This window comes from Phaseolus vulgaris, chromosome 3, assembly GCF_000499845.2.
Source record: "Phaseolus vulgaris cultivar G19833 chromosome 3, P. vulgaris v2.0, whole genome shotgun sequence".
NCBI classification, from domain to species: Eukaryota; Viridiplantae; Streptophyta; class Magnoliopsida; order Fabales; family Fabaceae; genus Phaseolus; species Phaseolus vulgaris.
This window is the reverse complement of record NC_023757.2, coordinates 30,458,685-30,576,443: the sequence shown is the minus strand read 5'-3', so window position 1 is coordinate 30,576,443 and position 117,759 is coordinate 30,458,685. Positions and strand designations below refer to the sequence as shown.

Here is a 117,759-nt window from a genome sequence, read left to right as displayed (position 1 = left end):
GCGACCAACTGCATCGGTTAGAAGAAGACGGGGCGGTCCTAGTACTTCAGTTCCAAATGAAGACTTTCAAGATTACATTGAACAAGAAGAAGTTGAAATTGATGATGATGAAGGCTATATAGGAGGGCCAGTGGATAAGTCCTTACTCATTAATTATGAAGTTCATGTAGTCAAACAATTATGGGATGATTTGGTAAGTAATGAACTTTAATTTCTTGCCTGTGGTATGTAGGTATTTTTTGATGATATATGTTCATTATTGTAGGATCGTGGTGAGTTGAAGGTCATTTCTCATGGGAAGAAGATAAATAAATTAGGAGCACCTCATGAGCGTATACAGGCTGCTGTAGAAATGTCTGGCTTAAGTGGTCTGCTTCATGCTAGTTACGAGAATTTAGACCGAGGATTGTTGTGTGCTTTTGTAGAGATGTGACATGCAGAAACAAACAACTTTAATTTACTGGTCGTGGAGATGACCATCACTCTTGATGATGTGTCAAATTTGTTGCATTTACCAATTGTCAGTCAATTTTACACCCAGCAGACCTTAGATTCAGATTCTGCAAATGATTTATTGGTAGAATCCCTCCGTGTTGACCGTGGAGTTGCATCTGAAGAAACAAGACATTGCCAGGGAGCAACTATGACATTCATGCTTGTAGGGTATTTGTCATAGAATTACACAAACATTGCAACCATCACTTAATCATGGTGATTTCGTGGAGGGCAGTCATGTGTGGGAAGGGATACAAGCAACCATTATATTAGCACGATGAGCAACTGATGATAGAGCTGTATATGTCAGGAGACATTCACGTAGGAATGAGTGACATAGGAATGATTGACAATGTATTAGGACTCCTTATTATGTAATATTTGTGTCCATGATGATGTATTTGCACCTTATCTATATTATTTAATGTGGTTTTTATTTATGTTACTTAAAATGGTTTTTGATTTTTAATTATCAACACTTTAAAGAAAACTTGTTAATACCTGTGTTCAGCATAACCAGTTTCGGATATATTCATCCGTAGGCACCTCCAACAGTTACAGATATATTCATTCGTAGGCACCTCCAACAGTTATGAATATATTAATCCAAAACTTGTGGATATTCATATCCGTGGGCACCTGATTTCCATTGTGTACCATGACTTGTGAATCTTCATATTCGTAGACACATGCAAGACTTACGGATATTGATATCCGTAACACCTTCACGGCGGCTTGCGGATATCCATATATGTAGGTGCCATTTTGTGATCTGTATTTTCACATCCGTAGGCATCACTATCTATTCCGGATGTTGCCATCCATAATGCATTACTAAATACATATATTAAAACACGCAAAATGTTAACTATCTATTAAGTATCTATTACAAATGTTATCATTAAGTATCTATTACAAATGTTATGATTAAAAGTATCGTCTAATGGACATTATTTGTGTATAAACTTGCATCCGGCTAGTGTAGTATGTTGACCAAGATTGAACCGTAGGATAACAATGTGATGCCCACAATATATCTGTAAGTGGCATTGGTGATGACTTTTTACGACAAGTGCACCGCTTTGTCAGAAGTAATAAATGTCCCTAAGGACAGATATCGATCCCACAAGGAACAATGAATTATCAAGTACAATAATCACTAAATATAGAACAAAACAATTAAAAATGTGTTGAAAGTGGTTGTGTTGGCGATGATCAATAAGAAAACAGACAAAGAATTGGTTGTTTTAAGTTGGAAAAATAAGGATTAGGTTTCATCTCTCTCACTCTCATGTATTTTGATTAGCATGTCTATATAAAGTTCTTTGATTGAAATTGATGTCTGTATAAAAATCATTTATATCGATTCCTCGCATATAAAATCCTTAAGAATGTCCCCTAACTATCGATCCCTCCCATAATTATAAGAGCAACTTAGAATGAAGCTCAGACGTTTAAAAACAATTAACATTTCAAGTCTATTCCTAGCACTCAAATATGTTAAGTATTGTTATTTAGGTCAGAACCCTAAAAATACTTTCCAGTCAGATTTAAAATTCTCAATTTGTCACGGAAAATTAAAAGTAAAACAACAATATCAATAATCAATAAAGAACTGAATATTTTAATATAAGATATCACCTCAATACATAAGAGTTCGAGCAAATTACTCCTAATCCCAAAGGGTAGAATTAGCCACGCATACTTCTAGCACCTTTCATTCTCCCAATTGGGTTACAATTCACTCTATGGTGTTTTCCTCTCAATCTGGCACCCTAGGGTTGAGTCTCTAGCCCCCTATTTATTCTAGTTTTCTAGGGTTAGGTTGTTTCTTGTGTCGCGCTAATGGGCTCAGTGATAAAACTTAAAAAAAAGGCCCAATCTTTCTCTACATCTTTTTCCATTATGGGACCTTCCAGCTTTCTTTTTTTAGCTCAAATTATTCCCCTTTACTCCAAATCTTCAATCCTCCCTAAAAATATGCAATTAACACCAAATTTGGGGATAAAATGGTCTTATTCAAATAAAGCTCATAAAAAATGTAAAAAGGTATAAATTAATAAATTAGGGATTATTTTATATGTAAATTAGCAATAAATCATCATAAGTGCCTATATTTTAATATGAAATATTACTGAAATTTGACACTTATCAATTGGACAACCATCTTTGAACTTCACCTATAAAGGTAATAAATATAGGTTACATAACTTTTAATTTAGCAGTATGACTTACTTTTTTATTCGTTTAGAGTATAGCTGGACAAAATGATTTCCGTGGACATGACCAATTGTAATGATTCGGTGATGACTAAAGTTACTTGGTGCTTGGGTTCTTAAAGGAAAAATAGTCAATAATTGTATCCCTCACAATGAAACAAAAATGACATTATACCGATTTGCAATAACGTATCCCATGTTTGGAATTGTCATCCACTTATCTGTTCCAGCCTGCAAGTACAAATGGCAAACAAAGGTAAATGAATAAATGCAAAGTACAAATGAAAGGGTGTTAGTGTTGGTACCATAGACATGTGGTCAACTAGAAGTGACTTCTTCAAGTATTCATATCGTTCATCACCACCAAACAGTTCAACATATTTTTGTCTCCATTCACTTAGTTCTTTTAACAAATTCATTCAAACAACTGTCATGACTCCTCTCCCTTGCCCAATTTGGCAGCATGATAAGTGTCTAATTTCAGTAATATTTCATATTAAAATATAGGCACTTATGATGATTTATTGCTAATTTACATATAAAATAATCCCTAATTTATGAATTTATACCTTTTTACATTTTTTATGATCTTTATTTGAATAAGAGTATTTTATTCCCAAATTTGGTGTTAATTGCATATTTCTAAGGAAGATTGGAGATTTGGATTAAAGATGAATGATTGGAGCTAAAAAGATAAAGATAGAAGGTCCCAGAATGGAAAAAGATGCAAAGAAAGATTGGGCCTTTTTTATGTTTTATCATTTAGCCCATTAGCGCGACACAATAAACAACCCAACCCTAGAAATCTAGGATAAATAGAGGGCTAGAGGCTCAACCTTAGTGTGCGAGATTGAGAGGAAAACACCATAGAGTGAATTGTAACCCAATTGGGAGAATGGAAGGTGATAGAAGTATGCGTGGCTAATTCTACCCTTTGGGATTTGGAGTAATATGCTCAAACTCTTATGTATTGAGGTGATATTTTATATATTAATATTCAGTTCTTGATTGATTATTGGTATTGTTGTTTTACTTTTAATTTTCCGTGACAAATTGAGAATCTTAAATCTGACCGGGAGGTATTTTTAGGGTTCGGACCTAAACAACAATACTTAACATATTTCAGTGCTAGGAATAGACTTGAAATGTTAATTGCTATTAAACGTCTGAGCTTCGTTCTAAGTTGTTCTTATAATTATGCGAGGGATCGATAGTTAGGGGACATTCTTAAGGATTTTATATGCGAGGAATCGATATAGATGATTTTTATACGGGCATCAATTTCAATCAAAGAACTTAATATTGACATGCTAATCAAAATACATGAGAGTGAGAGAGATGAAACCTAATCCCTATTTTTCCAATTGAAACAACTAATTCTTTGTCTGTTTTCTTATTGATCATTGCCAACACAACCACTTTCAATACACTTTTAATTGTTTTGTTCTATATTTAGCGATTATTGTACTTGATAATTCACTGTTCCTTGTGGGATCGATATCCGTCCTTAGGGACAATTATTACTTTTGACAAACACGGTGCACTTGTCGTAAAAAGTCATCACAGCAACAACATGGTACCCACAATGGTCATCAGCCTTAACATCGACAACATCAACAATGTATGAATGATACCCTGCAGGGAATTGTTCAAGGAAAGGAATGGATTTTACTAGTAGAATTTATGGTAACTGTCCTTGATTAGGTTTTATACTTGAAGAACTATCATGTTGTGAGTGTAAGAAATTCACATGTTCAAAATAAGAAGGGGTTCGCTTAGTTGATCTCATGAATTTGGTAGGACGAGCCATCTTTACATCACCTTTTATTTTGACCTTATCATGTGGTGCGTAAATAAATGTCTTCTCTGGAAAGGCAATCTCTTGCAATTTAGTTTTGATATTAACCTTACCTGCAAGGTCCCAGTCTTTGAACCGCTTCGCGATCACCTCAAACTCTTTGTCAATTGACAACTCAGATGAGCATTGTTCAGTTGCAATATCTTCAAAGCTTAATCGATTCCACATGACATGTATTGATTTAAGTGGTATGCTACCCACACCAAACGAAGCCAATTCACACGCACATGGAAGACCATGAGTACATGTAAGACTACATCCACACCTTTTCTTTATCAAACCCCACTGATTTAACCCTATCAAGCTCTTTGGCAATAAGGTTCAAAGCATATTTTGACACAAAACGTAACAATTTTTTGTAAGCTGTAACCTTAAACCGATGTTCGACCACATGCAGACTCTTTTGGAATGAAGCTTTGATTTCATTATGTTGTAAAATAATCATCTTATTGATTGAATCCCAACAGAAACATAAATCCCCCATGGAATTCTGAAGAATTCTCTTTAGGCTCCCGTGTGTCGCCTTAACCCTGTTACTTGTTGTGTTTCCTAAGTGTAACCTTATTTGTCCATGCCTTCACAAATTTTTCTTTGTGTGGATGTAACCATGTACCCATCACATAATCAACAAATATAGGCCATGGAGAACATACAACTTGAAAAGCATTCACATGATCTTCAAAGGCTTCAACAATATCACAATCCACTACAGATCCCCAAGCTTGCATTACTTGATCCCATGCCTCTCTTGGATGAACCAACATTTTACATTTTGCTTTCACATTTTTATCAATGTGAAATCGACAAAGCAAATTATAAGCTTCAGGAAACACGATTCTAATTGCATTCATTAAGGCAATATCTCTATCACATACCACCACCCTAGGGTATGAATCAACTCTCACAAACAACCCTTTAAGTCTATTAAGGGCACACAAAAAATTAGTTTCCTTTTCTGCTGCTAGTAAACAAAATGCAACGGAAAAAGTCAAACCAGTTGATGTAATCCCAACAACCTCAAGTAACGACATCCTATACTTGTTCGTTTTGTACGTAGTATCCATTAATATGAAAATATTAAAGGAGTTCACTAACTTTATTGAATCTGGGTGTGTCCAAAATAAATCTTACACAACATTCGACACCTCTTCACACCTACACCAATGCACGTACATGTCTCGCTCTAGTAACAACATGAATTATTGCATTTCTGTTCTGTGACCTTGTTGTGATCTTCGGTGAACACTCATTGCATTATAAACTTGATTTATCGTCATGACATTCTTCTCATTTCTCTCTTTCATGGTTAGTAAAATATTTCTTGGCTTCACTGAAGTTTTAGTCATATCCTCAACCATAACCTTTTCCTTTACACTTAACCTTTCAGCATATGGATGACCGACCATTGTCTCTGCCAAATCATGATTGTGAGAACCACAAATTAATTTAACCATCCACCCTTGACCACCTTTCACTGGTTTGCCTCGCAATCTGAAAGGACACTCACACTTCCTACTTCCCGTTCGACTGATATCTATGTCTTTTTTATACCGTATGTATTTACCTCCTCTCTCACAACCTAATAATACGTAGGACATCCTTCCTCGTTGCCCCGTCCATGTATCTGACCTCAATATAGCAATAACAAACCCATAAATATAGCCAACACTTCTTGCCCACTCTAACAACTTATCTCGATCACGAAATACCTACAATAACATATGCCAAATTTTAAAATCATTCATAAAAATAACATTGACAAGCCTAACATTTACCATACCTCATTTCTAGTAAATGTCTCACTTCACTCATGTGCCATGTCCATTGTCTAACGCGTTATAAGTTATTGACTGTTCCAGATCAACATCATCTAATCCATCCCACACATCAATCTCCCCTGAAATTCCCATGTATGAGTCCGTTGTATCCATTGAGAATGCTGAAAAAAAAAATCACTTAGCTTTCGTATAAATAAATACATTACAAAAAAAAATCCGCATCCCCAAATCCGGAACACATTCAGCATCATTCAGAATATCTACATCCGGAATGCAATACCCTATTTTGGATACGGATATCCGTAAGCTCTTTTTACACTACGAACATGGGCGTTCGAAACTTTCAAGTGCAAATGAAAAATACTTACGAATTTTTACATTCGTAGTGACTAATAATGGCTTCCGAACCCTAGCACCTGTAAGACACTATATTCACTTTCGCATAAAGATATCCGGGACCACCTCAGTCGAAGGAAACACCAAAAACCAGTTCAAATGGGTTCTTACCTCAACAATGTCTACCACACCTTAGCCTAAAGACGTTCCTCCACAAACACCTCCTCTGCAACTCCTCTCCAGCTCAAACCATCACCAAGCTCCTCTCCAACTTCTCTACAATGGAGTTTTAAAAACTTTGTCGGGTGTAGAAAGCAATTCATTGGGTGCAGGAAGTAATTACCACCTAAAAATCAAGGACAAATTCTTCTTCCACCCTACCAATTTGAACATGTATTCTTTTACTTTTCAAAATTACTCTTTATCTTTTATTTAAAAATATGAAATTCAAATATCAAAATTTTATTTGAAGAAATAAATCTAAAATGTAAAAAATACATTTTAAAAAAAAAAATTCAGAACACAAAATCCATAAATATATTTCATAAAAGATTTTTCAGAATTCAAACATGTATTCCAAAAATCCAAATATGAAAATGTATTCTACAAAAAGAGGTTTCAGAAATATTCTTTTATCTACACTCTCTTTTCATTTAAGATCATTTTTGTCATTTTACATAAATATTTTCGTTATTTTCCTGAAAAATCAGGTGAATGTTTAAAATGAATAATACCTTTTTTTATAGATATATTATTTTTTTATAGCTAAGAAACCATACCCAAAAGGACAACAATTATAAAATACTATGGATGTTTTTAAAAAATGTATAGAAGTTCTTCAAAGTTCATGTTTGATTTGTTGGCAATGTGGCTTTTGGAGGTTGAGAATGAAAGAGATGCAATTTTTAGGTACATTTTGGTAGTGGCATTCATGCGTAGACATATTAAAAAGAATGAATACCGTTTGTTTATTATTACTTTATACAATTCCAGAAGAAGAAGAAGAAGAAAATAGGGTGATGGAGCAAAAAGAATATGTTATATGTCCATGCATGAACCATTTTTTGTGAGATTTACCTTTTTCTCTTGTAAAGAAGCAAATTGAAATGGAACATGTACCTAGTCTCATGCCATCACATATCCAATCAATATGGTAAAATAAGGTAAATATATCTCTTTTATAATAGTATAAGGTAATTTTGGAGTCCCTTTTTCGGAATATGTTTCCAAGTTTTTTTTCTTTGTGTTCAAGAATTTTTTTATCCATAATAAAATTTTAATTTTGATTTTTAGATATTTATTTCCGTAACACAATAATCTCTTCTAGATCTATTTTATAGAATGTATTATTTTTAATTTCATATTTTTATTTTTAAAATAAAGGATAATTTTGAAAAGATTGGGTGTAGGAAGAATTTGCTAAGGGATTTCCCAACACATTGTTATAATGTATTTGGAGCAAAAGACACACTTCTATAATGTCTTTTAAGATTTTTTTTTTTACTTATGAAGGCTATTAGATGTTGAGGCTTCGATAAATTGGGCCTTCATTTGCGTAAAAATCAAGGGCAAATTCTTCTTCCACCCTACCAATTTTAACATTTATTCTTTCACTTTTTCAAATTTTCTAAAATTATCCTCTATTTTTTATTTAAAAATCTGAAATTCAAATATCAAATTTTCATTGTAAAAAATATATTTTAAAAAAGAAAATTCAGAACACAAAATCTAAAAATATATTTCAGATTTTTTTTTTCAAAATTTAGACATTATTTCAAAAATCCAAATCTGGAAATGTATTCTATAAAAAGAGGTTTTAAAAACCTCTTTTCCTTTAAGGTCATTTTTATTATTTTATAGAAATATTTTCGTTATTTTTCTGAAAAATGAGGTGTAGGTTCAAATTGATATGGTTCAAGAAGAATTTGCAAAAAAAAAACAAGTGAATAATACCTTTTTTTTTTTTTTTAGATATCTTGTTTTTTTTTTTAGCTAAGAAATCATACCCAAAAGACAACAATAAGAAAAAGGTTTAATTACCTTTTTCGTCCCTATATTTATAGCCAATAGTCAATTTGGTACCGTGGTTTTTAAAAAATTCAATTTGGTCCCTAAGTTTTTTAAAATATATTCAAAATGGTCCTTTCTGTTAAATATCACCAAACGGCGTTAAGTGGTGCTTATGTGGCAGACACGTGTAAGTTACTTAGATTGTGCTTACATTACTTTGGTGAATTCTGAATTAGGGTTTAGGTTATTCAAATTGGGGATTTCGAATTCTGATTTAGGGTTTCTGATACGAGAATTGCTCCCCTGGTTGGATTTTGTGGTACGCTTCCCTGCTTTGATTCCATTCGGAGGTGTGCTCCCCTCATTCGATTCTGTGGTGCGATCGTGAGTTACGATGGTGAGTTGTGTTCCCATGGTCGATTTGGAGGAGCGATTATGTGGTACGGTCCAGAGGTGGTGAAGGGGCAGCAACTGCGAATGAGGGGAGCACACCTCCGAATGGAATCGAAGCAGGAAGCGCACCATAGAATCCAACCAGGGGAGCAATCCTCGTATTAGAAACCCTAAATTAGAAATTCGAAATCCCCAATTTGAATAACCTAAATCCTAATTCAGTATTCACTAAAGTAATGTAAGCACCATCTACGTAACTTACACGTGTCTACCACATAAGCACCACTTAACGTCGTTTGGTGATATTTAACAGAAAGGACCATTTTGAATACATTTTAAAAAACTTAGGGACCAAATTGAATTTTTTAAAAACCACTGTACCAAATTGACTATTGACTATAAATATAGGGACGAAAAAGGTAATTAAACCTAAGAAAAAATACTATGGATGTTTTTAAAAAATGTATAGAAGTCGTGTTTCCACTCCTCATGTTCTTCTCCAAAGTTCATGTTTGATTTGTTGGCAATGTCACTTTTGGAGGTTGAGATCGAAAGAGATGCAATTTTCAGGTAGTGGCATCATGCATAGACATATTAAAAAGTATGAATACGGTTTGTTTATTATTACTTTATACAATTCAAGAAGAAGAAGAAGAAAATAGGGTGATGGAGCAAAAGGAATATGTTATATGTCCATGCATGAACCATTCTTGGTGAGATTCACCTTTCTCTCTTGTAAATAAGCAAATTGAAATGGAACATGTACCTAGTCTCATGCCATCAAATATCCAATCAATATGGGAAAATAAGGTAAAATATATCTCTTTTTATAATAGTATAAATAAGGTATTTTTTATATATAATTTTCACCTTTCTTTAGTTATAATTTATTTTTTTACACACTCTCTTAATATATACAAATAATCTATTACCATGTTATGATATTATTTTTTTCATTTTTAGTAAAATCTTTCACATTTTTCTTACACTCTTATACTTATTTATATTTTAACTTTTTATTGTATTTTAATTAATAATAATTTTTAATATATAACAGGAGAAATAATATAAAAATAGATAGCTGGGATTGTGTAATTGCATAAATTTTAAAAAATAATCTAAATAGTGAAAAAAATTAGTTACTATATGTTGCTTATATAAAAATATACTTTTTATGTTATATTTTTTATTTTGATTTTTAAAACACGAGAAAAAGAAAGAAACATCTAAAGTCTCATCACATAAATTGCTGGAGATCCCACATTAACTACAGACATTTTATTGTATATTAGTGGATGCAGACCTGACCTTATAAACAGATTTTATAAAATTGAGTTAGACTTAAAATTTACTTCTTAAATTTTTGAATTAATCCTAACGAAAAATAGGACCATCTATCCAAAATTTAAATAGATGATGTTTAACATAAATTTATAATCTTGGTTGAAATTGAAATTATTTTGAGTAACTTTTATTTTCTTTACATTCACAAATCTTTTTGGCTCCATCTAGCATCTTCTCTTGTACCATCATATAAGGGAAATTACAAAACTCTCATTCACTTCTTTTCTTTTCCCATTTTTTCTTGTTAACCTAATAAAGAAGAAGAGGAAGTGTAGGACAAATCCTAGGTCCACATCAGAAAAAAGCATTATCCTCCACACTAAGCACATGAGTTGCCAGGGACCACGTTATAGTACAATGAGTTTATCAATTTAATTGTACTTTTCATATCTATAAAATATCATGATTGTTTTTTTTATGTATTTTAATAAAATGAATTAAATCCAATATTTTTCTCTTTTTTTTTTATCTTTTATTAAATATTTAGTAAATTTTGTCGTCATCTACTGGGTAATAATGTGATAGATACTTCCTTTTACGTATATACTAATGCTACTCTATTATATTTTTGGTTCCTTAAATAATTTACCAATAATATAAGTATGCTTGTTAAACAATACATCAACTGTTATATCATTTTAGGCAGTTTATAATGTAGTTATTTGCAAAATTAATCAATGTTGCTTAATAAATTTAGTATGGAAATATATGGCATGGAATGACATATGTAAGCACTTGTTTTAAAAAAAATGGTAAAGGAGAGATATTAATAAAAATTATTTTAAGTAGTAATATGTAAATTCATTGTAGACTCTATAAAATTAAATTACACTTTTATGTGATGTGTTTAATTTATATAAAAGACCCACAAAACTAAGATAGATAAATTATTTATTAGGTGTTCTAAAATGTCATCATCTAATAATAACATGTGAACACAATCTATTAAATATTTAATAATAGCTAACATGAAGATTAAAATTAACAAATAAAATATTTATCGACCTGATTTATATAAATAAAACTCAAAAAGAAACAAAATACCACAACCAAAGAAAAAAACAGTTAAACCTAATTTATTTGCAAACTATTGTGCCCTCTAATTGTTTTTCCTACCTTGTTGTGTCTGTTTTAGTTAATCCCGTGAGCAATGCAACATTTTTTTACTATGGCAATACTTGTTAAACGCGAAAATTGAGTTGAAATATAGGTTATTTTATTGAAGTAAAATAGAGTGAAATTAAAAAAAATGAGAAAATTGTAAATGTAAATGAATTTGATTTAAAATGTAAGGAAAAAAATAAGGAAGTGATAGTTTTTTTTCTTCTTCTTATTATATATTTATCTCATGTTTATCTTTTGAAAAATTTGTCCTATTTTTAGTGCAATCACCGTGATTAGACACATAATCCATGATTAGATCAGTAACCACCAAATATCACAGGACTAAGTTTAATGTGTTTGCGTATGGGGTAAGCAAGTAGTGTTAAGGGCAATAACGTAGTTTTAGGAGTATAGAAGGAATTATGTAGCTAAAGTGGGGATATTCTTTTAATTATGTAGACAATTGTTTTATTCACAGGAGTAAACATATATATATTTATAAAAGTTTTCATATTAGACATTATTATGTAATTTGAATTCTCAGCCTCAAACAACAACAATAATCTGTCATCACATGAAAAAATATTATTAAAAAAAGAAAAAGGAAAGAAAAAAAAAATATGGAAGAATTAGACCAAAATCCATATGCTAACAAAAACGATACATAGGAAGATTATACCTATTTATAAAGAATTCTAAATGAAATGTTTTTTTATGAATAAATCCTAAATTAGTCAACTTATCAACACATGTATTTCCTTCACGAAAATATTAGTAATCGTAAACCTGATTTTTCCACAGTAATTAAGACAAGTATTCCATCGATTATGAAGCATCCACAGAACATTAGTCATAGTAGTAAACGCAACACAAATCAAGGCAAAATCACATGCAAGTCATACATTAGTAAGTCCCATCTTTTGAGCTTCCTCTATAGCATGTATAACTTCATAAAACTTAGCAACCATAGCAATTTGAACCATAACTCCATGAAACTCCCATCTAACAAGAAGAGGGCGAAGAACTTTGCCACTACGAGTATTAATACCAAAAAACTTAATCACATTGAAATCCAACATATAATTCTTCATTGAAGCTTTAGACAAATTTCCCATTAGACAAGTTAAGTCTTTAATTACCAAAATAGCCCTAGAAACCTCAATTTTATCCTAAAATCTAGCATAATTCCTCATATGTCATATCATCTAAATAGAAAAAGTTATCACAACAAGCTTAATCAATTTAACCAAAGGACTACCATCACTTTTCATAAAAGAAAGAAGATAATTCTTATTAGAGAAATGAGAAGTAAGAAAAAGCTGTCGAACCCAACTCCAAATATGCAAAGCATTATAACATTAAAAAAATAAATGTTGAATAGATTCCTCATGTTTTTCACAAAGCGTACACATAGAACATATATGCAAACCTTTATTTTGAATATGTTCAAACTGTAGGAAGCCGCCCATGAAAAACTTTCCAGAGTACTAGAGTTTTGAAAGGCGAAATAGATGAAAACCAAATGAATTTACCCCAACCACATGGAACTCCTGGTTCCAACAAAAAAGTCCTAATCGATTTAAGAGTGAAATGATCAGACTCATCTAGAATCCAATTAGGAATATCTTGTTCCTCCCTAACCATGATATGATTAAAAAAATGAGGTATCTACTGTAAACACAAGGGAATATTTCAATCACAACCTGTCCAAAACTGAGAGACTATATGTAGAATGCTAGCACCATCAGGTAACCTTGCAATACTTGTTAAAGAACTAGTAGAACACCATTTATCATTTCATAAATTAATAAAAGCACTTGTATCAACAATCCAAGAAGTATAATCAAGTATAGTAGAATAAAACTACTTAATTTCAGGCCAAAGAGATGAGAATCTATAAACCATTCTAAAGTCGTATTTTGATTTAAGAACCCTGACTTTTAGGAGAAAAGACCAAGGCTTGTTGCTATAAGCGAAGTTCCAAGCAAGCTTAAGAAGATATGCATTATTTTCATGACGAAGATTAATAATCTTCAAATCTCCATTCTCAAGAGGGGAACAAATTCATGATGACTATGCCTTTTTTCAAAATACCACTAGTCCAAATAAAATTTCGACACCATTGCTCAACTTGGTTAAGAAGTGAAATAGGCCATTTATACATATTAAATCTAAAAGCTAGAAATCCAGTAATCATCGTATTGACCAATTGAATCTAACTCATCATGCTAAGAGATTTATCTTTCCAAGATGCAAGCTTCAATTTGACTTTATCAGTCAAAGGTTGAAGAAATCGACACTTTGGAGCACCAACAAAGATTTACACTCCTAAATAATTGAAAGGCAAACAACCATGACTACAAGAAAGAATACGTTGAATTTTGGTGACAAATCTTGCAGAATTATCCATGGTGAAAGAACTACTTTTAGAGTTATTAACATATTGACCATAAAAATCACCATATGTTTTAAGAAAAATACTCAAATTTCTAAGAGACTTAATATCCCCCCTATAAAAAACAAATATGTCATTAGCATATAAAATATAAGAGGGAGTGAGATAACCTTGCGGACTAGACATATGTAAAATTTTCTTATCATTCACAAGCTTAAAGATACCTCTACTAAGAACTTCCTCTGCAAGACAAGAAAGTAAAGAGTCAAAGGATCACCTTGTCTGACACCTCTACTGCAAGGAAAAAAATCCACCAAACTGTCATTTATTCTGATAAAAAACATAGTTGAAAGGAGAATTGTACTAATCCAATCGACAAACGAGGGGTGAAAATCAAAGGGTGTCAAAACTAATAATAAGAACTTCCAACTCATAGTGTTAAAGGCTGTATGAATATCGAATTTGTAAGCCACATTACCTTCTTCAACCTTTTTAGAAAACATGTTAATAACTTCAGAAGCAGTACCAATGCAATCCTGAATCTATCTATCCTGCACAAACCCATAGTGATTAGGAGAAATGATTATGGCAGCCACAAGTGCAAACCTATCCGCCAGTATCTTGGAAATAATCTTAAATTTGAAATTAACAACAACAATTGATCTATAATCTCTAATGGAGTCAACACCCAGAATCTTAGGAATAAGAGATACCACATTACTGTTCATTCTAGGGAGAATCCAATTTTGTTTAAAAAATTGTTGAATAACATTGCGAACATCTATCCCAATAATGTCCCAGCAAGAATGATAGAAAACACTACCAAAATCATTAGGACCAAGAGCACTATTACCATTAAGATTAAAAACAACAATTTTGATTTCCAAGAAATCAGGACATTTAATCAACATCATGTTCTTCTGAGAGGAAACTAGTTTAGGAATATAAGAACCAATAAAACCCTCCATATTACTGGTATCCGGAACATTAGAAATAGACTCAGCATAAAGATTTTTATAAAAGTCCAAAATAAGATCCTCAATGAGTTTAGGATCCTCAGTAACCTCATTATCAGTCCATAGACGATGAATCCCACTAGAATTATTTCTCCTTTTGACCACAACATGGAAAAAATTCGTATTTCGATCTCCATCTTTGAACCATAACATCTTAGCCCTTTCTTTCCAAAACAAATATTGACAGTGAAGAGCAAGATCAAGCTCCTCCTTAACAATCTTTTCTTAACAAAGAAGCCCATCAATATCAGACAAACTAGCAGTCTCTAAGTTTTGTTGAATAGCAAGGAGTAGACCCTGCTTAAGAAGAACTGCATTATGAACATTACCAAAAGATTTTTTCTTCCAATCTCAGAGTTCAATTTTAAACCTTTTTAACTTATGTTGCAAAATAAACATAGGACAACCAACAACCTTATTAGCCCAAGAATCATGAATAAGCTTCAGACATGAAGTGTCCTGAAGCCATATAGAAAAGAAACGAAAATTGCTAATCTTTCTCAAATAATTACTAGCAAGACTAGCAAGAATAGGGGAATGATCAGAACAATTTTTAACAAGAACTTGATAAGTACAAGAATCCCATTCATCCAGACACACTCCATTACATAAAGTCCTATCTAGTCTTCTATGAATTCTATACAACCCTCTCCTTCCAGTATAAGACATACAAGAAAGATCATTAGTATTAATACAATCAAGGAGTTCATTACAAGAAATCTAATTAGGAGCCACCCCCCTTTACAGTCATCCGTCGAGAGCACAATATTAAAATCTCCCATAATACACCAAGGCCTTGTGAAAGAACTAAGATCCCTCCACAAAAACCGTCTAGCAAAGTATGTGTTAGCACCATAAACACCTATAAAGCTAAAACATTTATCATGTAGAAGACAAGTTACAGAAATAATTGATCATTGACCAAGAAATTTTGGACAAGATTAAGAACCGACAAACACCAAAGTTTAACATCTTTATTAACAATAGAAGAAGTAGCCACCATATGCATATTAACAGATTTGAAAAGGACGTTGAAAGCATCAGTGTACGACATCATAGGTTCAGCAAGAGAAACCAAGAGGGATTTATGTAATTTAAGTAAACTAATCAAGATCTCCACAATTTTGTGGTTTAGTCCTCTAACATTCCAGAAAAATGAAGAGACCTTCATTGTGACATTGTAGAGAGAACTGCCTTAGCTGTTTATTTTGGATTTGTCAGTCCCCTTAGGTGGTCTCCCTGGTTTTCTTTTAGTGCAAACTATTTCCTCCCCAGCATCATTGGCATCCTCCTCCATCTTGTTAGTATGAGCCCAAAACTTTGAAACAACATTTCTAGTTTCCAAACCATCAAAAAAGTGATTTTGCATGACCAACGATAGTGCTTTAACATCCCCAAGAGATTTAGCCTACCGATGGGAGGTATGAGGCGACGGAGATGGTACAGTTACAATAGCAGAGACCTCCACATGATGACCATCAATTGGAGTCTTAATTGGTGCTTTAGAATCTGCAAGTGATTTAGCCCTCCGAAGAGAGGTAGGACACTACGAAGATGGTACAACCACAAGAGCAAATACCTCCACATGATGATCATCAATAGGAGTTGTAACTGAATATTACTTTGAGCCATTGGCTTGCATAACAACAGGTGAATTCCTTAGCCTCCCTGGTTATGGGAAATCCAAAGTGGGAGTGGACAACCTCTGCCTGGATGGGGACCTATCATGATTCGAGGCATCCTCAAGAGGAGACATATCTACAAAATCATCATCCACTCCACCTGTTTTAACAGAAGCAAGGTGATTCAAGAGTGGCCCTACATTAGCCCCGCCAGGAGCATCAATGTTCAATTCATCAGTGGGGCCTTCCACAAGCTTCGGTTGCGGATCTTTCTTCCGATACCCTTTACGTTATTTAGGAACTGCGGTCCTCCCCTGTTCCCGTTCATCAGAAGTTGTCTTCTGAGAAGGTTTGTGTTAAGGCACAGGAACACGACCCTGATCATGAATCACCCGACACTGAGCAAACTCATGCCCAATCATCTTACAGTGAGAGCAAAATGGAGGGAGCCATTCATATTCCACATCAGCTACAAAAGCAAAGTCCGAACGTTCAACCAAGAGGTGATCGGGGAGAGGGGACAACAAATCAATATCCACCAACACTCTAGCAAACATACCGCTATTCTTTCTCATAGTATGCTCATCCAAAGACAAAGGAGTACCAAGACCTCTGATGATGGAAAATATCGCCCTTGATTTCCAATACTCCAAAGGCAATTTGTAGATTCTAACCCAGTCCTGAGTTTTGGTACTCTTCATGGTAGTTGGAACAAAGTCTTTTTTCCAAGCAAACAATCTCAAGAAATCAAGAGATAACTTCAAGGAACCCATCCCGAGGGCCCATCGCATGTCTTCTAAAGAAGCGAACTCAAACTCATAGAAACCCTTCCCAAGACGAATGACTTTCCACGATCCAAGAGCTTTCCACAATGGGTGCAACTTTTTAGTTAAACCCAGGTATGTGAGAGGTTTATCCCCCTTAGATAGAATAGCCCGACCATGAATATGGGTCTTGCAATCCTCAAGACCAGCCAAGTAATTTGTCTCATCAATCTGGACAACAATCATGTCTCCCTTAATACAATGAGTAGGTAGTTGAGACAAAGGAATGACACATGTACATGACCTATCTCATATAAATAAATGACAAAGGAATGCTTATGGATCTTGACATCCAGAAAATTATTTATGCTGTCCAAGTAAACTTCTGAATGTGAAATCTAGAAGTGGCATATTAATTTAAAATTTAGATATCTGCAACTTTGCGATTTTACTTACGAATATAAATATCCAGAATATAAAATTTTTAAATTATTACGAACAAAACGGATATTTCATATCAGTGTATTGGTTCCAGTCTGAATTGATATGGTGCAGCCATTATTTTATATGAATTTTAATCTTCTGCATTTATTATATTTTGTTTCCAAATCTGATATCTTACTTTCATCCATTTTTCCATGCCAATAAAAAATTCTCTTTTTCACATAGTTAAACCTATTTATTTCTCTTTTTATTTTATTTTTCTTTCCTCTGTCTTTCGTTTCGTATGCAAACAAACAAAGCCTAAATAAAGACGTACTACTTACAATTAAAGGGAAGGGGCCAAGAACCAAGACCATCTAATGCTACCTTTTTTTTTTCTTTAGTAGTCCCACAGCATCAATTATTATTATTATTTTCAGTAAAAAAACTATTTCAAATCAAATGCAATGATAGTGAGGAATTTATAAACAGCATCAATTATTATTATTATTTTCAATAAAAAACTATTTCAAATCAAATGCAATGATAGTGAGGAATTTATAAGGACAGATTTGCCTTGTTTTTGTCTTTGGATACATATCTCATATCTATCTATGATTATTATAAATTTGGTTAAATATTTTTATTTTTATGTATTTATAAGAGAAAATCAAATGAGACTATTAAATGAGTGAATTTTATATTTTAATTTCTTTAAAATAACACTTCAACTTTAAAAAAAATAAAATAAATGTACTCTCAATTTTTTTATAATGAAATGTATTATAGGTTAACTTAGTTTATAAAAAAGTGATTTTTAATGAATATTTATAAAAAAGGTAATCAAACAGAACTTATTAAATTATATCAAATTCATTAACATTATAACTTACTACATTATATCAGCCTAAAATAAAGCAAAAGGCTAACAAGTTGTCGAAAAATTAAAGATTTAATGTGTACAATACAAATAAGTACAAATATCTGCACTAATAAATGTAAAATAATTTATCATATACTTTTCAAATATTAATCAGAAAATTAACGGGAACGAACATATTCTATAAATCTTTTAACTTTTGTCTGAAAATTTTAATAAACTGTTTGTGTATAATGATTTTTTTTATAGATAAAATAGTGCATTTTAATCAATAAAATAAATTAAAGAGGAGAAACTTTTAGAATTGAAAAGAAAGTCATAAATATAAATTGTTGTTTTTTTTTAGATAAAATATAAATTATTTGAATTATAAAATATTAGTATTGATATAATGAATTTAAAACTAATTTTTTGAATTAAAATTATATATATTTTTAAAATCTTGATAAAATTTTCAAAGTATTTAAAAAATTAAACATGAATTGTGAGACATAAAATAAACGAATAATTAAACTCCCAATAAAGAGAAATCAGAGCTTCAATATTGGACTAACAGAGATACCATCAATATTTCTCTTTTTTAGATAAAAAATATTTATATTTAAAATCAAGAAAGACTCCATCAAACAAGGATAACATAATTAGAGCATGGAATTGTCTAATATTTGTCCAATAATAACATACTTTGGTTATCAATAAAATATTGTTTTTGTTTTTGTTTCCCATTTAACTTTGTGTTGCTTAAAATTAAATAAAATTATTTAGATAAATAATTATCTGTAACATCTCTATTACTATCGTCTATTAGATTATATAGTCTATTACATTAGATACTAAAGTTACTTATCAAATTTAGAATTAATCAAAATATTCATAATACATTATTAAAACTTATATAATTAATTTTTATCTACTTGGATGATGCAGGAAAAAAATAATGATTGTGCTACTAATTTATTTTTGAAAAGATAGTTTGCTGGTTAAAACATTTTCATAAATTATTATTGACTTTAATAGTCAACTTACGAGTTTTTTAATGTATTTTAACAATAATAATATTTTTATATTAAAGGATTATTTATTTTAATTAAATCATTTTTTTCATATATTAAATTTCCTTTTCAATTTAATTTTATCAAACCCGCGTACAAATTTAAATTTGTTTCATATAATTAAATTTATTTATAAATTAAAAAATCAGGTCATACTTTTATGGTTTTTTTATTAATGCTTTATATTTTATTGATTTAATTGAATTTTTTTGTTCTTATACTTGCAATTCCTTTTTAATCAGGTTCTTACAAGAAAACTTTAAAAAAAATATTTTTTTGGGAAAAAAAATCATTATATACCACAACAAGTAGTTCGTTCTCTAATAGGTAAGTCACAACAAGACCTCTGTTTGACTACTGAGTTCTCTAATTTTGTTGGCAATATATTCTCTCAAATTTTAAGAAAAATGCATTTAAAGAAAAGTTAAAATTTACTATCATTCTAATTTTTTTTCAAGTTTATTGATTTTTTTTAATTATAATTCTCTCAAAAACTATATCATAAATAAACTGTAAAAATGTTTTTATCCAGTAAGAAGATTTTTATCCAGTGAGAAGATTAAGACGATAAACAATTTAATAAAAAAATATATAGTTTCATTTAATTATAAACTGCACAATAAATTTATTCACTCTACAATAAATATCCTAAAAAATTATACGTTTTTAAAATTAATTGACTGTATCAGTTGAATAATAAAACTCTTAATAATGCAGCATAAACTATGTATGATCATTAACACGGTATTAATTGAATAGTTAAAATTGAATTTGAATTTTAAGAAGTGAAACTTGAATATTTTAAATAAAGAAGAATTTATAAAAACTAATCAGTCAGTATTTTAAAAAATACATGATTTAATATAATTGTACTCTTTTATTTTCCTTTGTGTATATTTTGGTTTCTTATATTATTTAAAATTGATATTCGATACCTTATTTTAGAAAATCAATAAATATGAGTTAAAGTATAAAAATATTAAAGTAAAAATATTTTTAAAATAGAAACCTAAACGATGAAAATTGTATTAAGTTAAAAAATAATGATCAGTAAAATAGACGACAGTAAAAAACAAAAAAGCTATTGTATGATGACAGTTTGCAGTTTTTTCAGAACTGGTGGTCTGTGATCATATTTTTTAGTATTGGTAATTTAACAATCTTCCTCGATTTTCAAACAGATAAGAAGTAAATTGTGTTCGAAACAGCGGAGATTCCTTTAGTTTAACCAAACAACAATGCATGATGACAATGTGGTCACACTCACTCCATATAAGAACTCACACATTCATCATCACTCTTCAGTCAGTCTGAGTAGTCAGCACAGAAAAAAGCACATTTTGATGTCAAATAATCTGTTCCTAATTTCTCTCTTGTCTTTTTTAAGGCCACCACTCCCACCTCTTCCTTTTTCTCCTCACTTCTTAAAAAACACACACAATTCTTCTTCTTCATCTTCTCCTCATCATGTAAATTCTCAAGCTTGTGTGAAAATGCTCCTGCAAGTTTCAATTTTTCTCTTCTGGTTACCAACCTTTTGTGTTTTTATCATTGGTTGATGTTTTATTTGCAGGTGGGGTTGTAAATTGGACTTTGTTGCAGCACATTAGATTTTCATCCATGGAGGCTGAGTTTGGGGGTAAGAATCAGTACTTGTATGGACCTGTGGTGTCAGGAATGAAGAAGGCTGTTGCGAATGGGAAGAGGAGTTTGGAATGGGATTTGAATGATTGGAAATGGGACGGTGATCTTTTCACTGCTCAGCCACTCAATTCAGTGCCATCAGATTGTAGGAGCCGCCAGTTTTTCCCACCACATCCTGAAATTCCTGCAAAAAAGACCAATCCTTCCAACGATTGGTCTTCTTCTGCAATCAACCCTGGTGAGGGAAATAAGGAATTGGAGAAAAGGAGGAGGGGTGTTATAGGGGAAGGTGAAGGGGAGGGACTGAATGATGAGGGTGGTTCTCTTAGTTTGAACCTTGGGGGTTACGGTTACCCTTTCATGGTGGAAGGAGAGGAAAAAAGTAGAAAGAAGACAAAGGTAATTGAGACTACTACTGCTGCTGCTACCACCTCTAACCGTGCTGTTTGTCAGGTGCAAGATTGTACGGCTGATCTTGGTAATGCCAAGGATTACCACCGTAGGCACAAGGTTTGTGATGTTCATTCTAAGGCCACTATGGCACTAGTGGGAAATGTTATGCAACGTTTCTGTCAACAGTGTAGCAGGTCAGTTAGAATGCTTGCAATCAGATCTTTTTCTGGGGGTTATACAATTCATATTGTGATCATCAAATTAATATTTTGTGAGCCTTCAAAAAGGGGAAGATTCTCTATTTTTTGTCGATTAAGTCCTGAGTGAAAGTTGTTTAAAAAAACTTATTTGTTTTAAGAATTTTACGGTATTTACCAACCTTTGTACTCAAGTTGGATGTAACTCGTAATTTGTAGCAGGTTTCATGTCCTTCAAGAGTTTGATGAAGGGAGGAGAAGTTGTCGTAGGCGTCTGGATGGCCATAACAGGAGGAGGAGGAAAACTCATCCTGATGTTACTGTTGTTAATGAAGGCTCTCTTAAGGATGGAAGTGGCAGTAGCTATCTTTTGATGAGTCTGTTACGGATACTGACCAATTTGCATAGTGAGTATTTGTGACAACAGAAGTTTATCGGTTTGGCATTCTTTACGATTTATTTATTTTGTTGTTGCAATATGAAACTGTAATGATAATGAATCTAAGCTACTTGTTGGTGCTGTTTGAAAGTGTTTTAGTGGTAAAATCTTATTAAGGTTGGCCTCATCCGTATTGATGCTAATTTAAAGAATTTGAACCCATTAGATTCTGGAGTTCAGATGATGAGTGGCTTTATTGCACAGTTTAGTTTTTCAAATCATTTTCTTATATTTTTATGGTCATTGATATGGCAAACCATGCCAAAGGTGCAGTTGTATTTATTTTATTTTTTTCCATAGTAGCTTGATGACTTGAGGAGTCTATTTTTCTCCTATGCTAAGTTTCCTTTAAAAGTTCAAATTTCCAACTCCAGTTAAAAACCAGAACCTAGGTGGTTAGCTTTAACAGCATTTCTTGACCTTTCTGCTCTGCACTAGAGTCTCATCTACCTAAATAGAAGTATAGCGTTTGCATAGGGAGATAGGCACTTGACCTTTGACATCTTGTTACCAGATTGAAATTGATTCTCCAAATTATAATTGGCCCAAAGTATTTGATAAAAATGTATGATAGTGATTAAATTGTATCATCAAATACTCTTCTTTTTACATGTGCCTTCTGATAACTTTTTGGCACATTCCTGTAGCAAAGCTAGAAGGCCTGAAGGTTTTGTCTGCTGGATCATTACTTGAAAGAGAAAATAGTTACTTATGATTTGAGTTAGTAGCTTTAGTGTTGTCTCCGCTGTTATAATCCTTTTGCCTTTCACCTTCATCATGGATGTCATAATTGGAATACTCATTTGACCCCACGGATTTTTCCTTCTATAAATTGCAGCAAATGGGTCAGATCATACAAGGAACCAGGATATACTCTCTCATCTTCTGAGGAACCTGGCAAGTCTGGCTGCTCCAAATAATGGTAGAACTTTAGCCTCCTTATTGGAGGACTCTAAAGGTTTGTTAAATGCTGGGACACCAGGAGGTGCTTATGAAGAACCCAACCTTAATTCAAACACTCCTGAAGCTTCCAGACGGCCTGGTTCTTCCATTAAGATTGATAATGGCTTCATCAGTCAGGACCCTCCAATATCCATGGCACAGTGTGAAACAGGGCCTACTAATGGTGGGACACAAGAATGTATACCTTCAGGAGATGGTGGAGTAGAAAATTCAAAATCACCTCCAGGAGCACCATTCTCAAGTATAAGTCAATCAAGGGGAAGTCTTCCATGCCAATTAACTGCAGTGGAGACTACACTTAGAAGGAACAACTTAAATAACGTTGACCTTAATAATGTATACAGTGATATGCAGAACACTGTTGAGAATCATAAGAAGCCTTATCATCATGTGGCATCTCAGATGGGATCTATTGATCTTCCCTCATGGTTGCAATGTGATTCTCTTAAATCAAGTCCTCCACAGACGAGCAGAAACTCAGATTCAACCTCTAACCAATCACCATCTAGTTCCAGTGGAGAAGCTCAGGTATATTCTTGGTGTAATTTAAGTTTATTTCCTTATTTCTGAATTTATAATTCTGCTCTTTACTTTGTTTCAAAATATTTACGGTTGTTTAAAAGATTCTTTAGATATCTTTACTGATAAAGATACTACTTTGCCAGGACCATTATTTGAGGTCTGTTTCTCTGGTTCGTCTAACTTTTTATTAGTGTGAAGGTCTGTTTTTGACGGCTGTCTCAGAAGATTTATTGATTGAAATGTTGTTTGTTTACTGTTTACAGAGTCGTACAGATCGAATTGTTTTTAAACTCTTTGGCAAGGATCCAAATGATTTTCCCCTTCTTCTCCGACCACAGGTACTTTCTTGTGACATGAAATTGCCGTAGACAATTTACAGCAATGTTCCTTTTTTCTGTGTTTGATTTACATTTTCTTTTGTGTTTCAGATTCTCAACTGGTTATCCCACAGTCCCACAGAGATAGAGAGCTATATAAGGCCAGGTTGTATCATATTAACGATATATCTTCGTCTTGAAAAATCTGCATGGGAGGAGGTATTGTTTAATATAGTGCTACAAATGCTGGTCGCCAGATGAATACATTTGAAATGGGGAAAATAATTTAAATGTGTTTATTACTATTTTGATATTGCAGCTCTACTGTAATCTAGGATCCAGCTTGAGAAGGCTTCTTGGCGAATCAAATGATACATTTTGGAGGACAGGATGGGTATTTGCAAGGGTGCAGCAATCTTTGGCTTTTCTGTATAACGGTTTGTTCTCCCTTATACTGTGTTGTGTGAACATTCCTGTCATGTGATTGCAGTTTTTTAGTATCCTGAAGAACTTATATTGTTCATTATCTTTGTTTCCAGAAACTTTTTTTTATTTCATGCATCTCTCCTGCAGGTCAGGTAGTCTTAGATGTGCCCTTGTGTCACAAAAGCCCACATCATTGTACGATTTCATGCATTAAACCACTTGCTGTTCCTGCAAGTGCTAGGGCTCACTTTATTGTGAAAGGCTGCAACCTTTCCCAGTCTAGTACAAGGTAAATCCCTTTACATTGATTCAGAATTGTTGACTTAATGGAAGGTTCTAGCAAGAGGGGAGTATTTGTGCACTGGAAGAAGCTTATGTTGAATTACACAGTACTTAATTCTGTTTGATGCATATCATGCTGATGGATGTACAATTTCTTAAGAAGGGATGAGAAAAAGGAAAAAAACCATAATGTATTTTTTGTTTCCCAGATTTTAGCACCTTTTAATATTTATTGGGTGGAATTTTGAAAGAAAAAGTGGATTCAGATTCTAATTACTGTCAGTAGCACTTATCCGGGGGGGTGGACACCTTTACCTTAGTTCAAGGGTATAAATTGGATTTTTTGTTCTTCATATTCTGTGTAGGATTTTGAATATAGGAAAGATCCTAGTTTTAAATTTTGTTTGTTCGGATTAGCCCAGATGTTGATCTGTTGGTAATGAGTTCTCTAATTTTGTTTCCAGGTTGCTCTGCGCACTTGAAGGGAAGTATCTGGTACATGCTAGTTGTCATGATTTGATTGGTGGAGCTGATAAATCCATTCAGCATCTCAACTTCACTTGTCATATACCAAATGTAACCGGGAGGGGTTTTATTGAGGTGGTATCACTTTATCACAATCCAAATTTTTTCTAAGCATTTTTCTGTGGTGTTTCTTTTCCAAAAAAAGTGAAATATGACTTCGTTTCATTTTTTTTTTTTTTTTTTTTTTATTTTCATTTTGAAAGCTTTAGAGTGTATTCTGTAAACTTACTGAAATTAACCGAAACATACAAGGTCTGGTGCTTACTTCTTAGATGTTATTTGTGTTATGAATAAGTCCTTTGTTAATAATTCAATATTGATGTTGTTTATGTCTGCCATTTGGTTCTTATAATAGCTCTTGGAAACTTGGTAGCTTTTGGTTAACCTTAGTAGTCGCATATAGTTTAGGCTTTCTTATAAACTCTTTTATGAATAAGGTTGAAAATCCCACATTAGCTATATGACCAAATTATAATATATAATCAGGTGCTAGTCTTATCTTAAAAGTTGTTTTAGGCTTAAAATCTATTTTATAAGAAATGAGAATGATGTAAAACACTTCTCATGCCTGTTTTCCAATAAAGAAAGCACAAAGTAGTTTTTGGAAATTAAATCTATGGATGTAAGACGGCTTTTTCTATTGTGCAAGTTTCTGAAAATATATTTTGATGAGAAATGCTGTCAGGTGGAAGACCATGGTCTTAGCAGCTGTTCCTTTCCATTTATAGTTGCAGAAAAAGAAGTCTGTTCAGAGATCTGCAAATTGGAGAATGTGATTGAGGCTGCTGAAACCACTAATGATTTCCAGATTAAAAACCAACAAATGGAAGAAAAGACTCAAGCTCTTCATTTCTTGCAAGAAATGGGTTGGCTCCTTCATAGAAGTCGTGTGAAAGTTAGGCTAGGTCCCGTGGCTCCTATCCATGATATCTTCCAATTTAATCGGATCTCGTGGCTTGTTGACTTCTCGATGGACCATGGTTGGTGTGCTGTGATGAAAAAACTCTTGGATATTATATTTGAGGGCGGTGTTGATGCAGGAGAACATGCCTCCATTGAGCTTGCATTGTTAGACATGAGTCTTCTACACAAAGCTGTGATGAGAAACAGTAGACCTATGGTAGAACTACTGCTAAGATTTGTGCCAGTTAAAACATCAGATGCTGCTGACAGTGAAGTGAAGCAAGTTGAAAAGGCTACTCACAGATTCTTATTTAGACCTGATACTGTTGGGCCAGCTGGATTGACTCCTCTTCATGTTGCAGCAAGTATGAGTGGCTCAGATAACGTGTTGGATGCATTAATTGATGATCCAGGAATGGTAATTCCTTTATTTTCTCTATAATGTAACTTTATGTTTTCTCATGCTTTTGCATTGGACTACTTCAAACTACGGGGATAAAGGGGAAATGACTACAAGGAAAAACTAGTGTTTCTCCCCCTTTTCACCTGACTTTTGGTCCACTGGAATGGAAGAGAAATGAGGTGACCCTTTAGTTCAATATAATGGTTTCTAGTAGGCATAGGCATGATAAGTCCTTTCATGCTCAGTCTCATGCTTGATGAGGTTTTCTGAGTTCATATCTTTCTTTAGGAATCCACATCAAGTGTTATCTAACACCAGCATTTAGCAGGGAATGCATGTGCATTGTTTTCCGTATATTTACATTGATCCTGATTGAATTACTGATCACAATTAAGTACACTATGCTTTAACCTTATATCTGTTGTGTGCAGGTAGGAATTGAAGTATGGAAAAGTGCCAGAGACAGTACAGGTTTGACCCCCCACGACTACGCATGCCTTAGGGGCTATTACTCTTACGTTCAACTCGTTCAGAACAAGACCAACAAAAAAGGTGAAAGACTACATGTGGTTGATATACCTGGTACTGTTGTAGACAGTGGTAACACAAAGCAGAAGCTATCAGATCAACATAGGACAGGTAAAATTTCTAGTTTACAGACTGAGAAGATTGAAAGCACAGAAATTGCAAGTGAATGCAGGGTATGCCAGCAGAAGTTGGCTTATGGTGGCATAAGAACTGCAGTGGTCTATAGGCCAGTCTTGCTCTCCATGGTGGCCATAGCAGCTGTGTGTGTCTGTGTGGCTTTGCTCTTCAAAAGCTCACCTAGAGTTTACTATGTGTTCCAGCCTTTCAACTGGGAGTCATTGGAGTATGGAACAATATAATGCTACCTGCACCTGCATATTTTACTTCAGAATCTGTGAAAGTCTTAGATTTTGAGTATATATATAGAGTATAGACATATTCTATTATTATACATCAATAGTAATAGTAGCTGTAATCAATATATATACATATGGGGGAAAACCCAAGTTTGAAGCTTCACATGTGCAGAACAGAATCTAAATATGTGGTCAATGCTATGTTACCGATGTGTGTAATGAAACTGATATAATATGTTATCATTGTGTGTAATAATCATAGAAGAACTATGTATGAACTCAAGAAATATGTCAAGTGCACATGAACATACTTAATTTGTCTCATAAATTTATATTATTTTTCGAAATCGACATACAATTCTATAATACTTTATCATACAACTAGTATTTTAGTCATATATATAATAAACACAATTATTATTTATTTTATATAAAATTTATAAGAAATAATTATATTGTGATATAATATTTTTTAATTATTGATCATTTATACTAAAAATATTAAAATTCTATATATATATATATATATATCACTCACAAATTATAAATGCTTTATTACCACAATAAGATGTATTTTATGGTATACTTGGTTGTGTTAATAGAAAAGGTTGACAAAAACACTGATATTGTGTTTGAGAAGGTAAGAGTTTATTTACCTATATTTTTACTATTATATTTTATTTTTTACTTTTAATTTAAATTATTATCTCATTCTTAGTATGTTTTTTTTTTTAATTTTAAATGTTTACAGAAAATAGTGAAAATAACTATTTTTTCTATATTCTGTACAGTTTTTTTTTTCTCTATTAATTTTGAACTGAGACTTTGCTGGTTGACTTTCTTATTTTGATAAGCCAACAAATCTTCGGAGAAATTGACTTTTATACAAATCTTTGAAAATATGAAACAATTTGAAAACAAAGTGACATTTTATAAAGCAAAAGTTTAAAGAAAAGTATAAAAACAAGAGATTGCAAGAACAGTAAATCTAGCCATAAATTTCACCAAACAGAATTAATAATTTTTCTTCTTTCTACTTTTCCTTTAATTCATTTTTTTATTTTTGTTTTTTTCTTCTATATTCCATCCATCCAAATAAAATGGTGTAATTGATTAAGAAAAAAAATAAAGAAAAGAAAAGGGAATGAAAGAAAACAACTAGGAAGTGAGATTATGTTAATGTTATTTAATATATATATATATATATATATATATATATATTACTTTTTTATCAGTTAAAATTTATTAGAAATGATAAAAATTTCTGAGTATCATGTTCTATTTATGATGTATGGTATGAGAGAGAACAATGAAGTAAAAAAAAAGACAATAAAATGAAAAGACTAAAAAGTATTTTTTTATTTTTAGAAATATTTTTTCTCAATTTGCATACTATTTTAGTATAAAAGACAGAAAGAAAGAGAAAAAAAAATAAAAGCAATGTGCTTCTAAAGTTTAATTAAATATTTTCTCATTCAACTTTTACTATTTTTATTATTTTGTGAATTTGATCGTTTATTTATTTTTATATTCTATTAAATATCTAACAAAATACATGTCTTGAAAAAAAGAGTTAAGAACATATAAATATATTAACATCTTTAATTACAATTTCTTTTGTAATATGAGACATAAATTTAACAATGTCTATTTAAGTTTTTACATATTTAATAAATTTGGAAGATGCAGTATATAGTAATAATTATACCATCATGCAAAGGAAATAGGGAATACATAGAATTTTTATTTTTTATTTTTTAGAAATAAAAGTATTTATTTATTTAATAAAATAAATAATTAAATAATTTTTTTAAAGTAATATTATATAATTTTTTTGAATATTATTATTATAAAATTATATATATATTAAATTATATTACTTTTTATTTTTTAATTAATTATTTATGAAAATAATAAAATTATATATTTTTTAATATAATAAAGATTTGTGCCTATATATTTTCCCTAGTTGAATGATAAAATAAATATAAAATTAATCCAAAAATGAGAGTGAAGTAAAATTCCAAAATCTCTTATAATATCATCTTTAGTTGAAGAAATAAAAAATGGTGCAGTGGATTGATTTAAGGGATGTGAGTCTTCCACACTCACTATTCTTCTTCTTCTTCTTCTTCTTCTTCTTCTTCTTCTTCTCTGGCTATGGCTTCCCTATCTCTCTCCTTTTCATCTTCCATTGTTCCCTCTCGAATTCCCCACCACAATTCTAACAGAACCCATACTCAACACTCCACTTTTAGGGTTACCTGCTTCGCCATTTCCTCTCCCCCTTCCAAACCCGTTGTCAAAAAGCGACACTGGAAAAAAGGTGAGTTTCCTGGTACTTCGGAAACATTGTTACACGATAGTACGAGGAGGACCCCCATCAAGAATATCAAGCAGAAGTTGGAGAAAAAGAACAGTGCGAAGGCATGGGTCAACACTGTCACCGAATCCTTATCTGAACAAATCGACAAGAAGCAGTGGCTTCAAGCCCTTCAGGTTTTCACAATCAAATTCAACACTTTTACATGTGTATGAGAAGGAGTTGAGATTTTTTTTTTGTAGACTATTTATTTAGTTGAGTCAAATTTTTTGTTTGATTGGAGAACAAATAATTATACTCCTTAAATCACAAACTGATATATGATAAACTCGTTAACTTTTATATAATGGTAAAAATATAATATTGCTTTCCATCTAAACCTTTTGTTCTTGTTCCTTCTTTGAAGTTTTAAAAGTTTTGCTTTGAGCTCTTAGAGTGTACTTGACCTAACAATAAAATGAAACGTTCAACGTTAGGGAACCAAACTAAACTAAAACAAAGAACCCAAATGCGGAGAGTCCTTTTTAGAGCAACTTCTCCATTAACACTTCTAAGAGAGGGAAAAAAGAGTAAAATTAAACTAGTTTTCCTTAAGTTTAAATTAGCTTATTCATAACTTCAATATTAGATTTTGAAGGAACTAACTAATATGAAGTAACTTATACAAATTAGTTTATGCATAAGCTAATTTTAATTTACATAGAAACTAATTTAACTTTTTATTCTTATTTTTATTTCTTAAAAGTGTTTATGGAAAAAGCTTATCAAAACAGACTCTAAAACTATATTTTAACATATAATAATTACCTTGAAAGTCATACTAAGAAAATCTGATTGATTGATAGCCTAAGAACTTTTAGTGCATGTATCTAATAAACTATTGGTAAGAATTCTACTTAAATGTACAGGTATTTGATATGCTTAGAGAACAAACCTTCTACAGACCCAAAGAAGGGGCTTACATGAAACTTATTGTGCTGCTTGGAAAATCTGGTCAACCCCACCGTGCCCACCAACTTTTCACCACAATGATTGAAGAAGGTTTAGAACCTACTCCTCATCTGTACACAGCATTGCTTGCTGCGTATTGCAGGAGCAACCTTATTGATGAAGCTTTTTCAATTCTTAATGAGATGAAGAAACTTCCTCTTTGCCAGCCTGATGTTTTCACTTACAGTACCTTGATCAAAGTTTGTGTGGATGCTTTCAAATTTGATTTGGTTGAGTTATTGTATGAAGAAATGGCTGAAAGGTCCGTCACGCCAAACACAGTGACTCAAAATATTGTTTTGGGTGGTTATGGTAAGGCGGGGAAGTTTGATCAGATGGAGAAAGTGCTTTCCAGCATGCTGGAGAGCACTACCTGCAAGCCGGATGTTTGGACAATGAACACGATCATCAGTGTCTTTGGTAACATTGGTCAGATTGATATGATGGAGAAATGGTATGAAAAATTCCGAAATTTTGGGATAGAACCTGAAACGCGCACTTTTAATATTTTGATTGGCGCCTATGGGAAGAAGAGAATGTATGACAAAATGTCATCTGTTATGGAGTATATGCGAAGGTTGCAATTTCCATGGACAACCTCGACTTTTAACAATGTGATTGAGGCATTTGCAGATGCAGGTGACGTGAGGCACATGGAGTGTACATTTGATCAGATGCGTGCTGAGGGTATGAAAGCAGATACCAAAACTTTCTGCTGCCTTATCAAAGGTTATGCAAATGCCGGTCTCTTTCATAAAGTAATTAGCAGTGTTCACTTGGCTGGAAAGTTTGAGATACCTCAAAATATTGCCTTTTATAACGCAGTCTTATCTGCATGTGCAAAGGCAGAGGATTTGATGGAAATGGAAAGAGTTTATAAGCGTATGAAAGATAACCAATGTCAACCAGACGAAACAACATACATGATCATGATTGAAGCATATAAAAAAGACAATATGAATGACAAAATATACTATTTGGAGCAGGAAAAGCAGACAATGATAACTGACAACAAAAAAGTGAGCCGTTCCGAGGATGATATCTTTAGTTCAGACAGTTAATGCATCGTATTCTATACTTATTTTATGGGAGCAGCTGCTTATTTTTGTTTTGAAATGGAAGAAGTGACCGGTTGCTGAATTAGGCAATCAAGCTTCATTTGTCATGGTGAATTGCAGAACTTCTTCCTAACTTCTGTGTGCTTGTTCTAAAGTTAAATTTAAGCTTTAACATCTATTTTGCTTTCAGAAAAGAACTTAAACATCCATGTTTTTTAGGTGTACAGGGATAGTGGATAGATGGTAGAGTTAATAGTTTGTTTTGTCAAATTGAGCTTATTTATCGAAGTGCTGCCTTTTTTTATTCATGCTGCAAGAGTTTCAAAATATACATGGGTCCCTGCTTTTGTAAATTGTGATACATCTAGAGTGCAATATTTTAACCCGAAAAACCTTTTATATGTCTAAAATTGTATGTGCATTCAAGTCTAGGCTAGGGTGTTCATTGAATTTTGAAGGCCAACAATGGAAGTGATGTGGAAACAGTAAATTTTCATCTTCAGACTGAACGAAATGGAGTTAATAATGTCTGAATGACAACCGGTGTGTTCAATATTATCTAAAGTTTACAGAGTGCAATTTATTTTTACTTTTGGTTGTGTCAGCGAAAGAAAGTGTTTCTCTCTTAACTGACAACTAATATTATTTTAACTGATTTTTAAATATCAATTCCTTAATGGGGGTATGATTACAGGTTTCTTTTATTATAAATCTTGTGTCACAATACTTGAACGTACCATAAATGAAGTAAATTGTGGGTTGTCAACTATATAGTTTGGAGGCTCAAGATGTAGCTAGTCTATAACAATGACATGAGGAAATAATAAAATTCAGGATTATACCTTTTTAATACATAATATGGTCTACGATATATGGAGCCGTTGATGAACTAATTGTGGAAGACTTCTGGAAGAGGCAAGTGGGTGGGTGATTGGTGGTTGTGAGGACAAGAGTCACAAATACATCTTTGTATTGTATGACTACTTGAAGCATTAAAATGTAGAGAATTCCACCTAGTTATGCAACCAAGAACTAATTTCCTACTAAATGGAATACTCAATTTTGTCTCTTATGATTTGATGCACCTACATTTGGTTCTACAATTGTCCTTGTTGCCCATCATTCATGTGAGTAAAGATTTCTTTAATAAAGATTCTGCATGTTAAAACACACAAAACTAAAGTAAATTTATAACACTATCTTACCTAATACCAAGACAAATAAACAAGCGTCAGGTCCAGCAAAGTTAGTGAGTTTCATAAACCAAGTAGTCACTGGGATTTCAGTGCAGTGCATAACAGTAAATTATTATACAAACATTTCTTCTATGAAAACAAAAATGATACGCAGATGAACTTTTCCATGGGTATTTAATTACTATGAAAGTAGGTTAACCACATTCTATTTCCTAGTGTTTTTCAACTATGTGGCCCGTAGAACAATCCTAATTAACTACTATAGAATACGAAGTAAAAAATTTTAAAGGCCGACTAAGTATCTCATCATTTGGTATAGTTTATCAAAATACACAGAAAAAGACAACGCTATATAGAGTTATCAAAGTTATAGAAAATGGAAGTCATTAAAAAAGGAGAGAAAAAAACAAAAAATAAAATATAAATGTTACTTTTGACAACGAAAAACCTCAGTTTATAATTATAACGTGAAATAATTTAATTTCAAAATGGTTCCATCTTTTTACATGAGATTCACGTTTCAGAAAAAAATAATTACTATGAAAGTATGTGATGCAGTAGAATAATAAATATATAAATAAAATCTTATACTCATGCTCCCATACATTCATTCACCCCAAAAAAAATCCCAGAGATTAGTTGAATTCAAGATGAGGTATATTTCTGAAAGGATCCCTTGAATATTAACATATTGTCTTAGTTGATGCCAAGGGTGTTAGTTATATCAATTATATCAGGATCTAACTGATTTGACAAACAATAACAAACACACTCAAAGCCTAAAGATGCATATTAAACAAAATTACATTAAACTAAACCACAAGTAGCAGAGAGCCAAAATTAAACCAAGCATGAATATCAAACAGTTGCGAAAACATAGTGCTTGTAAACCTAAAATAATTTATCATAGCTCTGAGCCAAGTTTAAGGTGGGATCATTAGATCAACATCAACCTCAAATGAATCAAAAATAAAAATTATTTGAGGAGATAAAAATCTTACTGTCTGTGACTCTTGTCCCTACCTGTAACTTCATCTGCCAATCACCCTCTCACTTGTCTTGTCCAAGAGTCTTCCATTAACTCTCTAATCTTCAAAGTTGGAGAGTATAGCCAAAATTGATAAGAGTGAGAGTAACATAAAGGATGTAATCAACCTTAACCTCCCCTAAAAGAAATAAAAACATGTGACTAACTCATATTCAGAAGTGCCTAGAGAAGTGAGCAACATGGCCAAGTGTGGAAGAAAACAGCCACAACACAGTAAAACCTTGAGGATGCAGTTTCTTTTTTCCTTAATAGTGATTGTTATACAAGTATGATTTGGTGACACTACTGGTTGTGTCTATTTCCACTCTTCAGAATTACATAATTCACAAATTCTTGCACAATAACACAAATCAAAACTCATCAGATTAATCATTTTCTAATAGATCATATTTTTCCATATTATATTATTGTTACCCTCCTCTTTTAACCCTTCAAGACGCAGTAGTTCTAATGTTCATTACCTCGGATGCAATATAGTGTGAACCCACTAGTATCAAAAAGGCTGAGAAAGGAATGGCAAGTAAGTGTGTGCAATGTGTTCTAATAACAACTTAAATACCAGTAATCTCTCTGCGGTGATGTCTGATTTTTCAAATGCTTTCTTGCTTCCTTTCAACCTTCATATGACCAGCTCATGACCAAGATCAACCACAAATAATATTAATAATAAAGAAGACTGAAATCGGTCCTTGTTACTGCATAAATAACAGGTAATTTTATGAATGATTTATTTTTTTAAAAAGCTTTTGAGATGGGATGCTCTTGCTCTAGTGAAAAGGCCAGGGTCTGTAAAAAACAAAAAATTAACATTGAATTAAATTCAAAATCATATTTTGTAATAATGTTTTGACATTTGTTTTATATTTTCTGCTTAAATTCACTAATTTTTTTTTCTTGTGAAAACACCTGGGCTGGTTCATCACTACACCCAATAACATGAGTCACGAGGTCAATGATTTACATGACATTTATGTATTCCTTCTGGAACCAAGAGTATAGATGCCGCTATATAATATAAATATTCCATCTAGGACTCCCCTAACAGGACGCTGGAATTGTATATTAAACATCTTGATATTCCAAAAAGTGCTCCTATTCACATTTGAGGAATGGAAGAGATCTAGCCAGAATTTAGAATGCAGGTCTTTTAGGCTGAAAGCTTGTTTCACAAAATGACAGTGAAAAATGAATGAATCATGCATGCCACACTGATATATCCTTGCGTGTCTTCATTAAATTTTGACCATGTATACCTTTCTGTTCCTAGTAAAATATTTTCAATCATGTTTCAGCATGGACTTTGGTGATTAATTAATGTATCTGTGAAAGCTCTGTTACACTAATAATATAAAAAAAAATATGGATTTGTAGTTGTAATTTTCATTTGACACCAGCTTGTTCAATTGTCATTCACGCAACAAGACAAATACATGACATAATGCATTACATCAGCAACTGCCACTGTCAAGCTTATCAAAGCAGCAGGGTGATTTCTATATAATGTTTAGAAGTGAAAAATATGCACTCCAACTGAGGTTTAATCAGGATAGTGTTGCCTTGAGATGGCACAACTAGTTGGTGAAGATGAGATAGAGTCTCTAAGGATTGAGTTGGCTGAGATAGGAAGGAGCATAAGGTCCTCATTTAGAAGCCATGCCTCTAGTTTCCAGAGCATTTCAAGCATAAATCCCGTGGAACAAGATGATGACCAGATAGAAGCTTTACAATGGGCTGAACTTCAGAGGTTACCAACCTATGAGAGGATTACTTCAGCTTTGTTTGATGTTTATGATGGCATGGAAACAGATGAGAAAACTAAAGGGAAGCAGGTTGTTGATGTCACCAAGCTTAGAGCTCAAGAACGGCACATGTTCATAGAAAAGCTTATTAAGCACATTGAAAATGATAATCTTCTACTGCTGCAGAAACTCAGGAAAAGAATTGACAAGTAACTATTTTTCCTAGATTCTCTTTCTTTCCCTTTGGGGATATGGCCTGTTACTTTGAACTGTTTCATTTTACAGGTCATCTATTTTTTTGTTTTTAATATTGCATGTATGGAAATATCATGAGCTAATGGGGTGAATTATTCTGTCTTAATATTTATGGTGGAGTGGTGTCCACTAAATCTCAAAATTGTGAACACCCATTTAAAATTATGAATATCAAGTAAATGGAAAGATGGTTAATATTGTTCTTTTTACTCTCTGTAGAGTAGGTATTAAGTTGCCGACAGTGGAAGTGAGGTATCACAATCTGTGTGTAGAAGCAGAGTGTAAGATAGTTAAGGGCAAACCCATACCTACACTGTGGAATACCCTGAAAGAATTTATGCTTGTAAGTATTTTTTTTATATGAATTGCAAGTAACTTCTCTAAAAACATTAATATTTTAATAACACTAATCTTTTATTTTTGCTCACTGTCTAAGACTCTCCTCTTGTTTCTCTTTTTTTTTTTTCTTTTTTCTCAAGGACACCACTAAATTGTCAGTTCTGAATTCTCAAGATTTGAAGAAAAACATCATCAAAAATACCAGTGGAATTATTAATCCGGGAAGGTCAAATTGCAAATTACACATAATTTATTCATTGAATTTAATATTAGTATATTCAGTATGGTGTAAAGACAATGATTTATAATTTATTGCATTTTATTCTATTGCAGGATGACTTTATTGCTGGGTCCACCAGCAAGTGGTAAAACAACATTGTTGTTGGCATTGGCTGGAAAGCTAAGTCATTCTCTAAAGGTTTAAATCTCAGACCTTTCTCATAGTAAATTTAAACAAAATTCGACCATAAAATAATTTGAAGACAAATTTAACTACATTTATATTCAGACTACAAGCAAACATCATTACTAAACTTAAAAAAATAATTCAACATAATCTACAAAAATTTGTATCCAAAATAATAGTAATCATTATTAAACTTTAATATAGGGTTTGCCAAACTCAAGTTATAGTGCAAGGCTCGAGCGACAATTGAAATCCCTAGAAGCAAGCTCCTATGATGGGACCTCCCATTCAAAATATTAATTTAATATCATGTGAGCCAATGGCCCACATATCAGATATTAAACTGATAAGAACAGATACTACACTTGATCTTAGCCAAAAGGCCGAGAAAGGTATGAGTGTTAAAGGGAATTCATTCCATTTTTATAATAAAAGCCTAAATGATTGTTATCTCTCTTAAGCAATATGGGACTTAGTCATTCTTACTCAAATGAGACCTTGTCCCATAGTCATTATACGGGCACCAAAATCTGAAGTTCATTTTTGTATAACACTGCTGGGTTTGAAATTGAGAAACGAATAACAACTGAGGAATTGAAAGTGAACATTATTTCTCTAAGGGATCAGAGAAACAACAAATGTCACTTCTCCAGAAACCAGTTAAATCTTCCAATTCATTGTAAAAAAAAAATGGACACACTCCTGAATCTAAATTTACTCTATGTTTTTCTTATTACTTTCATTTTTTGGTCATACCATATTAGCTAAAGATGAAGCCATTTCGACAGGACTTTATGCATTAGACAGAATGAACTCAATATCTGTATTTAGTTTATTTGAAAAATGAGTCTTCTCCATGATTGTTGTGGTGCACTATAGGTTCAAGGGGACATTTCTTACAATGGACACATACTCGACGAATTCATCCCTCAGAAATCATCAGCATATGTTAGCCAATATGATTTGCATATTCCAGAGATGACTGTGAGGGAAACAATTGATTTCTCAGCTCGTTGTCAAGGAGTAGGAAGCCGAGCCGGTAGGTATACTTAAAGTTACAAAAATAAATAAATTTCATAAATTAACCTTAGAGATGAGTGATGGCTTTTTTTCCATGTATGAAAGAACTCCTGATGGAAGTCAGTAGAAGGGAGAAAGAGGCAGGAATAGTTCCTGATCCTGATCTAGATGCATATATGAAGGTACTGTTCAGCTCATTTTTCTCTGTCCACTTCCATGTTTTGGTCAAGTTTCTCTATGTTTAACAAAAATATCCTAATAACAAATAAAGCTTAACTTTTTCAATTTTTCAATAAAAATAAATAAATAAATTCACCTTACGATGTTTCTTTACTTGATATAATAATATTATTGCAAAATAATACATTATTCTGCTGCATTTTAGTCATCCATTACAAGTTTTTCAAGGGTTGAGTAAGACCAAAGTTAAAATTTTAAGACATAATAAGTTATGATTGTTTTCTTAACCCAATTTCACTCTTCTAAACCTGAATTTCAGTATGATAAGTGTCTATTGTTTTCAGATAAAGTGAGGTCAGAAAAACTTGTAATAATTTTGTTTATAAATGATTTGTGGGATAACTGGTTCATTACTTTGTAGTTTCAGTATAGTCATTGAAAAGTCTTCATGCTATTTTGTTGTCCAAGTGTTGGTTAGTATTAATTCAATAGCACTGTTTCTGGTACAGGCAACATCAATAAATGGACTTAAGAGTAGCCTTCAGACAGACTATATTTTAAAGGTAGTCTGTTCATTTTCTCCATGAAGCTATAGTTAATATCATTATCTCTACCAAATACTGCTCATTTATTGTTTATTGACTATTACAATCACATGCAGATACTTGGTCTTGATATATGTGCTGATACATTAGTAGGAGATCCAATAAGAAGAGGTATATCTGGTGGTCAAAAGAAAAGGTTAACTACAGGTATTGTTACTACACTGCATAATAGCAGCTTATTAAATTTATAGAATTTTAGAGCATTAGTTGACATATGAGGTGACTGTGTTCCTGATTGTTCCTGATTCTGGAATATTGTACAGGAGAGATGATTGTTGGACCAACAAAAGCACTATTTATGGATGAAATATCCAATGGTTTAGACAGTTCCACTACTTTCCAGATTATTTCCTGTCTTCAGCATCTAGTGCATATCACAGATGCCACTGCATTAATTTCACTCCTTCAACCAGCACCAGAGACCTTTGATCTCTTTGACGATGTTGTCTTAATGGCAGAAGGAAAAATTGTGTACCACGGTCCACGTGATTGCATTCTTGAGTTCTTTGAAGACTGTGGGTTTAAATGCCCACAAAGAAAAGGCACTGCTGACTTTCTTCAGGAAGTATGTTCAATCTAACTGAATACTTCCTTTTCTAACATGATATTTTCAGAATTTGATTATGTGAAATACTTGTAAAATGTAGGTAATCTCTAAGAAAGATCAAGCACAGTACTGGAGTATCACAGAAAAACCTTACAGTTATGTTTCAATTGACCAGTTCATTAAGAAATTTAAGGATAGCCCTTTAGGTAAAAAGTTGGAGGAGGAACTCTTGAAGCCATTTGATAAGTCTCAGAGCCACAACAATGCCCTTGTATTTAAAAAGTACTCATTGACAAAATGGGAATTATTTAAGGCTTGCATGATGAGGGAAATTCTTCTAATGAAAAGAAACTCTTTTGTCTATGTATTCAAGTCAACACAGGTACTTGTAGGCTTTTCTTTTCACTACCATGCCTTTCTATCGTGATAACTGTACCCAACTTTCTCAAATTCTTCATCCATGCAGCTTGTCATCGTAGCATTTGTAGCAATGACTGTTTTCATTCGAACACGAATGGCTGTTGATGTGGTCCATGGGAATTATTTTATGGGTTCATTGTTTTATTCACTCGTCATTCTTCTGGTCGATGGATTTCCAGAACTATCTATGACTGTATCAAGACTTGCAGTTATTTACAAGCAAAAAGAGTTGTCCTTTTTTCCGGCATGGGCTTATACAATACCATCTGCTGTTTTAAAGATTCCACTTTCATTGTTGGAATCTTTTATTTGGACATCACTTTCATATTATGTCATTGGTTACAGCCCCGAGATTGGAAGGTTAGTCCTTGATGGAACTTATACATTTGAACACAACTTTGTCTCCAGAATTTAACACAATATGATTAGTTAACAATGATGCTATAGGCTTTTTGGAGAATCTATATGAAATCATTTAGTGGTTTTGTGTTGTTTCTTTACCCGAAAACTGTTTCAGAATCTCATTCATATTGACCAAGTTTTGACTTGAACTTTTTTCTTCAGGTTCTTTCGCCAGTTCCTTCTCCTGTTTGTCGTACACATGACTTCGGTATCCATGTTTCGATTTATTGCCTCAATTTTTCAAACTGTGGTTTCTTCTGTGACAGCTGGTACTGTGGCCATAGTAGTTGTTTTACTATTTGGTGGCTTCATCATTCCAAAACGTAAGACTCCAGAACTGATTTACCTTTTTAACGGGGAGTTTTGTTCAGAAAATAAATTTAGTTGCTTTTCCATTGTAGCATATATGCCGTCTTGGTTGCGATGGGGATTTTGGGTTTCTCCTGTGTCATATGGAGAGATAGGCTTAACTGTGAATGAATTTCTTGCTCCTAGGTGGGAAAAGGTAATCATGTATAACTCCTTTTGTGCTTCAAAGAACATACATTGCGTGCAACTAAATGCTCTTGGCTACTCTTTTCTTTTTTATTGATGAGATGAATTGACCAGTTAACTTCATTTGGTTACAAGAATTCAAAAGGATACTTTTACTTCTGCTTTCATGAAATTTTGTCATTTAGCTGAGAGTACTCAATTATGTGAAGGCCTGCTTGGTGCAATTATAAAATTCCTCTTCTAATTTCGTTCCTTTGTTCTCACTGAAGATGTCTGCAAACAGCACAATGGGTCACCAAGTACTTGATAACCGGGGGCTAAACTTTGATGGTTACTTTTATTGGGTATCAGTTGCTGCCTTAATTGGATTCACAGTGCTGTTCAATGTAGGTTTTACCTTGATGCTGACTTTCTTGAATGGTAAGTTCATTTAGCATTGTTTACTTGGGCATGTTATGTGGTGAATAATAATGCTCTTAGACCTATATTGTAACCTTCACTTTGGCATTGCTCCATCAGCTCCTGCAAGATCTCGAACACTTGTATCTTCTGAGAAGAATTCAGAGTTACAGGAACAGCAAGAAAACAACAGTAGCATTGGTGCAGACAAGAAACTTGTTACTTCTCCGATTGAAAATACTGTAGAAACCAGAAAGCGTGAGCTCTTGTCTTGTTCATGTGTACCAGTGAAATTTTATATTGTGATTTACTTTGGTGTAAATCTTGAATATAATTTTTTCTGTTAAACTTATGTTTCTCCATACTTTCTTTCTCTATTTTTCTCCAGGAGGATTGGTTCTACCTTTCCAGCCACTGGCAGTAGCATTTCATGATGTCCAGTACTATGTTGATACCCCTTTGGTAACTTAAATGAATTTAATTACTGCTAGTTCTTGAGTATTAAGTTACATGCATTGACGTAGTTGGAAATTATACCATATTGGGTGCAGGAAATGAGAAATAGAGGCTTTACTGAGAGAAGGCTTCAGCTCCTTTCTGACATCACAGGTTCATTCAGACCTGGAATACTAACAGCGCTGATGGGAGTCAGTGGAGCAGGGAAAACAACTTTGATGGATGTCCTGTGTGGAAGAAAGACTGGTGGTATTATAGAAGGAGAGATTAGAATTGGTGGCTACCCTAAGGTTCAGGCCACATTTGCTAGAGTATCAGGTTACTGTGAACAAAATGACATACATTCTCCAAACATAACAGTAGAAGAATCTGTGATGTTTTCTGCTTGGCTTCGGCTTCCTTCCCAGATTGATGCCAAAACTAAAGCTGTATGGTTCTCCTCTCTGTAATATTTTTGTTTTCAAATTTTGAGCTTGTTCACTGGGACTCATTTCCTTTTATGGCTTCTTTCTGTTTTTCAGGAATTTGTGAATGATGTCATTCATACTATTGAGCTGGATGGGGTCAAAGATTCTTTAGTAGGCATGCCAAATATTAGTGGTTTATCGACTGAACAAAGAAAAAGACTGACGATAGCCATTGAGCTTGTTGCCAATCCTTCAATTATATTTATGGATGAACCAACTACAGGTCTAGATGCAAGGGCAGCTGCAGTTGTAATGAGAGCAGTGAAGAATGTAGTTGGAACAGGAAGAACTGTTGCATGCACAATTCACCAGCCAAGTATTGATATATTTGAGGCATTTGATGAGGTAACCAAAATCCCTTAACGTAAATTTTGAATTTATAATGAACCAGATGTTATGACAGAGCCTTTGAGCCTGTGTATCCAATTGCTCAAGCACCATAAAGAGGTTAAATAATGAGTACTTTTCAAACAAGACACTGTTTTAAAGTTACAAAATCAAGTTCTTGTGCAACATCTTAGAAGGACCCTTGATACTTAATATATTATCTTCATCATAATTAGATAAAGATTCTAATACCAATTAACTCAGGAAATGTCTGATGCTTATCTCATTGTTGAATCTCTTCAAGGGACAATGCACAATTAAATTAACTAAAATGTTCTTTTCACGTAATCCTTTAAGCTTATTCTCATGAAAACTGGAGGACGCTTAATCTACGCTGGTCCACTCGGGAAGCATTCAAGTAGGGTCATTGAATACTTTGAGGTCAGTTTCTTATATCATACCCAACTTCTTTTCTTTTTCATCACAAATGTTTGATTGCAAAATCTTGGTTTGCATTCTTAAATCTTTTGTTATAAAGAGTATACCGGGAGTGCAAAAGATTAAAGACAACTACAACCCATCAACATGGATGCTAGAGGTTACTTCAAGATCAGCAGAATCCGAACTCGGAATAGATTTTGCCCAAATTTATAAGGAATCAACCTTATACGAGTAAGGAATCTCAGAATTTTATTCATGTGCCACTGCTTGATTTATTTGATTATAGTTTCTAGTTTAAACTTGGGTAGTATAAACTAATTTTCTCCACTTCTTGGTCCTATATAACATCTCTATTTGCTAATCTTTTTTAACTTTAAAGTGGATATTCAAGCAAAAAAGTATACATTATCTTGCTAGAAGAATAGAACAATCCAAGGTAACTGATTGCAAGTTCACAAAATACTTACTCCCTAGATAAACCTGGACCCATTAGGATTGACTGATTTTGGAAGTTCTTATTGCTTCAATTCTTCTGGTGCAGCTTATATATTTGATAGACAATTTCACTTAATATGAGTTTGATATAAGATGAATATAGTATATTATTTCATTATAGAAATAGATTCCATCATCACATAATAATAAAAACTCTCTTGATTTTTTTACAAAGTTCATTGACTACAGCAACATAGCCAAACACCCTAAATAAATATAATAAAATTTTCAAACAATTGCAAGTTTAAAATCCTAAATAAATAACAAAACTAATAGCTCCATCTACTGAAGCATGTATATTGTTTTAATAAAAATGACAATAGTAATGCATATTAGCATTGCAATTAGCATGTATATCCAATATCATGTAACTAAATGATGACTCTGGGAATTTTAAAGATGTTTTTCTAGTGGAGTGTTTATAATTCATATGCATGTGATCTTTACATGATATTTACTCACTGAATGCAGACAGAACAAAGAGTTGGTTGAGCAATTAAGTTCACCACCTCCAGGCTCTAGAGATTTGTATTTTCCATCTCATTTTTCACAAAATGGTTGGGAACAGTTCAAAGCATGTTTGTGGAAACAACATTTGTCCTATTGGAGAAGTCCTTCATACAACTTGAGTCGCATCTGTTTTGTGACTGCCTTATCTATTCTGTTTGGAATACTGTTCTGGAAGAAAGGAAAGAAAATGTTAGTGGTCAAAATTTTATTCTCTGTATTCTACATCAAAAAAACATGGAATATTAAAATGCATTTTCTTAATATATTGAAATAAGCTGCTTTTTAATGGCTGAATGATTTTGTTTTGTTTATTTCACAGAAATAACCAACAAGATGTGTTCAATGTATTTGGTGCAATGTACTCTGCTGTACTCTTCTTTGGGATAAATAACTGCTCATCAGTTTTGCCATATGTGGCAACAGAGCGCACTGTTCTGTACCGTGAAAGATTTGCTGGAATGTACTCTCCCTGGGCCTATTCTTTTGCACAGGTATTTCTCTTCAAAATCTGAATTCATCACTCATTTTCAAATATTTTTATTCATTAAGAAAATAAGAACCACAATTGGAGCACATCAAGTATTGCACTAATTTACTCAATGTTTATGTTTTGGTGACTCTTCCAATAACTTTAAGGTAACTTGGTTTTATATCTTTTGCAGGTGCTAATTGAGGTTCCCTATCTAATCATTGAAGTGGTTGTACATGTGATAATCACATATCCTATGTTGGGTTATGATTGGTCTGCTTATAAAATATTTTGGTTACTCTACAGTATGTTCTGCAATTTGTTATACTTCAATTATCTAGGGATGCTCCTTGTTTCATTGACACCAAATGTTCAATTGGCTTCTATTGTGGCTTCATCTTCCTACACCATGCTCAATCTATTTTCCGGGTACTTTGTACCACGACCTGTAAGTTTCATATGATGTTATTTTTATATTTACATTTGCAATGACAGGAAATACACAGTTTTTTGTTCAGCTAGTAAAGAGGACCTATTAAGAAATGGAATACACTAAACAATATTTTTCACTTTTGACCAAAGAAAATTCATGATGTATAAATATCTTCAAATTCAACATTATATGATAGTGTAGAGTTAGTTTAACTTTTTATTAAATGTTCCAAATTTCTTAGTGTATTCAATAAGAGCTGTTGGACTGATTGTAGGAAAATCAGGGTTTAACACCTAAGCTAATGTATCATAAAACCTATACTGATACTAAATGTTTTATTTATTTTTCTCAACTCAGCAAATTCCGAAGTGGTGGATTTGGATGTATTATTTATGCCCCATGTCTTGGGCATTAAATGGAATGCTTACTTCACAGTATGGAGATGAAGTCAAAGAAATATCAGCCTTTGGAGAAAAGAAAACAATTGTCCAATTTTTGGAAGATTATTATGGGTTTCACCATGATTTTCTTGGTGTAGTTGGTGTGGTTCTCATTATCTTTCCTGTTTCAATTGCCATTCTATTTGCTTATTGTATTGGAAAACTCAATTTCCAGAAGAGGTAAAATGATGTAAGATGCCAGTGCTAATAACACAAACATCATATTCCCCTATATATTTCAAAAAAAGTGTGTATATTGGTAAAACCAAAGATATTCAATTATGAAATTGTGTAGATTTGTAAAATCAAAGAGAGAGACAAGTAATAATATTAGATAAATTGGAAAACATGAGAAACCTAAATGCCAAACAAAAAAAAGAAATCATTATAATAATAGATAAAAGACTTCACAATAAACCTACTTGATAAACCTAAGTAACCTAAATGGAAAAAATTAAAACGAAAACATTACAATATTAGACAACAAACATCTTCCAAAATAAACCAAGATAGGAAACTGTGTAACTAAATGACAAAAATTATAAAATAAAATAATAAATAATTTAAGAAAATTAAATAGCTTTGAAATTCTTTAACTTGATTGTTAGGGTGTGCCAGGCTCAAGCTATAGTGCAAGACTTGAGCGACACATGAGATCCCCAATAGCAAGCTATTGTAGTGGAATTTCCCCTTCAAAAAATTAATTTAATATCGTGTGGGTTAATAACCCACATATCAGATATTAAACTGATAAGAACAGATACTACACTTGATCTTAGCCAAAAGGCCGAGAAAGGTATGAGTATTCAAAACAAATTATGTTTCTTTTATAATAAAATCCCAGTGATTCTTATTTCTCCTCAGCGATATGGGACTTCTTAATGGTTACTCTGAGACATTATCCCATGGTCATCCACAACGGCACTTAAGTTTGAAGCTTGCTTTAGTACAACAAATAATTCTGAAAATGGAAAAGAAAGAACATCTTATGGATTGGAGAGTGGACATCATTTCTCTAATGGGAAGAGAAAACAACAATTTCACTCCTCCAAAAACAGGATATCTCACAATTTAGTTCAGTATTAATGCGTTGCATCTTCAACTTTTTCCATAGAAAAAACTCATGAATGTATCGAGAGTTTCCTCCTTGTACAATTATCTGCCTCCTGATGATAAATGATTGAAAGCTTGCATACCCACATTTCACAACCCATCATGGATTCAAGCTAAACCTCTTATCTGAGTAATTGCTGGGAGCTGAACACACTCTTCATCCTCCTTCGACTAATGCAGGTGTTTAAACAAACCAATGAAACTGATTCACGCTGAATTATGGAGGAGAGATACAATACACCACACTTCAACAGTGCCATTTTCTTTTAGTTCTCCTACAGTTATGTCAAATTTTCAAGAGTCTCTGAAATTTCTTTAATTATGACTCAATTTTTTATATTCCTGTGATAGCTTAAGAGGGATGATTTAAAAAAAATCACATTTACCTCGTTATTTTGTTATAATAATCATTCATTATTGTAATCTTCTCCTTTCCAACACAAGCATAACATGATAAATGACTAGTTCAGAATCATGTGTGCTTGTTATGACATGCAGGTACACAAACATGGACAAACTTATTTTAGTGTGCAATCTCTCAATGCAATAGTTTTATACTTCTACCCATCTCTCTAATACAAACAAGACAACTTAATTTTAAAAAGTTAGTCATAATATTTAATTATACTGATTTTATTAAAAAAAAATTACTCTCTCACCTTATAATTTCTATCCATATAAAATAATAATTTTTTATATAAGTTCCTCTTATATTAAAAGATTCTCATTTTAATCTCTATTATTAATAAAACAACGAGTTTGTTACGGAATATTTGCTAGTGAGGTCATTAGTCCATATTGATCCCTTGGCATCAATCAATAACTAAAGTGAAAACATAAATTGACAGGGATGTAAATAATAATAAAAGCTAAGAGAAGTAAAATGAAACATATATATTATAGATACAAAGAGTTTTCTAATTAAATAGTGTTATTTTAACTTGTACAACTTGAATATTTTTTATTACTACATAACTAGCTTTCTTGAAAAAATATGTCTCATAAACCTATCTCACTTGTTGACATATTTGTCTGTAAGCCCCTGATAGAAAGGTTTTTTCACTTCTTCATTTTCCTCCTCTTTTGGCAGGGATCTACATAACCAACATCAAAACTATAAAACAAATTTGAACATTACATGTTACATATGAGAGTATCTTGCCGTAAACATCTTGCTAATCTATGTAGCCACATGTTTCTATATTTCTATACATGAAAATTGAAGACACCACACTGCAGAAGAACCAATCTGTGTCTGTGTCTGTCTTATCTCTTTTGGTAATTCATTTTCCTTATGAAATAAGCAAACAGAGAAGCATAAACAATTGGGTAAGCAATGAGCACCACAGCCACAAGGCTTAATCTGTCATGCCGGAAACCATAGTAATCTCGTAAAAAGGAACCAACTGATTGGCGCTTCCCAAAGACTGTTACCTCCTTCTCCAAATCTCCATATTGTGAAGTTAGGAGGCCATTCAAGGACCAAGCAGTAGGACAAATCCAGTAGCACCAAACCCACCATTTAGGAATTTTCTGCAATTAAGAAACATAGTTAATATCTAAGGCTTCAAAGCATCTTGTACTTATTGGCATGGACTATGGACATTCAGCTCCCCCAGTCAAACACATGTATTAAGTTACTGATATAATTCAGAGATGCAGTATGATTCTGTTGTTCCGGATGCTATAAAGAAAAATTCAAAAAATAATTATCTGTGAAAGTCGTTTAATTATGAACTTTGATGTTGATAGGCAGTATGATCCTTCAACAATGGAATGGATTACATTTTGGGGAAGGATAAAATTCACCTTTAAAAGTAAGCATTTTGGGTGGGATTGGATTGGATCCTAGAAAACTTTGGATCCAAATTCCCTCAAAAAGTATTTTGGATGCAAATATAATATTAAGGTAGAAATTCAAGCCCTTGTGATGCCATAAACACTGAATTAGTATAGAGAAATTTTGGTAGATCCAAAAGACTTACCGGTCCTGGCATGAGAAATCCAGAAAAGAGATTGAATATGGTGTAGACTGCGGTTGACAATACAGATGCTATGTCGAGATTCGAGCTCATTGACATTATCATCATTCCAAGGTATACAAAGTACAAAAATGTACAGAATGTGGTGTAGAAGTACCAAAACACTTTCTGAACTGACCAATGGAAACCTATCATTGGATATGTGATGGCCACATATAAAATTGATTGCACTAAGATATATGGTATTTCAATGGCCACCTGCATTAAGAAAAGAATATTACTGATTTAATAACATTTATTTTTCCTATCAAATAAGTACTACTTGAATTTGTTTAAAGTAACTACAAACCTGTGCAAATGAATAAGCAGTGGAAGAATACATTCCAGCAAACTTTTCTCGGTACAAAACAGCACGCTCAGTAGCCACATATGGCAGAATTGTAGAGCAGTAATTTAGACCCAAGAATATTACAGCAATATACATGGATCCAAGTACGTTGAACAAATCCTGCTGATTGTTTCTTTAACCAAAGAAGAAGTATATGTCAGCACTTTCATCTGTACAACTTCAAGTTTAAGACTACACTAGAATCATGCAAGCACTTATGTTGATTTTCCCTAATATGACTATGACACAAAATTCATATTGTTTTATGCTTTCGTAAGGCACACTATTCATGGCACTTGGTTGAGTAATTCACTTGCTTCTCTCTGTGGTTATCACAATGAAGGTGCTGAAAGTACTATTTTATGGATTTCAGCTTCTCTCTGTTGACAGAACTTATCAAAAGTAAAAGAACCTGAGATATGTTAATTTAATAATCTCCTTTCCACTCGAGTCCATATGTTGAAGACAGACAGTGGAACGAATGAAGTATAGGGATAAAATGTTGCATCTCCACTATCTGGAGTTTGAGGTTGTGGAGATTCTTTTAACATACATATTTCTTTTTGGAGAAAAAATGAATGAGTTTATTTTCAGGAAAAATTATAAGTATATGAAAACAAACTTACATTTCATTCCCTTTCTGCCAAAATACTGCTCCAAATATTATTGCACAAACAATCATGAATATGAAACGTGTTAAGTTGTACTCAGGACTTCTCCAATAGGACAAGTGTTGCTTCCATAAGCATGCCATGAACTGTCCCAAGCTATTTTGTGGGAATCTAGTTGAGAAATGTAGGTCTGTCGAACCTGGTGCTGGTTCACTTAACACTCTTACCACTTCAAGGGTATCCCTAGAAACAGAAACAGTAATTCAAAATTTGGGATAAGTAATCTTTGAAATTTATTATCATTACCATTAAAACTGAAAACAGTTATGGCACGTAAATTCTGAAAAACAAAAGTTTAAAAAAATTGTAAAATGAAGAATAGCCGATTGGATGCTCACTGGTAAAGGTGTGACTCCTTATATATTTGAGCAAAATCTATTTTGAGTTTTGCTTCTACAGATGCAGAGGTAGCTTCCAACATCCAGGTTGCAGGATTATAATTGTCCATGATCTTTGGCACCCCAGGTATATTCTGATGGACAGTGAAATTAATTAGCTACAAATTTTAACAGTTTAAATGAAGGAGCGGCAAAGGTACACACTCCCCTAAGGGCAGTTTTAATTTAGTCATTAACATATTTGAGACTATCGTAAGAAAATAAAATGATCATTGATCCATCAAGAATCTAAACTGCTATCTACTTTGCTGTTGGTTTGAGCATACCTGAAAATATTCAATCAGTCTACTTGAATGATGGCCTAGCATTCCACTATAAATAATCTGTCCACCAGATTTCATTAGAATCAACTGCATGAAAATAACTAAATTTTAGTTGCTGGCCATGACAGAGAAGGTAATATCATGCATTTTATTTCTAGATTTGCAAATAAGGGTGGTCAAATTTTGCTACATGCCACTTACTTCCAATTCTAGAAGCAAGAAATCAAGATATTTACTGAATCACCGAGAGAGATGAATACACTGATTTATTTGTGCATTAGATAGAAAGTTATTATATTTTAAAGGCTGCTATTTCACAGATTTTGACAACAGAATGCACTTTGGACTACCTCATCAAAAGTCTCAAATATGTCGATGCTTGGTTGGTGTATAGTGCAAACAGTGGTTCTGCCAGTGGCAACAACATTCTTCACTGCACGCATAACAACTGCAGCTGCTCGAGCATCCAAACCAGATGTAGGTTCATCCATGAATATTATTGATGGATTGGAAACAAGTTCCACTGCAATGGTTAGTCTTTTACGTTGCTCGGTAGATAAGCCACTTTGGCCAGGTACGCCAACTAAGCAATCCTTTACACTGTCAAGTTCAATTGTTTCAAGGACTTCTTCAACAAATTTCTGTTCAGTAGATATACATAGAATTTAGAAAGTTATAAAATGCATCTGTTATTTAGGAAAGAAAAACCATGGTGCAAGTGATAAAGGAAACCATACCCCTTTTGTGGCTGAATCAATTTCTGTTGGCAATCGCAACCAAGCTGAGTATTTGACAGATTCTTCAATGGTTATATATGGAGAATGTATGTCATTCTGCTCACAGTAACCTGAAACTCTTTCAAATGTCTTTTGTACTTTAGGGTATCCTGCAATTCTTATTTCTCCTTCAATGATACCTCCAGTTTTTCTTCCGGAAAGAACATCCATTAGAGTTGTCTTCCCTGCTCCACTGACCCCCATCAGTGCAGTGAGAACTCCTGGCCTAAAAGCTCCAGTGATATCACGGAGCAATTGTAGCCTTTTCTCATCGGAACCATGTTTTTTCATCTCCTGCTCAGAATGACAAAGTTATAAAATCTTAATTGGCAACATTGTCAATAACACGAAATCATGACAAACAAGATAGGTAAGCTTATTACCGGTGGAACATCAACAAAGTACTGGACATCCTTAAATGCTATTGACAATGGCTCAAAGGGAAGGACCATTTTCCCTGCATGACCAAACATGTAAAAGAAACCAAAATTCCTTACTATTTTTGCTTGAAAGAAAGAACTCTTGTTTGATATAATTTATCATGGAAGCGTTATTCACCTGTGCTTTGATTTCCCCTTGGTGTGTGGCCAATATCAACGGTAACTGACTTCAGTTCCACACTATCACTTCTTCCTTGTTCATTTAGCTGAGAGAGCTTCTTTTTTGAGACTAAAGCTCGAGACATCTTAGGCTCTGAATACATTTCCCTTGAAGTCAGTGGATTGAACAAATAAAGTAACTGTTTTATTATTTTCCTTGTATTAACAAAGATAAGACTTACGTTTTATGTATGTTAATGCCAAGACAAATCCAAAATCAAACAGTATGGTGAAACCAAGTAGGGCTCCAACTGATATCCAATAGAAGTTACTGTCAAAGTCTAAACCGTGACTACTAAGAACCTCCTTCCCTACTGTGATATTTCCCTCTTGGATCTGCAAATAAAAAAGAAAGTAATTTAGATATACATACATACACGCATACATACATACACATACATACATACACATACATACATATATATACATATATATATATATACATACATACATATATATATATATATTATTGTGACCTATCATGAAGCTGAACAATAATTATCTTATAAAAATACCTTTTGCCAGCGAGGAGCTTGAAATTCATTTAGTGTTATTCCAATTTCCCCATATGACATTGGAGAAAGCCAAAATCCCCACCTCAACCACCGTGGTAGTGATGCTGCAGTGAATAAACTCCATAAGAATGAGAAACTTTAAAATTAGTACAAAAACTTATAGATTGAGGCTATAAATTTGCTTACGCCGAGGAAGAATAAAGCCTCCAAACAAGAACATCAGTGCTAGGACCAAGGAACCAACAGTTGTAGCTGCAACATCAGTTTTGAAAACTGAAGCCAGGAAACGACACATGGAGGTGGATGACATATGCAAAGTAACAAGCAAAAGAAACTGGCGGAGGAACCTGATCTCATAAGGTAAGAGATAAGAAAAACTTGCAAAGTAAAAGAAAAGCATGCTGTTTTGTGTATGCATGAAAGTAAACAAAGTACTTGCCTTGTTATTTCAGGGCTGTAGCCTATAACATAATATGTTACTGATGTCCAAACAATAGAATCAAGTACTGAAAATGGAATCTTTAGAATTGCAGATGGAAGGCAGTATGCCCAAGCTGGATAGAGATAGAATTCCGTCTGTTTATCAACAACAGGGAGTCTAGTAATAGTCATGATCAATTCTGCAACTCCATTAGTCATGAGGCGGACAAGTGTATAGTACAATGAACCCAATAAATAGTTTGCACCTATCAAGTCCTCATCCCTCTGAGTGCGTAAGAAGACTGTCATTGTTATGATTGCTGTGATTGTAAGCTGCAATGGAAACAAGTGAGATCAAAGAAACTGATTGAAGCATTCAAGTGTCACTTAGCTTAGTTGAACTTGATACTAACCTGTACAGTTTTAAACACATAGATAAATGAATTTCGTTTCATGAGGAGAATCTCCCTTTTCATACAAGCTGTAAACAAATCCAATTTTCCCAGAGAGTACTTGCTAAATGATAAAGCTCTTTTATGGGATTCAGATTTATCGTTTGGCTGTGAGAGCTCATCACTTAACATTCTTCCCCAATAACTTGATATGAATATTTGAGAGAATTCATCCACTGAAATATATCTGTAAGGAATATCTGTGCGGTACCAGTATTGCCTTTGATCCTTCTTAGAGATTACCTGTACATAGTTGAAATTTATCACTTGTGTTGTGAGGCTATGATATGAGGATAAAGTGGATTAACAAGAAGGAAAATTCACTTGTGCTTTGGCTCAGCTGTAGCTAAGTACTTCCTATGGCACCAAAGAAAAAGGGGAGGGGGGGCATTTGTTATCTCACCTCTTGAAGAAAGTCTGCAACTCCTTTTCTTTCAGGACACCAGAAACCACAATCCTTAAAAAATTGGAGTGCTTGACTGCGGGGGCCATGGTATACTATTTTACCCTCAGCCATCAATATAAGATCATCAAACAACTCATAAGTTTCCGGTGCTGGTTGAAGGAGAGAAAGTACTGCAGTTGCATCTGTTATGTGCACCAATTGCTGGAGACATGTAACTATTTGAAAGGTTGTGGAGCTGTCCAAGCCAGTTGATATTTCATCCATAAAAAGAGCTTTTATAGGACCCACGATCATCTCTCCTGTCATAGTGTTTTGAAAATAAAATGGATGCATTAGGGGGGAGAATATGAAGATGAAGAACAACTGGTTTATTTGCTGCCTAAGCAGAAGGTTTCATTAGCCTTCAATTTATCAGTGATCATTGGTCTGGCAAAGAGGTGAGGCAATTCATATGTCCTTTAGCCAGGAGGAGTTCTTATAGTTAAAAAGAATTTTGAGTTCTGAATTTTTTTCAATTACAGTATAAAACATTATTTATCATTCTAGATACCTGTAGTTAGTCTTTTCTTCTGTCCACCTGAAATGCCTCTATCTAGTGCATCACCTACCAATATGTCAGCACAGATATCCAGTCCGAGAATCTACGATATCAGAAGTTTGTATTCACATGTCAAAAAGGTAGAAACATCATAAATAAGCCAATGAAAAATTATGTACTCTTATTCAGTTCTGCTTGAACCATATGTACCTTTAAAACATATTCTGTTTGAAGATTTTCGCTCTGTCCTTCAACTGAAATTGCCTGAAAAAGTCTTGTTATTTTCTTTGTCATCTGGTTGTTTGGTAATTATGTCATTAATTGTCTATACTAAAACTACCTTCATATAGGTATCAATATCTGCGTCGGGGATGATTCCTTCTTCTTTTTCCCTCCTGGTGATTTCAGCCACTATATCTGCAATGCAGAGGATATATTATATGTGAATGCCTAATAGTAAGGTATTAATTACAATTTTGTGGAATAATCTAGGATTGAGCAAGTAAGAAGCTTCACCAGCTCTGCTTCCAACTCCCTGACAGCGAGCCGAAAAGTCAATTGTTTCTCTCACAGTCATCTCTGGGACGTGCAGGTCATACTGGCTTATGTAAGCTGATGATTTTTGAGGAACAAATTCGTCTAGCTTGTAACCATTGTAAGAGATTTCTCCAGAAACCTGAATATGAGTAAAAGCAGTAGAATATCACTGAGATTGCGGTATAGGGAAATTCAATTGGCTTGGTTCCTTATATTAGTTTTGGAAGACCTTTTAGAATTCCATCAAGGATGAAGTAACATCAATGGCACTGCTAAGCATATTCCTTATTAGTCTAAATTATACTCAATCATGTTTGCTATATATATGACTATGAGAACTCAGATACAAAAGATACTTGAACTAAGTGACTTTATCCGATAATTTCAATCTGTTATTTTGTGTTTAAAATACAGACCTTGAGAGACTGCTCTAGTTTTCCAGCCAGTGCCTTTAACAGGGTTGTTTTCCCACAGCCTGGTGGACCAAGAAGAAGAGTAAGCCTGCAGATAAAAACATCTTTGAAAACTTAGTAATTTAGCCCCTTTTATTGTAAGCTTTATAATATTTGTGGTCACAATACAATATCCATGCTTAATGTCTTCAGTACTTGTGAATTTTAAAGGACTGAATTCAGAAAGACAGAAAACATGTGCACACTTTTGTCAGTAACTAGCTGAAAAACAAGAAGTGTTAAGCAATACACACTTTACTATTATTTGAAATTGGTGAGGAACCAGTTAAATCATGTGAGTTTCACTCCCCATTTGACTCTAGATGATATGAAGTGTATTGCTAGTATTTCTAAGTTACCTAGTGTTTCAAAACAACATACGCATATAACATATTCACTAACCTTGATGGCTTAACGATGCCACTGACATCATTCAGAATGCTTATCTCTGCTCCTTGAGAATTACACGATATAGTCTTCATGAAACCCTGTTCAAGGATAAAGTTAGCTTATTTTATGATGAACAAATGTAAATATTTCTTTGCTTTTCCATTTTCTTCTTAGATTGTGTCTCTTAATATTGCTTTATATATAATTCGGTTTCTTAGTGACCTGCTTAGGTTCAAGGAGAAAGCATGCTTACAGAAAATGTGCTAGAAAAAGAGTTCCATAGAGTTGGGAGTGCCTTCCCTTGAACAACCTCACATTCTGCTCCTACATTCAGGTTCTTGTACTTGATCTCCACAGTAGGTAACTTCACATTGACTCTGAAAACAACCAATATGTCAATTCTTGAAATAAAGTACCAACATCAACTGGTTCCTTCATTTAACTGATGATGCAAAGTGATCCTAGTAATCAGAGGTATGTCTCTACAAGATCAAAGTGTTAAACTGAATCAAAAGTAACAAGCAAATAGAATGGGGGAAAACAAAAAGAAAATTTCGAACATCGAAAAGAAATTTGAAAATTGGTCAAAAGCTATCCTATTTTGGAATTGGGTCCAAACCAAAACCCTTTGTGATAAAAAAGGCAAATATGAAGGTTTTGTCACTTGTAAATACTCCACTCTACCAATAACTCCAACAGAATGTTACACTTATTCTGTTTGTGACAACACTGAGAACATCTTCTACAGCTTGACAATCAAAGCAAGTGGAAATACCTGTCCATCCTTTCTCTTAGTTTCTGCAGCAGTTGGAGGTTATCATTCTCAATGTGCTTTATGAGCCTGTCAATGAATAAACGCTTTTCCACTGCTCCAAGCTTGGTAACATCGACCACCCTTTTGCTGCTGCTTCTCCAAGCTCCAAACTTTTCCACTGTTTCTCTGCTGCTGCTTCCAGTATCCTCCTGAGTGATATCAACAAAAGAAGTCTTAATCCTTTTGAAAGTTGGTAGCTTCTCTATGGCAGCCCACTTGGACTGAAGCTCCTTGTCTTCCTCCACAAAAGAATCCGCATCTCTCTCAAAGGTCAACACATGGCCCTGAGTCCTTCCTCTTGGAGTTAACTCCATTGGAATTGTGTTAAACTAGGGGCTTTGTGAAGCAGTTACTACTGGAGCTGTTAAACCTCAAGCTCCTGACAATTACAGAGATGATGCCAAAAGTTGCCAATGATTGTTACAGGTGGTGGGGGGATTCATGGAAGGGAGAAAGAGAACTCTTCACACAGAAAAACAATAGTGTCTTTCTCCTTTAAAGCTGGGAAATCATTTATGAAGACCCTATAGCAGCCACCTCTTCTGTGGTCCCTTGATTGGGAAACAAATCCAATCTGGTCATATGATTGTCAAGGCTCATTCAATTGCAGGAGGAGAGCTGTTTTGTTACATCTACAACACCATACAGTGGTTCTTCTTCTTCTATAATTTGGTTCCTCTCTCTTTCATTTAGTTATTATTTTATAATCCCCTCATTCATCATTGACCAGCACAGAGAGTCCTTGTGGGGATTGTTTTTTACCATAAAACCATTATTTTAGTTCATATTTTAATAACATGTTGTTTTCTTTGATTCAAAAGTAGCAGTCAGTGCAAAAGTGATTACTGCTAACGGTTGCCATATCTTTTACATTAAACTATCTACTTCACCCAACAGTTCTCTGTCTTATTACCATTATACAAAGTATACGTGTAAATTTCAGACTCTATCAAAAAAAAATTATACCAATTTAATTATGCCATCATAAAATTTTACTTGAAAGATTCTCTTACATAACTTCTTTAAAAAAAATTAAAATTTGTGTAAAAACTAATCTTAATTTAAGAAAAACTAATTTTACTATAAAATTGTTTTAAAAAAATCCATAGTTTAACTAATCTTTTACTTTTCTATTATTGAGTAAAGTTTTTCAAACATAAGTTACCCACATTAGTCTGTCCCATAAGCACTTTTTTTGTCTTGTTTATTAGAATAATATTAAAATTTAGCTTGAGTCTTTAATCAACGTTCATTGTGGTAGCTCAGGTTTGCAAAGGAAGCAAAGATGAAGATGAAGATGAATGAAGACACACTTGCCACTTTTTTACTAGGTGGAGCCATGGGTATTCCATAAAGTGGAGTAGGAAAGTGCAAGGAAATAACCATACAATTTTCTATTATTAGCATCAAGTTGTGACTTGTGAGCCCAAAAAATTATTTTTTTTAAAAAATACATAGGAGTTTTGGTTCAACAAAAGATCAAATTTGAATTAAAGTTGAGCAAATTCAAGTAAATTTCAGCATGAATTTGTTGAATAACTAATTGTGATGATGATGCATGTAGACTTTCAAAGTTCAGTGGCGGCTTATTGAATAAAATATTGTAAAAATGGAGAATGAGTTAATATTATTTTTCTTAAAGAATTTGCTGGACTTATATAGTGCCTGCAATGTGAAAATCACATGCTCTATTCTCTCTTCAAATATTGCTTCGTTGGTCTTACCTGTCATTTTCACATTAAATAAAATATTATAATTTTCTCATTTTTTTTCTAAAAATACTATGTTTTTACTGCCACATAAAATCCTTTTACAGATTAAACTTTAAATAACTTTTAGTTATTTTTGTGAGGATGAATATGATTCGCATTTTATTAATTTCGGCGTGATCCACAATCCTTTCTTTCATAGTAAACCTCAAAATACGTTTAAATAAATTTTAACCACTTTCCGAAATTATAATAAAAAACTTTTTAAAATAAAATAATCTTAATTAGAAAATACTTAGATTTTTTAGTTAAATTTTTATTATTAGAAAGTTATTTGATTTTTCGAAAGTAATAGGGTGGATACAAAATTAAGAAAAAAAATCTGCAGCAACTATGAGTTTGTTTTTCTTTCCCTTGCTGTCTTCTTTTGGAGTTTTCTTATTTTCTAATCACAACTTGTTGCAGTCACAGTCATTTTAGTTTACTACAACACTACCATTACCACGCACAGCACAACACGTGCTAAAAAATAACAACATCACTATATTAGTCGAGATCTCCAACACACTTTCTTCACGTCGAGAGTGAGGACTCGTGCGTGGAATAACATACTATCATAACATATTATGAAATAAACTTTAAGTGTAACTCAACCTCATAAAACTGAATCACGAGATGAGATTTGCATCTAGTTATATGAATTTTTTTATCTCTTGATCTGATATGAGATCTCCAACAATTGTATTTCTGTTAACTTTTTAATCTTAAGAATTTGACTATTTTTTCCCTTTCATTTTAAACCAAGCTCGATATAAAAATCCTTTTATAACATCTTCATGGTTTCTTCACTCTCTTGTCTTGTCTCTTAGTTCCTTGAACCCCTCTTACGATACTGTCACTACCACCGTCATCCCAATCGGTATCGCCACCATCAATATTGTTCTCGTCAACTGTCGCCACGTACTGTACCGGTGGTTTTGCTCTGAAAGCTATGAGATTCACTTTTATTGTTTCGTTTTTGTGAGTTCTGCATTACTGTGAGTTTGCGTTTCCTCTTTATGAAGTTTGGGATACCTCTCAATTATACATTCTCAAAAAAAATTTCGTGGTAACACTAAGATTGTAGATTGTGCAATTAAAATACACTTCTAATCTTCAAATTTTATTTGTACAAAGAAAAAGAAAAAGAAAAAGAAAAAGAAAAGAAAAAGAAAAAGAAAGTGGGTTATATAATAAACTGGTTATACAATTATTCACGATTCACATGGCATTTGGTTGTTTACTTATTTTTTCTTATAAGTCTTCTTCCTTAATCACTGGTACTCAATCAGGTTGATCTGAAAAGTACTCTGAAGATCAAGTAAGTACTAGGTATATGAGGTGTATATTAAGAACGAATTAAAGGTGTAAATTACATATCTATAAAGAATTTATTTATAGTGTTTAGTCACGGAACATCTGTTGTAATGGGTTGAATTTATCATAACTTTAGCAATGTTAGTTCATTTTAGGAATATTCTTGATTTCTGGTTACCCGAATTTAATGGATGTGTATTTAGTGTGTGCTCCAAATTGTACCAATGACATGACTCGTCCGGTAGAAAATTTGTTGATTTTAAATCTAAAATTAATCAAATTTAAAAATTTATTTTATATTGTAAGTCTTCAATGTATTACATTTAAGAAAAAGGAAAATATACACTTTAAGAAATGCATTCTTTGATTCAGGAAATGTATTTTTTACATAAATAATAATTTACTTTACTTACACGGTCTCTTGTAAAAAATTGAATGCAACCCTCTTAAACTAATTCACTTTTTAATATTGGTTAGCGATTAAATAAACTTAAATATGGATTAACAAAATATAAAAACACAAAATTAATTTCTAGATTGGGATATTAGTTGGTCAAAATTGGTTTTCGGATACAAGAATCAAACTTGAGTTATGAATCTGGAAGTGAAAATTTGACTTCTACATTTATATTATGTTTTAAAATATGACTTTCACTTGTACATTACATAGTTCCAAAAAGTCAAAATATATTTTGAATTTATATAATAAAAAAATTAATATTAATTTTAAAATTATGTTATGAATGTTGTAATTCAGAATATTATTATTAAATTTAAAATTATACAATCTAAAAATAATAATTTATTAATTATAGAATGCATAATTAAGAGAATTCCCATATTGGAACAACTTCGTACCAGAAATCCAACAAATTTTAAAATTAAACATAAATATCATTCACTTTCAAGCTTCACTATCTTCACACAAGTTCAATGTTTCTAGAAAGGGTGTTTTTTATCTGTATTCTGGCAAATTTCTTACTGCACTCTAGGTAAAATATTTCATCTAATTCGTCATAATTTTAAAAAACTCCTTCGAGAACATACTATAGAATTTTATTTTTTTTAAAAATACATTCCGAAACATAAATACGTTTTGAAAAGTTTTCCAAAAATTTTATTTTAAAAAATACTTTTCGATAATATATTTTATAAATTTCAAAAAATATTTTCTATAAATATTCTGCAAAATATGTTATGAAAATATTCGAAAAAAGTAATCCATATAAATCAACTTTAAAAGGATAAAACAATCTTTGCAAAATTGATGAGGTGCACCAAGCAGAAATTTGTTGGGTTGAGGAAGAAACACCTTTCCAAAAATCTACTCAGCCCCTGATGATTGTTTCTTCCTGCACCTCCATAGGTTCTCCTGTCACTCCATATAAACGTGAAAATACTTTTTTATGTTTCTTGTATCACTCTCATATAGTAGCTTTCGAATTATGAAATTTGGACACACATTTGAAAAAAGACTTTCGAATTACATAATTTGGAAGCTAAAAAAGACTTCCAAATTATGTAATTGAAAAACTAATTATGCATCTAAAAAATGGCTTCCAGATTATGTAATTCAGAAGCTAATTACAAATTTGAAAAAAGACTTTCAGATTATATAATCCGAAATATTACAAATGGATATATTTGGAAATACAAAAATTTATGAGGTGAGAGAATAACATATGGAGGTGCAGGAAGAAACAATCACCCCTCATCCATGTCCACCAAAGTGCACAAACCAATGTTGCAAGTGTGTAGCAAAACAACACAATAACAAAACACCCACAAAACCTCCTTTGTTGGGTAAAAATAGAGCACTAATGCAAGATAGTTTCTTCCTGCACCTCCATGACTTCTTCTTCCAACCCTATACTAAAAGCACATTTACTAATATACCCTTCAATAAAAATATTAAAAAATTAAAATAATATTTTAATCTACTTTTAACATTTAAATCTAAACTTCACTTTCACCTTCACCGTGCCTCTTCTTCTATTTCCTTTCCAGCGGCGTCGCACTACCCCCTCCCATTCCAAGGTTTCTTTCTCTTCATCTCTCAAATTTCTCTAAACCCCACATTCTCTACCACTCACATATCCACAAGTGTCCTCTTCACAGGTTAGTAAGTTTAATTTTACTGATTTTGCATTGCTTTTGAAACTTGCGTTTGTGCTGCTGTGTAATCTAGTATTCACTGTGTAATCCGTTTGTGTTGTTGTGTAATCCGGTACTCACTGTGTAATCCGTTTGAAACTTGCGTTTTTTCGTAATAGGCACCAGATTATGTAATCTGGTACAGTTGAGAATGTAAAGTAATACCGGATTACGTAATCCAATTTAGGTTATTTAAGTAATTCTGAATTAGGTAATCCGGTTTAGGTATTTAAGTAATTTTGAATTACGTAATCCGGTTTAGGTTTACAACATGTTTCGAATTACATACTTCGGTATGTACATTGTGTACTTAGTCTTTCAAATTATGTAATCCGGTAGTGTTCTTACAAAGTAGCGATTTTTGTGTTTTTGCGTTTTTGTTATGTATTTAGTTTCCAACCCACTTGGTAAAAACTTTTTTAAATTTTATATTATGTACACAAATTCATGATTATATTATTTATTATTTGTAAATAATTAAAATTTAAATTGTGTTGTGGATAAATATGGCTAAAACTAGAGATGGTGGATCTTAGGATCATGATCGCAGAAGACCGAGGACATCCGTCCGTAGAAGAGACCGAGGTGGTGTCGAGGAAAGGATTGGTGATGATGTTCATATCGATAATGACAATGAACAAGGATTACAGAATGATGACCAAGTAGACCAGGGAGAAGGGTTTCCTAGAGGACCTTCTGATATGTCTTTACTAGTAAATTTTCCTGACCATGTTGTTGTTAAGCTTTGGGAGGGTGAGGTAAGAACGAAAAAACCTTCAATTAAATTGTCTTTACTAATTGTTGTTTAAATTTATTTAATTATATTTAATATATGCAAAATTTAAATTAGGATCGGGGAGAACTTAAATTGGTATCCCACGGTAGGAAATTACGTAAATTTGGGATGGCTCATGCTAATATTGAGCTACTTATACAAAATTCTGGATTGTTTAGTTTGTGCAATATAAGTTATGAAGTGGGTGACAAGGGATTGATTTCAGCCTTTGTCGAAAGGTGGCATCGGGAGACAAACTCCTTCCACCTTCCCGTAGGTGAGATGACCATCACACTTGATGATGTGTCATCTCTTTTACACCTCCCCATTTTGGGTCAATTCCAACATATGTGCCCTTAGAGTACAACGAGGCTGCGACAATTTTAGCTGAGTTACTAGGGGTGGATGAGGCTCGGGGGAAGGTTGAGATGAGGCAGTGTTGAGGCGTCCACGTACGACTGAGTTGGCTTCGAGATATATATGAGGAATGTTGCGCTTAGGAGGCTTGGGAGTGTGCTGTCAGGGCTTACTTGTTGCATCTGCTTGGATGCACTATTTTTGTAGATAAAAGTGCCACCTCTGTATCTATATCGTACTTATTGTTATTCAGCAATCTACATATGTGTCATAGATATGCATGGGGAGCAACAACACTTACATATCTATATGAGCAGTTGATGGATGCATCTTATTTTTGTTGAAGATGGTTGTTGCCCCTTCAAGACATGTGTTTGACGAAGACTTATATGTGCTTTTCATGTGTATTTTAAGTGAGTCTTAGGTAGTGTTTTGAGGTTGTTTAAGAGTGGGATTTTTGCTGAGTAACTCACATCCTACCCTGGCCATGTGATAAGAACAAGCATAAGGTTTCTTGAACTGTTTTTCACATGTTTTACAAAAAACACGTTTACTGCATAAAAATAAATCTGTTCTTTTCTAAATAAACAGATTCATTTTTAAACTGATGTCTTGGCTAAGTCTTGTGAAAATTAGATTTTGTGCATCAAGTATTTTGACTAAGTCTTCTACCTTTCAAAACGACTGTGTTTTAAATAGTTAAGCTTTCTCTGTTTTCGTTTTGAAAAATAAATCTGTTCATCTGTAAATGAATAGATTCTTTTTTACTCTGGTGCCATGGCTATCTTAAACGGTTTTCAGTTTTGTCCCTGCACCAGAATGGCTGACTAAGTCTCCTCACATAACAAATTCTCTAACTGTTTTTGAAAATAAATCTGTTCATTTTATTTTCAATCTGTTCATTTTATAACAGCTTTAACTATTTTTCAAAAGTCTGTTATAAGTTGGTTTTCTATAAAATGAAAACTTGTTTCTGAGTTTAATAATCGCTCATACATTTGTAAAAACAAGTTTTACAGCAGAGAATTAAGAGTTTACAAAGAATTAGCATTTGTTCTTCAAAGATTTCGAAAATCACAAAGTGCTTGTTCTTGGTTTGGTTCCAAAAGCTTGGTGTGAGGTGCTGCTACTGTTCTAACAATCTTGCCTACTGGTTTAAGGCAGATCTTTGTATCCTCAATCAGGTGTAGTCGTTTCACTTTTCATTTCTTGTAATAGTTTGGTTGAACACTCTTCTTGATAGGTTTTCTTGAAGAAGTGTGTGTGAGCTGAAATAGGTTTTTTTCAGCAAAAGTACCTAAGTTCTTGTAGGTTTCAAGAACAGTGGGAATTGTGTTTGTTTGTATTGTGATTTAGTGAATTTCACCTTGGTTTAGGTGAAGACTGGATGTAGCTCAGTTGAGTGAACCAGTATAACTGCCCTGTGTTCATTCTCTCTCAATCTCTGCAATTAAGTTTCTGCATAATTGATAAAACAGCAAAGAAATAAATCAGTTCAATTAAAAAATAAATCTGTTCTGTCTGGGCACGGTTCATATTGTTCTTAATTTCTGGAAAACTGGTTGATTTCAATAAGAACACTTATAATCTGTTAAAAGCCATTAGAACAGGTTGATTGTAATAAATCACTCAATAAACTGTCAAGTCATTAACTGAACCTTAATCACTTGCTTGAAATTGAAGGTTGCTGTTTTGGTGATTCACTGTTTTTCGTTCTAATATCAGTGTGTGAGCATCTGGAAAATATATCTGCAGATCTTGTGATTAACCTTGCTGCATAAACACTTTTCAAACACACAAATAGTGCTAAAATAAATCTGTTCATTTCCATATAAATCGATTTATTTTCTGTAAACTGTGTTAAATACTGTTTTTGCGAGAAGCTTTTAAAAGGTCAATTCACCCCCCTTCTTGAACTTTGACACTATTAAACCCAACAATTTTAACACGAAACATTTGGTCAGTTATGCGACACTGGTTCAGGTATGAAACCATACAAATAATTAGCAATCACATGTTACATTCCATAATGTTTTGTATTAAATATTTTATAACTAATACGATTGAATTACGTAGGCATGGATTTATGAGCACTTCTCGGGCATGGGAAGAAGGGATATTAATCCCTCATATGACGAGGTACACCCGCGGGCAGCATGGTATATTGTTGCCCATCAGATTTGCACGGTTGGTGATGTGCAGGTGCAGTTGGATGGGGTCACACACGATGACATCATCTGGACTCCGTATGAGGACCATAGATTGAGCAGACCATTTGAGACCATTTATTTATTCTCGGGTCACTTGTGATTGGGCAACTTATCACAAAGATATATGCCCGAGCGTGTCTTGCGCCAATTTGGGTATGAGCAAAGCATTCCACCATCACCGATGGCGGCTGAGGCTCCTGGTGCACATGTCATTGATCAAAGGTTGCAGTTTGATCACCATGTGATGACAGGTTTGAGAGTTGCTTATAGTCCATCTGCATGTGTTCCTGAGTACATGTCTTGGTTTAGGACGGTATCACACCCATACATTCGCAGAGGTGAACTTGGAGATCGAACTAGTTTTGTACCACGTCGTCGCCTTCGTAGCCCAAATGCTAAGCAGGCAGGTCATTCATCTCAAGATGAGCATGCACAGGCGGTAAGTTTTTTTATTGTTATGTGATTAAACAATATATTTGACTAGTTTAATTTATTTTGAAATTGGTGCAGGGTATATTTAGGCGCATTGTCAGTATCCTCCAGCGCATGATAGATTGTGATCATGTCACTGAAGGCACTGACGCATATGAGAGTACGGAGGCAGCGCTGCAGTTAGCCCGGAGCGTGACAAATGACGGGGCACTCTACACGAACAAGCAAAGGCAGTCGATATTTGTTTGTTTTGTAAGTTGTATCCATTAAGAATACAATGTTAAATGCATTCAAGAGTTTCACAGCATCAGGATGAGTCCAAAAAATATCACTAACAATATTGGAAGACTCATGACATGTACTCCAGTGAAGATAGTTGTCACGGTCTAACAACATCATTAACTGTTGTAATTCAGTTCTTGGTCCTCTAACAGATCTCTTGTACGAGTATCTTGCATTGTATACTTGCTTTATTGTTGTCATATTATCCTCATTATTCTCCTTCAAAGTACATAGAATGTTACCTGGCTTAACCATGCTTTTAGTCATATCAACAAGCATTGAATGTTCATTCGTTTTTAATCTGCCTGCATATGGATGACCAACTAATGTATCATGCAAATCATGATTATTAGTACCACATATTACCTTAAGTACCCAACCTTGACCCTTTCCAACAGGTTTACCTCGCAATTTAAAGGGACATGACATTTTCGAGTACCAGTTACACTAACCTCCAAACCATCCTTGTACTTTTTGTAACTACCTCCCCTTTCACAGCCTAATAAGACATATGTCTTTCTCCCTTGCTTACCATTTGCTATGTCAGACCTAATAATGACAATAACAAAACCAAGTCCATAACCAATCCTACGGACCCATTCAAGTAAGTCTTCTCGCGAAGGAAACACCTACACAAAGTTATTCTAACAATATTACAAAATCACTTCTTCAAAATTATAATGCAATAAACATGAATGAAATGAAATTTTATTCACCTCATCTGTTGTAAAATGGATACCATAGTCCCTTTCAAACAATCCATGTGTATGCACATAATTCATTAATTCTTCCATACTTACACCTTCATTCATAAAACATTAATTTTCATTTTATTATAATTTCCATAAATTCACATAAGTATGCAAAACAAAAATAGCATTCACTTTCGAAGATTTTGTAATTGACAACTTAAACATGACTTCCAGATTGTATAATCCATAAGTCAAATTTTAACAGCATAATGAATTCTGGATTATGTAATCCATAAGTGATTTTAAGTGACTTCCGGATTGTGTAATCCATAAGTCAAAATTTTCACAACAAAATGACTTCTGGATTATGTAATCTATAAGTCATGTTTGATGTTCCAAATGTCTTCCGAATTGCGTAATGCATAATTGAAATTCATATAGCAAAATGAGTACCGGATTACGCAATACGTAAGGCATATTGAAAGTTCTAAAATCACTTTCGGATTGCGTAATCCATAGTTCATATGGTACCGGATTACACAATCCGGAAGTATGACTTTGGAAGGTTCCGAATCCGGTATGCACAGGAGTTATCTGATCCGGAATGCTTTACCTAGGCACCGGATTGTGTGATCCGTGGATCCACCGGATTAACTAATGCATAAATAATTATTTAAGACAGAAGAATGAGAATGAGAACTTACCAGAGTATGAGAATGACGACCTCACCAATGGTAACAATGCCAACACCACTTACCACCGCTGCTACCTACCATCGTGCACCACCTCAACCACCTTCTCAAGCACCACCTCCAGCACCACTTCAAGGACCACCACCACTCGAGCTCGAGCGTTGCACCCCACCACACGAAGTAACTTCTTCTTTTTTCACTAGCACACAAACAACATTTTCATTTTTATCTTTTCACTGAAGGATAATTTTGGTATTTTAAAACTTTATGGAGGTGCCCGAAAAAATCATGGAAGTGCAGGAAGAAGCTGTCCTGGTGCAAAACAGAAATTTCCTTCACAATATAATTTACTAATAGCTTTTACTTCCTGCACCCATATAATTTCTTCCTGCACTCCATTTATTTCAAAAGACATTTATTCTTTTTATTGTATAACAACTATGATTATTTAGAAATAACTTACATATTCCATAATTTAAAAGTTGAAAAAAATACTATTCATAAATCCATAATCTAAAATGCATATTTTTTTTCTTAGATTGTATAATTTTAAATGTTCTTGTGTGAATCGAGAAGGTCTTGACTTGTCTAAATCTATTGGTGCTCCTCGATCCCTGTGTTGAATAGGTCTCGATGACGGGCACGCGTGGTGATGTAGCTATAAAATGTTATTTGACAATCAAGTTAGTATTTGATATTCAGAGGTAAAGAGTTATAAATACTATTAAATGTGTACCTTTGACCTAAATATGGTCAACCTATTTATAAAATGGAGTTAAATATTGGACCTGATTAACACGACTATCACTATTAAATTCTTATATTAATCTAACATATAACATTAATTATATTTTAATCTAGCTATTAAGTGAGGATTATGTCTAAAACACTAAACTTATACATTTTTAACTAGGGAAACTTTCAATCAAAAATACTTGTCCTTTTTCTTGAATTATATAATCTCAAACTTATATATATTTAACTACAAATTATGGGATGTGAAAAGATTATATTTATCCATTCCAAACTCATAATTCGTAAGTGAACTAAATCTCAAATTACTGTTATGAAATCTTTAAACTGAAAAACTTTCAAATGCTACAATAAGAAAGAGAATTGAAAATCATAATAGTTATAAACTAAAAAATAAATGGGATGTAGCAAGGAATAGAAGAAGTGCAAGAAACAAGAGTTGTACTTGGTCGGTATCGGATGAGCCAGTTGTTCGGTCTCGGTGACCGACCGACCATGTCAAAATACATTTAAGGCACTTAATAAATAACAAAAATGGCAATCCTTACTATACTAGATCTCGAATAGCTAGTTCTGTACAACTTCAATCTGTTCATCCAGATTCTGGAACCTTGCAGCACAAAACTCATAATGATTCCTTTGATCGTAGACCAGGCTATCCATGCGATTAATCATCAACCTCTCAAAAGGTGACATGGAAGCAATATGATCATCCATATTTCCAGTGCTTGGACCAACACCATAGGCTTCACCAGCAACATCATTGTCTTGATTTCCCTGTCCAGCTTGGTGTTCATCTACTCCATCATCTCCAGTATTAAGAGCAGCTTGATCATCCTCATCAGCTCCAACTTGGTTTCCACTAGAAGAACCCCCTTGTTCTCCATCTTTACTTATCCATTTGCCACCAACCTTAATGAATCTCATCTTGCTAAGAGATCCATTATTAACTTCATGAGATGGCTTCACCACTTTAGATAGTTCTTCAAGAACTTGCCAAATTTCCTTGTAAGCAAGTTGAGAGTTTCACCATCACTGCACTCACTTGAGTCATAACAATTCTTATGGCCAACAACTCTTAAAGCAATGCTCCTTTCATACTTTTTTTCATTTTCTTGGTCATTAAGTCGGTTCATCTCAATCTCATGTTCCCTTAGCTTACCAAACAAGGAGGTTTGGATTCAGAAATTGTAGTGACCTTTGGTTGCCAAGATCTATCCAAGCATTTAAGGATCTTGATGTTTAGCTCCTCCCTTTCAAAGATCTTGCCAAGGCTGATGAGATGATTCACTATGTGGGTGAATCTTTTCTGCACATCCGAGATGGTTTCCCTTTTAAGCATCCAGAACATTTCATATTCTTGAATCAAAGCATGCTTCCTTGCTCTCTTCACATATGTGGTGTCTTCATGGGTAACCTCAGGGATGTCTCACATCTCCTTTGCAGAAGCACATTGTGAGACCTTGAGAAACTTAACAAAATTTAAAGCAGAAGTGATGATGTTCTTAGCAATGTAATCATATTGAGCACTTTTACTTTCACTCTCAATCCATTGGGACCAAGGTTTCTCAATGAAAACATCATCTTTTTCAAATTTGGGTACAAAAGTGTCATTTACAATAGCATCCCAGATTCCTCTATCAATTGATTCAACAAAGATTTTCATTCTAACATTCCAGAATTGATAGTTTACTCCACAAAAAAATGGTGGCATGTTTATAGAAGCACCTTCCCCAAAGGATAGTTTTTCAGCCATTTTAAAAAGGTTTTAGGATCGAAAACTTGAGTGACTTTCAAGTACTCGTTTCTGATACCAATTGTTAGAATTAGAAGCCTTAAACAAAAGGGGGGGGAGGGGGGAGGGGTGGGGGGGCGAAATTGTTTTTGAAAGATTTTCGCAAATATTGAAGGTAGAGTGAAAAACTATAAAGAATTAATCAATTGAAAATCTGTTCAGCCAAATAGAAAATTGTTTTTAAGTTTGAATCTAGAAAATCAATCAATTGTTTTCACGAAACAACCGATTGTTTATACCAACATATTTGAAAAACAAAGTTAAAGCAGTTTAATGAGTGTAGGGATAGAGAGATTCACACAAGATTTTTATATTGGTTCACTCTTAACCAAGAGCTACATCTAGTCCTCAGCTAACCACTGAAAATTCACTATGTAATCAAACCTAGATTACAAGCCACACACCAAAAATTATGATATTGAACCCGCATTGAACAGAGCGAGTGATAAGTGCCAGATTTCAGTAATATTTCATATTAAAATACAAACACTTATGGATATTAATTGATAAAATAACCCTTAATTTATGAATTTATACCTTTTTACATATTTTTGTGATTTTAATTTGAATAAGAACAATTTATTCCCAAATTTGTGTTAATTTCAGGATTCTAGGGAAGAATGAAGATGATTGAAAAAAAAAAGAGAATATACAAAGCTAAAAAGGGAAAGTTGGAATGCACCAACACTCACCAAAGCTCGCTCAAACTCGCCTAAGATAGACGCCCTTATAGGATCTCGCCCAAGCGAGTTCAATCTCGCCCAAACGAGATTGCTCCAATGATGTTGAGCCCTTTTTCGTGCAACTCGCCCAGGTGAGTCCAATAACGCCCAAGAGAGAAATCACTAAGCCCAAGCCAATTTGGTTAAATAGAAGGCTTGAGGCACAACCCTAGGACGCAAGATTGAGAGAAAAACACCATTGAGTGAATTGTAATCCAATTGGCAGAATAGAAGGTGTTAAAAACCCTAGAGGAGGCAGTCATCAAGGAGAAAAATCCTTGATCTTCTTTTCTTGCTTTCCCTGTTTGTAACAACCATCATGTGTGGCTAATTCTACCATTTGGGATTGAGAGTAATCTGTTCAAACTCTTATACATTGAGGTGATATCTAAACATAATATTTTGTTCTTGATTGATGATTGGTATTGTCATTTTGTTTATAATGTTTGGTTTACCATGATCTCGAAATTTAGATTTGGCTAGAAAGTACTTCTAAGTTTCTGACCCAAATGATAATGTTTAACATATTTGAAGGTAAGGAATAGATTTGAAATGTTAATTTCTAAAACCTTATGATCTTAATGATAAAAAGTTTTTATAAATATGCGAGGAATCAATGTTTATGAGACATCTTAATAATTTTATATGAGAGGAATCGATATAAATGATTTTTATACGGGCATCAATATGAATCAAAGGACACAATAGTGTCATGTTAATCAAAATATAAAAGAGTGAGAAAGATGAACCTCAATCCCTATTTTTCCAATTAAAGCAACAAACTCTTTGACTTGTTTTATTTTTAATCATTGCAATCATAACAAACTCCAACAAACTTTCTTATTTTGTTTTCTATTTAGTGAATCTTTTACTTAATTATCAACAGTTTCTTGTGGGTTTGTTATCCGTTCTTATGAACAAATTATTACTCCAGACAACACAGAGTACTTGTCGTAGAAAAGTCATCAACGGGGACCTTCGCCTGTTTCCCCTACATGATGAAGAACATGCAACACACATAAGGACTTCCTTAAAGTCGGACGACAATAAACTAGTGAGTCCACATTAATTGATAATGTTGATTTCTTTACTTGGACAACTTTAGATATGTCCAGAGTGAATCCAGACATCACTACACATCGTCTTTCAATATACAAAGAAGCAAAACCGTTCACCCAGAAGAAACAAAAAATGGGCGAGGAAAAACGTGTTACTGCACAACAAAAAACTGACAAGTTAGTCAAAGCTAGTTTTATCAAGAAAGCACACAACACAACCTTGTTAGCCAATGTCGTTATGGTTAAAAAAGCAAATGACAAATGGAGAATGTGTATTGATTACGCCGACCTTAACAAAGTCTGTTCGAAGGATTCATATCCTTTACCGAGCATCGACCGTCTAGTGCTGTATGGATTTTTGTTTTCGTAAGTGCTTTTTAACATTCCAGAATATAAAATCCGGTAGCATTTCGGATCATAAAATACGGTAAAATCCCGGATTTATGCTTCCGGTAAAGTCTTGGATTTGTGAATCCGGGAATGTTCTGGATTTCTACATCTGGGAATATTCCGGATTTCTTGATCCGATATTGTTCCAGATTGATGTTTCCGGTATAATGATTTTCTATTTTGTGTTTGTGTTGGCTGAAATTAGTAAACCCGAATTGTATTGGGTCGAAGTAGAGGAGTCCTGGGGTTGGGTTAGTATGCACTCATTCATTAGTTTGTAATTTGGTTTAACTTGAATGGTGTAATTGAACAAAAATAGTAAAAACTAGGGGAGGAGGTTCACAAAGTGATCGTCTACGTCCCACAACCTTTGTTAGAAGAAGAAGAAGACATGTTAATGAAGATGAGAACATGTTGAGCATGAACATGCAGAACATGTTGAACCTGAAGAAGCTGAACCCCAAATGGAGGTGGAGGATGAAGACGCACCTGAAGTAGAAGGTGAAGGTTATCCTAGAGGTCCACGGGATGGGACACTATTGACAGGTTATGAAGACCATGTGGCCATGCAATTATGGAATGGTGTGGTAAGTAAATATGTTGTAATATGATACTTGTTCACTCTTAATTTGATATGATTTTTGTTGATTAAATTGTATATTTCATTGTCGGGGTGGACATGTGCATCTAAGCTGGTTGAAGGAGATTGTTGAATCAAGTGTGATCAAAGCTTTGAAGAATCCAAATCCTAGCGTTTGATGGAAGGCTGAAGTTGCTTGAAGTTGTTGTTGTGTTTTAGAGTAGGATCTGGGGTAGTTTATCTTTGTAATCCACTCTTTGTTGAATCTAAAGCTTAGGTGTTTTCAAATCTTTTAAAGTTTAAAGTGTTTTTCAAACTAAGTCAAAAACAACTTGTTGTTTTGTCGAAACAACCAATTTTTTTATACTTAGGTGTTTTTGAAAAAGTTTGAAAACTGTTTTGGTTGGTTGACTTGCTGTCAAACCAAAACAACCGATTGATTCGCACTTTCAATTGATTGTTTGTTTGAAAATCCTAACAGAAACACTTTTGTTAGTTAAGTGAGCTTTAAATGATTTTATAACCGAATACGCTCCTGCTTTAAATAATTTGACCATTCTTTTAATGCTATAAATAGTTTGTTTAAGTTTTATAACAAACAACAAGATAGAAAAACATATTTGAGTTTTTCACAAAGTGCTTTTCAAAGATTTGAGTTTTCACTTTTGAGCTTTGGTTTTATCAAGAGATAGTGGAATAGGATTACATCTGTATTGATTTCAATTGATTTTGTAACAAGTGTAATTCGTTCTGAATACTTTGTACATTCTGGTGTTGTAAAGCCAAGAAGGGTTGTGTGCTCTTGAGGTTGTCAAGATCAACATTCTTGGTGTGTGTGCTGAGCCAAAGGAAGTGTGTTTCTTGAGGGGATCAAGGTCACTTCTTTGGTGGTGTGTGTATGTAATCTGGTTTTGATTACTTAGTGAATTCCCTAGTGGTTTCTGGGAAACTGGATGTAGCTCTTGGTTTAAGAGTGAACCAGTATAAACTGTTTGTGCACCTCTCTCTTCCTTAAACTCTTTAAATTCAATTGATGTTATTTTTACTGGTATAAACATCCGATTGTTTCTACGAAACAACTGATTATTTTTCTGGTGCTTTACTGTTTTGAGCTTTATTTCTTGGCTAACTGAATTCCTAATCTGGTTTCTTGCAAAGAATTTCATTCTAGCTTAAAAAGTTTGTGAAAACCCCCTTTAAACAGAGATGTGTGAGGACGCATGTACCAGGAGACAATGGACTGTGGTTGCACGGGCATATTTGCTACACCTAGTAGGTTGCACCATCTTTGCAGATAAGAGTGCTACGTCGGTTAGTGTATCCTACTTGGGATTATTTGTGGATTTAAGGCACACCGGAGGATACTCGTGGGCAACAACTGCTTTGACCCACATGTATGAGTAGTTGGGAGATGGTTCATATGCAAATACTAGACAGTTAGCTGGGTATGTCACATTATTAGCATCGTGAATATATGAGGACTTTCCAAGTATTTGACACCGACAACTTCGGGATGACTATGTTGAGGATGAGTCACGGTGTATGAAATATGTGGTCGGGAGTAGGTTGTCCACACTTGCATATGTTCAGATGCAATTAGATAGCCTTTGAATAGGTGTTGTTCAATGGATGCCCTATGAAGAGCATAAAACGGTGCATCCTTTTGAGTGAATTTCATTATTTTCAGGGTACATTCGATTGAGGGCTTGTAGGCAGATGCATTTGCCTGAACGTGTACTCAGACAGTTTGGATATATATAGTGTATCCCTCGTCACCCAACCATCGTTCATCATTGGCGAGTTGAAGTATCCGATCTCAATATCACAATAACAAAACTAAAGTGAAACACAATTTTTCTAACCCACTTTATAAGTTCATCCCGAGTACGAAATACCTACAAACAACTTAAACATACTTTACAAACTTAACTTTACCTCATTTGTAGTAAACGCATTTGTACATTCATCATCATCCCACACATCAACCCCATCATATAATTCTTGTTCAAATTATTCACTATTGTCCATGCTTCTACAAATAAATAAAAAAATGAAACTAAATCATTGCATTCCGGATCAATGAATCCATAAGTCTAAAAAATCATTCCAGATCCAACAATGCATAATTCAAAAAGACCATTCCGGATTCAGGAATCCATAACACAAAAAAGCAATTCTGGATTCATAAATCCATAATGCAATTTAGGCTTCCGAATCCACAATCCATAATACAATTTAGTCTTCCAGATTCAGCAATCCGGAAAACAACAATTTATGATATTTTAACTTCCGAAACACCCCCTCATCCGAAAAACACATATTAATTAATTCTCGATTGATGAATCTGGAATACATTACCTGATCCCGATATCCAATAACCCTGAAATCTCCATAACCACCATGCTCCTAAAAAAAAAACTTAACTCTTACCTCTACAACCCAAACAACACTTTGACAACGTTGCGTACTCTTCCACCTTACTCCAAACAATTACAAAGACCCTCCACAATAGCTCATATTCAATGACGAAGATGAACAGTGACAATGAAAGTCCAGCACGGTGTCCCTTTTCAAATTATAGTTCAAAGTTAATTTTGGGATATTTAAAATTGTGGGGTGCTGGAAGAAAAATGTGGGGATGCAGGAAGAAGAAGCCTAAAAATTGCTGATAACATTCGGCCGAATGTTTACTCATTTTGCACACACTTGGGCTTTTAATGAAAGCTAATACTTTTTTGTACCCCGTGATTTACATTTACCCTCCTTTATATTAAAAGGACTACTTTGTGTTTTCTATCTTATAACAAAAACCAAGGCCTTCCAACCCTAAGCATAAAACTCAGTTGTCTTTTGCAAGTATAGAAGTAAAGGATAAAAAGATGAAGATAGAAAGTAATTTCCTATTATAATTATTTTAATTTAACTATGGATATTAACATCATTGGTATATAATTATGCTAAGTATTTTAAAATGTTATTTTAGACTTAATTTCCATTAGGTAACGTTTTTACTCAATAAAAGATGACATTTTTGTTTTTGTCCAAGATTGAATATTTTAATCATTTTTTTTACAATTGCAATTGTAATTCATCGTGTCACTCATCTTTATGATGAATTCTGGAACTATATTAAAATATTAGCTCTGTTTGTTCACCAACTTTGAGGACCCATTACTCACCCCTATATTGTTTTTAAAATATTTTAAAATTTTCTACAACCATATATTGTAGTGGTACTCCTATAACTTGAAAATGACAATTGTACTATTGTTTTTTATGTATTATTTTCATGTAGACTTTAAAAAAGTTATGTTTCAGATAATTCATAATTATAAAATTGAAAGCTTTATAACCAACTACTTAAAAAAGTATAAATTGTCATAAATTTTAGAATATATTCTTTTATTTTAAATTAAATAATTTAAATAAATATACTTTTTTAATTTCAATTATATAATCCTAAATAAATTATGGGATCTCTTGAGAAAGAAAAAGGAGTGAAGGAAAAATATTACCGTGCCAAATTATTCACTAGCTCCACTTATTTATTTTTTTAGGAAAAATATAATAATTTTAAATAATATAAAGTATGATAACAAATTGAATGCTGTACTAAATTTACTAATATTAGTATTAAAATACTCCAAGTTTATAAATTTCCCAAGAAAAATCCATTCCTGAATAATTGTTAAAGTAATTATTTACAGTAAAATTTAAAAATTGAACCAATTTGTTAATTATTTATTTGAGTTTATTTATATTCATATATAATATAAATTTATACTAATATGTAAAGAGATAAATTATTTTGAAAGGTAAGTTGACACACCTAAAAACTTTAAAAAAAAATGGTAAAATTAAAGAAACATGAAGCTCAACATGGTTGAGTATGAGGGAAGTAGGGATCTATTAAATAGGGATTGTGAATACATTGTGCTGCAACCTCCACCCACATCAGTGAATATTAAGTTTGAATTCAAACTTAATTGGCAGAAAATCTCTGAGCATTGTTATTATTGCACCCATATGACCAAAGTAAAAATTGTTGTAGCCATGTGAGAAAAAAAATTGTGAGCAAAGTGACAATTAGTGTAGGCTAGGCATGTGATGTGAGAAAGAACTAATTGCTTTCGAGGAAATAGTGGGTGCACACTCTTTGAATAGAAGTTGTCAAGGGTGTGTCAAACTTTTTATTTGGTGTCCATGCAAAGTAGTCAACCATGAAGGCAACTTTGAATAAAAGTTGCCAAGGGTGAAAACAACTTCTTCTAAAGTTGTCGGTAAAAAAACTTATTTGTTATGAAACTCAAAAAAAAATAAATGAAACAAAGTGTAGTGTGTATGATGATTTTCTATACACTGAAAAAAAATATCACATTTCTAGACGAGAATTTAACTTATCGTAATAAATAAAAATTGAAATAATTATATTAATATTATATTTAATTCAGACAGAATATTTGTTATATAATACAGGAGCAGCGAACATGGTATAAGGTAATCTTATTTTTTTTTTTAAATGTAGAAGGCCACGTGGATACTACAGCACTCTGCATGGTGTACATCATGTTTTGGTTGGGGAAGCTAAAAATGGATTGTTCCCTTTTCTACACGTGTCACGTCTTCACTGCTCTATTTTTACCAGCTTCTGATTAAATGGGATGATTTTTCACTCTATGCAATGGAAATTTGAAACTGATAGATGGTTAGTTTCTTTATAAGTTATGCTAATTTTGTTGGACAGTAGTTATCAAGAATTGAAGATGGGATAGAGATTCCAAGGTCCATATTCTAAACACATGATAGACACCATTTTTCATATATTGCATGAAGAAAACTACTCTTATTGTTGGATTAGAATATATCCCTTTTCACCTATTTCTTCCATGATTATGTAGGTGTCTCGTCTCTTAATATTTCAGAAAGAATTTAATGGAAAAAAACTATGGTATTTTAAAAGAACGTGAAGCTGAATCAGAAAAAATCTGAAAAAAGAAATATAGATTCATTTATGACGCAGTTCAAGTGATGTGATACCTAACCTACTAAAAGTTGGTGCAACAACATTGTGGAGTCATCCAAAGAATTAGGGATAAGGGTCTAATACGTACATATACTCAACACTCCGATAAATTAATATTTTAATTATATTTCATTTACTTTTTAATTTAAAATATTATTATATTATTATAATGGTTTATTAAGTATATGTGTTTTATTTTTGGATGTTAAAAGAAATCTTTTCCAATGTAAATCTATCTTAAACATGAACCATAAAAAACCATCCTACCACATGTACTACATTTTTATACGACCATTGACTACAGCTGCTTGTACTCAAACATTCATAGTACCTACGCAATACGAAATGTGCATACTGTTCAAACTTATTTTCTCAACAACAGCAATGATAAAAAGTAAACGAAAACCAACCACAACAATCATGTATCAAGTATGTAAAAAATGTCACTACCTTTGATTATGAAAGAAGTGACACAAAATACTGATTTACTTTTGTTTTATGGAATACTAAAATTTATTCACCTTATGAGGATAAATGCAGTACATCAGCAGTTCCATTTGGAACGGACACTCTTTTATATCTATCCAATAACTCAAAAGCAAGAATTGCTAACTAATCTGCCACTTTATCACAATCACGTTTAACATAAGATAAAAAGAAAAAGAACACACGTCTACACCAAATCCAGTCTTGTAAAATTACCAACAAAGTGCGTGTTTATTAGTTTCTCAGCTCACCATCTCTGATAAAGCATGAGACAATCTGTTTTGGGGCAAAATTGTAAGGAAAGATCCACAGCTACTTGCAATAATATTCCCTTCTTCATCTATAAATACCCCTCATGAACCAGATCCTCTATTCTTCTTCTTAACAGACGCATCAAAATTACCCTTGAATGACATCTTCTTCTATCGTCCTACTGTTGCAGCGGGTGAAAAGGATTTAACACTTGAAGCTGCCCATAAGCTCTACTTAATACCCGAAAAATTCATTTTTATTCCCTTAAAGACCCATTGGTTTCTTTTGTGTAATATGAACAAAGCAATGGTGCAAAATTTTCTAATAAAATCATCACCACCTGAACTTTACTACGTATCCAACCAACCCCCAAAAGATGTATTTGTTGACTCTGCTATGCGGCCTCCTAACCGAGATTCACACCACGCTATTTTTGTCTCAACACAATCCAAGAGTACTTACGCAACAACTGTTTCGGAAATTTCCTCACAGATAGGGTAGATGTCATCATCTACTTGAATCCCTCTCCTGACCAAATTCTATCCAACAGGGAGAATCTCTTTGGTTGATGAAATGTTCACATTTTGGTGGCACCTTCACCTTCCAAATGGGCTGCCAAAAATTGCCTGGTATTAGATTCAATGAAACTTGGCATCAACAGTATTCATAAACCAGAGTGTCCAGCCTTAAACGAATAGTCACCGTCGTCTACATCCCTACACATAATCTGATATTCTGTATTCTGTATACTAAGAGCTGTTGAGAAATTATCACATCACCATAAAAGATTGCTTAAAAGACAGGAATGTTTCACGTATATGCTGAGTGCACAATTAAATCTGCAACTATAATTGATATAAACTAAAGTATTGATTTAGTGTGTCTCATGTGAACAACGAAATCAAAGTAGTGAAGATCTCAGATTTAAGTTTAATTTGATTCGATACAATCTAAACATGTCATTACTAAGTTCATAATCTATATATTATTTAACTATTATATAGAAAAACAATACCTCACATGACTAGCACTGCATAACACTTTTGCAGCTCGATTTTTTTGAACCATTTATCTTCTGTCCAAATTTGGAACTCGATTTTTTTGAAACTGCGTAAACAAGTATTCCAATACGTGTTCATCGAGAGAAGCACTGTAACCTTACATTAACTTGAATAATCTCTTTTTAAAAGAAATACATTGGTTGGGCATAAAAACACAACACATTTTATAATTTGATCGTGTAAAAAATACAAAATAGGAGAACCAAAATAAGAGGGGGGGAGAAACACACACAGAGCAACAGAAATTAGTAGTTACGGATATTAGTTATCACAACACAAGGACAACGCTCAAAATCACCCAGCACAGAGAAGAGGAATGAACTGCTTAGGCCTTTTCCCACTTAAGGGGCTTGACCACTTCCCATGTGAAGTCAGGGTCCTCTCTGCCGAAGTGTCCATATGCAGCAGTCTTCAAGAACCTGCTATTCCCACCCCTCTTCAGATCAAGGTTGATGGAAATCATACCAGGCCTGAAGTCAAAGTTTTCCTTCACAATCTTCAGGATCTCCTTGTCAGGGATCTTTCCAGTCCCATAGGTATCAACGAAAACCGACAAAGGCTCAGGCACACCAATAGCATAAGACACTTGCACAATGCATCTCCTCGCCAGTTCACTCGCCACAATGCTCTTAGCAGCCTGCCTCACAATGTAAGCACCACTCCTATCAACCTTCGTAGGGTCCTTCCCAGAGAAGGCACCGCCGCCATGAGCACCCCATCCTCCATAGGTATCAATGATGATTTTCCTGCCAGTAAGACCGGCATCGCCATGAGGACCACCGATGACAAAACGGCCAGAGGGGTTCAAGTGGAAAATTGTCTTCTCATCAAGATACTTCTCGGGAATCACAGGCTTGATCACGTGCTCCTTCAGATCAGCAGCAATTTCATCGTTGGTCACAGTCTCGTCATGTTGTGTGGAGATGAGCACTGTGTGAACACGAACTGGAACCATGGCACCCTTGTCATTGTAATACTCAACAGTGACTTGGGTCTTGCCATCGGGCCTGAGCCAAGAGCAGGTACCGTTCTTGCGAACCTCAGTGAGACGAGCCCCAAGTTTGGTTGCAAGGACATGGCTCAATGGCATCAATTCAGGGGTCTCATCGGTGGCATAGCCGAACATGTGACCCTGGTCGCCAGCACCGATTTCTTCAGGTCTTTTGGTGAGGTGGCCATGGACACCCTGGGCAATATCAGGGCTCTGCTGCTCAATGTTCACAAAGACCTTGCAGTTGTCGGCATCAAGTCCCACATCGTTTGAGATGAATCCGATATTCCTGCAAGTGTCACGTACGATCTTCTCGTAGTTAATGTTGGCCTTGGTGGTGATTTCTCCGAAGACCATGACCAAGTTGGTTTTGGTGCATGTCTCACACGCAACCTTGCTCTCCGGATCTTGCTCAAGGCAGGCGTCAAGCACAGCATCCGATATTTGGTCGCAAAGCTTGTCTGGGTGTCCCTCGTTCACAGACTCCGAGGTAAACAGAAATGTCTCTGCCATCTTTAAACTTTTAAAACTGCACCACAACTCTACAATTAGAACCTAAATGCAAATTCACAAAAGGGAGCAAAATACTTCCGTAACATTCAGCAAAGGAAAAGCTTAGAGAATTTTGAGACAACAGTGCTTTTTTAGCCATACGAACAAGCAATTAACCAACGGGAAGTGGATCTAGCAGAAGTATCTGATAAACCAATATTCGAATCTCTATTCAGGTATATATATTTTGTAATGAGTACGTTTGCTCGAAACTTCTTCATAAAATAAATAATTAAGAGAGGAGGAAAAAAAAATAAGAATGATAGATCTTCTTTAAATTTTCCTAATTCATATATCTTGTTAGTTTTCTATGCTATAAGACAAAGTCCGTGCAGAGATAAAGTCACGTACACAATCAGCCAACAACAGTAATAGATGCGAGAAACAAGAGATACACACCCCCACAAGCATATACAACTCCAAAAAATACCCCCCTGCCCCCAAAGGTGAATATTTTTTAGAAGCTATTCGAAAGAAAGGCCATCAGCATACAATTTCGGATAGATCTGAAAGATTAACGCGTATTCTGCAGAAATTAAAGAAACAGGGTATAGTTCACATTCGTCTAAACCAGTTTGGAGAAAGAGAGATGGACCCAGTAAAAGAAAAGGCAAAACAAACGGACCCAGAAGCTCAAGATCCCAAATTGATGAAGGTCGGAACGGAGTGAAGGAAGAGTACCTTGAAAGGTAGAAAAGCAGAGAGAGTGATAGGAAGGTTGAGTGGGGCTTTGTCTGAACTCTGAAGTCAAGCGCTGCGAGTTGAAATGAGAGCATTAAGTTGGCATTTATAGGGAAGGGGGATGGGTGGTTTAACTTTAATGACGCAAAAGCCCCTAAGTAACATGATTACATTACGGGTTAGATTCATCCATTTGCATGTGAATGTCGTGGCATTTGAATGAGTGGAAAATGAGAGATGAAGGTAAAATGGGTCATGCCTAATGCTTACCAACTACAGCCTTTGGGGTTGGCCAACTCTGATGATGACATGTTTGCATAGCTCAGTGCCACCTCTTACCTACCTTTTTATTTGACTCACAATTCAATGCCTCCTACTCCCAAGAATCTACTGCTTCTGTTACAAGATTTCAATTGCATATATTAAATGATAAATGATGAATGCTTTCATCAACAAAACTAATGGAGTGTGGTTGGTGAGGAAAAGATACATGTCTTTTCACTCTGACTAGGGTGGGAGAAATGGAGATGTCTCTTAGTCAAGAAACTTTCATAGTTGTTGAGACACAATTTTTAGAATGAATGGCACAGGTTTTGTGTGGAACCATGGAAAGAAACAAATTCAACAAAAGATGTTAGGCAGTGACAAATGAGAAATGAAAAATAAGAAGTGAGAATATATTATTTTATTTTAAAAATAATTGTTGAATAATTATTTTTTATTATTAAAATACCAAATAAATTGTATTGAAATTATATTATGTTACATCATATTAAACTGACTCACTCTACTGTTGAAGAAAAGTTAAAGAGAGAAATAGAAAACAAAATAAAATTAGTAAGTGGGTCAATTATTTATCCTTTCTTCACCTATCAACTGTAATAGAATGTGTTTGGTGAAAAACAAAGAGGGGAAAAAAACTTTTAAAATAGAAATCTGAGTTTACGCCTAATATTCATAGAGTGAGCAATTATCTCCTGCTTATACATTATATTTTAATATTATGAACGGAGAATTTCAATTTAGTTTAGTTTTAATTTCATATAAAAATTAAAATATTTTTTACATAAAATTATTTAACATATTTTGAGATAAAAAATAAAAAATAAAGAGATATGTTATAAATTTTCTACATTCTTAATTTTTAACTTATTTTCATATTTTTCAATAAATTACATAATCTAATGATTAAAAGTTACAATATAAGTTTATTATCATATTTTAATAAGTCTAAATATATTACAAATAAAATGTGATTAAATTATGAAATAATTAAAAAATATATTTGTATACGTTTGTTATTTATTAATTAATTTTAAACATGAAACATTATATTTGAGTACAATAAATAATTTGATTTGATTTTTAATTTTCAATTTCAACTAAACCATATAGTCGACGAAAAGATGAACAAAAAAGGTAAAAAACTGTGTTTGAACTATTTTTAGTTTTTTGAATTAAATATTTATTAATTTTCATCAGTTTGGTTTTCAGAAACCTAGCAAGAAAAATCTGTCAATTTGATTCTTGAATGATGGAAGTAAAATGATGAAAATGTAATCATTGAGAGACTGTTTATGTAATTTTATGACTTTAAAAATAATTAGGAAAGAGGACAGTACTTTGGAGTTAAAATGATTAATTATTATTTTTTTCATTTTTCTTATAAATGACTTCTTTAGAACACATAATTTTTCCTTTCTTGGAATTTACCTGAGATTAGTAAAGTTATGTAGAGCATTCAACCAGACAGGTCCTAGCTAAATGTAGGTACCACCTCATTGTGGTTACAAATTCTGAATATTGCACTAATAAAATAAATACTCACCACACTCTTCTCTTTCTCATGCATGAAATCTGATTTAGGGTTGTGAAAATTCATGTGCTTCACAAACAAAATAATTGACTTTCATCAAGTATCTTTCATCATGTTCAACAAGATAATCACCACTAACTAGAGTACCAAGTTACTTAGTAAACATTAATATGTAAACTCATTTCAACTTAAACTAAAAATAACACATTTATTCTACTTAAAAATATTATACCACATTCTTATATTTTTTATAAAGGATTTTAGAATGTAATGAAATGTAGTGCAACAAAATATTATTTATAAGAGACTAAGGGATATGAATTTAACATGTCACATAGGTTTAAGAATTGATAAACCCAACAAATGTTATATATTGTGGGCATCAGAAAAGGTATTTAATCTCACATTATTTACTTTCCACATTTTCAAATGTTTGTATTCAATTATTATTCACAAAGAAAGTGGATGTTGTCCACATGAAATTGTGGACCTAATAACTGTATTTAACTATCTTTATTTACTTTTTCCCTAAATCTAACTTTTGGGAGTAAATATTTTTTTATTTTTTTAACAATTTACAGTTTTAGCCATTTAGAACTCATATACCTTAATACTTTTGCTGAGTTGAACATTCAATGGTCTCGCAACTCACACGATTCATTTGGGTGAGAAGTGTAACTTTGATTAAGATACTTCAACCAACACCTATCATGGATCTAAAGTTTTACCATTTTTTAAATTAAAATTCGCTTTAGCAATCTTCAGTTCAATTGGTAGACATGGCCAAAAATGGAACTAATAACTGTCTTCTACCACTTCAGTTTATATAGGGCCATAGCAGTACGATTCACTACCCCTAATTTTTAAGCTTTAGAGACAACTTTTTTTTTCTTTTGGGACAAAAAAAATCATCTATTACCATTCACTGAAAATCTGATACATTAATTGATCAACCTGTCCTAGTCTGCAACATGGTCTCTGCAGGGTTAATAATAGCAACCAAAGGAACCATGTCACTGTAAGTGATATACTTGAGGATTCATATTATCATATTTCTGGGAAATATACACATGCTTCAAACTTACTTCTCGACACCAACAGTAGTTTTAGCCAAACATTTATCTTCTAAACAAATTTGCAGCTCGAACTTTTTAGAATTATGAAAGCCAAGAATTTGATTTCACTGAGAGAAGCATTGCAATACATAAATCATGCACTTGAATACTCTCTTTTACTGTAAGGATATCAAGAGATACAGTGGTTGGGCACACTAACGGAGATTACGCTCCTTAACTGATAATGTAAAAAAAATTAAAAATGAAGACATAGAGAAACACAGAACAGTAGACATGAATAGTTTATGAATACTAGACACTACAAGGGCAACGCTCAAAAACAACCAGCATAGAGCAGTGGAATGAATTGCTTAGGCCTTTTCCCACTTGAGGGGCTTGACCACTTCCCATGTGAAGTCAGGGTCCTCTCTGCCGAAGTGTCCATATGCAGCAGTCTTCAAGAACCTGCTATTCCCACCCCTCTTCAGATCAAGGTTGATGGAAATCATACCAGGCCTGAAGTCAAAGTTTTCCTTCACAATCTTCAGGATCTCCTTGTCAGGGATCTTTCCAGTCCCATAGGTATCAACGAAAACCGACAAAGGCTCAGGCACACCAATAGCATAAGACACTTGCACAATGCATCTCCTCGCCAGTTCACTCGCCACAATGCTCTTAGCAGCCTGCCTCACAATGTAAGCACCACTCCTATCAACCTTGGTAGGGTCCTTCCCAGAGAAGGCACCGCCGCCATGAGCACCCCATCCTCCATAGGTATCAATGATGATTTTCCTGCCAGTAAGACCGGCATCGCCATGAGGACCACCGATGACAAAACGGCCAGAGGGGTTCAAGTGGAAAATTGTCTTCTCATCAAGATACTTCTCGGGAATCACAGGCTTGATCACGTGCTCCTTCAGATCAGCAGCAATTTCATCGTTGGTCACAGTCTCGTCATGTTGTGTGGAGATGAGCACTGTGTGAACACGAACTGGAACCATGGCACCCTTGTCATTGTAATACTCAACAGTGACTTGGGTCTTGCCATCGGGCCTGAGCCAAGAGCAGGTACCGTTCTTGCGAACCTCAGTGAGACGAGCCCCAAGTTTGGTTGCAAGGACATGGCTCAATGGCATCAATTCAGGGGTCTCATCGGTGGCATAGCCGAACATGTGACCCTGGTCGCCAGCACCGATTTCTTCAGGTCTTTTGGTGAGGTGGCCATGGACACCCTGGGCAATATCAGGGCTCTGCTGCTCAATGTTCACAAGGACCTTGCAGTTGTCGGCATCAAGCCCCACATCGTTTGAGATAAAGCCGATGTTCCTGCAGGTGTCACGCACGATCTTCTCGTAGTCAACGTCGGCCTTGGTGGTGATTTCTCCGAAGACCATGACCAAGTTGGTTTTGGTGCATGTCTCACACGCAACCTTGCTCTCCGGATCTTGCTCAAGGCAGGCGTCAAGAACAGCATCCGATATTTGGTCGCAGAGCTTGTCTGGGTGTCCCTCGTTCACGGACTCCGAGGTGAACAGAAATGTCTCTGCCATCTCAAAACTTTTAAACCTGCACCACAACAACCCTACAATTATAACCTAAATGCAAATTCACAAAAGGGAGCAAAACACTAGCATAATATTGAGCAAGGGAAAAGCTTTTAAGAGAAAAGTGCTGTTTGTAATCATTCAAACAAGCAATTAACCAGCGGGGAGTGGATCTAGCAGAAGTACATGATAAACCAACTCTTTAATACAGTGTCTATATTTAGTAGCAGATAGGTTGCCGACAGAATTAACTAGGAATGTTTTAGATTAAACATGTAATAAAGAAAAACACAATGCGTAGAAGCATGTACAACTTCAAAATTAACAGAAACCCAGTATTCAGCAAACCATATCTAAGCAAAAACAATGTGAAAGTTTAATTATAAACCAAAATCCCCCAAAAGTGATATTTTTTTTCAGATTCTATCTTTAGAGAAGGGCCATTTGTGTAGGATATGGAGTAGATCTGAAAGGGCAACGCGTTTCCGAAGCAATTAAAGAAGCATAACAGTGTAAAAATAGTGAGTAAAAACCCCTCTGGGGAAACAGAGATGAAGCCAGTAGAGGAAAGAACAAAGGAAAAAGAGGCTTAAGGCAAGATCCCAAATTGAGAAGTTTAGAAGAGAGGAAAAGAAAAGTACCCTGAATGATAGAGGAGCAGAGAATGAGAGAATATGAACGAGGGTGGGTGAATTGAAGGCACTAAGTTGCCATTTATGGGGAAGATGGGTTGGTGGTGCAGTTTAATGACGGAAATACCCTTAGTAAGACTAACATATTGCATTATTGGCTGCTTAGACACCATATATTTCACGCTTTCTTAAATCTATTTTTTATTACTTCAAATTTATTAAAAATTATGATAAAATTATTAACTGAGGTATATCGTCTATGTTTTTTATTTTCCACATTTTTTAGTTCAATCATTAGAATGTACTTAAAAGAATATGTTTTTAAGTATTTGTTTCTCTCTATACTATACTAAGAGTGCTACCAACACATACTAATATATATATATATATAAATATCACAACAATATATAATTTAATAACAATAACGTGATATAATGATAATAATTATCACTTTAAATGTTAATTAATAATAGTACTATAAATAAATAAATCTTATTTATATTTACACTAAGTTTTTTTTTAACTGTCATTTTATTTTATTTTTATATTTATATTATATTTTATTATTTTAAAAATATATGAGAGAAGATATTTGTTATTTTGTGACATATTTATTTTTAAAACTAAATTTTAAATTTTGAATATTAAATTTTTAATTTTTAATTTTGAATATTAAATATTAAATTTTTAATTATGAATTATGGAGTAATTGTAAACATAATTCAAAATGTTTTTCTTTTTTATTTTTAAAAACTAATATTTTATCAACATAATTCAAAATTATATTTAGGGAGAAGTGAGTTATTCAACCAAACATTTTCCTTCAAATTCCTTTTTTCTCTATTTCTTCTTCAATGGTTCAGAAAAATCACTTATGTCATCCAAAATTATCTTTTCGCGACATCATTAAACATGTAACTTTCTCAGTTCACGTTAAATTTAAGAAGTGCATCATTTTCTCCAAAAGTGTATCTGTGTGTAATGATGCAGGAAAGAAGAAGAAGAAGAAGAAAGTTTCATGTTTTCAACAAAAAGAACTTTTTTTAATATTCTTAGGTATGCACATTCTCTTCTTCACTTTACTCAACTTCTTTGTTACATATTTTATGATTATATATTATTTATCATTATATTTATTTGTTTGTTATTTCTCCTCTCTTTTCTTTGCAAATTTGTTCTTTTCTTTGCAAAATTTCTTCTTTCGTATCTTCGTGCACTTTTTTTTTTCTCTCTTCTTCATTCTCCTTAAGTGTGTTTTCGTGTCAATATTATGCGAGTACACATATGAATATTTTGTGTATTTTTTTGTTTTTGAGTTATTCTCTTTCATTCTTTTTGAAATTTTACTGATTTTTTTTATATAGAGAGAGAGAAAACAATGAAGATCACACAGCAATGTTGGTGCTTAGATGCAGTGAAGGTTATGATCCCATGATTCTCACGAACTGACAATTAAGATCATTTCGGCTACTTCCAACACCACATCGTTAAGGAGTTCATCATCTTTGTCGATGGTATCGTCTCCAAACGCACCCTCAAGGCCAACGTTAATTTGTACAACACGAAAGTTCTTTTCCCTTAAATTTCCTTTCTTAGGGTTTCTTTCTTTTACCCTCTTTGCTCTCTTTGATAATAATAAAAATCGTAATTTTTTTTTGTATAGAATATAAACGTGTTTTTTGATCTAAGGTTATTTATTTTATTTCCTAGAGGATTCGATTTTTATTTTTTTACATGTTTCTTTTATTTCTCCTTTTTCGAATCCAATAATTAATCAATGTTTATAAATTTTGAATAAACAGAGATTTAAAAGAAAATAAAAAAAACTAAAAAAATCGCTCATTTTAATAATTTTAAATTCTAAAAAGTAAAAAATCTTATTTAGAAACATAAAATATTCCTTTATTTTATAAATTTATTTGCTAAATTTTTTCTCTTTTTATCCTATTATATTATTTATTACTTTTTTTCCTTTAATCTACCATGCTTCCTTTGATCTTATTGTTTGGTTGCTTGAATTTTTTATACATAAGTTAAGAAATATTTAATTATGAAAATTAAGCTAATTTATTATTTTATAAATTTCTATTAATTGTTTTATCAACCTTTTTATGAGATGGTGTGTTTTTTCAACATTTCTCCTCCAACCGTATTTTATAAGAATAGCTATCGATTACTTACTCATGTATTTGTGAAAGTATAATTGAAAAATAAACATACATTTATGTATATGCTAAAATTATTTTTATAAATAAATTTGTATTGCACTTGCTCTGTTCAGTGAAGAGAGGTGCTACCACCACTTTACCACTTTCATCAACATCAAAAACACGATAATTGGTTTTGTTAGCAATCTTTGTAGGGAGAAAAAGGAAGAGCAATTCTTCCTTCTCTATCTTGGTTAGAGTCTTCCTCTATAGTTCCCCATGAATCATCACAAGAGTGGAGAATCTCCACAAATCAAATAAATAGAACACACACAATTATAAGATCCTTAGCATAATTATCATGTCTCATTCATAAATCCCAACACACAAGGACCATTTCTGTTGTATGTGTACACTTTATACTCTGAAGAAAAAAAACATGTTTTCAATCATTCACAATTCGGCAAAAAATAAAATCGAATCCTCCAAGAAATAAAATAAATCACCACAGATCAAAGAACACGTTTATTTTTTATACAAAAAAATTACGATTTCTATTATTATCAAAGGGAGCAAAGAGGGTAAAAGAAAGAAACCCTAAGAACCGAAATTTAAGGGAAAAGAACCTTCGTGTTGTACAAATTAACATTGGCCTTGAGGGGTTGTTTGGCGACGATACCATCGACAAAGATGATGAACTCCTTGACGATGTGGTGTTGGAAGTAGTCGAAGTGATCTTCATTGTCGAAAGCGTTCGCGATAATCATGAGATCATAACCTTCACCTATGCATCTAAGCACCAACACCGCTATGTGGTCTTCATGGTTTTCTCTCTCGCTCTAGATTTTCTTTCTTTCTCTTTCTGTAAAACAATTAGTAAAAGTTCAAAGAAAATCTTATTCTATCTGGACAAAATATTCGTTTATTTAGTTTTAGACCATTTATATTGGTTATATCCATTACATTAAGTTATTCAGTAATTCTTTTTTTTATAACTTTGTTTTATCTTATTTGAATATTTGTGTTTTTTTTATGGAGTGTTATTTTAAGTATTGTCCCCATTGGACTTTTTATGTCAAAATATAATAAATAATTTTTTTGGATGGTCTATGAGTAGCTGCTCAAGCAATTAGTTATGAAATACCATTAACTATCTGTATTATCGATATTTTTATGTATACTTCGCTAAGACAAATTTTTTTTACACTATTTATTATATGCCTTTCCTATATTTGTAGTAAAGAAAAAAATATAAAAAATAATATAATTTTCACATTTAGGTTAAATAATTCAATCAGATGGTTATATGAGTGCAATAAAACAACTTATATTTTATGACCAAGTAATCAATCATATTTCAATAAATAATTTTTTTCAAAATTATTCTGGTCCCAAAATATCAGTTGATTACTATAGTATAAATGCACATGGATGACTAATTAATCATAATTTAATTATTTAATTCATTTTTATTGAGACAAAAAATAATTAATTTTTATATTAACTAAATTAGGGATATTTTAAAAACTAAAAAAGTTTTTGATTTTTAAATTAGTTTCTATTATTTTAGATAGTTCTAAATTTATATCTAATTAGCTACCAAGGTTTTGCTACTAAATTTAAAATCTAAATAATGAGTTGTTAAAATCTTTGTAGCTAATTATATACCAATTTAAAAATTATTTAACAATAATAGAAACTAATTTAGAAACCAAAAAAATTTTAGTCTCTAAAATGGTTTTTAATTTAGTCAATATAGCAACTATTTTTTTTTTCTAAAATTAATTTCTATTTAATTATTTTCTTGTAGTGATTAAAATTAATTTTTTAATTTAAGCTATTATTAAATCAATTTTTACATATCTAACCTAACTTAATATAAAATTTTCATATGCTCCCCTTTCAAACACACTTAAAAAGTAAAAACTTACTCAAATTTCACAATTTACTCCATAATATATAAATTCGGCTAAGTTTTTCAACAATCTAGTTAACAACATCATATCAATTTAATTTACTAATTTTTCACATACTCCACCTCAATTTAAATAAAAAATATAATGTTCCACTTAAATATAAAACCAACCTACATATATTACACATATATCTCAAATTAAATCAGTAATAAACATATATTAAATTTAATCGCGAGTACTAAATTATTTCACACAATTAAACTAATAATATTTACGTGAGAAATGTTATATAAAATAATTTAGCAGTAAATCTTAATTCAGTTTTTAACTAACAGAGTTGTAAATTTGCTTAATTATGTTTAACTATCTACCACCTTTAATTTGGGCGTGTTAATTATTTGTATACACATTATTAATTTTTTTTAAAATAATTATTATTATAATTAACATATCTTATGTATCTGCATTTTTTATTTTTATTATTTATATATATTTATGTTTAATATTTAAATTCATATTTTTTTTAAAGAAAAAAAATAAATAATAAGAAAGTATAACAACTAAATCAAATGATAAAAGAGATAACAACTAAACTAAACCAAATGTTAAGAAAAAATAAAAATTATAATTTTAAGAGAGATGAAGATATAAAAAAAACTTGTTTCACGTTGTAAGAATTGTTTGACCTTTAATTTTTTCGTTCTATGTTTGATACTCCATATTTAAAATTTAAAATTGATAAATGTTTTATACAAAATGATAGTATATTAATTTTAAAATTTAATAATAAAAATAGAGAAGCAGTTTTCAATTAATTATAAAAATTAATTATTTAATAAAAACTTAAAAATAGGAAATGACTGAAATATTTAAAATAAAATAATAAAATATACAAGTTATAATGAAACCTGTATATAGGTAAGGATATTGATCATACATTTATGATTAATTAAATTTACAATTTATAATTAGAATATGATTTTTATTTTATTTGAATATGTAACATTTAAAACGGTATTTGTTGAAGTTGATGGAGATTCGGAAATGAAAGTATAAAAGTAGCATAAAAAAGAGTAACTATCATACCATGATGAAGTGGGCAAAAATGGTATCTGATCCTGATCGTGAATCTCACACTGACACGTGTCCAAATGGCCACCGTTGATCTCCCTCCTATTGTGTCTCCATCACTAACCAACCAACATGAACAAAAAATGTGACACCCAACAGAATCTGCGGTGGATTTTATTGCCACTCACATGACTCTGTTCCTCCTCTCTCAAGTTCCTCCCATACTTATAAGGTACTGTTTTTATTGTCTTATTAGTAAGAATCATATTAAAAATTTGGTTTCATTTCAGATTGAAAATAAAATTCATATTAAATCGTTTATTGAATTTAAATATAATGTTATATACTTAAAATTAATTAATAACTAAAATCATTTCAAACTTTTAGTTTGCTTACAATTCTAATAATAAAAGTTCTGTTTTTAAACTATATAATTTAATTATAAATATAAGACAAATTAAAATTATAAATATAACAATAATATGAAACATTCATAACATATATTTTTAATGGGCGGATTTTCATTAAGAAATATTTAACAATTTTTTTTATAAATAAATGTTTTAAAAGTGTTATGCAGTAATAAAAATCATAAAAATTGACCCAGACTAAACAGTGAAATATTTCTTTATTTTTATTCAGATTTTATATTAAATTAAAACTAAATAGTATTTATTTTTATATTTATTTTACATAATTATTTTATAAAAAATTAAACCAAACCAGCAAATGGTGTGAGAATTTTACATAATTATTTTATCTGTGTTTTCTTCTTCTACTCAATTTTTGTGATTATAAGAATTTTTTTTTTTATATATATATAAATTTTAGATGAGTTGAAATTGAAAAGGAAAAAAATAACATGTAAAAGAAAAATGATGAATTAATTAATCAATCTCTTTTTTCTTCTCTAGTCTGGTTTTCTTTTTTTCTTCAAATTTTTTTTCTTCTTTTATTGGTGGTTTTGGGATTGGAGAGTATCATGATGTTCACGTAAGACTAGGATTCACTTGATGGTAAATACAAAAGAATTATGACTTTACCAAAAAAATAGAGTTGTTTTGCTTGAAATGGAGTGGAGATAGTTATTGAAAATGTAGATTATTTTATTTGATAGTGAGATTTGGTGTGAGAAACGAATGAGGGTGAGATTATTTTTTCTTTCCTTTTCTGTTGTTGTATTAAAATAAAGAATTAAGAGAGTTAATTTGCATATAAAAACTGCCCTTAACATTAATTTTAAAAAAAATATTTAAATTAAAAAATAATTTTATTTTTTAAATAATTCATATATAAAATGAAAAAATACTTTCTAATAATAAAATGAAATATTAAGGGTAGAACTATGTACACCAAAAGACTCTTACGAAGAGAAACCCTCTTTATATATAAATATAAATATAGATAATGATTTATATATTAAAATTAATTTTTTTAAAGCACAGTACTACCACTCTATTAAGCCCAAGCCCTCTATCCCATATATATCAATTCTACTATCTGAATTCTAAAAATCTCCTTTATTATTTTCAACATATTACACAAACATTCATCTATTTTTCAAATGTACGGTGCATTACATGTTGATGAAATGTCTCTGATGGAGCTTTAGGGATGAATTAATAAACTGAAATACAAAACAAATCCATAAAACTTAAATTGAAAATGCCTCTTATCAATTGAGATTCACACTTGACAATATAAAATACCATGTCCAACAACTACATCCAATAAATGGTCTTTGTCATTGATGATGAAGGAAAAATGGGAAAATATGACAAGATAATGGGGAAAAAGTGTCTTTGAATTTTTTTCACTAGCAGTATGTTAATAGTATTCTTTCATGAGGTCCCATTTTATACCATGTACGTGTTTATATTTTGGTGCAATATATCCTATATTTCTTCTTCCATTTTATGTAAATGATAGACTCATTTACGTGTTATAACTTTTGTTTTTATATGGATAGGGTATATCTTCTCCTTCCATGTGTAGTTAACACTAGTTGTAGTGTTAAGCAGATTTTAAAGTGTTGTCATTCAAAAACTTGTAACGTCTCAAGTATGAGGAGATATGTCTAAAAAATATTCTTACTTAAGACTACTTTTTAGTTTTGATTGAAAATTCTTGATCAAATTCCTTTTGTAACACCCTATCTTAGGAGAAGTCGAATCTCCGTTGTCTCCTTGAAAGAGAGATATCCTGAACCACTAGATGATGGAGACATAGTTGCCCGACCGCCATTATACTACGTTCATAGTATGAACAGTTTTTCGCAATCATCAATATAATGATATGATTCGATAAAAAAAAGATTGTTCGCTCTTTCAGAATTTCACAAAAAAAATTATTAATCATTTCTATTTCGAAATTTTTTCATTCAAGTCATAATAAGAAAAAAAAAGAGTAATGTTCAAATAAAGAAAAAATTCTTTACTGGAATTATTGGTTTGTAAGTTCGTTGAGTATTTATGAGTAATGAATACTATTGAATGGGTTTACTTGTTCAATGTCAATGTATTTATAGAATTATAATAGACTTTGCACGATTGGACTTGGATCCGTACAAAAGGAGTTCTTAACCTCAAATTAATATAACCGTAAGAATTATTAATGATTTTTTATTAAGGATTGACATCGTGCTTAATTACTCATCACATTAGTTTTCCTATATGTATTCAACAATATATTCTAGGTCACCCCAATCTTATAAACCATATCATCTTGATCGCTTGAATCCGAGACGATCTCATATGTATACAACATAAGTTCTAAACACATGTAAAAAGTGCATAGAAGAAACAAAATAGGAGTAGAGAAACGCAGAGAGTAAGACATATGAAATGTTTAGAACTCATACCAAGATAACAAGCTTAAAAACTAAACTCACAAGACATAGCACGAGAATGAATTGCTCAATCCCAAACCTCAAATCAAAGTTCTCCTTCATGAAATGTTCACAAAATAAGAACATTTATTTCTTCTACAAACCATAAAATAATTACAAATATAATATTTGTTATGAAAAAAGTTAAAACACAAAATGATGACAAAAAAATTTTTTAGAAAAAAAAAAGAGTGAGAGGGGATGCTTATAGAATATTTTGTTGGAGATCCCACATCGACTAGAGATAAGGACATTTCATAATATATAAATGGGTGCAAACCTCAACCCTATGAGTCGGTTTTATGGGGTTGAGTTAGGCTTAAAGTCTACTTTCGTAATATATTTATCAATTTTGTATTGATGATTATCAGTGTCGATATTTGTTTATAGTTGTGTAAAGTTTTGAATAATTATGTTTGCATAAAATTATAGATATAGGTATGAGTAATTAAAAAATAAATTACACTCTATTTTTCCATAGCATACTTAGTATACATAGTTTTCTCTTCGTAATTTTAAAAGTTTCACTTTATTTTATTTTAAAAAAAAGGTTCCATTAAGTTTTTAATATACGTACTAAAGAAGAAAAAAAAAATCATTTTGAACTTTTAAATTTAAAAAATATATGGGTTATACCAGGCTTGTCTTACCTCCATAATTAAAAAAGAAATAAAGTATCATAAGTTGATTTTACAAAGACATCACTAGAAGAGAAGAGTTTTCCTTCAAATGCACGATTATTTTGGCTCCTTCTCTTTCCTTGGATGTGCATATTAAGAAGTAAGTTTAAGTCTAACTCATTCTCACAAAATCGGCTTGTAAGGTGAGGATCGTCCCATTTATATTCTATAAATTGACCTTATCTTTAGTTGATGTGTGATTTCCAACAATGCATACATGGTAGGCGCAAAAGGAAGAAGATGAAGAAAAAGATAAGAAAGACGATTAACAACGAAAGCACAAAGAGACTATTATTATTATTTCTCTAGTGTTCGTATCGATGACAACATAACCTTTAGTTCCATTTTTTATATCCAAGAAAGATACATCTTTGTACTCTAGGATCTAATTTATTTATGTTAATTTGTAAAGTAGAAGCAACACAAATACAAAAAAAAAAAAATTTAAACTAAGGGGATCATGATGTTGTTGATAAAGAACTTCATATGGACTTTTATAACCAATGACGGATGAAGGTGAAAAATTAATTAGATAAAAAATGTGAAACACAACATATGTGTCTTGTAAAATCATCAACAACAGTGAAGAAATATCTATGGCATGCATTGATGCAACGCTAAAAAGACCTCATATGTCATGCAACGCTAAAAAGACCTCATATGTCAATGTGCATAAGATCAAACATATCCAAAAGATGAAGATTTACTCAAAGGAAATGGTAGTCTATGTTGTTGAGCAAGTAGCAAGAATCATAAACTCTTTTATCATCATAGTAAATTTCATTAGAAAAAATATTTACAAATATGTTTAAGAACCTTATTTGAAGGATGACCTAATTTGCAGTGTCATATGTCCATGTTCTTAGTATTGTAGTTTTCACTATTATTTACCTAAATATGTTTGTTCATGTTAAACTATCTAGTGATTTGATATAGACTGTCTAGAAGATCAACTTGTCCAATAATTCTCAAAGTAGTCATATCTTGTATCTGGCAAGTAATTCATGAAAATAAGATCTAATAATTCAAAAGTATTTATAATTTTTTAACAAAGATAATAGTCAAGGTAAATTTTGCATGAAGATAACATTATAGAGAACAAGTTGTTTTTTAAATTACATTGTCCTTGCATTATTGACAACAACATAGTTATTATTTGGAAGTTTCACAAATATAAGTTTGATCCTAGGAAAGTTAACAAAGACATTTTTCCATATGTGTAACATGATTTGTGGCACCTATGTCAAGAATCCAAGAATAAAAATTTACCTTTGTCATTTTGAGGTGAGAAAGAAACACAAACAATATTAATCTGATTAATTTCATTTTCAGAAGTTTGGAGAACTCTTAGGAGTTGTTGTATTTGCTCATTAGTAAAGGAAGCTTGAACATTATTCTTTTTGTTCTTGTATTGGTTGTGTTGAAGATCATTTTCTTCCATAGTGCACTAATTATTTGATCTGCTTCTAGATGAAAATCTTTATCTCAATTCTTCCCAAAGTTCTTGGGCACTATCAATGTAAATCGTGTTTTGTCTAGTCTGTGGAGATAAAGTTCGTGTAATTAAAGAGATTATCATCATATTACAATGTTCCCAAGCATAAAAAAAATTAGATCTTTGCAAGTTGGTTGAGTAATATCTTCCTTTGATGATTTTTACCTTATTCTTGGATAACAATGTGCATTTCAATCTTTTACTCTAAGAGAGTAGTTTGTCCATTTAATTATGGAGTAACAAGAATCATGCTAGGGTTTTCTCTAGGGTGTAAATAGAATGAACTTGATGGATTATGTGACACATCCATGTCGTTGATGTTCGTGGAGAAAAGAGCAAAAAGGAAAAACAAAATTATAAGAAATAGAGGAAGAAATATATTAAAAGCATAGAGGAGCAAAGCAATATTAGCCCGCTTTGATATCATAATGAGACATGATGCACACAAAAGGAAAAATGACGAAGAAAAATATAAGAAAAGATGATGAATACTGAAAGTACAAAGAGACTACATTCTTAGAGCATATCTAATTAGATGCAAAGATGAAATAAATAAGTTTGTTGGAGATCTCACATCGACTAGAGATTAGAGCCTTTCATTGTATATAAGTGGGTGCAAACCTCAACCCTATGAGTCGGTTTTATGGGGTTGAGTTAGGCTTAAAGTCCACTTCTTAACATGGTATCAGAGCTCTGATTAGAGCTTTGGTTGCTACATTTATCTATGGGTGAAGTTGTTGATCCCTCACAAGATATTTGTTCACCTTACCATGTTAGTTTGTCCAAGCCAATGATTGCTACTAGCAAAGGAGGTTATAATAACAATGCTACGATCTATGGCATGGGTGGTGGATATGGAAGAGGAAGCTATGGAAGAAGATATACTTCCAAAATTTGTAGTTATTGTGGAAAGACAGGGCATACCATTGATACATGCTATAAAAAGCGTGGTTTTCCACCTTATTTCAAATTTAAAAATAAGAACCATCATCAAAGTCATGCAGCCTTTCACAATACAAATTTTAACAATAATGAGCAGAATCATGAAGGTTCAAAGTCAGAAGTGGAGTCTCAACAAATTGGTTTTACTCCTTAGCAGTATCAAACATTGTTAGCTCTTTTACAACAGGTCAAATCCAGTGAGAATGTTTCTAGTCAAGTCTTTGTTATTTCTTCCAACATGACAACACAAACTGGTAATAACTCTATTTCTTCTTTTAGTTCTTGGATTATTGATAGTGGTGCTACTGATCACATTTGTTCATCCTTAACTTACTTCACTTCGTATCATCAAATTGATCCTATTTATGTCAAATTACCAAATGGAAATCAAGTCATTGCCAATTATTCTGGAAGTGTTTTTCTCAATCAAAATCATGTCATAAACAATGTTTTGTATATTCCTTGCTTCACTTTTAATCTTCTTTCAGTAACAAAATTGGTTGATAGACTATCTTGTGCTCTTACCTTTGATTCTAATGGTTGTCACATTCAAGACAAAAACTCCTTGAAAATAATTGGTTCTGCTAAGATGCAAGATAGACTTTATATACTCAGGATCCCATCTTACCAGAAATTTCAAATTAAACCCCTTGAATCTACACACATCATCAATACTGTTAATGTCAGTGCTAGTGATCTAGAAACCCTTTGGCTTTTTGGATTAGGTCATATTCCAAATAAATGTATTGATGTTATCAAGAATAAATTTCCTTTTGTTAAATATAACAAATCTTTTGTTTGTGATGTTTGTCATTTTGCAAAGCAAAAAAGACTTTCTTTTCCTATTAGTACATCAAAATCGAAAAAATGTTTTGATTTGATTCATGTAGATATTTGGGGACCATACTCAATACCATCAATTCATGGCCATAAATATTTCTTGACCATAGTTGATGACTATTCGAGGTACACATGGATTTTTCTTTTGAAACAAAAATCTGAAGTTGTTAAGGTTTTGGAACATTTTGTTATTTTTGTTCAAACACAGTTTGAGACAACGATAAAAATAATAAGAAGTGATAATGAAACTGAGTTTGTCATGACTAATTTTTTTGTCAGTAAAGGAATAATACATCAAACATCATGTGTCAATACTCCACAACAAAATAGTATAATTAAAGGAAACATGGTCATTTATTAGATGTAGCAAGAGCTCTTATGATACAATCTCATTTACCCAAAATTTATTGGTCATATTTTGTGATACATGTTGCGCATATTATAAACATGCTTCCCACACCTGTTTTAAACTATTCTTCCCCTCATGAAATGCTTTTCAAAACTGATGCAAATTTTAATGTATTAAAGGTGTTTGGTTCTTTATGTTATGCTAGCACTTTGTCAACAAATAGAAGAAAATTTGATCCAAGAGCATCAAAATGTGTTTTTATTGGTTGTCCAAGGTGGACAAAAGGATATATTTTGTTGAATATTCAATCAAGAGAAATTTTTGTGTCTAGGGATGTTGTCTTTTATGAACATGTTTTTCCATACCAAAGGGTTCAAGATACTAGTAATGAAACTAACAGTCCCGATATTGATGATCAAATTTTGTTTGTTGAAGATCAATTTGTCTTAAGTCAGCCATCACAAGTCATTCTTGCACCTTGTGATAATACACCTTGTGATAATGTTGAAAATAGCAGTGATAATAATTGTGAGTCACAAATTGAGGTTTCAGACGTAGATTGTTCCCATATAGACCAAAACCTCAATGAAAATCATGATATAGAACAAAGTTCTGAATCAGATCCATCTGTCCGAATGAGCACAAGAATAAAAAGATCACCTGAGTATTTAAAGGATTATCATTGTAATCTTAACGTTTCCAGTACATCTTCAAGAGTTAAATATCCTTTGAATTTTATTTTGTCTTATAGCAATTTATCACCTTCTTACAAATCTTTTATTATGTCTCTTTCTTCACATGTTGAGCCAAACACTTATTTTGAAGCTGTGAAACATGACTGCTGGAGAGAAGCTATACAATGTGAGATATCTGCTTTAGAGTCAAATCAAACTTGGGAGACTTCTCTTCTGCCTAAGAACAAAGCTGCCATAGGTTGCAAATGGGTATTCAAAATAAAATATAAGGCTGATGGGACAATTGAAAGGTATAAAACAAGGTTAGTGGCAAAGAGATATACACAAACAGAAGGCATTGACTACCTTGATACTTTCTCTCCAGTAGCAAAGATGACCACCATAAGGTTGCTTCTTTCTTTAACTTCTATTTATAATTGGGAATTGAAACAATTAGACATAAACAATGCCTTTTTACATGGAGATTTGAAAGAAGATGTATACATGGTTGTTCCTCCTAGATTGACTTCTATTCCACCAGAAAAAGTTTGTAAACTAAAAAAGGCTTTATATGGTCTTAAGCAAGCTAGCAGAGAATGGTTTGCCAAACTGTCATCATTTTTGCTTTCTATGGGATATACTCAATCTATGAATGATCATTCCTTGTTCAAAAAATTCTTCTTAAGGATCTTTTACAACATTATTGGTATATGTGGATGATATAATATTGACAGGAAATGATAAAGAAGAGATTGCTCGAATCAAACAAGCCTTGAATCAGACATTCAAGATTAAAGATCTTGGGAATTTAAGATATTTTCGGTCTAGAAGTAGCAAGAAGTAAGACAGGAATAATGGTAAATCAAAGGAAATATGCATTGGAATTATTAACAGATGCATGTCTTTTATCCTGCACCCACTCCTATTGATAATCATGAGAAATTCTCTTCTACTGGAAGTGTTCTTTTCACAGATATTCAAGCCTACAAAAGATTGATTGGAAGACTTATGTATCTCATTAATACTCGACCTGACATAACATTTTATGTGCAACAACTTTCTCAATTTCTTGTTAAGACTACAATTGCTCACTATAATGCAGCGATTAGAATTCTCAAATATATCAAAGGGGCTCCAAGTCTTAGTCTATTTTTCTCTTTCACTGCCTCTGTTCATCTGAAAGCCTTTTGTGATAGTGATTGGGGCACCTGTAGTGATTCAAGACAATCAGTGACTGGTTTTAGTGTGTATCTTGGGAATTCTCTCATATCTTGGAAATCAAAGAAGCAAGGAACAGTATCAAAGAGTTCTTGTGAAGTTGAATACAAGGCAATGGCCACTGTTACATGTGAAATTCAATGGCTAACTTATCTTCTTCAAGATTTCAAACTTCCTTTTGAGCAACCATCTCTTTTATACTGTGACAATGACTCAACAAGATACATTGCAGCAAATTCAGTGTTTCACGAGCGTACAAAACATATAGAAATAGATTGTCACGTGGTCCGGGAAAAATTAAAGAAGGGTCTCATCCAGTTGCTTCCCATTTCCACCACAGAGCAACTGGCTGATATTTATACCAAAGCTTTAAATCCTCAATCTTTTAAGAATATTTGTTCCAAGCTGGGTCTCGTCAATATTTGCTCCCCAGCTTGTGGCGGGGTATTAAAGAATACGGATACCAGAGTTATAGAAGGATCCTAATATTAATTGGGTGTCTTTTCTAATTATCAGTTGTTTCTCTTTATAGAGGTGAATAACCTTTATTTTGTCTTGTTATGATTCTAGTATTTAATATATTTAATTATTGATTATTTTCCTCTTCAGTTAAACCTAGAATGAGTGTACTACTTGTATATATTCAGACCATTTGTTTTGATTTGAATAACAAGAAATAAGAGATATTCATTCTCACATCTTTTGTCTTCAGTTTACTCTTTTGTTTATCTCTGTTCTCTTTTGAAATAAAGTTAAAGGAAGGATTAAGAAAAAGAAAGAAACACACACCCAAACCCAACAAGTCGAAGGATCTATTCCGTTAGATAATTTATCATGCTAAAAACTCCAACATATTAAATAGTTCAACTTGCTAGACTCAGAAAATTCAACATCCTAGATTATTCAATTTGGTAGACGGTTTAATATAAAATTTAACATATTTATAGTTTTTTAATATTAAAAGATTATGGACATTTTTATAAGACAATAAACAAAGCATTCCTCTCTTAGAGAAAAAAAAATATGAATAACTTAATTATTATATTGTAATTGATTTTATTATAATTGATTTGAGAAGAATTATTTATCTTTTCTATTTTGATTAACATGAGAAGAATATTCATATTAATGGTGAATTGAGTGTACTAATCTTTTGTTAAAATTTGTAGAATTGGTAACTTAATTTTTCTTGTAAATAACCTCATAAAAACAATTACTCCTTTTAATTTTACCTAAAAAAATACAAAGATACAAGTGGTACGAAAAGTAGGTGCAACGACATTATGAAACCAACCATCAAAGTACCATGGACAAAAGCTTCAATGTATTTCTTAATTCATAAAGGATCTTGCTTTTGTATTTGTCAAACATGAAAGTTGTAGTTTACGATTTCAAATTTATGTGATTCTTAAACAAAGTAGTTGGTGATGTTGAAGGCCCCCAAGTAATAATTAGTGCTATTAAAATGGAAAAAGCATCCACCCGTTAACCAATATATAAGAAGATTGAGTTAATATGAATCAAATAAATATTAAATTATATAGACATGAAGTGACAAAGTAGATAGAAAAATTTATTGAGAGATAATTGATTGGACCCAATTTTTTTTAGAACAGTTTGCAAACTATTTGTACTGGCCAGACCTCGAACATCGATGTCAGACATCGACGTCAAACGTTGACATCAGACATTGGTGGTCTGATCGCATTAATGGGCCACGTAGGTGTGCCCCAGAAATAATAATGAGTTAACACCCAGATATCAGAAAGACCTAAATCACGAAAGATTCGTGCATGAGATGTGTATAGTACATTCAGGTCTAGCACAAGTAAATGATCCTTGGAGGCGCTAAGGCACGTAAGAGTTAGGGTTTCCAAGGATAGACAACATGCATGGCACGTGAATACTTAGGGCACTCACAGAACAGATGACCCCGCAATGTTGGTGCATGAGTTGGTACCCTAGCGGTCATACTGTTAAGATTATGCACTCCAGAAGAGACAAGTCCTGTGCGGCGGTTGCGCTAAGCTTGTGCAATGCGTCACAGAATGCCTCACCAGTAACCCTAATTCCACTTAAGAAAAGATCATCGTGGGACAAGGAGTTGACCTAGATACAACCTATATAAAGGGTGGTAAGAACCCTAGAAAGGTACGTCGTTTCTAAGACTGAAATTGCTTTACATACTTACTGTTTCTTAGTCCAATACTGACTTGATCGTCGGAGTGCAATCAACATGTAGTGTCCCCTCTGCTTCAACGGAGCCACTCTCAACCACCCAAGAAGAGAGCAGAAACCACCAGGAAATAGGAGGAGCCACCATCTGCCTTTAAAGTCAACGGCGGCTGAGTCAATCGACAAGAACACTATTATTATTGGACTTTTAAGTAGGTACACTACAGAAAATTACACATGCATTTGCCATTGAAATTACAGCACAATGATTAAGAAGACAAAAACATGCATTTGCCATAGAAATTACAGCACAATGATTAAGAAGACAAAAATTGTGAGATCAATTAGTTGAACACTGGCTACCACCTACCAAATTATCCTGACACCTACATTTTACAACTGATTACAGTAATAGAAAGTGAGCAAAAATTTAGTCCAGGTTAATTCTAGCTGGAAGGCATACACCAGGAGCTTGCTCTTCCAGGAAGGCATACACCAGGAGCTTGCTCTTCCTCAAAAAATAGATTCAAAGTTCACCAGTTTCACAACATTCTGATATACAGGATGGTACGTCCGTTGAGCTTCGACGAAGCATCTGCCAAAAACATGGTCAACCCAATTCTCCACTGCATTTTTCTTGTCTGATAACCAAGCAGCTGCAAGTATGCCTGTCATTACCTCATTATCAATTTCCAGCTGAAGCTCTGAACCGAATGCCTTTTAATACTTTTCAGCAAGCTCGTCAAAGTTGAATGCTACTTTCTCACCAATTTGGTCATAGAAGTCACTTAACCCAGGTTTCTTTGTTTTCTGTTATGGATTCACTTTCTTGGTCATTGTCATTGACACCCTCATCACCCTCCTCTACAGGCTTGTTTAGATCGAGATAGGATCGAGATGGCTCACTGTCCTGTCTGTGCATCTTGCTTGTTCCCTCCTTGGACTCACTAATCTCAGTCTGCTTTCTTTTGTTCAGAGATGATGGTTCGTAAAAACCTTTTCTAGGTAGAACCAATTGTTTTGGCATCCTCATCCTCGGAAGCTGTCAGACATCTTTTGCATTTGACAACTTTTGGCTTCAAGGATTCTTTCCTCCGAAAACATCTTAGACTCGTCTGAAACCAAAGAACCACTACCTTTACAGACAGTTGAGGCTGCAATAAAGATTGTGTTATGGATGCTAATTGCCCTTCCATGCGAATCTGGAAAATTGCCTTTTCTTACTGCCTGCAACAGACTACGTCTGCATTTGCAATAAAGACAAACTGAATGGAGTTTTTTACTCAATTCTCCAGCAATATAGTCCACAATTGTCTTCCTCCTAAGCACAACATAGCAACGTGATTTTGGCATTCAAAAACTGAGTTCAATGGGTAAAAGCTGTCCTGGAAGCCCAGATCCATGGAGATTAGGCTTTCAGCGTTTCTAAAGATAGTCTCTGCAAAAACTGTTGCAATTTTCCTTATCCCAAGTCTATCTGGTGTAAGGAAAGCCAACCATATATGTCCCCTCTACTCTTACATGATAGGGCCCAATTTAAATGAATTGTTGCACGAGTAACATATATAATATTAGAATATTTCAATATTTATATTGTGGAATCTACTTGAGAAATTCTAATTAGAGTAAAGATTAATTGAATTGTTTAAACAAAAGAATGTAAGGTGACAGTGTAGGGAAGTGTGCAATATTATAAAAATATAAAAAAAAAACTTCTTCGAATTTATTGGATGTTTAAACACTTTAGTTTTAGTTTTGTGTATTCAATGCACGCTAGCCTACAATTTTTCCGCTGTCCAAATTTGCAGGAGTCATTTTGGAATTACGAGAACTAAGTACTAAAATGCATGTGACTGGCGACTTGATCCAGAGATTCCTAACAATCCATACACTAACGTATGGTATCTTTTTTATATGACATCAAGAGATACATTGGTAGGGCATACAGAGTACAGTTTTTTTAATTGATAATGTAAAAAATTATAAATGAAGTACACAGAAGAAACAAAATAGGAGAACAGAGGAAGAGGAAGAAGGGCATACATTAAGTAAGGGACACAAACGTTTTGAATATTAGCTATCACATGAGCAACTCTCAAAAAACTCCCAGCACAGAGAGGAGGAATGAATTGCTTAGGCCTTTTCCCACTTGAGGGGCTTGACCACTTCCCATGTGAAGTCAGCGTCCTCTCTGCCGAAGTGTCCATATGCAGCAGTCTTCAAGAACCTGCTATTCCCACCCCTCTTCAGATCAAGGTTGATGGAAATCATACCAGGCCTGAAGTCAAAGTTTTCCTTCACAATCTTCAGGATCTCCTTGTCAGGGATCTTTCCAGTCCCATAGGTATCAACGAAAACCGACAAAGGCTCAGGCACACCAATAGCATAAGACACTTGCACAATGCATCTCCTCGCCAGTTCACTCGCCACAATGCTCTTAGCAGCCTGCCTCACAATGTAAGCACCACTCCTATCAACCTTCGTAGGGTCCTTCCCAGAGAAGGCACCGCCGCCATGAGCACCCCATCCTCCATAGGTATCAATGATGATTTTCCTGCCAGTAAGACCGGCATCGCCATGAGGACCACCAATGACAAAACGGCCAGAGGGGTTCAAGTGGAAAATAGTCTTCTCATCAAGGTACTTCTCGGGAATCACAGGCTTGATCACGTGCTCCTTCAGATCAGCAGCAATTTCATCGTTGGTGACAGTCTCGTCATGTTGTGTGGAGATGAGCACAGTGTGAACACGAACTGGAACCATGGCACCCTTGTCATTGTAATACTCAACAGTGACTTGGGTCTTGCCATCAGGCCTGAGCCAAGAGCAGGTACCGTTCTTGCGAACCTCAGTGAGACGAGCCCCAAGTTTGGTTGCAAGGACATGGCTCAATGGCATCAATTCAGGGGTCTCATCGGTGGCATAGCCGAACATGTGACCCTGGTCGCCAGCACCGATTTCTTCAGGTCTTTTGGTGAGGTGGCCATGGACACCCTGGGCAATATCAGGGCTCTGCTGCTCAATGTTCACAAGGACCTTGCAGTTGTCGGCATCAAGCCCCACATCGTTTGAGATAAAGCCGATGTTCCTGCAGGTGTCACGCACGATCTTCTCGTAGTCAACGTCGGCCTTGGTGGTGATTTCTCCGAAGACCATGACCAAGTTGGTTTTGGTGCATGTCTCACACGCAACCTTGCTCTCCGGATCTTGCTCAAGGCAGGCGTCAAGAACAGCATCCGATATTTGGTCGCAGAGCTTGTCTGGGTGTCCCTCGTTCACGGACTCCGAGGTAAACAGAAATGTCTCTGCCATCTTTAAACTTTTAAACCTGCAAACACACACAACAAAAATGGAATCAGTACCTAAGATGATAGAAATTCACAAAAGGGAGTTAGACACACGCATCAAATGCAGACAAAAAAAAAAGGACAGAAAAACTGATAACAAGAGTGCCATTTTTTAACCATAAACAAAAGCATGTTGGGTTTAAGGGAAGGGACTAATTCCCTCCGCAAAGTCTGAACCCCTATTAGGAAAGATGCCCACATTTAGTGACTCACTCAGATTAAATTGATTCCTAAACTAAGGAATATTTAAGAAACCAGGAAAAAAGAACTACAAACAAGCAAGTACAATTACAAAATCTCGCTAAAACCCTCCATCACAAAGCCAAATCTCAGCACAAGGTCAACATTTAATTGTAAACTCAAAATCTCACAAAAAAGTTATTTGTTTTTTCATATGCTTATGTAAAAAAGGCCATTTGTACACGATTTCGATTAGATCTGAAAGGCTAACGCGTTTCCACAGCAAGTAAAGAAACAAAGTATAGTTAACATTCATTTAAACCCGTTTGGGAAAACATAATCCTAGATGAACCCAGTTGAGGAAAAAACAAATGAAAGGAACCCAGATGTGCAAGATCCGAAATTGAAGCAGCGTATCCAGTATATGAGATGAATGTTGAATACAGAAAAGGTTGTGACAGAGGGAAAGAAGAGTACCTTGAAAGGTAGAAGAGCAGAGAGAAGGAGGTGTGAACGAGGGTTAAGGAGGCCTTGATCTGAAGTCAAGTGCTGCGAGTTCAAACGGCGAGCTATGAGTTGGCATTTATAGAGAAAACGAGTGACCGGGGTGATTTAATGACGGAAATGCCCCTAAGTAACAAGATTAGATTGTGGGTTAGGTTCATCCATTTGCTGGCATTTCAATCCACCGCTCAGATTGCGGGTCAAATGAATCTCAACCGTTGACTCGACGGGGACGAGTCTCAGGGAGACAAGGAATTTCATATCGAAGTGTTTTCATCTTTACATGATCGATACAAGGTGTGTTTGTTTTTCAATTATAAATAAAAACCAATGAATAATAGCATTAATTAATGAAAAACAATGTGATTAAGATTAATAAATTGTTTTTTCATTAAATTGATATGTGAGATGAATGTGGAAAGTGGCAGCTCTACCAACACCAACCCCATCCATTGGGGTTGGCCAAATTCAACCTTATTTTGACTCTCTTGGCCTACTCCTACCCTCAAGATTCTATAATAAGTAGTGTTAAAAACTTTAAAATGCATACATTAAATAATGAATATTTTTTGTAAATAAAATAATCAGTTGGTTGGTTGGGAAAAGATCCATGCCTTGGATATATGTGTTGGTTAGAGTCTTGTTGGATGGTTGGTTAGTTTGTTGGTTGGTTGCTTTAGTTGCCAAGACTTCAACAATGCTAAATGCATAGATATTTCTATAAGCCTTTTTCATGCCTTTAAGCATGCATCAAACTTTTGTTTTAAACAAAATAAATATTTTTTTATAAAAGAATTCAAATATCAAATTTTAAAAAATAACATATGATAAGATTTACCACTTATATATTATTATGAAATGTAGTATCTTCGACTCTAGTTTTAATTTGTTATTTTCACTATTGATGTAAATATTCTACATTGGTGATAATTTTTCTTCTCACTGTCTTATTTATCCAATATTTATATACAATTTTATCTAAATCCTAAATTTTACTTGATTTTATCAGCATATAAAATGTATTTAAATGTTCTTGGTATGTTTCGTAATTGATGAAAACTTATCTTAAATACTATGAAAAAATTAGATATAGGGTTACTCATATTTTTTTGTAAAGGGAATGTATGTATGATAAGTTGATTAATTTAAGATTTATTCATAGATAATCTTTTCATTGGTATAAAGACTTCCATCTAGTTTGTTCTTAAAATTCGTTATGAATATATATAGTCTACCTATGTATTGTTTTTGTTAACATATGAGTTTTGGTCTAGTAATATTTTTATATTTTCTTTATTTTTTCTTTTTATTAATACTATTTTTTCATGTGATAGTAAATTATTGTTGTTACTTGAGGTGTCAGCCTAACTGAGATCTCAAGTTGCATAATAATACCTAACATGAAAGTTTTATTTTTTAAAAAAATGTATTTAAATGTTGTAAAATTTAAGAAATTAAAAGTATTAGTAAGAATACTGAAAATATCTGTTTTTCATCCATAATAATTATAGTGATTTAATTAATTTTGTATGATATAGAAAAACTGACTACTTTATAGAAACCACAACAAATTTTATAGCTTGTAGACAATGCATGATTCACAACACCAAGAACATGTATTACATAATTACCTGACACGTTTTAGATGATTTATGGCTTATTATAGTGATATTGAGAAAAAAAAACAAATCACATTTATGAATAGTATGTAAGTTTTAAAAAACAATTAATATTTGACCATTGACCATTTATTTATTGACAGCACCATTGACTATTAGTTTTTAAACTATTGGTATTTTTCATATTATTCACAATCTATTGACTAAGGTATCTGGAAGCTAAAAAATCAAAAATAAATTTCCATGTTAAGATAATGTCAATATGTTTTATCACAAATCGTACGTTATCTTTTTTTAACACTTCTTAATTATTAATTTATTCAGTTATATCATTGTAAACAACTCCCAATTTGATGTGTTGATTATATTTGGTTCCTCCCCTGTCCACAATAACAGGATAATCTTCTTTAATAAATCATAATAATATTATTTTGATCTAACTGTTAAAACAAACTAAACCAAAACAATAAAAAATTATGGAAAATATAAGAGTCTAATTTAATAGGACAATGGGTTGGCTAATGTTCATATAATAATATATGGTTTAAATTTATCGTAACTTTTTTTTTTATTGTGAAATAGAAGATCGAAATATGTTTTAATTTGACTGATAACATAGACACCCATACTATTTTTTTTTATCTTGTATTTCAATTTCTTGGACCATGTAAAAATTAAGTAATAACTGAGTGATAAAATTCATTTTGATAATATCGTTTTTTAGAGTTTAAAAATAGTAGTGGTTAATATTATTTAATAATATTAAAATATTTTTTTAAATAAGAGTAAAGTGAAAATAAATAATTAAAAATATACAATATTTACCTCTTTTTCATAAAAATAAAGAAACAGCTTAAAACATGATAATATATATTTTTAATAAAGATATTAAAAAATAGATTTTTAAGTGTTTATTCTCATCCTCTAATTTACAAAGAAATTTTGAACTAGTACATATATATCATCGACTAAACAATTCTTTTTTCTTCTCTTTTTTTTTATTTATGTTGGATTTTAACCCTCAATCGAAAATATATTTATAAAAGATTCTCTAACTCAACTCAAGTATTATTTTATGTGATGTGGTTATTTATATAATTATAATAACATAATTAATATATATAATTATAAAAATTATACTATCTGATTTATTACGTATTCTTTTTATCTTGTATTCACGTGGTCTGTCCAAATCTGACTGATAAAAAACAAAATGAGAATGATAAAAAAATATGGCAAAAAAGTGTAATGTTACCCATTTACCAAACTTACGTGGGAAGTTTGAAAAGGATAGGATTGAATATAAAATTGCCACCAATTCTGACCTATGTTTAGTCGAAGTGTGTGGTGTGGTGACACCACTTCTTTAAACCAACACAATGAAAACGATAAATTCATTACTATATTATTGTAATAATATAATTTTTGCAATATAAATTTTTGCAGTCTTGTTTGGTTTGCTAAGTAAAAATCGCGTTTGTTTGTATCGGAATAAAGTGATTAAGGAAAAGAAGAAAGAATTAGACTTTAAATCTAACTCAACTTCATAAAATCAATGAAGTGAGGTTTGCACCCATGTATATATTATGAAAGATTTTAATTTATAGTTGATGTAGGATTTTCAACACGTTCAGACTGTCAACTCCTGCGTGATACTATATATTATGGATGAACGACCCGATAAAAATATAAAAGAAAAATTAGACTAAACAAACAAAACACGATAATTTAAAATAGAAAAACTAAATATGATACGTCCAAGCACACAAGTGAAAATGTCCTATGTGTAGTATTCTACTCACAAACATTCAAAAGAAAGGGACACATGCTAATGAAGAATAGTTTTATATACTTTTCAAACATTTCTATTAATTTTCTGATTAATTCAAATATTTATTTATTTTTCATATAAAATTAGTGATTTTTCATTTTATTTCTGATCATTTTTTATTTTTCTCATCTTTCAAAAAATTAAAAAGTTTGTTAACTTTCTCTTTCACCTTACAATTGTTAACTATTGGCGATTGTTAACTATTGGACTGCTTCTAGTTTAATGGCTGAACTTTCATATATTTATATTTTAAATGTAAAAGAAATAAAAAAAAATTCAAATAATTTGAGTTTAATATAAAATCCCATCCGACATAAAATCAATCAAGCATTTAAATGTTTTGTAATTGCATAGACATTCATAATTCATTGTTGTCTCTGATTCATTTTCAATCCCATCTCATTGATTATTCTTCCAAAGAAAATTCAAAATTTTAAAAAATGAATACTGCTCCAAATTAGGAGAGCAAATAAAACTTTTAAGAAATTAAAATTAAATGAATACTGTGTAGATCAAAATCACAAATTCGTAATGCTTTTAGGCCATCTAAAATTAGTAAACTTAGATTTTTGTCCTATATATTTTTCTTTTTTATAAGATTTAAAATCATTTTCTGCAGTTTTATAAAATATTTTTGTATTTTTATTTTTCTATAATTTAAAATATTTAAATTATTAATATTTATTTTAAGATAAAAGATATTTAGTTTATGAATCTTAAGATTTTTTTTATGATATCACACGTTTGATTTTATATAATAACACTAATTTGCATATGAATACATAACATTTTTTTAACATATAAACAATTAGCTAGTGTCATGCAATATTAGATCAAAAGTATATATTTTTAATTTTGAAGGTCCTAAAAACAAATAAATATTATACAGACTAAAATAAAAACTCCTTAATTTTATATTCTATAAAGACAACAAAATATATTTAAACTTTTAAGTACTAAAATTAATACTTTTAAATTTACAATAAATGAAATATAGATATTTTTTTTAGAAATCAAAATAAAATACACTCGTTTTATAAGAAATCAAGTCTACTTAAGTTAATTTTTAATATTTTATAGTTTTAAGATGACACATATATTTATATTTTATTTAACATTTTATAAAATATTGAAAAGGTCAACAGTAAAATGTTAGGAGAAAAAAATTACAGCTGATATACGAAATTTGAAATAAAGCTGAAAAATATTTAAATTTTTAACTAATTCTACGTATTAAAAATTAAAACAATTTAATTTAGTTAGTAAAATAATTTTAACAAAAATTCAAAATTAATTATAATATTCTGATGCTGTAAGAAGGTTGACAGTGAATCATCAATTTATTTATAAATTTATAATAATTAGTTTAAAGATTATATCAATGTAATTTTTAATTGACTAAAAATGACAAAAATGTCTGCATCAAAATTGAAGTGACTGAGTTTATAATTTATATTTTTTCTGTTGAATAAGTTCACGGTTGGTTACTAACAAACATGTATATGTTGATATCTACAAGTTGAAGTGCGGTTGAAATTGATTTAAGATATTCTAAGAAATATCCACAAAGTTTATAAATCTCTCTGTATAAATATTAAAAAAATAAATTTTATTATCCGATAATCTTAATGTTAATCGATTTGAATGAAATAAATCAAGATAAGAAAGATAGTCAAGATAAGAAAGATAATCAAGGTAATACATTTTTAATTATGATTATGGATATTAATGATGATCAATCGGTAACATGGTTTATCGTAGACAAATATAACAAACAAAACAAAGGTACATCATTATTATAGCATTAATAGGCACACGAATATTGAATACCTAACTTGAATGTTGGAGAACCTTTACTCATGCACAAGTCGAAATCCAAATGTCAGGAAAAGGAAAAGGAGAGGAAGGAAAAGTGTGACCAAAGGAAAAAAAAAACATGACTAAATGAGAGGAAGGAAAAACATGATCAATTGGTAGTACTAATCTCTCAACCATTTAAAAAAAAAATTAACTATTAAAGAAAATTGATGATAATTTGTCAAGAAATAAAAAAAAAATTATTTACTCTCTTAATGTAAAGAAAAAAAAACACAAATTGATTCCTAACCTTTTAAACTTCAACGATAAAATGATTTTAAAAACAATACAATTTAATATAAAATTGATCTTTAACTATTATAATTTAAGGTTAAAATAATTTTACAAAATTTAAACATAATTGTTATACTTTTACCTATTTAAGTAAATATTTTTTTCATTATTAATATTGTAAGCATTAAATTGACAGATTTCTATACATTCATATATAAGTAATAATAATAATAATAATAATAATAATAATAATAATAATAATAATTATTATTATTATTATTATTATTATTATTATTATTTCACTTGGGGTTGCATGGTTGTTGGGTGATTTTGACTGCAAGATGAACCACAAAACAAGAGTTGGAAAACATCATAATCAAATCTAGTAGCCTGGAAGACTTTTTGTTCTTGATTTATATTAGTTTCTTTTTTTTCTATTCTATTTTGAAAAGTGAGACCACCCAAATGTTTGACTTTTTCAACTTTCTATGCCAAATGTTTGAACAGAACCTATGCATATATCAACTTTTTACACGGAACTGTAGAGCTATTCCTCCTTATTATTTTGTTTTTATGTATTATTAATATTATTATTATTATTATTATTATGATTATGCTGTGTTGCAGGTTCATCCTTGGGATAAATTCAAGGACAAACTTCACTAAGTTGGACAAGAAGTAGACATTAAGTACTGTAATTATATTGTTCTGCCAAAAAGCTATAATTTGCATTAATGTTCTGATTATATGTTGGTAGGTGAATGATGTTGATTATGTAATGCTTTTATTGTATACTTTAATTGTCATTTATTTAATCATGAAGATAAACCATTGTCTTCAGTGTTGAGTATTTTAATCACTACTACCTCTTGTAAGTAGTGATCTGTTCTACCTTGAAATGCAAAGATTAAAGGTTAATTAAGAAAATAGTTGCATTTTTTTCTCATGTTAGAAGTAGTAGACTATGTATACATGTATACATCATTGGATTGGATTTTCATAAATTCTAGGATCAACTTGAGTCTGGCCAATCACACATGAATTACACAACTTCAAACAATTTTAGGAAACTGCATCAACCACTCCAAGAATTATAACCTCTGCCTCTACCAAGCAACTATCCTTCACTTGATAAACCGAGTTTTGATTGGTGAAATTATTGACAGGCATAAATCTGGATGCACCATTTTCAGGGCATGATGCAGTAAACCAGTAGTTGGCTGCAAGGAAGATAGACTGTTATTGATTGGACTGATCAAATAGATGCTTTTGTTTGGATAGACTTGTTTGTGAATAATGTTACCCTTAATGTTAATTATTCATTCAACTATGTATCACTAGTACTTTCTTTGAGGAATTGCATTGCACCTCATAAAAGTGATCAAATTATACCTTTTCCAAAGTGATGTTTGGCTTGCTTTTGGTCAAGTATGCGTAGTGTTATCTGTGCATATATTTTGGAACCAGGAGAAAGGGCTGATGGGTCAGCTAAGGTTAGGTACAGAGAAAGATAATTGCCCAATTCAGCATCTTTTCCATTGGGATATAGTTTTATCTTCCTACAAAAAAATAATGACAAAGTTGGAAATTGTTAAAACGTCTTGTGTTTGCTTGCTGTCAAGTTCAAAGCAAAACTTCAAGTTAGGTTACTTGGGAAGCAATGATCCTTTGTGCCAATTAGGACATGTTTGGTTTTCAGTTGGGAGGTCCAAAGTCTCTTTCAGAAAACAAAACTGAAGTTTCCTGTCTAATTTTCAGTTGGATTTGATAATAAACTGATTTTTGTCTCAATTTTGCCTCAAACCTTAAATCTAAACAGGTACTTCACCTTGTTAAGGTGAGTGTATATCAGTTTATATTTTTTTGGTTGGTAGGAGGATTCTTCACATTCACCTGAATTAACTTTAGATTCAGAAAAGAATTTGGAGAACCAAATTGGAGTTCACTGATGAAGTCCAGAAAAAAAACAGAATTGTTAATTTTACCACTTGTAGTTTCCAGCATTGAATGGTTTAGAATCACAAAATTCTGAATCCAACTTTGAGAGGTTGTCAAACTCGTAGAGGTGCTTGTATGTAATGACATCCTTCATCATCACCAAACATTCTCCTTTGCCCGTGTTTCTTTCTTTGCAGACAAAGACTTCTGCTCCAAAAGCACATGTGTCATCCACCAGATAACCTTTGGAGGCAAGGTTGAAGTCTCTGAGGGGAATAAACTGATCAATTCCCCATTCAGCCTTCATTTTGTGAAATCTCCTTTCCTTTCCCACAGTATCTATTAAATGCAGTGTACCAAAATTAGTGAGAGACCCTTGCTTTGCAGGTAAAAAGACTGAACAATCTTAGAACCGCAAAATCTTTTTCCAAACTCAAAAGTGTAAACAACAATTTGCATAAAAATTTCCATAAAATAAATTAAGAGAACTTCTTTAATAAATTAAACTCAACTTGTGTTTCTCAATTTATCAGTCATTGATAAGCAAACATATTGATGGAAACAGTAAGAAGACTGATAAAATGGATACCTTGCACAACTAGGAAGTTGTCATTGTTCTGATCATGCAAAAAGAATCGAAAATTGACATAGATTTCCCAACCATGATGAAGTGAACTTGTGTCATCCAAAGCCAAGTAGAGTGAAATATGTTCCCTTACATTCTTGCTCTTGTTTCCACCAGGGTACAGAACTAACTTCCTACGAGGGGTGTAATTGTAAGCACGTTCATATATAATTTGGTGTAAGCTAGATTCATCATTTCATTATGTCTATTCTGCACATGAGCATGTAAATGAGTACCATTTATAGCCTCCAGCTTCAAAACTCTCTGATTCGTATCTCTCAATAGAATTCTTCACAAGGAGTGAAAATGACTGCACTTTCAATACGTAATGAGCTGGTGGAGAATCTACAGTAGTTCGTGGAGTGGCTGCACTATTACTTGCTGAAAATGACATGAAGCATGCAAAATAAATTGTTATTCTATTTATCAAGCACTATTACTTTGCCTTTGCATGTCTCATTGATGCATGTAGGATTTCTAAATAATTATGCAGACAAATATGAAAAGGAACATTGTAAGAGATGGTACTCAAAAAAGAAGGAAAGGGCACAAACCATCTTGACCAACCATAGTTAGATATAAGCTATGGCAATGAGATGAGAAGTGTTGTGAATTATTTGAAGTGTATGGTATATATATTGTGATCCATTATCCTTTCCTTGAAGAAAGTTGTAGTTAAGTGTAGAAAGTAAGCATATATTCTCTACTTTTAGCATGACTAAAAGGCAAAAAACTTCTCTATGAACTTTTTAAGGATTTATATTATTTGTCATAAAGGATTGATTTCAAGCATAAGGATATTCTTTGCTTCAGAATGTATATGAAGGAATTATATGTTTAAGAATCACAAGGCTTTTTCTATGGTACAAAATGTGTACCGGTTGGCTTTTTGTTTAATCCAGCAAAAATATCACATATTTTTCAAACCTTAAATGTTGAGAGTCAACCTTTTTTCATGTAATAGGGTTTATGCAGAACAGAATATGGCAAAATTTGTAGGAAATGTTAATTTTACTAAATAAGACAAAAAAAATTGACGTGGGATTCTTAAGAGAGTTTTATAAAGAACATTAAATAAGAATAAAATTGTATGAAAGTGTAGAAAACATAATAGAATTTTGTATGTTCATAAATACTTTCCAGAATTCATAAAATATATTATTGGAAAACGTTTTTCAAAACAGAATTTGCAGAATGTATTTTCTAAAATAAAATTTCCAGACCATATTTCAGAAAGAATTTATATTTTGATCAATTCTAACCTGCAGCATATAATTTTTCAAAATTTCCAAAATTACACTTATTCTGAATTTAAAAATTTAGAATAGTAAATATAATTCAAAAATAAAAAAAAAATCATGATGATAAAAATCCGGAACACAAAATTAAAAAATGTATTCTGGATAAAAAATTTCAGAATTTAAGAATTTAAAAATGTGTTATGAATATTTGAATCCGGAATATTTCTGGATAAAAGGTTATGTAAGTAATTTTTATTTACATTTTTTTTTTAGGTTATTTTCGTCATTTTGAATGAGTAACTTTGTCATTTTCAATACCAAGTTGGGTGGATGTTGGAATTGATATGGTGCAGGGAGCATTTGCCGTATGAAGAATATGTATGGGATTCTTTTCTTCATGCACCTTCATAATTTATAACTGCACTACCATAAATTTTAAACTGACCATTTTATCTTTTATAAAAGTGGCGTTCAAATTACATGTTTCAATCATCTTCTCAAACAGAGTTTTCATAATAAGATTTCCGGAATAGGATTCTCAAAATAAATTTATCCACAACACATACACGTGAAATACATTTTACAATAAGTTTTTTAAAATAAGTTTTCAAAATATTTATGATACTTTTCAAAACTACATTTTTAGAACGATTCTTTCAGAACAAGTTCTTCGAATCACATTGAATGTATTCTGGAATAAATTTTCTCAAACAGAACTTTTAAAACAAGTTTTGTGGAATGTAAATAAAATTATAGCTGAACAATTCTCTCTCTCCTCTTCTGCTTTTTATTTTGGTGTTGTATTCCCTGTTCGGATTTGTTTTTCGAAAAATAATAAATTTTCTCAAACAGAACTTTTAAAACAAGTTTTGTGGAATGTAAATAAAATTATAGCTGAACAATTCTCTCTCTCCTCTTCTGCTTTTTATTTTGGTGTTGTATTCCCTGTTCGGATTTGTTTTTCGAAAAATAATAATTTATTTTTAAAAAGTTACCTCACGAAGCTGTCAATTTTTTTGGGAAAATAACAATTTTTTTTTTTCAAAAATATTTCAAAGTGTCTAATGTGAGATATAATATAATGAAGCTGAAATATCTCATGTTTTTAATTTTTGTTGGAAGGACTAAGAAGCAAGAAGATGCGTGCGTCATCATCAACTACAGAACCTTCTAACAAATTTGGGATAGGTAGATGATTCCGTGCTGGAAACATTGCCAACTTGCTATGTTCATATTCGAGTAACTTGCCAACTGTATTATCTATTATAAGGAAAATATTTTCTTAACTGAAAAAAAACCATAATAACAACTTATTATGATGATATAATGTATCAAATTTATTATAATGATTAAAATTAAACTTAATATACTAAATATTTACTATATTTATTTATTATATAATTGTTATAATAAATTTTTACTATTTTATCTCTCTCATAATTAAAATTTACTCAAAATTTTAAAATTTGATGGATCTCATTGCTTATTGTAATAAGATCTCAATTTCAATTTTTTTTTATTTAATAAAATTTTATCTCTTAATTATTAAAATAAATAAAATTTTATTGAAATAAGTAAATTGTGTTAATGTAACACTTTATTATGAAGAAATTGTGTGAACTCGTCTTTAGTATATTTTAATTGAAGTGGAGATATTTTGTTAGAATTTTTTTTTAAAATAAAATTTTTTATTTTAGACATCATTATACAATTTAAGATCTCAATTTGACTGACAATTCAAGTAAAAACAATAATTTGCCATTACATAAAAAAATATTATTAAAAAAAATATATAAAGAAATTAGACCAAAACTCATATGTTAACAAAAAGATACATAGGTAGACTATACATATTCATAAACAATTCTAAGAAGAGGCTAAATGAAAGCCTATTATATCAATGAAAATATTTTTTATAAATAAATCATAAATTAGCCAACTTATCAGCATACACATTCTCTTCACGAAAAACATGAGTAACTCTAAACCACCTAATTTTCCCACCCACAATAATTAAGACAAGTATTTTATTAATTACGAAGCATAAAAAAAAACAATTTGACCTTGACACAACTTCAATATAATCAAAGTTTAATTAAAATTGTTTCACTTTAATATAAATTATCCATTTTAATGATTTTTAAACTTTTTACCTCTTTCAATAATTAAAAGATAAAA

General features: G+C 32.5%; 10 protein-coding genes and 2 non-coding genes across 16 annotated transcripts; 3 read left to right on the top strand and 9 right to left on the bottom strand.

Moving 5' to 3' along the window:
• Positions 1–5,771: 5,771 nt before the first annotated feature.
• LOC137805535 (uncharacterized) lies at positions 5,772–12,652 on the bottom strand. The gene is made up of 2 exons (XM_068605479.1): positions 12,440–12,652; positions 5,772–6,281 (listed from the first exon to the last, which is right to left on the bottom strand). The coding sequence occupies exons 1-2, from the start codon at positions 12,650–12,652 to the stop codon at positions 5,772–5,774; spliced, it is 723 nt and encodes a 240-aa protein (XP_068461580.1).
• An 8,246-nt stretch (positions 12,653–20,898) lies between these two features.
• LOC137807070 (squamosa promoter-binding-like protein 1) lies at positions 20,899–27,915 on the top strand. Its single transcript, XM_068607518.1, has 11 exons — positions 20,899–21,158; positions 21,263–21,920; positions 22,146–22,330; positions 23,201–23,853; positions 24,111–24,185; positions 24,276–24,383; positions 24,484–24,601; positions 24,738–24,879; positions 25,337–25,472; positions 26,083–26,718; positions 27,135–27,915. Exons 2-11 carry the CDS (start codon positions 21,310–21,312, stop codon positions 27,588–27,590), a joined length of 3,120 nt encoding a protein of 1,039 aa, XP_068463619.1. The 5' UTR covers positions 20,899–21,158; positions 21,263–21,309; the 3' UTR covers positions 27,591–27,915.
• Positions 27,916–29,650: 1,735 nt separating this feature from the next.
• On the top strand, positions 29,651–32,266 carry LOC137807071 (pentatricopeptide repeat-containing protein At3g06430, chloroplastic). Its single transcript, XM_068607519.1, has 2 exons — positions 29,651–30,086; positions 30,819–32,266. The coding sequence occupies exons 1-2, from the start codon at positions 29,748–29,750 to the stop codon at positions 31,959–31,961; spliced, it is 1,482 nt and encodes a 493-aa protein (XP_068463620.1). The 5' UTR covers positions 29,651–29,747; the 3' UTR covers positions 31,962–32,266.
• A 3,440-nt stretch (positions 32,267–35,706) lies between these two features.
• Positions 35,707–45,281, top strand: LOC137807069 (pleiotropic drug resistance protein 3). The gene is made up of 24 exons (XM_068607517.1): positions 35,707–36,150; positions 36,416–36,539; positions 36,676–36,761; positions 36,869–36,953; positions 37,821–37,980; positions 38,067–38,143; positions 38,651–38,704; positions 38,803–38,893; positions 39,010–39,311; positions 39,394–39,675; positions 39,760–40,073; positions 40,278–40,438; positions 40,517–40,620; positions 40,880–41,030; positions 41,130–41,267; positions 41,398–41,471; positions 41,561–41,893; positions 41,987–42,277; positions 42,617–42,700; positions 42,798–42,931; positions 43,667–43,894; positions 44,025–44,196; positions 44,368–44,622; positions 44,965–45,281. Exons 1-24 carry the CDS (start codon positions 35,765–35,767, stop codon positions 45,229–45,231), a joined length of 4,353 nt encoding a protein of 1,450 aa, XP_068463618.1. The 5' UTR covers positions 35,707–35,764; the 3' UTR covers positions 45,232–45,281.
• On the bottom strand, positions 37,142–37,337 carry LOC137808854 (U2 spliceosomal RNA). The gene has a single exon (XR_011080753.1). It is a non-coding gene; the product is annotated as a U2 spliceosomal RNA (small nuclear RNA).
• Positions 45,282–45,651: 370 nt separating the features above from the next.
• Positions 45,652–45,847, bottom strand: LOC137808853 (U2 spliceosomal RNA). The gene has a single exon (XR_011080752.1). It is a non-coding gene; the product is annotated as a U2 spliceosomal RNA (small nuclear RNA).
• A 1,192-nt stretch (positions 45,848–47,039) lies between these two features.
• LOC137807065 (pleiotropic drug resistance protein 3-like) lies at positions 47,040–56,494 on the bottom strand. Of its 2 annotated transcripts, none has more exons than XM_068607509.1 (24): positions 55,723–56,494; positions 55,201–55,324; positions 54,960–55,045; positions 54,522–54,606; positions 54,085–54,244; positions 53,909–53,985; positions 53,779–53,832; positions 53,581–53,671; positions 53,028–53,329; positions 52,586–52,867; positions 52,192–52,505; positions 51,939–52,099; positions 51,753–51,856; positions 51,420–51,573; positions 51,197–51,331; positions 51,022–51,095; positions 50,600–50,932; positions 50,213–50,503; positions 49,866–49,949; positions 49,540–49,673; positions 49,157–49,384; positions 48,492–48,663; positions 48,146–48,400; positions 47,040–47,693 (listed from the first exon to the last, which is right to left on the bottom strand). In XM_068607509.1, the coding sequence occupies exons 1-24, from the start codon at positions 56,073–56,075 to the stop codon at positions 47,427–47,429; spliced, it is 4,320 nt and encodes a 1,439-aa protein (XP_068463610.1). In that variant the 5' UTR covers positions 56,076–56,494; the 3' UTR covers positions 47,040–47,426. The 2 variants fall into 2 exon arrangements, with proteins under 2 accessions (XP_068463610.1, XP_068463611.1); XM_068607510.1 differs by having other exon boundaries at positions 53,779–53,822; positions 55,723–56,245.
• Positions 56,495–78,680: 22,186 nt separating this feature from the next.
• LOC137807066 (S-adenosylmethionine synthase-like) lies at positions 78,681–106,253 on the bottom strand. Of its 4 annotated transcripts, none has more exons than XM_068607513.1 (2): positions 106,210–106,253; positions 78,681–80,060 (listed from the first exon to the last, which is right to left on the bottom strand). In XM_068607513.1, the coding sequence occupies exon 2, from the start codon at positions 80,042–80,044 to the stop codon at positions 78,866–78,868; it is 1,179 nt and encodes a 392-aa protein (XP_068463614.1). In that variant the 5' UTR covers positions 80,045–80,060; positions 106,210–106,253; the 3' UTR covers positions 78,681–78,865. The 4 variants fall into 4 exon arrangements, with proteins under 4 accessions (XP_068463614.1, XP_068463612.1, XP_068463613.1 ...); XM_068607511.1 differs by lacking the exon at positions 106,210–106,253 and adding an exon at positions 80,765–81,078; XM_068607512.1 differs by lacking the exon at positions 106,210–106,253 and adding an exon at positions 80,709–80,843.
• On the bottom strand, positions 83,729–85,934 carry LOC137807067 (S-adenosylmethionine synthase). Its single transcript, XM_068607515.1, has 2 exons — positions 85,821–85,934; positions 83,729–85,201 (listed from the first exon to the last, which is right to left on the bottom strand). The coding sequence occupies exon 2, from the start codon at positions 85,183–85,185 to the stop codon at positions 84,007–84,009; it is 1,179 nt and encodes a 392-aa protein (XP_068463616.1). The 5' UTR covers positions 85,186–85,201; positions 85,821–85,934; the 3' UTR covers positions 83,729–84,006.
• On the bottom strand, positions 102,528–103,910 carry LOC137805534 (protein SMAX1-LIKE 6-like). Its single transcript, XM_068605478.1, has 2 exons — positions 103,238–103,910; positions 102,528–102,922 (listed from the first exon to the last, which is right to left on the bottom strand). Exons 1-2 carry the CDS (start codon positions 103,556–103,558, stop codon positions 102,719–102,721), a joined length of 525 nt encoding a protein of 174 aa, XP_068461579.1. The 5' UTR covers positions 103,559–103,910; the 3' UTR covers positions 102,528–102,718.
• Positions 104,079–106,346, bottom strand: LOC137807068 (S-adenosylmethionine synthase-like). Its single transcript, XM_068607516.1, has 2 exons — positions 106,210–106,346; positions 104,079–105,533 (listed from the first exon to the last, which is right to left on the bottom strand). The coding sequence occupies exon 2, from the start codon at positions 105,515–105,517 to the stop codon at positions 104,339–104,341; it is 1,179 nt and encodes a 392-aa protein (XP_068463617.1). The 5' UTR covers positions 105,518–105,533; positions 106,210–106,346; the 3' UTR covers positions 104,079–104,338.
• A 6,408-nt stretch (positions 106,347–112,754) lies between these two features.
• On the bottom strand, positions 112,755–114,943 carry LOC137807064 (MATH domain and coiled-coil domain-containing protein At3g58400). The gene is made up of 6 exons (XM_068607508.1): positions 114,895–114,943; positions 114,577–114,721; positions 114,305–114,474; positions 113,763–114,054; positions 113,170–113,336; positions 112,755–112,997 (listed from the first exon to the last, which is right to left on the bottom strand). The coding sequence occupies exons 1-6, from the start codon at positions 114,908–114,910 to the stop codon at positions 112,840–112,842; spliced, it is 948 nt and encodes a 315-aa protein (XP_068463609.1). The 5' UTR covers positions 114,911–114,943; the 3' UTR covers positions 112,755–112,839.
• Positions 114,944–117,759: the final 2,816 nt, after the last annotated feature.

Excerpts from the sequence above, each read along its gene's own strand:
- LOC137805535 (XM_068605479.1), bottom strand. The coding sequence starts at position 12,652 with ATGGGAAATTTGTCTAAAGCTTCAATGAAGAATTATATGTTGGATTTC. Across the intron at positions 6,282-12,439 it reads AAAAGATGGGACTTACTAAT|GTATTTCGTGATCGAGATAA; the intron begins GTATGACTTGCA and ends ATGTTATTGTAG.
- LOC137807070 (XM_068607518.1), top strand. The coding sequence starts at position 21,310 with ATGGAGGCTGAGTTTGGGGGTAAGAATCAGTACTTGTATGGACCTGTG. Across the intron at positions 24,186-24,275 it reads CCCTTCTTCTCCGACCACAG|ATTCTCAACTGGTTATCCCA; the intron begins GTACTTTCTTGT and ends TTTGTGTTTCAG. Across the intron at positions 25,473-26,082 it reads CCGGGAGGGGTTTTATTGAG|GTGGAAGACCATGGTCTTAG; the intron begins GTGGTATCACTT and ends AAATGCTGTCAG.
- LOC137807071 (XM_068607519.1), top strand. The coding sequence starts at position 29,748 with ATGGCTTCCCTATCTCTCTCCTTTTCATCTTCCATTGTTCCCTCTCGA. Across the intron at positions 30,087-30,818 it reads AGTGGCTTCAAGCCCTTCAG|GTATTTGATATGCTTAGAGA; the intron begins GTTTTCACAATC and ends TTAAATGTACAG.
- LOC137807069 (XM_068607517.1), top strand. The coding sequence starts at position 35,765 with ATGGCACAACTAGTTGGTGAAGATGAGATAGAGTCTCTAAGGATTGAG. Across the intron at positions 38,705-38,802 it reads AGACAGACTATATTTTAAAG|ATACTTGGTCTTGATATATG; the intron begins GTAGTCTGTTCA and ends AATCACATGCAG. Across the intron at positions 40,074-40,277 it reads TACAGCCCCGAGATTGGAAG|GTTCTTTCGCCAGTTCCTTC; the intron begins GTTAGTCCTTGA and ends TTTTTTCTTCAG.
- LOC137807065 (XM_068607509.1), bottom strand. The coding sequence starts at position 56,075 with ATGGAGTTAACTCCAAGAGGAAGGACTCAGGGCCATGTGTTGACCTTT. Across the intron at positions 55,325-55,722 it reads CTAAGAGAAAGGATGGACAG|AGTCAATGTGAAGTTACCTA; the intron begins GTATTTCCACTT and ends GGTTGTTTTCAG. Across the intron at positions 48,401-48,491 it reads CTGCTTATTCATTTGCACAG|GTGGCCATTGAAATACCATA; the intron begins GTTTGTAGTTAC and ends TTCTTAATGCAG.
- LOC137807066 (XM_068607511.1), bottom strand. The coding sequence starts at position 80,859 with ATGCTCTCATTTCAACTCGCAGCGCTTGACTTCAGAGTTCAGACAAAG. Across the intron at positions 80,061-80,764 it reads CTGCTTTTCTACCTTTCAAG|TTTTAAAAGTTTAAAGATGG; the intron begins GTACTCTTCCTT and ends GTTGTGGTGCAG.
- LOC137807067 (XM_068607515.1), bottom strand. The coding sequence starts at position 85,185 with ATGGCAGAGACATTTCTGTTCACCTCGGAGTCCGTGAACGAGGGACAC.
- LOC137805534 (XM_068605478.1), bottom strand. The coding sequence starts at position 103,558 with ATGCCAAAATCACGTTGCTATGTTGTGCTTAGGAGGAAGACAATTGTG. Across the intron at positions 102,923-103,237 it reads TGTCTGACAGCTTCCGAGGA|GCATTCGGTTCAGAGCTTCA; the intron begins TGAGGATGCCAA and ends AAGTATTAAAAG.
- LOC137807068 (XM_068607516.1), bottom strand. The coding sequence starts at position 105,517 with ATGGCAGAGACATTTCTGTTTACCTCGGAGTCCGTGAACGAGGGACAC.
- LOC137807064 (XM_068607508.1), bottom strand. Across the intron at positions 113,337-113,762 it reads AATGCTGGAAACTACAAGTG|GAAGATAAAACTATATCCCA; the intron begins GTAAAATTAACA and ends ATTTTTTTGTAG. Across the intron at positions 112,998-113,169 it reads CAAACATCACTTTGGAAAAG|CCAACTACTGGTTTACTGCA; the intron begins GTATAATTTGAT and ends TCTTCCTTGCAG.